General features: G+C 44.1%; 2 protein-coding genes, 1 long non-coding RNA gene and 2 pseudogenes across 5 annotated transcripts; 1 reads left to right on the top strand and 4 right to left on the bottom strand.

Moving 5' to 3' along the window:
• Positions 1–5,163: 5,163 nt before the first annotated feature.
• On the bottom strand, positions 5,164–31,892 carry LOC115385306 (GTPase IMAP family member 4-like; annotated as a pseudogene).
• A 6,943-nt stretch (positions 31,893–38,835) lies between these two features.
• On the bottom strand, positions 38,836–75,552 carry LOC115385309 (GTPase IMAP family member 4-like). 2 transcript variants are annotated; one of them, XM_030087286.1, is made up of 5 exons: positions 75,271–75,552; positions 75,049–75,189; positions 62,424–63,066; positions 54,817–54,970; positions 38,836–41,882 (listed from the first exon to the last, which is right to left on the bottom strand). In XM_030087286.1, exons 3-5 carry the CDS (start codon positions 62,844–62,846, stop codon positions 41,176–41,178), a joined length of 1,284 nt encoding a protein of 427 aa, XP_029943146.1. In that variant the 5' UTR covers positions 62,847–63,066; positions 75,049–75,189; positions 75,271–75,552; the 3' UTR covers positions 38,836–41,175. The 2 variants fall into 2 exon arrangements, with proteins under 2 accessions (XP_029943146.1, XP_029943147.1); XM_030087287.1 differs by having other exon boundaries at positions 38,836–41,879.
• Positions 75,553–76,946: 1,394 nt separating this feature from the next.
• On the bottom strand, positions 76,947–78,208 carry LOC115385305 (myeloid-associated differentiation marker homolog; annotated as a pseudogene).
• Positions 78,209–79,110: 902 nt separating this feature from the next.
• On the top strand, positions 79,111–85,598 carry LOC115385321 (uncharacterized). 2 transcript variants are annotated; one of them, XR_003931114.1, is made up of 3 exons: positions 79,111–79,351; positions 84,349–84,485; positions 84,562–85,598. It is a non-coding gene; the product is annotated as an uncharacterized LOC115385321 (long non-coding RNA). The 2 variants fall into 2 exon arrangements; XR_003931115.1 differs by having other exon boundaries at positions 84,349–84,489.
• A 19,476-nt stretch (positions 85,599–105,074) lies between these two features.
• LOC115385318 (GTPase IMAP family member 4-like) lies at positions 105,075–109,083 on the bottom strand. Its single transcript, XM_030087298.1, has 2 exons — positions 109,004–109,083; positions 105,075–106,570 (listed from the first exon to the last, which is right to left on the bottom strand). Exons 1-2 carry the CDS (start codon positions 109,008–109,010, stop codon positions 105,615–105,617), a joined length of 963 nt encoding a protein of 320 aa, XP_029943158.1. The 5' UTR covers positions 109,011–109,083; the 3' UTR covers positions 105,075–105,614.
• Positions 109,084–134,418: the final 25,335 nt, after the last annotated feature.

Genomic DNA, 134,418 nt, shown 5'->3' with positions numbered 1-134,418 from the left:
CGCTGCATGATCAAACCAGTCGCCTGCATTATAATTTTATTGTAATGTTCTCCACCCCTACTCGGACGTCAAACATGAAGCTCCCAGGTACATTATCCACCATCGTGATTGAAAAAAAAAAAGAAAGACGCTTTTGGCCGAGTTGGTAAGCAGCTTACAGTCAAGTCCGCACCGACCAACTCGGTCACTCGAGAGTCCCCCCGCCCGTGAGGCCGACTTGGCTTGATGCCGACTTGGCTTGATGCCGAGTTGGCTTGATGCCGAGTTGACTGTATCCCGGGGCGGTGCCGAGTTGGCCGGGGCCGACTTGGAGTGGTGCCGACCTGACTGTAAACCCGGGAGGGGCTGCCTCTCTGAGCAGCACAAACGCGAGGAAAGCTCAAACACACAGGCACGAAGGAAAAAAACGCTTTGGGGGTGTTTTTGGTGAGTATATAGCCATATAACAAGGGTAAAACATACAAAAGTGAATTTTGCATGATACAGCCCCTTTAACAATGAGGCAAAACCAAACACACAATTCTATCTACAAGTCTTTACAAGTCATGTTTGTATGAATGTGCATGTGTGTGTGTGTGTGTGTGTGTGTGTGTGTGTGTGTGTGTGTGTGTGTGAGAGGGGGAGAGATGGTTTGTGAGATGGTGATGGGATGGAGGCAGGGGTGAAAGTAAGATAAGATTCTTGCAGGAACTGTGCAACTCAAAAAAATGTTTTAGTTTGTGCGCAAAGCCTGCGAGCATCATACAAGACAGATATTGATAAATCCTGCTCTTTTTCTACATCCTTGAAAGCATAATGTTTTTTTAATTGTTTGAATGTTGTTTAGAATGTTTAAATATAATACATATTGTGGCGGCGGCAGTGACCTCTTCACGATGGAAGCAATTGACAAGGACTTCTGCTCTTTCGCTCACTCAAAGCTTTTATTGTTGTAAGTACTAATATACACTGGGAGTTTGTCACTCACACAAATCAATGCTGGCATAGAGGCCACATCACTCTCACACCGACCCTTCTCACTGTTGGTCCAACATAAAGTAAATGAAACTTAACAAGAAAAACACCGGAAAAACGGCATCAACACATAGAAAAACAATAACTTAACACACCTACAACAAAACGAAGTACATTTTAACACATTTTAACACAAAATACATCTTGAAACGGCCCGAACAATCCCCTCCCATGATGCCTTGCGGCACCAAACAGTATGGCGGCCCCCGGTGGCGCCTGCCGCCGCAAAAATATATACAATATATAATATATGTTGTTTTTAGTTAAATGGTTTTTTTTAATTTTTCTTTGCATTTTTGACCTGTCCTGGTTGTCTCTTGAGACGGGGACGGGGGGAGTGTCCTTACATCACCTAGGCAACCAGCCATCCAATGAAAAGAACGCATTGAGTTTACCTCACTTTCACGTGTGCTTGTTTGCGGAAGGAGTGATGCTGCTCGCATGAAAGAGAGATGGAGAATATTTTACAACGCGTGAACCCTCACAATTTATTACTTGTGGATTTATGTTTTGTTTATTTTGCAAAAGTGACTACCCTGTTGTCTGCAAAAAACACACAACAGTGGACATTGGATTAACGTTACGCTACGGCGAGAGACTGCCGCTACAAGCTGCAACCTGTCACGGTCAGCGAGGACTCCAGTGCTCGTCAGGCGCATTAACCTTGTTCAACACGTCACAGAAGATGTAGTCTGGAGAGGAGTTTTATGTATTCATCAATTTTACACTTATTTTGGTAAAATTTGCTTGAAAAAAGAAAGGGCTCGCTTTATATGCATGAGTGAAAGTTGCTTTTCAGAGGCGTTCCGGGGCGTTCCTGTAGAAGAGGCCAGTATATTTCTTACCGGCACGGCGTTCCGGTGCGTTCCGGCTTACTTTCACCTATGGATGGAGGACTGGGGGATGGAACTACAGATCAAAATGGCGGCCAGTCGAAGACTACAGTTAAATTGGCGGATCAGAGGATGTGCTTGGCACATGTGCTCAGTAACAAAGAAGAGCTTGAGAGGGGGTGAGTCCTGTTTCCTCTCTCAAGTGCAACTTTGTAAAAGCCAATTCCAAAGGAGTCTACCTGATCTGTGTTGTTCATCACCTCAGACCAGGTGGAAGATGTTGGATTAAAGGTATAGTGGATGATTTTCTCAAAAAAGTCGAAGCCAAACATCTGTTACTCGCTTTTTGAAAAACGCGCATGCGCCAGACCATCCTACCTGCTCTACTGCTCCTATGAGCGCGCTTGACGGCGTGACGCAAGCGTTTCTCCAGCGTGATTGACATGTTGGAGGACCAATAGTTGAGACTCCACGCCATTCATTGGCTAAAACATCATCCATTATACCTTTAACCATGTGATGTTTGGTGTGATGCTGCAGGCTGAAGCATTACATTTCAGTACCAAGATTAACTTGCAAACCCGGCGTTAGGTGAAGCAAAGTGATCATTAGCTTACAGACTGTTAACTTATCCTCAGTTCATCAAAACCGGAAAACAATCTCAATTAAATCCACACATCATGAAAGCAAACAGTTCCACGCTTGGCAAAACCTGTCTATGCTAAAGCCCAGATAGTTACCACTTCCATTGTCTTTGGAGGAAGAGTCGCTCAGTGCTAGCCAGGTGGCTGCTCTTTGGCCTCCCCCCTGCCGTATGTGTGCACACACACAGCAGTTATGGCAAATGAACAGCTTCCTGGTGATACCCACGATCCCCAACACAGGTTTTATCATGAACGCAATGCAACACAATTCATGCAATAAAATTCACTAACTTGAGAGAAGGACCTGCCGAAAGCAGCTGAAAGTTATGATGTGACGACTGATCGGTGAATTTTCAGTGACGAATAGAGGGGAGCAACTGAGACATTTGTGGAAATGCAAACAGAGTCAGTTAGTTTGATTACAAAGTGGCTTTGCTTCTTCTGAAGTGATTAAGCAACTGTTGAAAATAACATAACCGAGAACCATACAAATGATTTCAGCTTGTTTATTTTATTTTATTTTAATTTGAAAAGGTTTGGATGTAGGGCTGGAAACTTTACATTTTTAATGAGAAACAACAAATCACAATGTTACAATGTTTTTTTTTTTTTTTTTATGTATGTGTGAAAATAAGATCATCATGGTACAATAAGAAGTAAATAAAATGGAACTATTCCTCAAATTATATCAAATGTCAAACTTACTTTGATATTTCAGTGACTGTGCATTTACAGTTTCAGAAAACTAAAACATGAAATCAAGCGATTTGTAGATAAACTCAGGTACATACAATTGATACACAAAGTGAATTAAAACATTCACGGTTTAGGAATCAGTTACATTTACCCAACAGTTTCCATGAAAAAGAAGAACCAAAAAAACCAAAAAAACAATTCAAACAAAATACTGTATTGGCCGTAGTGCCGCTGGGAGTCACTGCCGTGATTGACTGTGTGTTTGGTGCTGCAAGGCATCATGGGAGGGGATTGTTCGGGCCGTTCCATTGTGTTAAATTGTGTATAATTGTGCTTCCTTTAGTTATGGTTGTGTTAAGCATTTGGGTTGGTAAGAGAGTGACGACCTTGTGTGTGTGTGCTGTGCCGTGCGTCGTGCTTTTGTTCCTGTTGTGCTTAAGTTGTTGCAACAATAAAAGTCCTGGTTGAGCAAAAGAGCAGCAGTCCCCTTGTTTTTGCCTCCGTCGTGAGTCGCCACTCCATCGCCACAGTACTCTGATAAAATGTAGAGGTGGGCGATACTCCAAATTTTGGTATCGATCTGATAATCGACACCAAGACCGATACATTTTTCTCTTTTTTTTTTTTTTTTTTTGGTGGTGACCAACAACTTAGCTGCACAGCACCACCTACTGTGTCTCTTGGTGAATGTACTTCAGTTTACATCCAAATCACCGTATTCACTTAAAGGTATAGTGGATGATTTTCTCGAAAAAGTCGAAGCCAAACATCTGTTACTCGCTTTTTGAAAAACGCGCATGTGCCAGACCATCCTACCTGCTCTTCTGCTCCTATGAACGCGCTTGACGGCGTGACGCAAGCATTTCTTCAGCGTGATTGACATGTCAGAGGACCAATAGTTGACACTCGCATCACGCCATTCATTGGCTAAAACATCGTCCATTATTCATTTAAGAGATCTGTAAAACCGCAACAGCATGTATTTTGTGACACCGGGCTGTCGTGGAGGAGTGGCGTGAGCGGACCGTGAGGAAATATTGGTGAAACTTATGAGTTTTTGCATGATTAAAGCCAATTGTTTTTCCTACTTGCAGAATTGTTTTTTATAACAAAGTTTTTTGTGCTTGAAAGGTTTTATTTTGCACTTGAAGGATATTTTAATGTAAGTGCAGATATATATTTTTTTAATTTTTGGAGTGTTTTTTCGATGAACAAACTTAAGTGCATTAGTTTTGAATGACATTTTGCTTTTGCAAAACACACTGAGTTTGTTTGTGAATCATTGGCTGTGAAAAAAAACACATTTTTTGTGTTGGTGAGGTTTTGGCAAAAATTTCACCCCACAGCTGAGGCCTGACAGAGAGGCTGCGCTAACTCTGCCAGAGTAGAAAAAAACAAAACAAACAAAAAAAAAATATCGATCTCAACATGCTGGAATCGATACAATACCAATACTAACTTTTGTATCGATATTATCGATATTAGGATCGATCCGCCCACCACTAATAAAATCTCTTTCAGTACAATGATCAGTAATTATTTTTATAATGAACAATAGTAATTGACTGAATTACCTCTGAGCCTGGTTCTGCAAAGGTTTCTTCCTGTTAAAAGGGAGTTTTTCCTTTCCACAGTCGCTTATGCTGCTCATGTGGATCTGTTGGGTTTTCTCTGTAAAAGTGTCTAGAAACGTTGTAATTGGCACTTCATAAATAAAGCTGAATTGAATTGAATTAATGTACAACAATAGATATTGACAGCAGGGCAGGTCCGTCCTACAGGCGAAACAATACCCTGCCTGGGGCGCCACGCACTGGTGGGGGCGCCGTGGCTGTACAAGGGGTGTCCCGACGGTCCGTGTGAGCACTGCTCTGCGCCGCTCTGACAGTCCGTGTGAGCAGCGCACTTCTCGGCATCGCTCGGAATCGTTGCCCCCCACGGAACAACTCTCGGCACGAGCCGCTTATAGGGGTCGCCTAGGGCGCCGGAGATGCCCGGACCAGCTCTGATTGACAGAAGTTTTGGGATATGTTCAGTTAACTCCTGATCTACAGACGGAATGGACACACATTGATTTCTTAAAGTGAATTCAATCAAAACATTTTTAAAGAAATTCAAAACATTTGATTATTTTCAGTTCTCTATATCATCAAGAACCCAAATGAGACTACTTGTTGTCACACTCAGAAGTATCCAATCATCCCCACTGACCATTGATCAATTATTACTGTATAGAAAGTTTGACAGCTTAAAATTGTTTTATGACTTTGAAAAAATTCCTTAACTTCTCCTATATTGACATTTTACACTCTCTATACTGAGTCTTACACTGAAAAAAAAAAACGTTCCATTTTCTTTCCTTTTTTTCAAACGATCTTCATGAATCATTTCAAAAGTTACCTGAAAATACGTTTCATCCACCATTACAGAAAAAAATGTATCCATCCATTTTCTACTGCTTGTTCTTTTCAGGGTCGTGGGTGGCTGGAGTCAGAAAAAAGTAGGGATGTGCGAGTACCGATACCAGGTATCGGTATCGGGCCGATACTGGCCTTATTTCAAGGTATCGGGTACTCGTGAAGGCTACCGATACCAGCCACCGATACTCACGGCAAGAAAACCCCACGCGTAGTAAGCCCTCCTCACCAGCAGGTGGCGGTAGTGCAACCAAATGGGATGCAAGCTGCCGACAAACATGAAGAGGAAGAAGCTCCTCTCTGGAGTCGCTGACAGGAGCAGGGCTACACTGCAGCGGGCTGACTTCTCCATGAGTCTCATCCAGAGCAGAGACAACAGGATGAATTCAGAAGGCCGGTCGTCTCACCAGAACTCCGCCGGTGTGGAAATTCTTTTATATAAGTGAAAACGAGTCGAGCTTTGCAGAATGCTAACTCTGCAATGCTAAAATTGCTAAAGGAGGTGCGCGATGTTGTTCATTTACCACTAGTAATTTGTTTAAACACCTCAGGGCGAAGCTTGTGGACGAGAGTCTGACGCTGTTGTGCTGGAAAAAAAGAAAACTCTGCAGAAGACCGAGAAACTGAAGAGCAGAGATCCGAGAGCAGCACAAATAACACGAGCAACTCTTTAAACTCAGGGGTTTTTCTATCTTTGACTTTAGTTCATCAAAAAAATCATTAAAATTAGTACATTTAAAAACCTTAGTTTATGTAAAGTGTAAAACTCAGAGAAAACTCTTTTATCTTGCACTTAATTTCATTTAAATAAGTGCAAACTCAGAGTTGCTTGTTTTATTTTTCAGACTATTATTTTGGACTTAAACGTAGTGGCTGGGCTGCCTTTTTATTGGAAATAAAATTCATCTTCAAAAATAATCTGTCATTGCATTATTTTACATTTTATGTATATAAAGTATCGGTATGCAAGTATCGGTATCGGTGAGTACTGAAGATGAAGTACTCGTACTTGGTATCGGTCTGAAAAAAAGTGGTATCGCACATCCCTAGAAAAAAGTATATCTGCAGTCTAAAAAAATATGATTGCATAATGTGTCTATGAATAAAGATCAACTGACAGTTTGTTTCTTTCCTGCTCTTCTATTCAGCCTTTGGCTCTCTCTGTCTAATGATTCACGCATTGTCTCAGCTGTACTCCCTTCATCTCCTCAATGCTGCGAGAAAACCTCCAACAGCGGCCCCTGCAGCAGCTCCAGCAGCGGCCCCGACAGGACCTGCTAAGGCTCCAACTGCTGCTCCAGCAACACCAAAAACTATTGAAGAAAACCTTGACCCTCCTGGGTTAGTACCAGCTGTATTCTCGAGGAAAGCACCTGAGACATTCTCTCTGAATCCGGTTCGCTCCGTCTCTTCTCTGATGTCTCTCTCCACTGCTTGCAGCATCTCATTGGTGTAGCAGCCTCCTCAGTGTTGCTTCACCATTTCACTGATCGTGAAGAGCAGCTGTCTGATCTGGAACTGGTTGTTTCTGTAAGGATCTGGCTGGTTGTTGTTCCAGTATTTATTATCAACAACATGACAGCGGTCACCACATTTATCTGAAAGTTCTTTCAGATCCTCATTTTCACTGACAAACTCTTTGATCGTCTTTCCATCATCAAGCTGGTCACCATGAGTGAAGACCAACACAGCATATTTTAAAGCCTCTTCAGAAAACACCTCTTTTATTTTTGTAATAACCTCCTTCTCATGCTCAGTGAATTTCTCCACTTTGAGTACAATGAGAAAAGCATGAGGTCCAGGTGAGCACTCTATGATATTCTTCACTATCTCAGGTTTGAGATCTTCTTTATCTTTGCGGTTGTCAAAGAAAGGAGGAGTATCAACCTTCTCCATTTCTTTTGGTGGCTGCCTGACATTTACTTGTACCAGAGTTTGCTAAATGATCCACCTCAAACACTTTTTCTCCAATCAGGGCATTGCCAAACTGGCTTTTTCCTGTTCTGGTTTTTCCCAGCAGGACGACTCTCAAAGGTTTTTCTAGAAGAAAAAGAACCAATATCAGGATTAATGAACACATAGATACTTGTTTTATCACAAAACATATTTTCAATCAGAAATGCCAAAGCGGCACAGAGTTCCTTATTTTTTGTTCATTATCTGAACTGACTCTTGAGTAATTTATATATATTTCATAACTATGACACATTTCCCTGATTTCTAAAACATACTGCCGGTGTAGACTCCATGGAATAATATGACAAAGAATGATGGTCTTCTTTAGGGTTCTCATCATGAAGAAGTAGAAGAAGAAGAAGAAGAAGAAGAAGAAGAAGAAGAAGAAGAAGAAGAAGAAGAAGAAGAAATCAACTTATTTGTGTACAGTGGAGGTGATGACAGCTGGGATAAGAAGTGACTTTCACTTCCTCAACAGAATCTCTTGATGTTTAAAAATGTTGCAACCAGGAAGCTTCTACTCACAAGCTCTCTTTACAAACTCTGAGGACTTATAACAATGAATCACATGTAATATGTTGCTGGATTTCAAACAAAAAATTAACATAAACATAATTACCTCTGCCAAGGAGGTTATGGAATCACGTCGGTTTGTTGGTTTGTTTGTTAGCAACATTACGGAAAAAGTAATGGACGGATTGCAATGAAACTTTGTGGAAAGGTGGGTCTTGGGCTAACTTAGAATCCATTAAATTTTGGTGATGATCCAGATCACTGTCTGGATCCAGGAATTGTTTTAAGGATTCTTTATCATTGAGAGATAGGGCTTTCACATAGTTGGGCAGGCCCGCCGACAGGGGGGACAAACGCCTGGTTCACACAGGACGCGTCGCGCGCCGAAGCGGAACTGCTGCGCACCGACTTTCAGATCAGTGCCCCTGTTAACCTATCTCCGCTCCTCTCTATTTTCTCCACGACCCACGCGCCGTTGACCACCAGTTTTAAAGCTGGACAGAGCAATCGCACCAGACAAGAAGTCGGGAATGCAAAATACGGGAGAATCTGGTCCATTTTCAAATTAAAATCAAGTAAAATAACATAAATTATGTTGCTTTTCGGTTTTCCTTTTCAGATAAACACACACACACACACACACACACACACACACACACACACACAAGAAGAGAGGGGTAGAGAGAGACGCACTGCACGCCGCAGCACTCCGCTCCGATCACACCCCCGATCACAATGTTTGATTATATATGGTGCTGTTATTGTTGTTGGTGAATTATTTGAGCCGTGGCGGAGGTCTGCGCTCTCTGAGTGCCAAATTCTAGTTTCTCAATGTTCCTCCATACTTCACCATGTGCTCTGTACGCATTAAACAAATACAAACAGTGTGTCCTTTTTCGAGTCTCTGACCTGCCTTCCCTTCTGTCCGAAAGAAGAATCGGTGCAAATGTGACTGAAGACATCGTGATTGTGTTTTTTTACTCCTCCTCTTGTTCTGATTTGGTTTTTTTAAGTTGCAGTAAGTTTATTTCAATCGTGTTCTTGCTGGCTGCAGTCGGATCAAACAAACACACGGCAAAGAACAATTATTCACATTGACGTTACATAGATGATCTTCTGATGTGAAACGGAAATGCCATGATGCTGGACTGCCAGTAATTGTAAATAAAAAGCTCAGACCTGAAAGCAATGTAAAACAGGAAGTGCAGCACGAGACTGTTTTATGTCCTTGAATTCGGTTTGACAACATTTCTGTTTCATTTGCATTTTTTTCACGATAAAAACTGAGGTAAATGTTATTTTCTGGGTTAACTGACAAAGTAGTGTTGTTTGAAGATAAGCAGAGACACCGATACCAGCTCTGTGCAAAAATCTCTGGATCTGGGTGGGACACACACATGTGCACACACACACACGCACGCACGCACACACACACACACACACACACACACACACACACGCATAGAAAAACCTGTACACACACACACGGACACGCACACACAGAGAGTTGCAGTCTTCTAAAATTTGGTAGAAGTTAACTTTGCACTTGCAGCATGTTTTGGCAGTGCGAGTGTAAAGAAATCCAGAACGCCGTCCTTCAGAATATTGTATTTCGATGGCAAAATTAAACCCAAGAACATGGAGGATAATAACAGAATAATAAAATTGAGGATAAATGTGTCCTACCTTCTATTCAGTCCCAAGAGGAATCTGTGCAAATATGATTGTGTAGCGAAAGTGTCTTGATTGTGAGCTTTGTTTACTCGTCTTCTCGCTCTGACCTGCTGTTTCTGTTGTAGTTTGTTGTTTTAATCTTGTTCTTGTGGATACAATCTGATAAGAGCTCAGTGGTTCCAGATTCCATTTGTCGTAAACACTGCTTGGTTTCCTGTCTGCTGTCAGGTGATTTCCAGTAAGTCCTTTGCACAATCTTTTTTATAAGGGGCCATGTAACACCCGCCATTTTTATAACGTTTGTGGTTTATTACGTTTGTGGGCATTATTACATTGGCGGGTGTTACAGGCCGTATAAGACATAATTCATTCTGGCCCTATCACACACATATATTCACCTCACATACATATATTTTCTCTCTCACACACATACATTGTGGTTCAAAGGTTAAAAATATACATTCTTCTTGTACATACATATTACATATATTCTCCTTTCACATACATATATTTTCATTTTTAAGCACACACATACTTTTGCCTCTCACATTCATATATTCTCCTAATACAAGAATGTATATGTAAAAAGAAAATATATGTATGTAAGAGAAGTATGCATGCATGTAAGAGAAGAATATATGTGTGCCAGTGAGTATCGTGGAAAAGGAAGTTCATCATTCATTGCGCTGTGATTGACTGAGAAGCACAAGCAGGCGGGTCTTTTTCTGATCAGCCAACATCAAAGGTGTGGTGACGTTTCGAGCTGGGATCTCTGGCTCTTTGAAGGGAGCTGGTTCATGAGGAGCCGTTCATTTGAAAGAGCCGTTCAAAAGACTGGTTCCTTTTTTTATAATTCAAATTTCATTAAGTTTTCGATTTTATTATAGCAAATATACAGAACTAAAAAACAAAAAGACAGAGGTTTTTGAAGGAAAAAAGAACAAAAAGAAAATAGGCAGGTCAGCAAGTGATTGAATATATTTCTAAATATATATGCACATACTTCTATATGAAGGGCAGTCCATGATCTGGGGAACAGCACAGACATTGATGCAGCACATTTTTATCATATCATTATTGTCTTTATACATTCCAGCATTCTGTCTCGAATATAAATCTGCCAAAACCATCCCATTGTTCGTTCATTACATCAGTTTGATTGTTCAATCTCCCCAACATCTTCTCACATGTTACTCCTTCCATTATCTGAGTTTTCCACAAATTCAGAGTGGGGATTTTGGGATCTCTCCAACACTTCAGAATGGTCCTTGCACAGGTTATTAGGCCAGTTTTTAATATTCTAAAGATATGTTTGCTTAAATGAGGTAACATAATTTTCTCCCCTATAGGAGACAATCTTGACAATCTGGGAAGTTCACAGTTCAACCATTTACCAAAACAATCTAAAACAGTATCCAAAAGACTGGCTCCTTGATGAATGCCACGTGACTCTATTAGAGACATCAACCTCATCAGTGTGAAGTCAATCTGTTATTTTCTGACATCTGACACTGTTACTGTCGGTTAAGAGTTTTCATCTGTTGATTTAATTTGTTTGATGACCCAGATTTAAGAGGTGTTTTTCTGACACACATTAAATTGTGTGTACGTGTCCTTTGACTGAGCATTTTATGATGTGGGTGTGTGTGTGTGTGTTCCATTGCTAAAACCTCTGATAACCTTTGGTCAATACAGTGTTAAAAATTAACAGCTTTCCTTGTTAACTGGTGACCGACTTCCTTTTGCACTTGCTGCCGCTGCATGGAGGATCTAATCCCACTCTTTGACTGCTTGTTCTTACTGTGAACAGGCAATAGGAGCCCACCATTGATTAGTGAAGGTTTTTTTCCCCCAAGTACCTAATAAATCTTTACTTTTTCTTTTTCTTTTCTTTTTTAAAAATAATTCAGGAGTTGTCTTATTTTGAAGAAATGTATTTTCACTTTTGTTTAAAATTTGTATAAAATATATAATGTATGAATATAAAAATTCAGGTAAGGAATACTTACAAAGTTTATGAAACTCAAGTTATAATTGTCATTTCAGTTTTGAAGACTTCAAAGTGTTTCATACCATCAAGTGTACCCAAGGAACTAATTTTGCTTATATCAGTTGTTTTAATGGTAGTATTTTCCTCATAACCATCTCAGTATTGGTTTTATCGCTCCTCCAAAAGTCATAACAGGCAGTTACTCTTACCAGTTCAAATCAGTAACATAGAAACATAACAGTGGCATTCTTATGACCGATGTGAGTGATCACTTGCCAGTATTTACTATTTTTTAAAAAAAACTGTATTAATTCTGGACAAATGGAATCTCCAATCATTATAAGAGATAAATCAAGCAAAGCTATTGAGGCCTTCAGAGAGGATTTAAAGAAACAAGACTGGAATTAAGTTTATAAAGGGGATGTAAATAATGCTTATAATATTTTCATGACAACACTTATCAATCTTTATTACAAAAATTGTAAAACAACTCAAATTCATGCCTGTGGTGACAAAAATAATATCTTTTATAACCCATGGATGACAAATGGTTTGAAAAATGCATGTCGAAAAAAAAATTATCTTTACCGAATGTTTCTAAAACTAAGAAAAAAAGAAGCTGAGGTTAGGTATAAAAATTATAAAAATAAACTGGTATCAATCCTAAGACAACAGAAAAGGGATTACTACACTAAATTATTAGACAAAAACAAAAGCAGTACAAAAAACACATGGAGTGTAATTAGTACAGTTTTGCACACAGGCAAGGTTAAACCAACAATTCCAAATTATATAACTAAGAACAAATTTGATATCTTTGAAAAAAATAGAATTGCAGAGGAATTTAATAACTACTTTGTGAACATGGCGCCCGGTTTATCACAAAATATTCCACATGAAAGAACTGATTTTAGAACTATGCCAAATAATGTGAATAGCATTTTTCTTGAGGCAGTACAAGCGAGCGAAATATTGACTATTGTTCACAAATTTCTGAATAAAAAGTCCAATGACTATACAGATATGAGTATGTCACTGATAAAACACATTATAGATGTTATTATTGAACCGTTTACATACATTTGTAATCTTTCATTTAAAACAGGAGCATTTCCAGATGACATGAAAATAGCCAAAGTAATTCCACTTTATGAAAGAGGAAATAAAAACGATGTTTCAAATTATAGACCTATATCGTTACTCCCGCAGCTTCCAAAAATTTTAGAATAATTGTTTGTTATTAGATTAAATAAATTTATTGATAAATGTAGACTTTTAAGTAGCAGCCAATATGGGTTTCGCTCAAACCACTCAATAGCTACAATACGGAGCCCCGGACATGACATGGGAAAAAAAAATTTAAATTGTGGCCACGAATTACTAATTCGTTCCCACGAATTAATAAATCGTGCGCACAAATTACTAATTCGTTCCCACGAATTAATAAATCGTGCGCACGAATTACTAATTCGTTCCCACGAATTAGTTATATCATTCATATACTGAACAGTTCAGTAAAGTTGGCAGCATATTGACAGATACGGACTTTCAGTCTCAATAACTCTTTAACAAAATGTCAGTAGCATACAAAGGGCGCCTGCATCCCATCGTTGTGAGGTGGACGATATGCTACAAGTTCATTTTTATTAAAAATATCTGTCTATCAAGCAGCAGAAACAATATTGATTTCAATCAGCACCGGTAGTGCTGCGGGCTTCAGGGACCGTCTACAACTTACAAGACGCAGCAACAGTGAAGACAAATAGCTAAAAAAAACAAACAAACAAAAAAAACCCAACAACTAAAACAACAACAAAAAAAAAAACGTAATACCACCACTGGGATTTACTACAGTGTCACCATAATCGCTACAACCTTCATTTGTCTCCTATCAAATTTATTGGATATGGTGTTTGTCTTCACTGTTGCAGCGTCTTGTAAATTGTAGACGGTCCCTGAAGCCCGCAGCACTACCGGGTGCTGATTGAAATCAATATTGTTTCTGCTGCTTGATAGACAGATATTTTTTAATAAAAATGAAACTTGTAGCATATCGTCCACCTCACAACGATGGGATGCAGGCGCCCTTTGTATGCTGCTGACATTTTGTTAAAGAGTTATTGAGACTGAAAGTCTGTATCTGTCAATATGCTGCCAACTTTACTGAACTGTTCAGTATATGAATGATATAACTAATTCGTGGGAACGAATTAGTAATTCGTGCGCACGATTTAATTATTTCGAGGGAACGAATTAGTAATTCGTGCGCACGATTTATTAATTCGTGGGAACGAATTAGTAATTCGTGGCCACAATTTAATTTTTTTTTTTACCATGTCATGTCCGGGGCTCCGTACTACAGCAATCATGGAACGAGCAGAAGAAATCACCAATGCCATGGACAGGAAATGTGTTTTAGTGAGTATCTTTGTAGATCTTCAAAAAGCATTTGACACCTCAGACCATGAAATATTACTGAACAAATTATATAGGTACGGTATAAGAGGAGTTGCTCATCAATGGGTCACAAGTTATTTAAAAGATAGAAAACAGTTTATCCAAATCGACAACATAAATTCTACATACAGTAATGTAACTTGTGGAGTTCCTCAGGGATCGGTTCTTGGACCAATACTTTTTCTGCTCTATGTGAATGATATCGCAACTGTTTCCAATTTATTAAAATGTATCTTGTTTGCGGATGACACCACTTTATTTTACACTGGTGAAAATGTAAATGAAGTATTACGCATTGTACAGAATGAGTTTGAGAATATTATGAGATGGTTCAGTGCTAACAAACTGTCTTTAAACATTAGTAAGACAAAATCTATGATTTTTAGTTGCAAGAACAAAGATGTTGACACAAAATTGACTGTACAGGGTACTGCAATCAAAAGGACAAACAAAATCAAGTTCCTAGGTGTTTTGATTGATGAACATCTAACATGGAAATCTCATATAGAACATGTTAAAACACAGGTTTCATAAACCATTGCTGTGTTGCATAAGGTCAAAGAATCACTTAATAAGAATGCTTTGTTTCTATTGTATAACTCATTGATTGCTCCATATCTGACCTATTGTGCTGAAATATGGGGAAGTGCCTGTAAAACTTATATTGAACCACTTTTTCTTATACAGAAATGAGCCATTCGTGTAGTAAATACAAGTGCGTACAGGGATCACACAAATCCAATATTTAAACAATTGAAATCTTTAAAACTTAATGAATTGGTGGAACTCAACCTCTTTAAAACTATGTATAAAGCTCAACAAAAAATATTACCAGATAACTTGCAAAACAGATTTAAAAAGAGAGAAAGTCAATATGAATTACGAGGAACCGAAATCTTTTCATTATCAGAGTCAAGAACCAAACCTAAAGAAAGATGTATCACAATCCAAGGAATCAGTTTATGGAACAAGCATGACTGTAAAATTAAAATGTCTCAGTCCATTTATACTTTCAGGAAATGTTTAAAAGAACAATTATTTAAAAGATATGATGCTACTTAATTAATTATTGAAATTATTATATGTTGATTTTGATTATGTTGATTTTGTAAATATCTTGTGAAATGGTTATGTTTATAATCAACTCTTGATGTAAACTATTGTTTTGTCAATTATTTTGTGTTGGTAGGGGCAGACACGATAAGTTTTACTTCTTTCTGCTCCTTTTCATTTTTTTTTCAAAGAATGAAATGAATAATGAATGAATGAATGAGTGAATGAATGAATGAATGAACAACAGACCAGTTTTAATAAAAGATCTCAGCTTTTATATCAGCATGGACATTATAAAAATAGCTTGAAAGTATCAGCAAAACTCCGATTAGTCCTCTCATTCTGTCTGGCAGAGCTCATATAACCACTGCATTGAGTTTGCAAAGTATTAAATAAGTCCAGTTTTTTATTTAATATTCAAAGGCATCAATGTGTTATGTTGGTTTTGTGCCATTTAAGTATATTTTATTTTTTGTTTGGTTTACAATTTCCTTTGTCTGTCTTTTTCCTCATGTATTGTTTAAGCCTTTTTGTAATGACTAAAACTAGACTAAAACTATGAAGTGTAGAAATGACTAAAACGTGACTAAAACTAATAAGCATTTCGTCCAAAAGACAACGACTAAAACTAAATCAAAATAAGCTGCCAAAAACAACATTGTACAGTATGTACATGTACAAAGAAAATATATCAATGTAAGAGAAGTATGCATGCATGTAAGACAAGAATATATGTGTGCCAGTGAGTATCGTGGAAAAGGAAGTGAGTATACTGGAAAAGGAAGTTCATCATTCATTGCGCTGTGATTGACTGAGAAGCACAAGCAGGCGGGTCTTTTTCTGATCAGCCAACATCAAAGGTGTGGTGACGTTTCGAGCTGGGATCTCTGGCTCTTTGAAGGGAGCTGGTTCATGAGGAGCCGTTCATTTGAAAGAGCCGTTCAAAAGACTGGTTCCTTTTTTGTATAATTCAAATTTTATTAAGTTTTCGATTTTATTATAGCAAATATACAGAACTAAAAAAAAAAAAAAGACAGAGGTTTTTGAAGGAAAAAAGAAAAACGAAAATGAGCAGGTCAGCAAGTGATTGAATATATTTCTAAATATATATGCACATATGAAGGGCAGTCCATGATCCGGGGTACAGCACAGACATTGATGCAGCACATTTTTATCATATCATTATTGTCTTTATACATTCCAGCATTCTGTCTAGAATATAAATCTGCCAAAACCATCCCATTGTTCGTTCATTACATCAGTTTGATTGTTCAATCTCCCCAACATCTTCTCACATGTTACTCCTTCCATTATCTGAGTTTTCCACAAATTCAGAGTGGGGATTTTGGGATCTCTCCAACACTTCAGAATGGTCCTTTGCACAGGTTATTAGGCCAGTTTGTAATATTCTAAAAATATGTTTGCTTAAATGAGGTAACATAGTTTTCTCCCCTATAGGAGACAATCTTGACAATCTGGGAAGTTCACAGTTCAACCATTTACCAAAACAATCTAAAACAGTATCCAAAAGACTGGCTCCTTGATGAATGCCACGTGACTCTATTAGAGACATCAACCTCATCAGTGTGAAGTCAATCTGTTATTTTCTGACATCTGACACTGTTACTGTCAGTTAAGAGTTTTCATCTGTTGATTTAATTTGTTTGATGACCCAGATTTAAGAGGTGTTTATCTGACACACATTAAATTGTGTGTACGTGTCCTTTGACTGAGCATTTTATGATGTGGGTGTGTGTGTGTGTGTTCCATTGCTAAAACCTCTGATAACCTTTGGTCAATACAGTGTTAAAAATTAACAGCTTTCCTTGTTAACTGGTGACTGACTTCCTTTTGCACTTGCTGATGCTGCTGGTAGCAGCAGATGTTGAAATCAAACTCATAAAAGGTCTGACATGGTGTTTTGTCTGGTTTTTAACATCTACCAACAACAAGGGACGTGAAAGAAAACCATTTGCCAGTTGACAGGGAAACCATCCATCTATCCATCCATTTTCTAAACCGCTTCTCATTTTCAGGGTCGTGGGTGGCTGGAGCCGATCCCAGCTGCTGTGGGTGAAGGCGGGGTCACCCTGGACAAGTTGCCAGTCTGTCGCAGGGCTAACACATAGACAAACAACCATTCACACTCCCATTCACACCTCGGGGCAATTTTTAGGGTGACCAATTAACCTGACATGCATTTTCTTGGACTGTGGGAGAAAGCCGGAGTACTCGGAGGGAACCCACGCACACACAAGGAGAACATGCAAACTCCACACAGAAAGGCCCCAAGCCCCGATAGGAAATACGTGTCATGGTCGGTGTGCCGTTAGACCCAAACGCAGAGAGACTGAAGCAGGATTGATGATTGAACGGGTTCACTCAGTGCAGGAAACCACGAGGGCTGCAGCCTGGCAGCAGAACCACAGGTTGGCTCAAGGCGAGGTCATGATGTGGCAGTCGCGAGGTTGTGGCGAGACCTTGGCAAACCCTAACCCTAACCAGTTACAGTAACTCCTGCAGCCAGGAATGACATCGTAATTTCCCATAACTGAATAAATACCGCACGCAGCAATGCAAAACTGCTTTGTTAACTCAATCATGTTGAAACTAGAAAGAATATCCATTGAAAAAATGTTTTTTACATGGACTGATAGTAACAGGGTAACAGTAGTTGGTCAACAGCGGCTAGCCCTTTAGGCTCGGGGCCATTTTCACCTAAAAGTTCAACTAAAGACGTACCCAAAGTAAACTGAATGCTGTTCTTGAACTGTTTGGAGTACATGCATGGTTGGGGTCTCATTTGAAAGCTGACAGCCTGTATTTTCACCCAGTGCAGTCAGAATTACTCTAGGTGCTACTGGCACAGATTTATTTATGTTGCAGCACACTGAATTAGGATGAATTTCATTCTCGCCTGAATTTTTTCCCCTCATAAAACACCTGGAAATAAGTGTGGAGGCACTGTGAGAGCTTGAAAACACAATTTTGCTAAAGCCTGGGTTCTTACATAGTTCAGATCAAAATGTCAGAGCAGTACTACAAGAAATGAGTGTTTCACACATGTATTTGTACTGCTATGCCTTGGCGGTGTCAATTTTGGACATCCTCTGTATACCCTCTGGATGCCCTCTGTACAATGGTATATGTTGGTTTTAGCCCGTTTTTACATTATTTTCACTCCAAAAACTCTTAAAGTACTCAAAAAATCACTTCAGATAGGCTTCAGTGTGGGATAAGGCACTCAGACTGAGAGGAGCAGGGACAGACAGCAGGTGCATCCCTCAGCAGATGTCTGAGAAGTCACAAAACCCCGCTAGCGGGCCAGCCAGCCATTCAGCAAGCTCATTGGCTACCAGCCCTGTCAGTCAAACGTTTCCACCAACGTGATTGGCTCAGAATACGTTGATGACGAGTGATGACGACCAATGACGTGAGTCCATCAGTCTCAGCAACAGTTGGCTGGTTCGCCATCGGAGGGAGGGATGAGTCACTTGATCGGTTGAAATATGATGAAGCAACGGAAACCGATCAGTCGCCATATTGGATATCCTCAGTGCGAGTGATAAAGGTCTGGATAAAAGTATCTGATAAAAATATGGATTATTATTGGACGCGCACGCGGAGAGACGCGCCGCGTGCGCGCGTAGTGGCACGTCTAATTCTGGATTATTTGCTTATTTCAAGACATGTTTTGGACAAAAGGCTATACTTTCTAGCGTTGTCTGGATGCATACATTTGGACTGTGGCAGTTTTTGCTGGATTATCTGGATTATGGATCGTCTGTGATCAGTTATGAGCCTCCAAAGGTGAGTTGCGCTGTTTACTTTATTTGCTGTTTGTTGGACAAATGTGTTTATATTACCCGCTGTGGTAATCACATCTGAAAGTGGCTTATACCGACAGATTCATGAGAATATCAGCTTTCTAACAGTATATAGTGTGTCTGTGGAATTTGCAAAATGCGTCTGGACATTTGATAAATGCCTCGGGAGAAGGTGACCGGCCCGTGGGCGGGCCGGTCTGAGCTTAAGGAGCTAGCTAGCGGCCGGTCATTGGGTTACCAGCTACCTGCAGTGATATACAGACATTTCAAGCTGCATTCAGACCGAACGCGTTTTTACGTCAAAAAACGTGGGTCAATTTTGAGGTCCGACACTGAACAACGCCGGGCCCCCAAAAGTAGGTGGCATGTTGAAGAAGCGAGTCTGTGGTGGACAGTGTTGCCAACTCCCCAGTAAGGAAAGTCGCTATTGGCTGTCCTAAAAGTCGCTAGAAGTCGCTAGATGATGTCATCACCTAATTTGCATAATTGGCCATTTGCATGTAATTGTAATGGACGCTGTAGGAGAGAGGAATAACGTCATGGGAGAAGCTAAAAGTGAGCTAAAAACACCCTAAATATGTTTCTAACTACAAATGAACTGACAAAAGTGTGACAGTGAAGAAACATTTACATGTCCATCCCGCTCTGTGACCCAAGATGGGAGCAGTGGCGGATTTGCGCACGCTCAATTCATTTGAAGTGTGGAGGCAGAGCGGTGTGGGTCTCCTCTCTGCTCTGACTGCAGCAGGGAGCGCTGCGTGAGACTGACCGCTTGTGAGTGCTTTGGGAAGGGGGAGGGGCTCACAGCAGCACCCACTGCACGTTGAGGACAGTGGAGACGTCCTGTCACGTCTCCAGAGCACCAGAAAAAGTCGCTAAATTTGTCGCTAGTCGCTTTTTAAAAAAAAAAAAGTCGCTAGAGGGGTCTGAAAACTCGCTAAATATAACGACAAAGTCACTAAGTTGGCAACACTGGTGGTGGAAAGGAGGGGCTTCCAGCCTTATTTCCTGTGTTTGCATGGCATCATGGCTGACCCTGTTAAGCGAGTGGCTTGGCTTTATTTGCTTAATAAAGCCAGACAACGACGCCGTCGGCGGACAGTACGCCGTGCCTGGGTATACGATATTATCCAGAGACGGTCGGAGTTTGGTGAGTGTCACCATTTGCTCCAGGAGCTGCGCCAGGATGAGTGTCGCTTTCAGTGCATCTCTTCCGGTCCCCGCTTCCTGACCGACCTCACCATCGAGATGCTTTCTGATTGGTTTACCGCAAAAACGCAGTGTCGGAAGTTCAGATTTCTTAACTTCAGCGTTGGCCGCAAAAACGCGCCACCGACGCCAGAACACGCTGATGTGCTGCAAAAACTCCAAAACGCGCAGTAAAAGTACCTCTGACGCGCTGCTGGGATTTTCACTACTGCTGAATGTGCGTTCCCCATTATTTTTCCATTATATTTGGATGCAAAGACGTAGAATGTATTTGCTGCGAGGGGCAGAGCAGAGCGGACCGGAGCATACACCAAGTATGTAGAATTTGGGTGTCACAGTGTCCTCTGTGGCTAGCCAATCCAGTTAACATAGCCCGCTAAATGACGAGACGGCAAAATCCTTCTTTCACGTCCTCTGGAAAGTTAAAATAGTGCTGCAGTCTCTGACACTGTAGCGCAGGGCTACTCAACTTACCATTGCTCGAGGGCCACATAGAAAAACATTTCTGTTTGCGTGGGCCGCAACCTAGGTTTGCTAATTTATATGACTGAATTATGTAAAAGACATTTAAATAATGTAATTAATATTCAATAATGAAATTTTAAATGCATTACAATAAAAAGACAACTACATTAGTCTTTTGTAAAACTAAAATAAGACTTTGTTGAAAATATATTACACTAAGCCTTATAGATCTATTTGTGGCTGTTTTCTGCATTTCCAATAAAAAGCAAAAAGGTGAAATGGCATGACATTTAAAAAAAGTCAGATATCAAATTATAAAATGAGGCTTTATTCACAAAATATGAATATACTTACTATACATACGAGCACTTTTTGTTACAAAACATAAGTATTTTAAATATTTTTCAAGCAATGCGTTTGAGAAATTCACTAAATTACAACAAAAAAGCAGGTCTTTTTCCACAAAAAAGTAAATAAATTAAGGGATTCTTTACAAAAATAATTGGCCTACTCCTGCAAAAAATAAATGAAGTAAAAATTAAATCTTGTGCATCACAAAAAAAGATCACCGGTGGCAAAAAAACAAACAAACAAAAAAAAAAAACAATCATTGTAAAGCATACAAACATAGCTCTGCAGGTGACTTACTTTTTGGAGAACAATGACAGAAGAAAAACACACAGGTGTGCATTACTCACAGAAATTGTGCACAACAGCAGCCCTACAGAAGGTCACAGCTAAAACAATTACCCTCACCTGAAATCAGGACGATGTATCACATTTCTTAGCAAAGTCAAATTCACGTAGGATTTATAATAAGAAAAACAAAACTTTCGGAAGTGTCTCAGTGACAGAACAGTGTCAGTGTTGTCACAGGTTGAGTGGTGCAGTCCTACTGTAATAAATTCCTGACAGCTGTCGTGGTGACGCTGAAGATTCGCTCGTTTAGGAATGGACGGTTTTTGGCAAAGAAGGCACACTGGCTTGTTATTTACCTCCAGAAAAGCAAATTCTTCCTCCCATGACGGTTGAACTTTCCTGTGTTCATCACATAACTTTAGTTTAACTTTACCGGCGGCAGCCATGAACTCCACTGCGATCGGTCTTCTTTGAGTCTTTTGTTTTCGGCAGTGAGCAAACAGCCTATTGGCGCATTACCGCTCCCAGCTGGTACAGCCCCACAATTGCAACACTTATCTGCCTGTTGTCAGGAGGTCAAACACACTGCCCTCTGGTGTCCGCATATCAGAAACGTTTTTTTCCTCATTAAAAGTCGATTTTTTTTTTTTCACTGCTTACAATCAGCCGTGGGCCGCACCGTTACAGCTTGCGGGCCGCATGCGGCCCGCGGGCCGCGGGTTGAGTAGCCCAGCTGTAGCGGGTAAATCAAGCAGTACTGTTTGCATTCTACTGCAAGATGCTTTTTGCACTGCACACAAAAAAATGACAACAAATCAAATACCTCTCTATAGCAAATAGAACGTAACATAATGGAAGTCCTTCAGAGGAAAACCAAAAAATATGAAAAACTATTTCTCAGGGGTTAGATAACTGTTACAAAACACAAGAGACAGAAATGATGCCATTTCATTTATGTATTTCATTTCAGAAAATGTTCTAGGATAGAGCTGGAAATTTTATGCTTTAAATGAGAAAAAAAGATCACAATGGTATGATTTTACTGCATGTGTGAAAATAAAATCACCAAGCTACATCACAAATTAACTAAAGTCAAAATATTTCTCAAATCACGCCAAACATTAAATCTATTTCCATTATTTAATTCATTCAGAGACTTTGCATTTACTATTTCTGACTAAGTAAAGAAGTCAAGTGATTTCCAGATAAACTACAAAAAATACATAAAATACATACAATCGATACACAAACTGAATGAAAACATTCATAGTGAAGGAATATGTTACGTTTACAAATTGGTTTCCATAAAGAAGCAGGAAGCAAAAAAATGATTTCAAACAAGATAAGCTTTGAAAAAATCTCTGTACAGTGATCAGGACTGAAGTTTTAGATAAGCAACAGTAATCGATGACATTAATATACAACAATGAATGCTGACAGACGTGGAACATGTTCATTTAACTCCTGATTTACAGAGGGAGTGGAAACATGTTGATTTATTGAAATGAATGAAATTAAAACACGTTTCAAGAAACTGAAATGACTTTCAAAAATTACTTTCAGTTCTCTGTATCATCCAGAACCATAATGAATCTACTTGTCATCATACTCAAAAGTATCCAGTCATTCCCACTGATCACTGATCAATTATTAATGTAGAGAAAGTTTGACAGCTTCACATTGCTTTACAGTGATTTAAAAAAATTCCTCAACCCATCCTATATTGAGGTTTTACACTTACTATACTGAAATAGTGTACTCTTAACAAAACCTTTCCGTTTTTACCTTTTCGAAAAACTGTTTCCAAAATTGAAACATTTCAAAAGTTGCTACCTGAAAGGATGGTTCATTTACAACTCCAAAAAAAGTGTATCTGTCATGAAAAATATATATAATTATTCCATAATGTATCCTGCATCAAAACAAAACTTTTTTTGTTTATTTTTCAGGATTGTTTTTTTCTCAGAGGCAGGGCCGGCCCGGGCTTCGGAGGCGCCATAGGCGAGCCCGAGACGAGCGCCCCTTGGGAGCGTGCTTTTTGAGCGGTTCCGACAGTTGTTGAGCGGGGGGGGGGGGGGGGGGGGGGGGGGGGGGGCTTTTTTAAGGGATTTCTCTGACTTTTTATCATCAATAATCCGCCTGGAAAGAGTTGTGCTTATGGGTGATTTCAACTTACACATTGATGATAACACATGCAGCCCAGCAACTGAACTTTTATCCATGACTGAGGCTTTTAACTTTGAACAGCATGTGTCAGGCCCCACCCACACCAAACGTCACACTCTGGACCTTGTTTTTTCTTTGGGTCTGCATGTTGACAGTCTGTGTAGAAGATGTGCATCTGAGTGACTATCTCTGTGTCTTCTTTGAACTAAGTGCCCCACCTGAGTCCACGCACCAATCTGAAGTCAGAGAGGAGGATTATCACAGAGGCAACAGCCACGCATTTCTGTCTGACTGCACTGACATTGATGATTTTATGCACTGTTTTAACAGTCACTGTGGGTCTATTCTGGATCAAGTAGCACCACTTAAAACTAATATTATGTGCCGCAAACAGTCCTGTCCCTGGATCAATGATGCAATTTTGAGTCTAAGGAGAACATGTCGCCAAACTGAACATTTGTGGAAATCTATGAAACTGGAGGTCCACAGGCTTCATTTAAGGGACCTCATAGCTTCCTTAAATAAGAATTTAGAGGAGGCTCGAGCGACCTATTTTCATCAGCTGATTTCCTCCAACAAAAAGAATCCCAAGGTGCTTTTTGATACAATCAGTTCTATTGTATCACCTGTTGTCCCTGCCACCTCGGCTCATTGTAATATCAGTAGTGATGAGTTCTTGAACTTTTTTGTTGAGAAGGTCAGAGCAAAAATGATGGTTTGCCTTTGTCATTGGCCCCATGCCAAGGACCTCAGCATTTGGGACCCCCCCCCTCAATGCTGGGCATCTTTCAAGCCCGTCACGCAAGAGGACATTTTATCTGTCATTCACAAAATGAAACCATCCTCTAGTAGTCTTGATGTTCTCCCTGTTAGACTCCTCCTGAACGTGTTTGATTTGATTGGGGCCTGTATTGTAGAAATGTTCAACATGTCACTGTCAACTGGCGTGTTTCCACGTTCTTTCAAACATGCCATTGTGGAGCCACATTTAAAGAAAGCACGCTTGGACCCAACAGATGTTAAGAGCTTCAGGCCAATATCAAAAACCCCATTTCTGGCTAAAGTCCTGGAGAAGGTGGTCTGTGTCCAACTTGCTTCCTTTCTGAAGACACACAACATACACGACACATTTCAATCTGGTTTTCGTGAGTCTCACTCAACCGAGACGGCCCTGTTGAAAGTGTCTAGTGACATTATGATGGCTGCGGACTCTGGCAAATGCACTGTACTGGTTTTACTAGACCTATCATCTGCCTTTGACACAGTCGACCATGGCATCCTGATCAACAGACTGAGGGACTGGGTTGGGTTGTCAGGTCCTGTTTTGGACTGGTTTAGGTCATACCTGTTTGGAAGAACTTTCAGTGTTTACGTTGACAATGTGATGTCTGATCCTGTGGAGCGTCAGTGGGGGGTGCCACAGGGATCTGTTCTTGGACCTATTTTGTTCTTGCTGTATATCCTCCCTCTTGGCAAGCTGATTCAGCAGTTCAGTGACGTGTCCTACCACCTGTACGCCGATGACCTGCAGCTGTACTGCTCCTTTAAGTCATCTGAGCCAGAAAAACTTAAGTCGCTGATGAGATGTCTGGCCAAAATTAAGGAGTGGCTCAGTGAACAGTCTGCAGCTGAATTCAGACAAAACGGAGACTCTGATTGTTGCCCCAGACAGCGCCATGTCTGCCATAAAACACCATCTTGGTGACCTGAACTGTTCAGTTAAAGGCAGCCTAAGGAATCTGGGTGTTATTTTTGATGAAGGAATGTCCTTGGAACACCACACCAATCAGCTTGTGAAAAACTGCTTTTTCCAAATTCGGAATATAGCTAAACTTCGCAAAATGGTGTCCTTCAAAGAGTTGGAGTTGATTGTACATGCATTTGTCTCATCTCGCCTCGACTATTGTAACAGCCTGTTCACCTGTCTCGACAAAAAAGAACTGGCGCGCCTTCAAGTTGTCCAGAATTCCGCTGCACGGCTCCTGACCTGCACTCGTAGGAGAGCCCATATAAGTCCCATACTCAAGGACCTGCACTGGCTCCCTGTTTCATTCAGGATACATTTTAAAATCCTGGTCTTGACGTTTCGGGCTCTACACGGGCAGGCACCGGACTACATCAGGGGCCTGATCCATCCCTATGTTTCCCCTCGCTGCTTGAGGTCCTCCAACCAAAACTTGTTAATGGTTCCCCGCACATGTTTCAAAACTCGAGGGGATAGATCCTTTAAGGCAGTGGCACCGCGTCTTTGGAATGAGCTTCCCTGCTCGCTCAGGTCTCTGGACAATGTTGATTCTTTTAAAAAGCAGCTAAAGACCTTTTTCTTTGAACAAGCCTTTTAGCCTGCATGGTACTGTTTTATCTTGCATATTTGTTATTTTAGTGATTGTATTTTGTATTTTCTATTTTGTACAGATTATTTTTATGTGAAGCACTTTGTGACCCTGGTCTGGGAAAAGTGCTATACAAATAAAGCTTACTTACTTACTTACTTGGTTCACAGCTCGCTGGACATTTCATATTGAACATAGAAAACAGAGCTAAACATACTCAGACACTGTCTTTTGTCCCAAACAGAACTGCAGCTGTGAGGACTGGAGGTCCTACAGGTCCAGAGTTCTAGGCTACAAGGTAACATCTGCATTTTTAAAAGTGCCCAAAACCATTGTCCTGCCGTTCTGAAGCACTAATGAAGACATGACATCTGTCCTCCTTGTCCGTCCTCCCAGCTGGTCTCTGTGGACATGGCAGGCAGCCACACTGCTGAGCCTCTCCTGGGACTTCGTGGAGCAGAGCCTCGTCTTCAGACTCCACAGAGCCTGAGGCGTCTCTCTGCTTCACAAGAGAACACTGGACCACCAGCTAGAGCCGGACCAGGGTCTCCACTGGGACCTCCAGAAAGAACCAGGGTCTCCTGATCAGATAAATACACATTGCACTTCTGTTGTAACTAGTAATCTGTAACCTGGGAGATAACCTCACTAACTGTGATTTTATTCTTTCTTTGTGCAGAGATCGCCTCTTCAGTCACCTGTTCTGCAGCTCTGTGTTTATTTCTGTTGAACTCTGCTCCTGGACAAATAAAATAATGGAAAACCCTCCTGAGACTGATGGTTCTCTGTGTCTAACACACCCTGGATGTTCAGTAGTGTTTGTTCTTGTGTCGATGGTTCAGTTAGTATTTTAATATATTTCTTTAATGGTTCTGGAGCATCTTTACCAGGACGAAGACATGTCAGTGTGTGTAGAGTTGGTACATTCGCTTGATCAGTCTAAAGCTATCTGAGGACGTCTGATGGTGATTCTGTGGATTAACAGACTGTCTCCTTTGATGTCGGCTGCTTTTTTCTTTCTGACATGTTGATTTGTGATCAGATCTTTCCTCAGATTTTATTACTGAGAGAAGGAAACAGGAGGCAGTGAACGCAGCACAGCAGAATCAAACCTTCCATGAAACACCAGAGAGCATAACAGTAAGAGGTCACGTCAGAGTTTTGCTCCAATAATTAAAGCTAATAATAATGATAATAAATGTTTCCAACCTCTCAAAAACAAAGGTAAGACAATTGAGCTTTGGAACCGACGTCACCGTGCAATGCATTATGGGACGACGGCGCCATTTTCAAGGGGTAGAGAAATCAAAACAAACTATGACAACACTTGAAAATGCAAAAGAAAAGAGTTGCTACCGCGACCGATTGCGTCCGGATGCACAATTAGGATACCTCGTTCTTACGACATCTCAGGACAGGTCTGACATCGTGTACGCAAGTTTGACTCAGTGTGGATTTACGGTGTAGTGCAGAAAAAAACCTGGCGGAGCGTGAAAAGCACATCTCAAACACGCTGTAAAGCAGAAGCAGCACATAATCAGTGCAGATTAAAAAGTGAAAGAATAAAAAATAAAATAATGCCCTTACAGAACATCTAATAATATCCCCTCTTGTGGTATTAATGAAGGATTTTTAACTTTCAATAACTTCGCTGAGTCCATCCTGCCACGGAGAGGAGCTGTTTTAACAGTGCGCAAAGAAGCACACGTTGCTGCGGAGCAGCTTCAGACCCACTGCTGTTTAGCCCCGAAAAGATGGGACTTTATTTTGGCAGTTTTAAACAATATTGCACTGGGTGATAGAGTTACTTTTGATGCGCCTGCGCCACGAGAGGAGCCGACGTGGAAACCAGCAGAGCCTCGACTGGCTGGATGGAGGAGACAGGACCTGAAGAACCGCTACTGAAATGTAAATAAACTCTAAAGTGTAGCAAATTATTAATTTACTCAGTGGTGTGAAGCCAGCAGCCCAGAAAATAACATATCAGCTAAAGGGAGATAAAATACAGACAGAGGACGTTTAGTCAAACATTTTATTAAGACTTCTATTCTTTAATTTAAGCTGCACCGACAGCAGGTGGCACGCGCCGCCCTCGGTGGCCTGAGTCCCGGGTCCACTCGGTCCCGTGTCCTGCTCGGTCTGGGTCCCGCTCGGCACCGGTCCGGTGCTGGGTGTGTCTCGGTGGGACCGTCCCGCTGTGGGGAGCAGACCTGGCCACGGTGCCGCTGTCTGGCTCTGAGACATAATTAAACAAAACAATAAAACTCTGAGCTGTGTAACGTGAGTCAGCCTCATTATTTGTAACATCAGGGTTAAATTAACGGATCTATAATCTGTTCAGACCTCAACTGGGTCCGTTCGTCCAGATGAAGCTGTTCATCGCTGCTGCAAACTTCCTCCAGACAGCGTTTCCCTTTTCTCCTTTAATTCCCATTTTAATTCTTCCAAAGAGCTCCTCCTGATTTACCTCCACCTGAAAGGTGATGCTGTGATTGTGGAAAAACTCACTAAAATGTCAGTCGGACTGCCAGGATGGGGAGTGGCAGCAGGAGGGCTTTGTTTAGAATAATTAATTAGCCATGTGCTAGTCTTAGCGTAGCTTGTTTAACTGACAGAGTAATTTATGACAGAGTAACTTATTCATTACCAATACCAAGAACTTACCAGAATGAAAATGTGTGGAACATATCAAGAGATATCTTGGGATGACATCGAACTTTATGTCCACACGTCTAACAGCAGCAATCCAGGCAAGCCACTGCCTTTTAGTACCATAATACGGTGCTTCCAAGCGGGAAAACCAAAAAAAGAGAGCCCATTATCTATTTTTTTGCCCTTCCGGTCATGCCAGTGAGCCTTACAACCAGCAACACAGCAGTTTCGAACCATTTTTGTCATTACTTTTCCAACTTCTAATGGGTTTGCACTGCAGCGCGTTTGTAGTACCCCTTCAAAATGGCGGATAAACATTAAAAATGGTTCCGCCCCTTTTTTGTGACATCACGCTCCAAAGCTCAATAAGGCTTCATGTTGCTGTTCATCTTCTGCTGATTCACCAGGTTTTTGTGGCAAAGTTGACAAAGAGTCATCAGACTGATCATTGTGGTGTTTCTGTTGTGGCTGCCTGACTGTTTTTGTAAATTTTCCATTTACTCTGAGTAAAATGTTCTATTTGAGTGGGAATGGATGGTGAGGCTTGAAGTCAAAATTCATCCAGTCACAGATATAATATGTTCTGGTAACAGCATGTGTTCTAATGTAACTCCAACTATCCTCCAGTGACCTGAGGTTTATTCTTTTATTCTGGAAATGCTTTAACCTTGTTCCTATTAGTGATGATAGAGTTCAGTGGTTTGTTTCTGTGCTCTCTCTGAGCTGTAAATCCAGTTGACAGGTAGCTGATGTATCTGACATGGAGCTGATTTCAACATGAAGTTCAACATTGTTGGGTTAAAGTTTCAGGCCAGAGGCTTTTTTTTTTTTCAAAACATGACAATTGCCTACAATGTGAAATAATTCTCAGCAGCCATACCAAAATAAAGTCAGTTAAAATCACTATCTCAAGCACTACTCAAAAGCAGTGGTGACTGGTCATTAGAGGCAGGTGGAGCACAGCGCCACCAGGAGTCAACATAAAGGACTGCAGGTAAAATGTTATAATTTCTTTAAGACGAGCTGAAATATCTGTGCTGCGTTCAATGAGACCGAGCAATTTTAATTTATCTATTATTGATTGGCTGCTGCCGATGTGGGCGGGTCCTGATTAGAGACTGACAGGGAGACGTGACAGTTCGGCGCTGCTAAAGCTAAAGCTAAAGCTAAAGCTAAAGCTAACAATCGGAAATCAAAATGAATGAAAGTCCTTGAAAAGGTTATCCAGAAGAAGAACCACGGTGCGCCTTTCTTTTAAAGTGAGTCCTCAGCTTTGGTGAGTGAACGCATATATTGTCAGTCTTTTTATATGTGCGCGCACACACACGCGCGCTCACACACGTGCACACACACAGCTCCAAAGTCACTTTTTGCCAGTAGCGAGTTGTCCCCCCCACTTTTCAAAACAAACTGACGCCCTTGGCTACATGACCTCTGATAGTAGCCCCTGCTTCAGCAGCAAACTCTGCAGCAGCTTCAGCAGCTCCAGCAGCTACTCCTGCAAAAGCTCCAGCAGCTACCCCTACAGCTACTCCAACAGCTGGAGCTACAACAGCAACAACACCAAAAGCTATTCCAAGAACCAAAGCAACCTTTTTTGGTTGACCAAGAAAAGCTGCCAGTAACTCCCTTGTACTCAGTTTAGCTGCCTTCTTATGGAAATTTTTAAGACAATTTTCTTTGCCTCCTCTCTGGATCCGGTTTGCTTCATCTCTTCCTGGATGTTTCTCTCCACTTCTTTCAGCAACTCATTGGTGTAGCAGCCTCTGTGTTGCTCCACCATTTCATTAATCGTGTTGAGCAACTGTGTGATCTGGAACTGGTTGTTTCTGTAAGGATCTTGCTAGTTGTTGTTCTAGTATTTATTATCAACAACATGACAGTGGCCACCACATTTTTCTAAAAGCTGTTTCCAGATCCTTGTTTCTAATCACAAAGTCTTTGATTTCCTTGCGCTGAGGAAGCTGGTCACCCTGAGTGAAGACCAGTACAGCACGTTCAAAAGCCTCTTCAGAAAAATAACTCTTTTATTTTTGTAATAACCTGGATCTCTTGCTCAGTGATCTTGCTCCACTTTGAGGAGAATGAGCAAAGCATGCGGTCCGGGTGAGCACTCTATCATAATCTTTATTGCCTGAGATTTGAGATTCTTGTTTTTTTCTGTGCCGGTGTCAAAGAAACCAGGAGTATCAATCAAGATGATTTGATCATTCTCTTTGGTCTAATAGGTACTTGTTCAAGAGCTTGAAGAAAAATCCACTTCAAATTCAGGTTCTCTAATCAGGGTATTGCAAAAGCTGCTTTTTCCCGTTCCAGTTTTTCCCAACAGGACGACTCTCAGTTTTTCTAGAAGAAAATTAAAAAAAAAAATTGACGTCAGTATTATTATAAATATGAATACTTATTTCATACATTTATTTTATGTTTAAAAAAAAACATGCGTTCAATCAGAAATGCCAAAGCATCACAGACTTCATAATTTATTGTTCTTTATCTGAACTGATTTTTCAGTAACTTATATATTTTTGACAACTCTCACATATTTCAGTGTTTTGTAAAATGCGTTACTTGTGAGGACTCCCTGGAATTGATAAGATAAAGCATGATGGTCTGATTTATGCTTTTAATAATAAAGAAGAAGAAATAAATTTATTTGTCATGACACTGTGGCAACGATGACGGCCGGGACGAGCAGTGACTTTAACTTCCTCAACAGAATATCTTGTCAAAAGTTAATCAGGAAGCTTCTACTCACAAGCTCTCTTCACAAACTCTGAGGACATAACAATGAATCATATGTAATAATATGCTGCTGGATTTCAAACAAATTATGTATTAACATAATTTCCCAATGTTCCTTTATACTTCATCATGCGCACAGTACACATTAAATAAATACAAATTAACAGTACGAGTATGTCCATTTTCCAGTGTCTGACCAACCGTCCGTTCTGTCTGAAAGAGGAATCGATGCAAATGCAGCTGAAAACATCTTGATTGTGAGTTTTCTTCCTCCTCTTGTTTTTATTTGCTTTCTCAGCTGGAGTGTGTTTGTTATTTTAATCTTGTTCTTGCTGGCTGCAGTCTGATCAAACAAACACACAATGAAGAACAATTATTCACATTACTGTTCCACAGATTATCTTCTGATGTGAAACAGAAATATACCATGATGCTGGACAAAAACGGCTGCCAGTAATTCTAAATATAAAGCTCAGACCTGAAAGCAATGTAAAACAGGAAGTGCAGTACTCGACTGTTTTATGTCCTTGAATTCACTGGAGAATTCTGTTTAATTTTAATTTTTTCACTGTAAAAACTAAAATTAATGTTACTTTCTGAGTTAACTGACAAAGTGGCTTGAACATAAGGAGAAACATCGGCAGCAGCTGGGTGTGACACACACACACACACACACACACACACACACACACACACACACACACACACACACACACACACACAGACACAGTTGCAGTCTTCTCAAATTTGGCAGAAGTTAACTTTGCACTTGCAGCATATTTTGGCAGTGTGACCTTCCTTCAGAATACTGTCTTTTGATTACAAAATTTAAATCCAATATTATCAACGATGATAACATTACAACATAAGATAATAACATTGAGGATAAATGTGTCCTGCCTTCTATTCAGTCCCAAGAGGAATCTGTCCAAATATGAATGCGTTGAGAAAGTGTCTTGATTGTGAGCTTTGTTTACTCGCCTTCTTGCTCTGACCTGCTGTTTCTGTTGGAGTTCATTACTTTAATCTTGTTCTTGTGGATGCAATTTGATAAGAGCTGAACTAGGCGGCTTCAGATTCCATTTATAGTGAACACTGCTTCATTTCCTGTCTGTTGTCAGGTGATTTCCACTAAGTCCTTTGCACAATCCTGGTCCTGTCATGTCATCATACCACAGTACTTTATTGATGTAAAGTAATATGTTGGGAGAGCTCTAGACTTAAATGTGTTCAACAACCTGTGACTGAAATTTTCCATTCTTTTTTGCCACTTTCTGAGTGTGTGTAACCTGGCAAAAGCCATATTGACATGTGCAGCAACGAATTGCTTCACATGTCAATCTGGGATTTCACTCGGCAAATCCGTTCGGGGAAGGAGGGACTTGCTGTAGAACTCTTTGTGTTCATTGGACGGAAGGACACAGTGCGCCACCTAACCATGTTTGGTTTCAGCCAATCTCTGCAAAGAAAAAACCTCTTGCTAATCGTTTTTCAACGACGCAATACAGGATTCATCCATCCATCCATCCATCCATCCATTTTCTACCGCTTATCCGGGGCCGGGTCGCGGGGGCAGCAGTCTCAGCAGTCTCAGCAGGGATGCCCAGACTTCCCTGTCCCCAGACACTTCCTCCAGCTCCTCTGGGAGGATCCCAAGGCGTTCCCAGGCCAGCCGAGCGACATAGTCTCTCCAGCGTGTCCTGGGTCTTCCCCGGGGTCTCCTCCCAGTGGGACATGCCCGGAACACCTCCCTAGGGAGGCGTCCAGGAGGCATCCTAAATAGATGTCCGAGCCACCTCAGCTGGCCCCTCTCGATGTGGAGGAGAAGCGGCTCTACTCTGAGCTCCTCCCTGGTGACTGAGCTCCTCACCCTATCTCTAAGGGAGCGCCCAGCCACCCTACGGAGGAAGCTCATTTCGGCCGCTTGTATCCGGGATCTTGTCCTCTCGGTCATGACCCAAAGCTCATGACCATAGGTGAGGGTGGGAACGTAGATTGACCGGTAAATCGAGAGCTTCGCCTTTCGGCTCAGCTCCTTCTTCTGATGTTGTCCTGTTGGCTTCATCGAACCCGGACCTACAGCATGCACTGGGGTGGTTCGCAGCCGAGTGTGAAGCGGCAGGGATGAGGATCAGCACCTCCAAATCCGAGGCCATGGTCCTCGACCGGAGGAAGGTGGCTTGCCCCCTCCAGGTTGGTGGAGAGACCCTAGCCCAAGTGGAGGAGTTTAAGTATCTTGGGGTCTTGTTCACGAGTGGGGGACGGATGGAGCATGAGATTGACAGGCAGATCGGTGCAGCGGCTGCAGTGATGCAGTCGTTGTATCGGTCCGTCGTGGTGAAGAAAGAGCTGAGCCGAAGAAGCCGTGAAGAAGGATTCATCCAAAACAGATTTAAAGACAAACTGGAGGATCCTCGGACCAATCAGAATTGTATGGTTCCAAATCGTGATTGGACAATCATAATGCCAATCAATGTGGGAACTCGTTTGCGTGATGACGTATCATGTCGAGTCGCTGCCTCTGGGCGCGCTCTGGTTTCGAGCGGCGCATGCGCAGAGCATTGATTAAGAAGTGACATGCAGTGGGAGCGACCATCGCGCCTCATTCAGAAGCGGTTTGCTCCTCCTGAAGATGGCCAGCCACAAAAAAAGAACATTGTTTGAGATGGCAGAGGATAGAAGAAAGGCCATAGAAAATAAGGGCAAAACCCATGTTTTACTCGGAGATTCCTTTACGAGGTGGCGGACATTCAAAGCGCAAAAGGGATTTAGGACTGATCACGACGTGGCAAAGTTTCTGCTGGACAGGTAACATGCTTATTATCCCATTCAAATGTGTTTCTGTTGCATAACCACATAAGACACTACTTTATGGATCGTATTCTTATGTATGATTGGAAGAAGAATCTGACATGATTGCAAATGTGTTTTAATCCTATGTGGAAAGACGATGCTCCAGCTGCGCAGATGTAAACAAACTGACATGCGACTGACGTGCGCGCTCCCACAGTCCTCATGCAGAGGGAGCCGTGCATGGCAGTGCTCTAAAAATGGCAAATCAGCCATGTTGTACGAAATAGGCGGAGAATCCTCAAGTATGTCTTTAATCGCTGTCGGGACATCCATTGTTTTTGCCAGCCATGCTAATATTATTAGCAGTCCGTCGCTTCCCTCTTCCGTCAAAGCTTCATGTCACGCCCTAAATGACACGTGATTGGTCCAACGGAAAGAAGTCCGAGCCCGAGCACATTAGCGCAAGCGATGCAAGATGGATTCTCGTGGTGTGTGTGAACAAATTAGAGCTGGGATTTCTGACTTTTTGAAGGGAGCCGGCTCCTGAGGAGGCGTTCATTTGAAAGAACCGTTCAAAAGACTGGCTCCCTGACGAACGTCATGTGACTCTATGGGCTATATGCACTAGGGCTGCCATGATTGGTCGATTAATCATGATTATGTCGACTATTAAAATCATCGACGACTAATTTAATAGTCGACGAGTCGTTTTTTTTTTTGTTTTTTTTAATTGTTTTTGTCTCAAAACTGCTGCGGCACTTTCCACTGCCGCGTCTGCCTTTCTGTATTTGACACACATGCGCTGTCGTGTCAGCCGTGACGACACCAGACTGGTGTCATGGCCACCCGGCAGCAGTGGAGCTCCCAAGTGTGGGAGCATGACAAGAAAACGTCAGAGAAAAGTGCAATGCAGTATCTGCCAGACAGAACTTGCCTTCCACGGCAGCACAACTGCGATGGATGAGCAGCTGAAACAGAAGCACGTCGTGACTCGTGACAACGATGATTGACCGTCGTCTCAGTCAGCTAATATTATTAGCATAGAGCGCTAACTTGCTTGTGACTCATAGCTGTCAATGTTAACATTAGCGATGACGATTTGATTCATTAGCTGCCTTTAGCACACATATTTCATGTGTAACCCCTATGAAATTTAGCATTTCATATTTTGGGGTTGTGTTTTTTTTTTTTTCTTATTAAAGAAATTCATCATATTTATGTTGTAGTTGCCATGGAGAGGTATTTCTTTTATTGTATTTTTTTTTGTGTACAGTGCAAAAAAAACTATTGTTTTGAAGTTCAACTAGCACTGCGTAGTTCAAGAGATATGATTGGTTGTGAGGCTGTCAAATCAGTGGTGGAGTTTTCTGATTGGCTGGGGGCGGGATCAAGGTGGTGTGAGAGGAGATCGGGGGAAAACGGGAGGGGAAGCTGGCGGAGCATGCGAGGCTCGGCCGCGGCTGCACTCACGGAGGAGTTAACGGCGAAAATTACGGCTTCAACCCAAAGATATTGGGCTGGAAAGTGGCCGTGCTTGAGCTGCAACAGTGAAGGAGACTGTAGCAGTTTGGAAACCCTCGAAACGGACGTCCAGAGAGGACGTCGGTGCTGAGTTAGCAGGCTATGCTAACGGCTGCAGCTCACCACAGAGAGCAAACGTGGAACCCAGATAGCGCTCCAGGTGACCGGAAAGCCTGGTAGCTCCTCTGGCGGCGAGGGAGTCGGCTAGATTCCCATGGTGAAGATCTCTCCTCCTCATCTCATGCTTCTTCAGCCAAAATCTCCACTCCAAGCTGTCTGGAGGTGAAAACAAGGACACTGACACTGGCATTGACTCTTCAAAGACTGTGAGTACTGCAACCTCTCTCATTTGCTCAAGTTGATAAAGGGCCTCTACATTTTTTTTTTGGCTCCCACGTGCCCCAGCATCTTTCAGGCCTGCAGCGGGGGTTTTGTTTTATTTTGTTTATTAACCAGCTGGTGTTTCAGGTGTTGTGGGCCCACAATTTAAACCTGATCAGAGATAAGAACTGTTGTGATTTCAATTGATTTTGATTTGGGAACTGTTTAATTGCCTGTGCAATTGTTAAGAGCCCGTGAGGGTCACGAGGCGGTGGTGTGTATTTGATTTGAGGTACCAATTTGGTTTTGGATCAAGGAATCTTTTGTTGCCGTTTTATTTTTGTGTTTTCTTCTTTCTGCAATCAGATCATTTTCCAATACAATTTTGTTGAATAAATTTGAGAGTATTTTTGTAAAGAAGCTGGTGTGATTCATGATTAAGGGGCTAACACAACTAAACAAAAGGGGAAAAGATTAAGACTCGGGGCGCTGACCTGTCAACGGACGTTGAAGAAGCGCTACACGTTTTCTGTAACGTTATAACAGTGATGTGTTTTAATAAGAAGTGATGTCGCGCTGATGTTTTCTTTCTTTTTTCTTTTCTTTTTTTTCTCAATCTTTTGTCCTGTTCAGCAGCTGGGGCATGCAATATTGTATGATTGTAGCCTTTTACTATCTGAACAGATTTTAATGTTAGCAGCAGGACGAAAACGAATCTCCTCCTGCTGCTGCCTTTATTTAAAGCTGGCGTCCGGCATGGCTGCCGGACAGGACCGGGACGGAAACACTCAGAGAGCGAGAGACAGAAAAGAGAGAAATATAAAGAGAGGGAGAATCGGGGGGGGGGGGCACAACCTATGTACAAATTCACAACAAAAGCAAAACAGTGTTGTCAACGCAACACACGCAACCAAGAACCATCCCAGACCCCAATCCAGACAAAACTAAAACAGAGCCGACAACCAACACAAAAACTGACAGAACCATACATTTATATAATTTTTTTTTTTTTTTCCCCTTGATGAACCATAGTAGTGAACAGTGAACTAGTAGTAAACTCAGGGCGTGCATCAAGAGAGGGCTACTACAGATCACCATTATTCTAACCACCACAAGAAGACAAGGTAACCCAGTATGTGAAGAGTGATTAAAGATCAGCATGATCGTGCAAATATGATGGTGATAGTGATGGTGATAGTGATCATGCATATATGACCTCTGACCCCTGAGAAGGCCAGAAGCAGGCCAGAGAGGCCCTCAGAGCCCAGACAGCCGGCGGTCATCACAGAGCCCGGATCCAAGCGGCTCCCGCAGGCAGACGCCCACGCTCCGGTTCAGAAACGGGGCAGAGGAAAGCCCCGGACGGGGACCCCAGCGGTCCCAGGGCCCGGGCCCCGCGGAGCCACGGCCGGCAGGAGCCGGTCCACCCCGGTCGCTGGACGCCCGAGGCGGGCAGAGCCGAGAGCCCAAGGCCCAAGAGCCGACCCCCCACACAGGCGGAGGGCCATGACCCACCTGGGAGAACCGGCCCACACGGGCGGCTGCCCATCCCAGGCCAGTACCCCCCCAGCGCTCCGGCCACGCACCCGGAGATCGAGGGCATCATCACCCCCCCCCCCCCCCCCCCCCCCCCCCCTCCACCCCCCGACCCACCCCTCCCACCCTGTGCTCTCCCACCTCACTCCCCCCCACCCCAACCCAACACTTACACACACCCACTCACGCTGACACAGACACACACACACAGACACACACACACACACACACACACGTGTGTATTTATATCCTCGTGGGGACCTTCCATTGACTCCCATTCATTTGTAGCCCCTAACCCTAACCCTTACCCTAACCCTAACCCAGACCACAACAAAGCCTAACCCTAAAGAAATGTTTTTGCACTTTTACTTTTTTTCAGTAACAACAACATGGTCAAGAAAACACTGTTTCCCCTCACTAGGACCGGAAAAAGGGCCCCACAAGGCACATCGTGCCAGGGTTTCCTATCCTTGTGGGGACATTTGACCCCACAAGGATAGAAAAACAAGCGCGCGCACATACACGAACACAGAGCTGCAGTCTTGTCAAATTTGGTAGAAGTTAACTTTGCACTTGCAGCATGTTTTGGCAGTGTGACCTTCCTTCAGAATGTTGTCTTTCTATGACAAAATTTAAACCCAATAACATCAACGACAATAACATTACAACATAAGATAATAACATTGAGTCCTGCCTTCTATTCAGTCCCAAGAGGAATCTGTACAAATATGAGTGTGTTGAGAAAGTGTCTTGATTGTGAGCTTTGTTTACTCGTCTTCTTGCTCTGACCTGCTGTTTCTGTAGGAGTTTGTTGCTTAAATCCCGTTCTTGAGGATGCAGTCTGATAGGAGCTGAACTAGGCGGTTCCAGATTCCAGATTCCATTTACAGTAAACTGCTTCGTTTCCCGTCTCTTGTCAGGTGATTCCCAGTAAATCCTTTGCACAATTCTTTTGCTGGTTCTGGCATGCAGGCTTGCCGACAGGGGGGGACAAACAGGTCTGTTGTCCCGGGCCCAGGGTTGGGGGGTCGGCTCACGGCTCCCGACGCAGCATGCAGGCACCGCCTCCCCATCCCCTGGTCCAACACCGCGCCGCACTCCGCTGTGTAGGAATGGTGCTAAACAAATAAACTTATCTTGATCAAGACACTGAACCTCAAACATAGACGGACCTTGAAAAGCAGCTGCCTCCATTGATGTGGATGAATGATTAAACAAGTGAATGTAACTGAAATTGCAAATTACTTTGGAAGCTGTTACATCAGTGGGAATTTTAAGTGAACACAATTTAAAAAGTCTATATTTGACACATGAATCTGTATTTCCACTGAAGTAAATAAAAATGCACCTTTGCAGAGAAATGTAAAAAAGAGTCAAACACTCAGACATTGAAACTCCTTTATTGTTGCTTAATACACTCACAGCCAAGTGATAAAAAACATGCAGATGTTGTCTGAGAAGCAAAAAACAAATAAAAAGATCCGGCAAGCTCTAGAATTTACCGAAATAGAACAGAGGCATGCATGTTGTATGTAATGAATTAAAGTCCACAGACACTGTGAGTCAACAGTTTCTACACATTTAGAACCCTAACCCTTCACCAGTCAATAGCTGTTGATCCCACTGAAAAAAAAAATTACAATCTGAAAGGTTCATCCAGGCTTTCTGTTCCATTACTCTTCAGTGCTCATTCTACGGATCATATATTCTTTCATTTAAAGGCTTCATCAATTTTGAAACAATCACACCAAAGACAACTGCAAGTAAACCCCAAGTAAAAAAAAAAAAAAAATCAAACACTTGTGACAAAGAAGCTTCTTTATTGTTGCTTAATTCACTCACAGCCAAGTGATAAAAAATCATCCTCGATATTGTTTGAAAGCAAAAAAAAAAAGAAGTCTAACTGACTTTAGAATATAGAACAATAGAATAAATGCATGCATGTTGTATATAATGAATTAAAGTCAACAGTTTATACACATTTGGAATCATCACTGAAGTTATGACATATTTTATTGTCTTTTCTCAAGCATTGAGGACTAAAGTGTGATTTCTGATCAGTTCAGACCTGCAACAATAAACACACAGATCAAATGAAAGCCTCACTGGTCAATAGATATTGATCCCATTAAAAAAATTACAATCTGAAAGGTTCATCCAGGTTTTCTATTTCATTACTTCTTCGGTGCTCATTCTGTGGATCATACATTCTTCCATATAAAGACTTCATCAGTTTTAAACCGATCACACCAAAGACAATTGCAGTGAACCCCCTTACAAGGCGCATCCCCCATCTGCACATAGAAGATAAGCATCGGTAACGTTTCAGCCGCCACTTAAAGACCCTCCTTTTAGCCTGCTCTCTGATCACTTCCTCCACCATGTTTTCTGAAGACTCTCTGATCTGCTTTTGCTCTCTTTGGATTTCACTCTCCACCTGCTGAAGCCTGTTATTGGTGTAGTAACTGCCACTGTGAGTGTTCACAATCTGGTCTATGCTCTTGAGCAGCTCTGCCACCTGGAACTGGTTGCTTCTGTACTCATCCTGCTGGGTTTGCTTCCAGTATTTGTTATCAAAGACGTGGCAGCGCCCTCCACACTTCCTCACCAGCTCACTCAGAGCCTTGCTCTCAGCAACAAACTCTTAGTGTGAGTGAATGGTTGGTGGTGGTGGTCAGAGGGGCCGATGGTGCAGATTGGCAGCCTCGCTTCCGTCAGTCTACCCCAAGGCAGCTGTGGCTGCAATAGTAGCTTACCACCACTCAGTATGGAGTGAATAAATAATGCAATGTAAAGCATCTTTGAATGTCCAGAAAAGCGCTATATAAAACCAATGCATTATTACAATTATTTTATTTTAATCATTTTAATTGGGAGCGCTAAATTGCGCAACCCAATAGTTGGGTGAGGAATAACCCAACATTGTAGTTAGCATAACCCAACTTTTGGGTTAAATAAGTCAACCCAAAATTGAGTTAAAAAAACAACCCAACCTGTTGGGTTAAAATAACCCAAAAAAGGGGTTTGTCCTTTTCGGAACCAGCAGTTCGGTTAAAATTGGGTTGTTTTTTAACCCAACTGTTTTTAGTGTGCAGTTTTCGATATCTTCAAGAACCCAAATGAACCCATACTCAGAAGTATCCACTTATCCCCACTGTTAATTGATCAAATATTAATGCATTGAAGGTCAGAAAACTTAACATTGTTTTATAATGACTTAAAAGTCCTCAACTCATCCTATACTTAAGTTTTATTTTCACTGTACTGAGACAGTGTAATTTTGACAAAACCTTGGATTTTCTTCCTTTTTTCCATGATTAAAGCATTCCAAAAGTTGTTACTTGAAAAAAATGTTTTGCTGAAAACAAAGAAAAACTAATCATGTATCTGCAATTAAAAACATATGATTCCAAAATATATCTGTGAATCAAGTTTTTTTGTATGTTGAGATTTCTTTTCTCTGTTCTGTCTTTCACTTCAGCCTTTGACTTTTCTCTTTATGTTTATTAATTCAGACATTGTCTCGGCTGTATTCGATTCGACCTGTTCAACTGAATCTGTTCCAAAGAGTTCATATCCTGCAGGACGTCTGATGTCCCTCTGCAACATATGGAAAAGCTCTCATGGCTGCAACAGCTCCATGAGCTGCTCATTTTATAATGAAAAGTAAAACGACTTTATGTGCTGCTAAAAGCACTGCTGGTACACCTCCCAACGACTTTTTTTAATTCAGTGTGCAAGCGTCCCACACACTTTTCTTTGCCTCCTCTCTGGATCCGGTCCGCTTGGTCTCTTCTCTGATATTTCTCTCCACTGCTTGCAGCAATTCATTGTTGTAGCAGCCTCCTCCGTTTTGCTCCACCATTTCATTGATCGTGTTGAGCAGCTGTCTGATCTGGAACTGGTTGTTTCTGTAAGGATCTTGCTGGTTGTTGTTCCAGTATTTATTATCAACAACATGACAGCGGCCACCACATTTATCTGAAAGCTCTTTCAGATCTTTGTTTTCACTGACAAACTCTTTGATTTTCCTGCCCTCAGCAAGCTGGTCACCATGAGTGAAGACCAGTACAGCATATTTAAAAACCTTTTTCGAAAATAGATTTTTTATTTTTGTAATAATCTGCTTCTCATGCTCATTGAATTTCTCCACTTTGAGGACAATGAGAAAAGCATGCGGTCCAGGTGAGCACTCTAACATACTATTCATTATCTCAGATTTGAGATCTGCTTCATCTCTGCGGTTGTCAAGTAAACCAGGAGTATCAACCACTGTGATTTCGCCATTTCTTTTGGTGGCTGCCTGACATTTACTTGTTCCAGAATATGCAGAACCATCCACCTCAAACACTTTTTCTTCGATCAAGGCGTTGCCAAACTGGCTTTTTCCTGTTCCGATTTTTCCCAGCAGGATGACTCTGAGAGGTGCTGCTAGAAGAAAATAACAAACTGACATCAGTTTTCATAAAGATGTGGATAATTATTTCATACATTTGCTTTATTACAAAACGTGTTTCCAATCAGAAATTTCAACATATGAATCAGTCACGTTTGTTAACTTCCATCCTCTTTTCTACAATGTATTACCTGTGTGGACTCTCTGAAATTATTATCATAAAGCATGATAGTTTGCTTTATGCTTCTGTTCATGAAGAAGAAGAACTGGATTTATTTGTCATGTGTACAATGGTGGTGATAACAGCTGGGATGAGAAATGATTTTCACTTCACCAACAGAATATCTTTGAAATGTTAATGTAACAATATTGTGTGTGTTTTAAATGTTTTTGTACATAGGCTATCATTATAATTGTGAGTTTATTTTGTGTATGTTTATTTTATACATACCTGGGAGTTTTGCCTCCAAGTCAGTGTAGTGATCCCCACGTTAAGACTGTATCCCTACGTGCATGTTAAAATGTGACAACCCCCTTTTATATCTGGGGTTCCCACGTGTTTAATCTCCCCTTTTGATTCTTATCTCCATGGGAGAGGTAAGCGGTCCTGTACTCGGGGGGTAAATTTCTGTTTTAGCCTCGACCAGTTCTACTTTTAGAATGCCGTAAAGTGAGACATGTCTGTGTTAGGGTGACCACCCGTCCCGCGTAGCGTGTGCGCGTACAGCATTTGAAGCCCATTTCACACGTCCTGCAAATTGAGACCATGTCCCGCATAATCAATGCTTGCTCTAAAAGCTTGCTCACCGCACTCGCACCCCTCAGTGAACAACTGTGGTCAAGCCAGCCGGGGCTCTGACAAATACAGCCAAGTGAGTCGACACGTTGTTTAGCTCATTGTCCAAAAAGGTTCATTGGTCTTCCAAGTTATAATCCAAAACAAAGGTTCATTTCAAAAGACCAGGGAGGTATTTTGTTATTTACCTGACAGTTTCGGCAGCTGTCAGCTGTCTTCTTCAGAGAAGACTCTCTGAAGAAGACAGCTGACAGCTGCCGAAATTTTGAGTTCAATTTTGAGTTGTTGTGTGTAAAAGATGACAGCTGAGTTGGAGTTGTGTTCACATTTTGCTGCCAGTGAGTACAATTTTGCAAAAATGTTGTGAAATGTGTTTAGTGACTGAAAATGTGTCTAAGGTTTTGCAAAAAAGAGCAGATGGGTTTTGCAAATTGAGCATAGGACCTGAACAGTATTTAAGTTTTTGCTGAAAGAGAGTTTGATTCGAAAAATGAGTTTAGGCCACTGAGAGTTTGGTTCAGGCAATGGGGTTTAGTGTTTTAGCAATTGTGAAAAACTGTAATATACCATGTAAAGTGGTATCTGCTGGAACTTGGGATACCGGTATCAGTGAGTGAGTCTTCCCGCCAGGTGGGGGCGCCGCCACGCTGGGTGGTGTCCCACATTGTCCCTCAGAATCATACCCCTTGTCTCCCATTGGGCTCATTAGCAGGTGGTCACCCTAGTCTGTGTCGTTTTGTGTAGGGGCATGTTTATGTGGAGTCAAGTGGCTGGAGGATTTCATTTTATTCCCAACTGTTCAGGTATGCTGTGATCTGTCTTACAGTTTTTTTCGATTGCTAAAACACAAAAAGGAAAAATTAGGCACAATTTTCACAACCTTTACTTCTGTTGCCAATCACTTGACTCAATTTGTTACTACTTTAGATTTTCTTATCATATTAGAACTCTAACTTTGCTTTTTTACACTCTGATGTCAATTTCACGTCACCTTGTTGTCAAAACACAGCACACAAGTTTCAGGATTGCACACACTTCTCACATAAAATCTCAAAGCATCGATCCACAACACACAAATGTCAAAATGTCTACACTTTCGTCCCACTGCTTCAGTCAATGGAGGAGGCTTGTGGAGATGTGGGCTTTGAGGCAGAGCCGGCCCGGGCTTGTTATGCGCCCCAGACAAGTCCGAGTGCCGCCGCCCCCCCCCCTCAATTCAGTGGGAGGGGAGACAGAGAGAGGGGCTCACACCGGGGGCGTTACCAGGGGGTCAGGGGTGGTCCCCCCCCCCCAATAAGCTTTTGGCTGAACACTACCAAGCATGAACAGAACATAGACCGACAAAACATCACAAAATTTCAGACAAAACATTTTATTTTTAAATATTTCCCCCCACCCACCATTCAAGCATAAGCATCATGGGGCATCATGCCTCCATTTTCTGTCTGGCCAGAGGGCCTCATCAACATCGCAGGCGGTGTCCTCAAGGTACAAGCAGTGCTGGAAGAACCGCCGAGAGTGCTGCATGAAGCCCTAACAGGCCTCAAAGCAAGGCCGACTCTGGGTATCGGTGAACTAGGCGGCCGCCTCGGGCACAGTGCACAGGGGCGCCGTACACGTGGGTACAGTGCCCACGCCTCAACTGATTGAAGCAGTGGGACAAAAGTTTAGAGATTTGCATATTTGTGTGTTGTGGGTTGATGCTTTGAGATTTTATGTGAGAAGTGTGTTGGGGCATTAATGGAAATATTAATGTGAAGGACCCAGAATAACCCGGAGTCACGTTGTCTGTGAAGTACTGTGTCTCTCCAGGAAGTAGGCATAACCCCCACCATGGCCGCATGGCGGTGGACGAAGAGGTGTCACTGCGCCCAACAGGATGCCACCGCCATCCTGTTTCACAAACCTCAGACACAGCAGACTTCAAACCTTTTCTCAGACAAAGAGGTGACTTCTCCCAGCAGGGGCCACCACCAGGTCTGCCTTCACAGAGACAAGATGGCTGCCCCGCCGTTCCCATGTGCTCAGAAGAAAAGAACCCCCATCATAAAATGGCTGCTCACATCCCCCCCACAGCGGGAGGAAAACCTAAGGGTGCAATACCACCTTCCCACCTCACGAGGGCGCTCGTGAGGGCTCTCGTGAGGCCCTCCCCAGAGCAGAGGAGGGAGGACCCAGATCACCATCTGATTGGCCAAGCAGACCCCGGGGGTGGGAGCTCCGCCTGCCAGTCAAATAGATGTCACCAGAGGCGCCATCTTCAGTTTCAGAAAAAGTTTCTGCATACACAGCACGTCTCTCCAACGGATTATACCCAGTACCGAACGGACCTACTGGCCGGGACTTTTTGGGACCATCCTTTCCTTCATCGGTGAAACCCCTTTTCCCAGTGGAGCAGAACGGCAGGGACTGCCCTGGAGCAGACCGAAGACACCAGCCGAACCGCACCGCTACAGCTCCTCTTCTCCTGCAGAGCCACGGCTCAGCTCTCTTCTGTTCTCCTCCTCCTGCAGCCGACCAACAGCCAACTGAGGACCCGGACAGGGGAACCGGACTCCTTTGTTCCTCCATGTGGACTCCCCCAGAAGAGCCATCTAGGTTCTTTTGGACACAACAGAACCCGATTGAGATCAGAGTGACGGCTTTGATCTCCCCACTGAAATCACCGTATTTTGCCGACTGCAACACAGACTGTGGCCAAAGCCGCGCCAAGCTTCCGCCACACGCCTGGCGGCCACACTCCTCGCCAGAACACCATAGGTGAGCTCTGGGCAGGCAGATAGATAGGAGTGTAATTCATGCATTGGCTTTTATTAATGAACGGACTGAAGCTGTTCATTATTGTGTGCCTATATCTTTCTTTCTTCACCTCTCTTCTCCTCGCACACGAGGAGCGCGAGCACGAGCTTCCCTCCTCACCTCCAACTCGCGAAACATCCGGCTGGCTGCCGCTTTGTGTATGCGGTGGCGTAGCTGGGATGTATTCCACATGGGTTTTCATATGTGTCAAAGGGGCCCGCATGTTTGGCACGCGGCATTGCACACAAGAATGAAGGACAGAAAAAAAGCAAAAAAAGTGCAGTAAGAAATAATAATAATAATAATAATTATAATAATAATAATAACAATAATATTGCACATGTTCTATCTAGGTCTTTTGAGTACAGGAACTACTTGTGCTACAGTTTAACTGCTACTAAGTAAATAAAATGTGCGGAAACGATCGTTCAGTTCTTCTCTTTTACTGAAAAAACGCTGCATCGCATCATTCAACATATTACCACATCCTGTCGGCTTTTTCTCACAACATGCAGAGACAGCCTGCACTTCAGGGGCCCTTCTTCTGTGGCGTCTGTGTAAAATAAGGTTGAACATGCAAACAGCCCACCTACTGGCATGAAGTGCAAATGCAGTCATGGCCCCATTAGGTTCCCGACGTGTCAGTGTAAATTATACGGGGAATTTCAAGTTGTGTCGCTGATATCCGCCGTCTGTTGGGGCCCCCCTATGTGTAGCGGCCCCTCTGGCCGGAGAGAAGGCAGCTGCTGCGCTCATTCTGCCTCGGATTTAAACAAACAAACAAACAAACAAAAATGCTGGATTTCACCACAAGAGGGCCCGTGGGTTTTCATAACCCACCAACCCTACTTAAATTACGCCTCTGGTAAGGAGGTAAGCTCATCTCTGCCTCTCCTCTGGTAACCCGAGCTTCGGAGATTCGAACCAGCGTGATAGACCTCTGTCGGGAGCATGCACGTGCATCGCTCGCCCGCTCGATTCTCCCCCCTCTCTCTTCCTCCTCCCCTCCATCTCCGTCTCGCGTGATCTCGTCTCACACCCCGTGCAGCAGATCCGCACACCGACCTCCGCCAGTCGGGAGACACCAGAACACACTCTCTCTCTCTCTCTCTCCTCTCATCTCTCTCTCTCTCTCTCCCCCCCCCCCCCCCCCCCCCCCCCCCCACTGTCCCTGCCGGGGAAGCTGGACTGGGACCGTCACCCCGCCCCTCACTCCCTTCGGGGAGCGCGACCCGGGACTCCGAGAGACGCGCCACTCCGCCTCCATTCACACACCACATGCACACACCCACAGCTCGCGGCTGGTCACCGGACAGAGCAGACCGAGCCCGAGTCTCACACACACTCACACACCGTACACGGAGCCACACACAGCCGGCCCCACCGGGCCACGCTCCGAACGAACGGGTTAACACCCCTCCTTGTGTGTCTCTAGACGCTCCCACGCACACACACACACACACCACACACACACACCACACACACACACGCACGCACGCACACATACACACGCACATTACTTGCAAGCTGAATATGTTCTGTTTTTGTTATTAGATGTGTTAATTAGTGATAGACATTGTTAATAAACGCTCATTGACTGAACTGGGCAATTCATTCTTGTGTTAACTTGTGTGACTAAGTTCCTGGTTGTATCAGCCTGTGCTCGATCTCACACCTTCTCTGATAATTTAACGGTTGTTTATCCAAAGATTAACAACCAGCTTAAATTAACTTTCCATCTTTGAGACTGAAAATTGGTAATGAATGTTCCTCTGACGAGGTGGTGCCCCGGAATTATAAATTAAATAACCCACAGGTTTATTTAATGCATAATTCACAACTTCCCTCAGCTCATTTTCTGTAATTAACCCATTCCCAGTAATTGGTAATTTGTGGAATTATTGATTAATTAATAACACCTTGTTAATCAATAATTTGATGGTAAATCAGTCTGTGGTCTACTCCATTCCCAAATAGCTGATTATTTAACATTATTAACGAATAAATAACCGTTTATTCTGATTAAAGGGGCACAGCACAGTTTTAGATATTAAACTATCAATTATTCACACCCACACACGTTTTCACCTTTGCCTGATGGGCAGCAAGAGCTATTTTTGCAAGATCGCAGTTGCTCCTATTTTCCTGTGCAGGGCACTGAAGGCAACATGAGTGATTTGGGTACAAATCGCTCTGAGCTTGACGTAATGCACGCTCCCACTGGTCTGGTAATCCTTAAAGGGACTGAAGGCAAGATTTGTGAAAAACTACACATGCATTTCCAGTTTATTCAATGCTAATGGGTCGTGAAGCATTAAAAACCTAATATAACAGGCCAATCCGCGTATCTGTCTGTTGCCTTATACAGGCTGTGTGCCAAATAATTTGTTGCTGTTCGGGGTCCGAATTTCCCGCGCAATCGTGGGGATGTGACGTAAACTGACGCTGTATGCGCGTTGCCGAACAGGAAGAACATGGCCGCCGTAGACAGGGACTAAAACACTGCTGGGATCAGGGGCGCGCAGTGTTGACAACTTGGTGACATTTCTCGTTAAATCTGGTGACCTTCCAAAGCCTCTTGGCGATTTTTTTTTTGTTAAAAGTGACCAGCGACAAATTTAGCGACTTTTTCTGGTGCTGTGGAGACGTGACAGGACGTCTCCGCTGTATTCAATGAGCAGCGGGTGCTGCGTGAGCCCCTGCCCCGTCCCAAAGCACTCACAGGCGGCCAGTCTCTCACGCAGCGCTCCCTGCTGCAGGCAGAGCAGAGAGGAGACCCACACCACCTCCGTCCACATTTCAATGAATTGCGCGTGCGCAAATACACCGCTGCTCACTTGCTGACAAACCAAGAATCAACAGAAGAAAGTTCATTTGTAGTTCTGTTTGTAGTTTCATTTGTCCGCTCTCCCAATAATATTATATATTTGCTCCCGATCTGTGAATCGAAGCACAAGCACCCCCCCGCCCGCCCCCCACCCCCCCCCCCCCCCCCCCCTTCATACAATCGGATAACTACATCCACTCAAAGCACCCAAAAAACACCAACAAGAAAAAAAGGACTTTATCAGCGTTATCTCGTGAGTTAAAAAAAAAAACAAAAAAAAAACGACCGAAGCCGTGCAGGCACTCGAATAAATATTGGATATGCGTTTGATTCATGGAGGGAACTTCAGCTGCATTTGGGAGTGAAAACGGATGCTGACAAAAAATCACATAATACTCACTGTGGTCTTGCAGTAAACCACGACATAGTAAACAGCATGAGCATCCCTGGTGCAGGGCTGTGAAGCCTGACATTCTGTAAAATGTTTGTGCGCACTCCCTTGTGCGCACTCCCTCGCCTTGGCTGGTGGCTGCAGTTACCCGCAGCGCCTATCGCGGCAGCACTGAGGTACATTTTGTAAAGTTGCCTGAAGTCCCTTTAAGTTTCATTTTGTCCGCCATTACTCCGCCAGATGCTTAGCAGCAACAACTGAGCAGTGCTGAGGATGGAGCTTCCAGAAAGTAAGAAAAGACTGGCTTCTAGCACTGCCACAACTCCAGCACAGACCCCATCAGGCAAAAGAAACTTACATTTACTGGAGCGCTGCTAAAAGAGCGAGGAAGGAGTTCCCCTCTTCTGTGCACGTACATGGGCACAAGCCACAGACACAAGCTTTTCACTAAGCTACAGTTACACCTAAGGCCTGCAGGGGTTGGTATTTCGCATAAAACGAGCAAACTGCGCTGTGCTCCTTTAATAACTAGAATTGGGCACTCAGAGAGCGCAGACCTCCGCCACAGCTCAAATCAGTCACCAACAACCACAAGAACACCATATATAATCAAACCACATTGTGATCGGGGGTGTGATCGGAGCAGAGCACTGCAGCGTGTCGTGCCTCCGTCTGTCGCCCTCTCTCCCTGTGTGTGTGTGTGTGTGTGTGTTTATCTGAAAAGGAAAACCGAAAATCAATATAATTTATGTTATTTTACTTCATTTTAATTTGAAAATTGAACGGATTCTCTCGTATTTTCCGTTCCCAACTTCCTGTGAGGTGCAATCTGCTCTGTCCAGCTTTACAACTGGTGGTGCACGGCGCTCGCGGAGAAAGTAGAGAGGAGCAGAGCGCCGCGGTCCATGGCGCGAGCCGCTATGCACACGCCGCTGTCCCCCGCATCTCCTGTATGAACCGTCAGATAGGTTAACAGGGGCGCCGATCTGACAGTCGGTGCGCGGCGCTTCCCACTTCCGCGTTGGAAGCAGCGCGTCCTGTATGATCCAGGCGTTTGTTGCCCCCTGTCGGCGGGCCTGCCCAACCATGTGAAAGACTCCCTATCTCTCAATGATAAAGAATCCTTTAAAAAATTCCTGGATCCAGACAGTGATCCGGATCATCACCAAAATTTTATCAATTCTAAGTTAGCCCAAGACCCACCTTTCCACAAAGTTTCATTGCAATCCGTCAATTACTTTATCCGGGATCTTGCTAACAAACCAACCAACAAACAAACCCACATGATTACATAACCTCCTGGCGGAGGTAATAATTGATGTTGGGTTAAATCAGTGGTTCTCAAACTGGGGGGGGGGGGGGGGGGGGGGGGGGGGGGGCAGTGCGGTACTGGGTGTGTGTGTGTGGGGGGGGGTTGTTGTTCCACCGACTAAAATAAAGTGTAATTGCACATCCACTCCAGTAGTTGGCAGTGGTGCTCTCATTGTCAGAGTGTGCGCAGCTCTACGTGCAGGTTTTTTTTTGCAATGAGGTGATGTGAAGCGCAGTAAACAAACCCTGAGACAACATGAAGACATTTTTAACAGGGATGAAAAGAAAGGCGGAGAGAGACGAAAATAGTGAGTCAAAAGAGAATTCTGGCTGAGTGTAGAGAGGCAGGATCCACTCTCAGGGCAGAGGTCTGTGGGCATTATGCTTCCTTTTGCAACATCTTACCCCTTAAACATTGGACGTCGTATGGACGTCCAGATCAAGTCCATATTGCGTCCGGTCCGTCCAAGACCAATTATAGACCTATTTTGGACGTCCAAAATAGGTGAGGTATTTGGATGTCTTATTATTACCCAATTTCGACGTCTAGATGACGTTGAAGATCTGGACTCTAAATTAGGACCAATGTCGACGTCTACATGCGGTTGAACATTCGAAAGTCGGGAAACTTTATGTTCCTTTATTAAAAATGTTTACCATCTGAACGAGATGGTGAATGACGTATTTGTATGAAATGGGTTTTGATGTATTTTATTTTTGTTTTATTTTGAAGGGCGACAGACAGGAAGTTCTGTGTCTGTGTTCACTTATTGGCTGCCATAATGTATATTAACTTGACTGCGTGAACCCCGAAGTGGAGGTGTGTCAGATGCGTACACTTTACTGCGAAAGCCACGGAGCCGGAGACGCTGCTGTCGGGCTAATTAAGTGTTTTTTCCCTTAATCGCTAGTCCAGCGGTTGTCGGGGAACCCTGATTCCTGTTTTGTGGACCGACGGTAGTCTGGAGCCACCTTGGACTGGCCGGTCACAGTCAGGGGTGAAAGTAAGATAAGATTCTTGCAGGAACTGTGCAACTCAAAAAAAAATGTTTTAGTTTGTGCGCAAAGCCTGCGAGCATCGTACAAGACAGATATTGATAAATCCTGCTCTTTTTTGACATCCTTGAAAGCATAATGCTTTTTTAATTGTTTGAATGTTTGTTAGAATGTTTAAATATAATACATATTGTGACGGCTGGCAGTGACCTCTTCACGATGGAGGCAATCGACAAGGACTGCTACTCTTAGCTCATTCAAAGCTTTTATTGTTGTAACAACTAATATACACGGGAGCATGTCACTCTCACCAAAACAATGCTGGCACAGAGGCCAAATCACTCTCACACCGACCCTTCTCACTGTTGGTCCACATAAAGTAAATGAAACTTAACAAGGAAAACACCGGAAAAACGGCATCAACACATAGAAAAACAATAACTTAACACACCGACAACAAACGAAGTACATTTTAACACATTTTAACACAAAATACATCTTGAAACGGCTCCCGAACAATCCCCTCCCATGATGCCTTGCGGCACCAAACAGTATGGCGGCCCCAGTGGCGCCTGCCGCCGCAACAATATATATAATATATACATATACAGTGTGTGTATATATATATTATATTATATATATATATATATATATATATATATATATATATATATATGTTGTTTTTAGTTAAATGTTTTTTTTTAACTTTTCTTTGCATTTTTTGACCTGTCCTGGTTGTCTCTTGAGACGGGGTCGGGGGGGGAGTGTCCTTACATCACCTAGGCAACCAGCCATCCAATGAAAGAACGCATTGAGTTTACCTCACTTCCACGTGTGCTTGTTTGCGGAAGGAATGATGCTGCTCGCATGAAAGAGAGATGGAGAATATTTTACGACGCGTGAACCCTCACAATTTATTACTTGTGGATTTATGCTTTGTTTATTTTGCAAAAATGACTACCCTGTTGTCTGCAAAAAACACACAACAGTGGACATTGGATTAACGTTACGCTACAGCGAGAGACTGCCGCTACAAGCTGCAACCTGTCACTGTAAGCGAGGACTCCAGTGCTCGTCAGGCGCATTAACCTTGTTCAACACGTCACAGAAGATGTAGTCTGGAGAGGAGTTTTATGTATTCATCAATTTACACTTATTTCGGTAAAATTGCTTGAAAAAAGAAAGGGCTCGCTTTATATGCATGAGTGAAAGTTGCTTTTCAGAGGCGTTCCGGGGCGTTCCTGTAGAAGAGGCCAGTATATTTCTTACCGGCACGGCGTTCCGGTGCGTTCCGGCTTACTTTCATCTATTGGTCACAGTCCCTTTTGAGGGCAATCAGCAACCATAGCAGCTGGCACAGCAGATCGGAGGAAGAGTTAGCTGCAGATTCATCACTGGTCTGGTATTTTGAGTACTGTGACGTTTTTGCAATAAAATCTGTTTAAAAAGAATTGGATTGTGATCGTAGTTTCCTGTACCTGTGAATTTTGCTGTACCTTGGCTTGTCAGGAGGTTGGATGTCGTCTTTATGCATTTCGAGTTAGCATCTGCTGGTGATTGATTCAAATGAAGTAATAGGAAAATAACCTTGGCAAGCATGTCACCTTCTGCAGTGGGACTTTATGCATAGTAAGCAGTATAAATAATAATAATTTACCACATGACAAAGTGTTTATGTGAATGTTAACCCCGCCTTGTATTTCTTTTTCTTGAGTCTGTTTGTTTTCATTGTCTCGTAAAGATAGAATTATGTCTATTAAAAGAGCCGCCCAAGCGGTTCAATTAGTTTCGTATTTTCATCAAATTGTGAACTTTGGAGAAACATAACAAACATTTTTAAAACCACCACTTGTTTCGTGTGAATTGCACTGTATTTCAGGAGAAGTAGTTTTCCGTAAAATAGTGGTCACCCTCCGTTTACTGATGAAATACTCTATAAACTAACAGCTCAACAGGTAAGGACTGAGGATCGCTTGAACAGTAAGTCGTGAGTTGAATCTCGTGTGTCACACTGTCTGTAATGAATTGCTGTAAAGACTGAAAGAATATGCCTGAAACTCGGAGCGCACACCCGGTGATTAGATTTTGGTCAATTTAAATTATACTTTCCCCTCTTTTTTATGGCCCTTGTCTGAAGGTCCTGGTGACGTCGATACCCGACGTCAAAATTACGTAAAAAAAAAAGACGTCATCTGGCGTTACATTCTGCACCTTGTGGGTACCTCGCTGGGACGTCCAACAATGACCTTAAAAGACGTTGATTCAACGTCTTTTTGCTCAGTGGTACCTTTGTGAAGCCAACCCTGCTTTGAGAAGCTGTGCACTGCAAAACGTGCTCATTGTAGCCATTAATCCTGGCTTCCTCATTTTGATAAAAAAAAGGGGAAAAATCAGCACAAATTGTTTTGTTTTATTTTTGTAGGTTAGAGTGTTTTATATATTGTGCTCCTGAGTTAATGTTGCTGAAGTGAATTTGAATTATTATTATTAAAGGTATAATACACGATTTTGATTTCCGGGTGGATCACCTAAATAATTGGTGGGTCTGTTTGTCAATCATTTCTGACGAGCTGCTTTCATAAGGCGGTTCTACGTGCTTGCGCCCAATCAGCTTCTCCTTTTGCGCATGCGCATTCAGAGTGTTTATGTAGCCGTGTGAGCTTCTGAGCTAGTACTTACCGATGGCGAGTCTGACATAATGAAACTGAAACTGTTTCGGAAAAAAAAGCTTATTTATGAGCGAGGCGGATCGCAGAAACTGTAAACAGAGCCGTGCACGCCGGAGCAGAGGAGATCGCGCTCGGACACTTCCGCGTTCCTGGGAGAAGCAGAGAGCCGGGCGGATGGTCTGGCGCATGCGCGTTGTTCAAAAAGTTGAGTAACAGACTTGGGGCTTCGTCTTTTCGAGAAAATCGTGTATTAGACCTTCATTTGTTTAATTTTATTTTCCAGCAGCAAATGGTGCAAGAAGTCTGTCAAAAATGTTTACAGTTTAAACAAGGATATTATGATTTTTTTGAATTTCAGGCAAATTGATGCACTTAAAATCTTTTCTTTTACAGACTAATAACAATGTTAATAAAGTCACTCTTGTAAGTTGAACTATATCTCTTTCTTTTTTGTTAACAAGGCTGTATGCAGAGGTGTACCTATAACAATTTTATAAACAAATGCTATTATTTATAGTTGTGGTGAGAATTGTTTTTCTTGCTAGGGGGGGATGTACAGAAAAACATTGAGAACCACTGGGTTAAATACTGGTGCTTCACTTTAACAGTTTATTACGCCGTAATTGATTGTATTGGTTGATTCACTGTAATGACCTGCAATTATTAATGGTAAATGAAAATTTACTCAAATTAATAAGTGACGAGATTATTTCCAGTAGTCAATACTTTAGTAATTTATTCCCAATTACCAATCGTAAACCCCAACAAGTGTGTGCAAACCTTAAAAAATTGCGTGTTGTGTTTTGACAACAAGGTGATGTGAAATTGACATCAGAGTGTAAAGAAGGAAAGTCAGTTATAATGTGAAAAGGAAATCTAAAGGAGTAACAAATTGAGTCAAGCGATTGGGGAAAGAAATTAAGGTTGTGAAAATTGTGCGTAATTTTTGCTTTTTGTGTTTTAGCAATCAAAAAAAAACTAAGAATCAGGAAAGTTCCACTCACAAGTTCTTTTCACTAATTCTAAGGGTATAACAATGAATTATACGTATGTACAATGTGCAGCTTGATTTCACCCAAATTCAATGTACTTTCTCAGTGTTCCTCCGCACACCATGTGCACTGTACAAGTAAAAAAAAAAAAAAAAAACACTCCTTCCATTTCTAAGTGTGCTTTTTACCTTTCATTCTGTCCCAAAGAGGATTTGGTGCAAATACGAATGCAGGCTGAGAAGAACGTTTGACTTTTGGGAGCTTTCTTGATCCTCCTGTGCTGACCTGCTGGCTGTGTTGTCGTGAGTTTGTTATTTTAATCTTGTTCTTGCTGGCTGCAGTCTGATCAAACAAACACACATTGAAGAACAATCATACACATTACCTTTTCAAAGATTCTCTTGTGATTTTAAACAGGACATGAAATACGCCATGGTGCTGGATGAAAACCATTAAAAATCTGCTGAATTTCGTAGGGACTTATCCGCAGCTAAGAGGGCATCGCCGTACATTCAGTCCATACTGGAAGTCCAAAGAAAGTTTATTCCTCACGTAATGATGTTATTATTATTATTTTTTTTACTGGGTTTCCATTCTGATTAGTGGGTTGTCTTAAAGCGACACTAAGGAACTTTTCAGCCTTAATAAAACATTTTAATATCTTTTGTGATGATACATCGACTTACAACGGGTTGAATGACCCCTCTGTCACGGGCTGAGGGCATCAGTATTGCTTTCAGTTGGACTAAGAAACTGTGAGGAGGGTGGTAGGAACCCAGCACACGGCATGCGTCACATTATGATATAATATTGTTTAGCCACCATTAGATTCATGACCTCGTCGCTATCCGTCCTTCACACAGCCACTGGAAACAAATGTAGGCGAGTTCAGTCTGACAGCATGCCACCGAGAGCAGCATTTTACTGCGTCACGCACTAGTCCTCATGGGAACTGTAGTATTCCTTTAGGCAAAACACTACGCTTTGTCCCTGGCGCGCCAAAATCAACGGAAACTGAAAGTTCCTTAGTGTTACTTTAAAGGATAAGTACGGTTTAAACAGTTTTCACATTGTTTATAGAATGAAGTACAGCAATATACTCACCCAGAAGGCTTTTCTGATCCGAAAGTGCTTCGGGAGAAATATGATCCAAAATCGAGGGACGCACACACGTAAATGTCGAGCAGATGGGGCATTGGTAATGCCGCTCCTAAAACGGCTTTTATCATCCAAAAACTCATTAGTTTCATCAATATTTCATCATGGTCTGCTCACGCCTCTCCTCCACGACAGGCTGGTGTCAAGATAAATGTTTTGGTTGTCTTGTTGACCTCTGAACTGAAAGCTTTGTTTACGGCTGCTGCGCGCATGTGCAGTACGGCTCTGGCCAGTCGTTCTCTTTGCCTCTGCGCTCGCCTTTCGATGTGCTCTTCATCTGTATATTCTGGCTCGAACTTGTAAGGACACCTTTCATATTCAAAGTTCTCGTTCACAACATCTTCATCCGACAGATATTCGTCCATTTTACACTAAACTGGACAAAAAAGCACCGTGTGCAGCCTCAGGTTGCCCCGGAAACAATGAGCCATACTGCGCAGGCAGCCGTAAACAAAGCTTTCAGTTCAGAGGTCAACAAAACAGCCAAAACATTTATCTCTGTGATATGCTTGAAAGAAGTCCAGAGGCGTTTGGCAGCGTGAGGATGTTTATTCCAAGAGTAGGTATTAGAAATATGCATTAGCATCGGCAGTCGAAATAACACACACACAACAACACTGTGTATTCCGTAGCTCACGCTTACGTCACACGGCCGCCTAGACATATTGATATAGATATCTAGATGTAGTTAGTTAGTTAGGTAGTAATCATTATTTCAGGAAATGACATTGCAGGTTACATAAACACAAATGTCATAATAGTAACTGAAAAAAGGGGCAATGTATATTTACATACAACAACAAAAGAAAAAACAAAACAAAACAAAAATAATGCCTGAAAAGGAGTGGGAAGAAGAAAAAAACTTATTTAATCCCACCCCAATTTACATCAGTATTAAACATAACTCTTATGTCACGTCCTGTACGTTTCTGCGACACAGTGGAAGCAAAGCAGCGATCACTGAAAGGATCTATGTAAATACAGCTGATATAATTAACAATGACAGAGGTGTTTGAACATGGTGGTGTTACCATAGGCAACAGATGATTATTACATTGCAATATTACTGACCAAAAGTGGTAAGGGATTGTGAACAATACCAACAATGGTAGAAAAGACTATACCAGCAATGGTAATGGACAATATACCGGTGAGGTAAGGAAACACAAGTGCAACAAGGTAGAGTTGTCAATTTAGGTTCCACTTTTTTATATTGTGACCAGATCATGTATTATAAAGAATTTAAATCTGTGAATATTTGACATTGCTTGTGTTGGGTATCCAATTTGTTCCAAAGTTTCACTCCACATACAGACAACAAAACGAGTTCAAGTTTGAGAGAGATGAAATTCCCATATCCTCTCAAATTACGAATGTATATTTTTTATGAAGAATTGCTGTAAGTTAGATGGTAATAAATTATTGAAAGCCTTATATAAAATGATTAAGGTATTATATTTTACCAAATCATTGAATTTGAGCAGCTTAGACTGAATAAACAGATTGTGACTGTGTTCCCGAAATCCAACCTTGTGAATAATTCGCACTGCTCGTTTCTGTAATTTAACTATAGGATCAATTGCACACTGATAGTTATTTCCTCATACTTCAACACAATACATGAAGTATGGGAGTACCAATGTGCAGTATAGAGTACGGAGTGCATTTTCGTCAAGGTAAAATTTCACTCTGTTTAAAATTGAAATACTTTAGAAATTTTGTTTTATGTGTTTGATGTGAGCTTTCCATGATAGTTTATTGTCAATCATAATTCCTAGAAAGGCATTCTCTTTACAGTTTCAATTTGGACACCATCAATAATTAATTCTAGTTCTAAATTACTATCAGAAGTATAAACATCATTACTTTAGTTTTGTTTAAGTTTAAAGATAGTTTATTTATGTCTAACCAGTGTTTATTCTGTTCATTTCCTCATTTACTGTATTCACCAGCTCATTATAATTTTCACTACTACAGAATATTGTCGTGTCATCTGCAAGTTTGAGTCTGAGTTTGAAGGATTGGGATACATCAAAAATATCATTTATATATATGGTAAATAGTTTTGGCCCCAGCACCGACTCCTGAGGAACGCCACAAGTAATGTCAAGTTGATTAGATGTATACTGCTCCATTTTGACATACTGTGCTCTGTTCATAAGATAGCTATTTATCCAGTCACTGGCTATCCCGCGAATTCCGTAGCAATTGAGTTTGTTTAGTAGGATTGAGTGATTGTGTGTCAAATGCTTTTTGAGATCAATAAGATACCTGCAATATATATATTTTTTTGTTCATGTATTAGTGATTAGTTCAATGCTTCGAGTATTGCCATTGAGGTGGTTCGACCTTTATGAAAACCATATTGTTCTTCGTTTATTACATGATTTTGTCCAAAAAACTGTCAAGCCGAGAATCAAAAGTTTTCAAGAATTTTAGAAAATTGAGGCAAGAGAGAAATTGGCCTGTAGTTTGTAAAACTGTGTTTGTTACCATTTTGAACAAAGGTATTACTTTTGCAACTTTCATTTTTTTTGGGAAACAACCGGACTGGAATGAGACATTGTAGATATAGGGTAAGGGTTTGGCAATGCTCAAAATAACCCTTTTAACCAATGTCATATCAATATCATGACAGTCAGTGGAGGACTTACTTTTACATTTGAGAGCAACATTCACCACTTCCTGCTTGCTTATGGGCGTCAGAAAGAGTGATGATGGATTCCAATTAATATTAATATCAGCTCTACGACTTGGAATTGCAGCAGCCAACTCTGGACCAATACTTACAAAGAATTTATTAAAACTATTACTATTTCACTCATGTTATGGTTTTCATTATCTTGTCAACAAAATATTCAGGATACGTTGATTTTGAATATCCTTTTTTAATCAGACTATTAATTACATCTCAGGTTCCTTTAATATTACATTTATTTTGAAATAATAAATTTCTGTCATATAATTTCTTCCTAGTTCTAATAATATCAGTTAATTTATTTCTATATCTTTTATATCTTATTTCTGTATCAAGAGATTTGGACTTAATAAGAGCTTATATAAATTATTTTTCTTCTTACATACGTTAATATTCCTTTTGTGAGCCATGGGCTTTTTATGCACTTATTTTTGATGTGATAATCTTTGTAAGTATCTAGATACGTGTGCACTTCTTAACTCAACAAGTAGTAAATTCAAATCGGACATATATCTGCATATATGACAATCTCGACACAGGGCTGTCTGGGGAGAGGGTGAGCAGACCATGATGAAATATTGGTGAAACTAATGAGTTTTTGGATGATTGAAGCCGCTTTAGGAGCAGCGTTACCATGCCCCGTCTGCTAGACATATACAGATGTGCGTCACTCGATTTTGGATCTAAATTTCTCCCGAAGCACTGTTTGAATCAGAAAAGCCTTCTGGGTGAATATATGTTGTACTTCAGTTATAAACAACGTGAAAACAACATGAAAACTGTTTAAACCGTACTTATCTTTAAACACCTGCTATCAACTAGGGCAGCAACAACTAACTGATTAAATCGATTAAAATCGATTATAAATTCGTTGTCAACGAACAACTCTACCGAATCCCCCCCCAACGAACAACTCTACCGAAGCCCCCCCATCCCCGACCTCCAGAGAGTTGACAAAAAAAAATGCTCCATCATTTCAGTTACCCATCCTTGACTTAGGATGTTGCTGATCCGGCCTGGGGCAGAAATACTATGTGTATGTATATGTATGTGTAATAAATACAATGCCTAGCTTAGAGTGTCATATCTTGTGAAAGCTGTATGTATGTAGCTCTATGTATGTATTCACCATACATACATACACCTGTATTAGGGGTGTGGATCTCCAAACTGTGGCGATTAGATATACATCTCGATGCCTGCCAACGATACGATATAATTTGCGATATTCTGAATCCTGCTGATACAATACTTACGATTAATCCCTGTTTTCGATACAAAATGATATGATTCACCCTCCATTCCAATTCGATACGATACGATTCACCCCTCATTCTCATATAATGCGATATGATTCACCCCTCATCCTGATACGATGTATGATTCAACTTGTTCCCGATACGATGCGATACACGTGTTTGTGATGCGATTTAATAAATTAGTTCAATCAAATGCAGTTCAATGTGAACCAAAAAAATATATCATAGCATTATTAAGTAACAAAAAAAATAAGAAGATGGCAGTTCATTCAGTATGTTAAAATAGGCCTGGTTTATTCCTTAGGAGTAGAAAATGTAACAAAAAAGTGCTTATTGTCTGAACAAATATTCCTTGTAATCTCTCTACCAGTACTATGTATTACTTTTGATATTTTATAATCACACTGTAAGAGCTTGTATGTTGTGTGTGGACTACTATTGTATATCTCTGGTATACAATTACAATACCACTGTTTCTCTAGCTTTAACATTTCAAGGACCATCACAACTCTGGGAGAGTACAAATGGAAATAAATCAACCTGCCCTGTAACAATAAAAAAGTATAAAACAAAATGTAAACAATTATTGGCAGTCACAGTTGCTGTAACAGTACAAAGAGTAACATCACACCACTCTCAAATGAGTGATTTCAATTTAATGTAATTGCTCCCTCCCCTAATGTCCATATCACTTTCTGCAAGACAAATCCAATTTATGATCACACTGTCAGAGCTTGCATGTTGTGGACTTAACCTTTGCAATTATTTTCATTTTCATTCATTCATTTATTGGTTCACTTCGAGCAGCAATTAAATTCAACTACAGCACAATACCCATGCTACTCTAACTTTTGAATTTCAAGGACCATCACAGCTCAGGGGGTATAGAAATGGAATCAGATTAACCTGTCCTGTAACAATAAAAGAGTAAAATAAAAACAAATAAAAGATTTTAATAAGATGCTGTAAGTGTAAACGGTACAATAACAGTAATACCACATCACTCTCAATGAGTGACTTCAAGTGACACTTTGCAATGTCCATATCCCTGTCTGCCAGACAGTTTAGAAGCACGGCACTCTTTACAATAACGTGCATCTTGTCAAGTCCGCCATCTTTCTTGGGGGGCTGAGCTTTTGAGGGAGGTTGAGAGGTACTGGCAAGATATAGTTGCGCTCACTCCATCCACAGCCTGGGCTCTGGAATCAAATCTCAGGAGAAGGGCTGGACTCTCCATTTCTCTGGCGATGCCATGGTGAGAGGCGGTGGACTGTTGTGAGTTTATTTCTTGCCCCACAGCTCGGCCGCCATGTGGGAGTTCACCCCAGTGAATGAGAGGGTCTTATCTCATCAGTCCAGGGCTCATGGGAGTTTGTCAAACCAGTCCACATGTGTTGTGGATTTGGAGAAGGTGTTCAACTGCACCTAGGGGTCCTTTTGGGGGGTGCTCCGGGAATACGGAGTCCGGGGCCCCTTGTTAAGGCGCCGTCGGTCTCTGTATGAACGAAGCAGGAGTCTGGTCCGCATTGTCGGCAGTGAGTCAGACCTGTTCCCAGTGCATGTTGCACTCTGGCAGGGCTGACCTTTGTCACTGGTTCTGTTAGTAATTTTTTGGGACAGAATTACTTGGCGCAACCGGGGGCCAGAGGGGGTCAGGTTTGTTAGCCACAGCATCTCATGCCTGCTTTTACAGACGATGTTGTCCTGTTGGCTTCATCGAATTCAGACCTACAGCAATCACTGGGATGGTATGCAGCTGAGTGTGAGACAATGGGATGAGGATCAGCACCTCCAAATCCAAGGCCATGGTCCTTGAGTGAAAGAAGGTTTGCCCCAAGTAGAGGAGTTCAAGTGTCTTGGGTTTTGTTCATGAGTGGGGGACGGATGGAACATGAGATTGACAGGCAGATTGGTGCAGCGGCTGCAGTGATGCAGTCTTTGTATCGGTCCATTGTAGTGAAGAAGGAGCTGAGCTGAAAGGCTCAATCAGTCACTCCTATCCTCACCTATGGTCATGAGCTTTGGGTCATAACCGACAGGACAAGATCCTGGATACAACCGGCTGAAATGAGCTTCCTCTGCAGGGTGGTCTCTCCATTAGAGATAGGGTGATGAGCTCAGTCAACAGGGAGGAGCTTGGAGTAGAACCACGACTCCTGCACTTCGACAGGAGCCAGCTGAGCTGCCCCTTTGACCCGGTCTCAGATAAGCGTTTGAAAATGAATGGATGGATTGATCGGTTATTGAGCTTCTGAAGGTGATGGCGGAGGTCACAGGCAGAAAAGAAAAACTACAGAGAGGGTGAGGTAAGACTGCTGGATTTAGTCTATGTTATAATGCTCCCAGAGGTAAGAAGGTCAATCTAATTTGCTTGGAATTTTGACATATTTAATCATCGCCTCAGGAGAATGTGGTTGATAACGTCTTACATTTTCTTTTGTATGAAAACCCAAAAATCTTCTAAACTACTCAGTACTTTCTTTTATTTATGTTCAAGAGTTGATTTCATTTTGAAACGTATGAGTTCTTCTGTCCTACAAAATATAAAATTTGAAATTACGGAAATTAATTCAATTAATCTTAATTTATCGACACTTTCTGGGGATGTTTCGAAATTTACAAAAAGTGCTTGTGAAAAGTAAAGTGGTATCATGCATGCCACAAATAAATTTTTCTTTACCTCCTCTCTGGATCTGGTTCGCGTTGTCTCTTTCTGGATGTTTCTCTCCACTGCTTGCAGCATCTCAATGGTGTAGCAGCCTCCTCCATGTTGCTCCACCATTTCATGGATCGTGTAGAGCAGCTGTCTGATCTGGAACTGGTTGTTGTTCCAGTATTTATTATCAACAACATGACAGCGGCCACCACATTTATCTAAAAGCTCTATCAGATCCTCATTTTCTCTGACAAACTCTTTGATCGTCTTGCTCTCATCAAGCTGGTCACCATGAGTGAAGACCAGTACAGCATATTTAAAAGCCTCTTCAGAAAAAAACTCTCTTATTTTTGTAATAACCTGACTCTCTTGCTCAGTGTATTTCTCCACTTTGAGGAGAATGAGAAAAGCATGAGGTCCAGGTGAGCACTCTGTGATACTCTTCATTATCTCAGGTTTGAGATCTGCTTCATCCCTGCTGGTGTCAAAGAAACCAGGAGTATCAACTACTGTGATTGCTCCACTCTCTTTTGTGGCTGTCTGACATTCACTTGTACCAGAGTTTGCAGAAGTATTCTTCTCAAACACTGTTTCTCCAATCAAGGCATTGCCAAAGCTGCTTTTCCTGTTCCGGTTTTTCCCAGCAGGACAACTCTCAATGGTTTTTCTAGAAGAAAACAACAAACAAACATCAGTATTAATAAACACATGGATACTTGTTTATTACAAAACATGTTTTCACTCAAAATGCCAAAGCATCTTGGAGTTCCTTATTTTTTTTGTTATTTATCTGAACTGACTCTTGAGTCACTGATATGTATTGGATAACATTCCTACAATTTGTTTATTAATTTTCCATTTGAAGAAACATATATTTAAAGCACAACACAAATTTTATTGGATAATTTTTACAAATTTCCATGTTTTCTAAAACATACTTCTTGTGTAGACTCCATGGAATAATATGACAACGAATGATGTAATTAAGGAAGTAAGTAAAATTTATTTATATAGCACTTTTCCCAGAACAGTCATCACAAAGTGTGTCACAGGTAAAACGAAAAAAATTAATAGATAACAAAAAGCGATTAAAAAATCAAATAGACAGTATATGATACTTCCAAGACAACACAGAACAGAGGGTCTAGAATGCCTTCTTAAACAGAAGGCGTCCGCTGAGTCCAGGGAGCGCATGTCCAGAAGAAGCTCGTTCCAGAGGCGAGGCGCAGTGATATAAATGAGCGGTCACCCCTCGTTTTCAAACGAGTCTGGGGAACTCTCACCAGGTTCTGATCAGTGGACCTCAGGCCTTGGGCTGAGCTGTAGGGCTTGATTAAGTCTCTGATATACATGGGAGCCTGGCCATGAAGAGCTCGGAAGGTCAGCACTAGAATTTTGAACTGAACAGGAGCAGAACGGGAGCCAGTGGAGAGATTTTAACACAGGTGTGATGTGGGACCTCCTGTTGGTGCTGGTCAGCAGCCTCGCTGCTGAGTTTTGGACATACTAGAGATGAGCCAGCTCTTCTTGTTAAGGCAGGTGAACAGGCTGTTGCAGTAATCCAGCCACGAGGCTATACATGCATGAATGATCATTTCAAGCTCGTTCTTTGATACCATAGATCTGAGTTTAGTGATGTTGCACAGGTGGAAGAAACATTTTCTAACCAGCTGCTTTGAGTGTAGGTCTAGTGACATGGCGTTGTCAAAGATCACCCCAAGGTTCCTCGGTTTGGCTTTGGTTGAGGGTCTGAGAGCACCAAGGTGCTGCTCAATAGTGGGGATGGCACTGGCTGGTGTAATGATGGGGGTCTCTGTTTTTTCCTAAATTTAGTTGGATGCTGTTCTCACTGAACCACTGCTTGGTTAGTGACAAGCAGTTCATTAACAAGCTCATTTGTGATTTTCAGAAGGCTTGAATGAGCAGTACAGCTGAAGGTCTTCAGCGAACAGGTGGTAGGAGACATCACTGAACTGCTGGATTATCTGACCCAGAGGAAGTAAGTACAGTAGGAACAGGATGGGTCCCAGAACTGAACCCTGAGGCACACCACACTGCAGGTTGGCTCGCTCAGACATGATGTGGTTGGCTGAGACACTGAAGCTCCTACCAGCCAGATATGAGGAGAACCACTGGAGCACTGGACCTGAGAGGCCAATCAGGTCCTGCAGCCTGTTTACCAGGATCTGGTGGTCAACTGTGTCGAAGGCTGAAGACAGGTTCACCAGGACCAGCACTGTGCATCTCCTCAAGTCGGCAGACATCAGGATGTCTCTGGACACTTTCAGCAGGGCAGTCTCTGTAGAGTGGTATTTACGAAAGCCTGACTGAAAAATGTGGTAGAGGTCATGCGTTTGTAAAAACGATGTGAGCTGTTTCACCACCACATTTTCTAACATTCTGAACAAAAAGAGGAATTTAGATATTGACCTGTAGTTCTTAAGTTCATGTTGGTCCAAGTTAGGTCTCTTAAGTTTAGGCTCTACAACTATATGCTTGAAGGTAGAAGGAAACACACCAGAAGAGAGCGACCGGTTGAACATTTTGGTCACCCATGGTCCGATTGTGTCAAAAACACTCACAGTGAGCTTAGATGATAAAACATCTACAGAACTGGAGGAGGGTTTTGTTTTTGCCATCAGTGCTGAGACATCTTCAAGGCATACAGGAGTAACAGAGGACCAGACATGTAAAAGCGGTTCAACATGACCTGGACTGCACAAGGAAGGTGCTGGGATTTTGTCTTTTACGGCTCTGATTTTATCGACAAAGAAGATTGAAAAATCATTGCTGTCAGCCTTAAAGTTCACAAGAGCAGTCAGTGAAGCAGGGGACACAATGGAGCTTATTGTGTTCAATAACACTTTGAGATTTTCTTATTTGATGCTATCAGTGGTTTTATTTTAGGAGGACATTAAAGGATAAGTTCGGTTTAAACAGTTGTTACGTTGTTTATAGAAAGATGTAGAACAATATACGGTAAAACTTTATTTGAAGACCCCTGTATTAAACATTATAAGTACATTTATAAAGCATTATAATGCCATTGTAACACGTGTAGCTATAGTTATAAACATTCATAGATGATAACAATGCCAGGATCTAACCCTAACCCTAACCCTAATCTTATGCTGTATATCCATCCATCCATCCATCCATCCATCCATCCATCCATTTTCTACCGCTTATCCGGGGCCGGGTCACGGGGGCAGCAGTCTCAGCAGGGATGCCCAGACTTCCCTGTCCCCAGACACTTCCTCCAGCTCCTCTGGCAGGATCCCAAGGCGTTCCCAGGCCAGCAGAGAGACATAGTCTCTCCAGCGTGTCCTGGGTCTTCCCCGGGGTCTCCTCCCAGTGGGACATGCCCGGAACACCTCCCTAGGGAGGCGTCCAGGAGGCATCCTAAACAGATGTCCGAGCCACCTCAGCTGGTTCCTCTCGATGTGGAGGAGTAGCAGCTCTACTCCGAGCTCCTCCCTGGTGACTGAGCTCCTCACCCTATCTCTAAGGGAGCGCCCAGCCACCCCACGGAGGAAGCTCATTTCGGCCGCTTGTATCCGGGATCTTGTCCTTTCGGTCATGACCCAAAGCTCATGACCATAGGTGAGGGTGGGAACGTAGATTGACCGGTAAATCGAGAGCTTCGCCTTTCGGCTCAGCTCCTTCTTCACCACGACGGACCGATACAACGACTGCATCACTGCAGCCGCTGCACCGATCCGCCTGTCTATCTTACGCTCCATCCGTCCCCCACTCGTGAACAAGACCCCAAGATACTTGAACTCCTCCACTTGGGCTAGGGTCTCTCCACCAACCTGGAGGGGGCAAGCCACCTTCCTCCGGTCGAGGACCATGGCCTCGGATTTCGAGGTGCTGATCCTCATCCCTGCCGCTTCACACTCGGCTGCGAACCGCCCCAGTGCATGCTGTAGGTCCGGGTTCGATGAAGCCAACAGGACAACATCATCTGCAAAAAGCAGAGATGAAATCCTGTGGTTCCCGAACCGGACCCCCTCCGGCCCCTGGCTGCACCTAGAAATTCTGTCCATGAAAATTATGAACAGAACCGGTGACAAAGGGCAGCCCTGCCGGAGTCCAACATGCACCGGGAACAGGTCCGACTTACTGCCGGCAATGCGGACCAGACTCCTACTCCGGTCATACAAAGACCGAACGGCCCTTAACAAGGGGCCCCGACCTCCATATTCTCGGAGCACCCCCCACAAGACACCACGAGGGACACGGTCGAATGCCTTCTCCAAATCCACAAAACACATGTGGACTGGTTGGGCAAACTCCCACGAACCCTCGAGCACCCTATGGAGGGTATAGAGCTGGTCCACTGTTCCACGACCAGGATAAAAACCGCATTGTTCCTCCTGGATCCGAGGTTTGACTATCGGTCGGATCCTCCTCTCCAGTACCCTGGAATAGACTTTCCCGGGGAGGCTGAGGAGTGTAATCCCCCTATAGTTGGAGCACACCCTCCGGTCCCCCTTTTTAAACAGGGGGACCACCACCCCGCTCTGCCAATCCAGAGGCACCGTCCCCGACCGCCACGCGATGTTGCAGAGACGTGTCAACCAAGACAGTCCCTGCACATCCAGAGACTTAAGGTACTCAGGCCGAATCTCGTCCACCCCCGGTGCCTTGCCACCGAGGAGCTTGCCAACCACCTCAGTGACTTCAGCTGGGGTGATGGACGAGTCCACCTCTGAGACCTCAGCCTCTGCTTCCTCCACGGACCACGTGGCGACAGGATTGAGGAGGTCCTCAAAGTATTCCTTCCACCGTCCAACAATATCCCCAGTTGAGGTCAGCAGCTCCCCACCTCCAGTGTAAACAGTGTTGGCGGAGACCTGCTTTCCCCTCCTGAGGTGCCGGACGGTTTGCCAGAATTTCTTCGAGGCCGACCGATAGTCTCCTCCATGGCCTCCCCGAACTCCTCCCAGACCCGAGTTTTTGCCTCCACAACTGCTCGGGCTGCAGTTCGCTTGGCCTGCCGGTACCCGTCAGCTGCTTCGGGAGTCCCATGAGCCAGCAAGGCACCATAGGACTCCTTCTTCAGCTTGACGGCAACCCTTACTTCCGGTGTCCACCACCGGGTTCGGGGGTTGCCGCCACGACAGGCACCGGAGACCTTACGACCACAGCTCCGAGCAGCTGCTTCGACAATGGAGGTGGAGAACATGGTCACTCGGACTCAATGTCCCAGCCTCCCTCAGGACATGAGACAAGCTCTCCCGGAGGTGGGAGTTGAAAGCCATGCTGACAGAGGGTTCCGCCAGATGTTCCCAGCAGACCCTCACAACACGTTTGGGTCTGCCAAGTCTGTCCGGTTTCCTCCTCCGCCAGCGAATCCAACTCACCACCAGGTGGTGATCGGTCGACAGCTCTGCCCCTCTCTTCACCCGAGTGTCCAAAACACGCGGCCGGAGGTCAGATGACACGACAACAAAGTCGATCATCGACCTCCTACCTAGGGTGTCCTGGTGTCAAGTGCACTTATGGACACCCTTGTGCTCGAACATGGTGTTCGTTATGGACAAACTGTGACTAGCACAGAAGTCCAATAACAGAACACCACTCGGGTTCAGATCGGGGAGGCCGTGCGATCCAATCACCCCTTCCAGGTCTCACTGTCACTGCCCACGTGGGCGTGAAGTCCCCCAGTAGAACAATGGAGTCCCAGTCGGAGCACTGTCCAGCACCCCTCCCAGGGACTCCAAGAAGGCCGGGTACTCTGCACTGCTGTTCGGCCCGTAAGCCAAGACAACAGTGAGGCACCTATCCCCGACCCGAAGGCACAGGGATGCAACCCTCTCGTTCACTGGGTGAACTCCAACACATGGCGGCTGAGCTGTGGGGCTATAAGCAAACCCACACCAGCCCCGCCTCTCACCGCGGGCAACGCCAGAGAAGTGGAGAGTCCAGCCCTTCTCAAGAGGTTGGGTTCCAGAGCCCAGGCTATGTGTGGAGGTGAGCTCGACTATATCTAGCCGGTACCTCTCAACCTCCCTCACAAGCTCGGGCTCCTTCCCCCCCAACGAGGTGACATTCCATGTCCCTAGAGCCAGTCTCTGTGTCCAGGGATCGGGTCGCCGGGCACCCTGCCGTCGGCTGCCACCCAATCCACACTGCACCCGGCCCCTACGGTTCCCTCGGTGGGTGGTGAGCCCACCGGAGGTCAGGCCCACGTCGTCCATTCGGGCTGAGCCTGGCCAGGCCCGTGGGCAAAGACCCGGCCACCAGGCGCTTGCTTACGAGCCCCAACCCAGGCCTGGCTCCAGGGTGGGGCCCCGGCTGCGCCATACCGGACGACGTAACTACCTTTGTTCTTTTTCTACTCATAGGGGGTTTTGAACTGCTCTCAGTCTGGCCCATCACCCAGGACCTGTTTGCCATGGGAGACCCGACTAGGGGGCATAAAGCCCCCCGGCAACATAGCTCCTGGGATCATGCGGGCTCTCAAACTCCCCCACCACGTTAAGGTGGCAGTTCTAGGGGGAGCTTATGCTGTATAGTGAGTTATAAAGCATTGTGATCATGTATGAGTGTTTATAACTACTTAGAATGTGTTATACCGGGTGCTTCAAGTAAAGTGTTACCCAACATTAGGGATGGGACGAGATCTCGTGTCACGAGATCTCGCGAGAGCGCAATGCCGCGAGATCTCGCAAGATCGAATGCCGCGAGATTAAGTACGTTTATATAAAGGCAAAAACTCTTTATTAACTGGAATATTGACAGAATAATACATTACATGGCGCACAGCCATATAAACACGTGCAAAACCCTGAATATGCTCATATTCATATTTAAAAACCCGGTCGAAAAGGACATGAAATACTGTTCTGCGCATGTTCTATCTGCAAGGAATCTTGGTCTTTGTAGTACACAAACTACTTGTGACACAGTTTAATTGATACGACGTAAAGAAAATGTGCGGAAACAATCGTTAAGTTCTTCTCTTTTATTGAAAAAACGGTGCATCGCATCAATGCACATTTCACCACGTCTTGCCGGCTCACACTCCTTTTCCCACAACATGCAGAGAGAGCCTGCAGCGGCTGCGGCGCCCTTCTTCCTCTGTGGTGTTTGTGTAAAATAAGGTTGAACATGCAAACAGCGCACCTAGTGGCATGAAGTGCAAATGCAGTCATGGCATCGTCTGTGCGCCGCGGTTTGAATGGGAATAGGCAAACTAGGCGGCCGCCTAGGGCGAAGTGTACGGGGGGGGGAATCAGAGTCTGTGACCTTTACCCTCTCAGAGCCTTTGTGAGCAGTCTGGAGGATCAAATCCAGGTTCTGATATAAAATGTTGCCTTTCTACCCAGAAAATTGAAATTGTAGGAGGGGTGTTTAGGAGAACACTTTGCCAGGGTTTGAGGAGCTGCTTATTGGAGTTGGGGTTTGTCTGAGACAGCGCTTGGGCCTCTGATTTGATCCCGACTCCAGACTGCTTACAAAGGCTCTGGGAGGCTTTATCATCAGCTGAAGATCAAGCCTAAAGTGTTCGCCAAATAAAGCAAATCTGACCAAATGATGTTGCTTAATTGATTCTTTTAACTGGACACTGTGGTGAACATTTTATATCAGAACCTGGATATGATCCTCCAGACTGCTCACAAAGGCTCTGAGAGGGTAAAGGTCACAGACTCTGATTCCCCAGTGTCATCAGCTGATAAAGTCGTTTTCCATTCAACTCAGGAAGTTGAAATGTTAGTGTGTTCTTCTGTCTTCCCTCAGGATCACATCTGCGGTGGTTTAACTCCATCAAGTCCTTTCTGCTGCCCATACAGGGCGTCGCAGTGTGCAGTAAAAAGAATCAATAAAGCATCATCATTTGGTCAGATTTGCTCCAAATAAGCTGAGATTTGTGGGATGTGTTCACACCTCTGCCAGAAAGTCATATGTAGAATTTGGAAGCCCCATTTCCTTCCTGAAGCTACTTCCTGTTTGGGAGGAGCTTATGAAAAAGTCCAACGGTTCATGATTTTATAGCTCCCAGAGGCCTCACAGTTCAAGTTTTAGGTCTGTATCTGCTGTGGAGGTCAAATAAGAGCAATAGAGCAACAGAGGTCAAAGGTCATAACAGGCTCATGTCTCATGCCTCAGAGGGTTTAATGACCTGTGGGGCACCTCGAGGAGGACTGTCTGACAATAATCCAGCTCTCACAGCATGAAGAAAGAAAGAAACAGGCCTTGTAGTGTGTATTTTACACTGAAGTTGGAGAGAAGGCCTCTGCAGCTCGTCTGGTGGATCTAGTGCAGCACATCTGTGTTGAGAGGTTCTCCTTCGTGCTGAAGTACGCCACCATGCTGCACATCAGTCGTGTGAAGGGAGCTAGAGCTTGCACTAATTATTCTTACAGAATACTCAAATATGCATGAATGAAGAGAACATCAACCAAAAAGAAGTTTTTGTGAGCCAATCACACACTAACCATGTTAACAGCTCATAACAGTCCATCCATCCTCAGTAACACCAGGCAGCCTCTACATGAGACTCTGTCTGCTCAGAGGAGCCACAGATCAGACCGTCTCCTCTCAGTGCGCTGTAGGACGGAGCGCTTTAGGAGATCATTCATTCCTGCTGCCATTCGATTTTATAATGAGCACTGTTAATGTAACATTATGTGCTGGGGTTTATACACGGGATTCTTCTTTTTTTTTCTGTTGTTTTTTAAATGTTATTTATTGTTATTCTGTTCTGTTTTATGTGTTGCTACTGAATGACCCTTGAATTTCCCATGTGGGGATTAATAAAAGTATCTATCTAAAAGTCCATTTTTCAGGATTGGGCCTCTTCTCCTCTGCACACACGCACGTGACGCTGGTGTTGTGCTGCTTTTAGATCGACTTTTATCCTCAGGTACACACCAAAGGTATGAATAAAGTTCTATCTATCTTAAAGAAATGAGTTGATTTGTCACCCTTTTCTTCTTTGTTGTCGTTACGTCAATACTTCATATCTACTGGAATACTATTAAACAGTTAAAAACGTTTGATCTTAATGTTATAACACATAACTGCAGACAGAGTGATCGATTTAATGATTGCTTGATTTATAACAAACTTGTTTCAGCAAATGTATGAAGATGAAAACACACATCTGATTCAAATAAATATTACTCTTAAATTAAACAGAACTTGTTATATAATGCACAGAAGCGTATTTATAGACAAATATAATTAGTTTAAGAGCAGAAACTCGCTCCGTTTAACAAAAAAAAAATCAGTCCGTGACATACTTCCGGGTCAGAGTTCAGAGTCCATAGCAACAGCCTAACAACCAGCGGGGCGGCATTTTAGAAGACAAAATAGACAGATTGCGCATTTAAACAAAAAAACTACAGATCGCATCCATAAACCGAGTGGAAAATATGAAGATAAAAATGTACATTTATTGCTAGAGAGGCATTGTGTAAATTATAATTTAGAGACTTCTCCGTTCGATAGTCTTTTTTTTTTTTTAAAAATGTTTCATATTGTGGCTTCTGATCTGTTCCAGAACTATTTTAGTGATTTTGTGATGTTTTGAAAGTCTACCTGAAGTCATTATTTAATGCAGAGAATTGTATTTGTGCTCAAACTTCTCGGAGCAACGCCCTCTGTTAAATTTAAAAAAAAAAAACACTCCTTCAGTCCGTGATTCTCCGTGATAACATTTATATGACCAATAGGAAATACTTGATTTTAAAATATAGATCTTGGTCATAACTTGGATTATGAATTAATATTTGGATCATAAATGAGCAATGCGGTCGTTCATATTGGGACTTGTCGTAAGGTGGAAGTAACGGAGTATGCAGACCGCTGTAAGGGGAAATACACGTTTATTCTATCAGAAATAAACAACAGTGAAGAACGATAATGTTGTAATCACTTTCAGATGACCGCAGAACGGCGACTTGGTTTCCATGGTGATCCAGACCCGCAGTGCAGCGTCGGAGAAGCTCCAGCTGTCTTCTCTGGTGGCAGATCTTGTTGGAGCTGCTCTTAAAAAACAACAACCCCAAAACAGGTATGTTAGAAATACATCAGGAAGTAATTATTAGCTCCAAACAGCCCTTGTCACTACACAATGTGAGAGCGAGGTGTACCTGCATATAATTAACGGCAAGAATAAGTTGAAAAAGACTGCATGGAAACCTTCAAACATCACTAAAAAGAGTAAATAAACATAATGTCTTTTCAGAAGAGCAAAATGCATCCCAGATGAATATATAGGCTCATTTTTACCCAACAACATGATGAAGAAAAAGCAGGGAAAAAAATCCGTTTCAGACCAAGGGTAATGAAAAAATAAAAAAAGATATGTTGAAGACGAACATAATAAGGGACAGACTAGGTTCGTCTGAAACGTATTTGAGAATGCAGTTCAGTTTTCTCAGAACTTAATTTTGTGGAGACAGGGTTGCACAAATGTGTATAGGTACCTGCTTTGGTGCAGAGGAGCCGCTGCGCAAAGTTTGGGGCTCGTTTGTGCGCTGCAAGCTTTATAGGTAAGGCCCCAGGTCTGTGGCTGCTGTGCTCATCTCGGTCAGTGACTCCAGCCCCAAAATATTTCAGAATTTCCCCTGAATTTACAATTAAGATACATGTATGTTAGATCACACTGACATCCCACATCAGTTACCCAATTAAAATGACCATAATGCACATTTTATTAACATTTGTCAACATCCTATTAACTAAGCATGACACACTGCAAATTATTTAAAAAGCTGTATCTCGTGTATCTTACAAAATGCCATGTCAGTTTATGTTAGAAGTTATTGATCTTAGCATATAGCGTATGGGAATAAGTCCACAGTCGGGATGTCTGTGTGAATTTACACTTGTTGTTGCATTAGAAACACAAACTATACCAGGCTGCCTCTGGGTGAAATCAGCTGCATGACATGATGCCTCAATTACAATAGTTGGTCGTTCAGCAAAACTAATACCAGATGCAGTCGTCTTCGTGGCTTAGTAACATGTTAGCAAAAGGCTAATAAATGGCTAATAATATCATTCACATCACTCAAAAATATGCATACCTTTATCTTTTGCCTGTGTTATGGCAATTTTATTTAATAAAGGGCTTCCGCCGGTGAGTTCGTTTTGGTATCTTTTATTATGCTGTACAGCAGGAGAAGTCACGCAGTCAACAGAGTAACAGAGTGAGTTCTGCCCTTGCAGGGGCGTGCAAGCCTCTAATAACTATCTGCTACGTTCACTCCCAGGGGCCTTGACTGCACCCAGCCATAGGCTGGACACAGGAAGACTCCCACGAGTGCCGCAGCTGCTACGCTAAGATTATCAGGAAAAGTAAATTCTAGACAAAGCATTCGCGGTTCCCCACACATCTGAGTGTGTGAGAGCTACGGGTATTTATAACAAATAAATCTAAGCACTGCAAAACAGTTAAGCATGCACTCAATAGAAATTTCCACCACACCTGTTTCTCCTCTTCTTTTCTTCTTTTTCTAAACTGGGCACCTGATGGCTTCTTTGGTCTTTTACTTGGATCCATGATCAAAACATTACCTTTCGCCAGCACCTCCGGTCACGGTTCACCGTAAATCAACCGGAGTCCGGAGTCACGTGATGTAAACAAATTCACGTAGATTTTTTTTCATTTTTTTCCCACATAACCCAGTCAGTTACTGTGGGCCTGTATTAATTATGAAATACAATTAATTTTGAAGCAGTGTCTGTTGGCATCAGTCTGCCCCCCCCCCCCTCCCCGTGCCACGGCGCACCACCGCCCCCCTCTGCAGTCGCTCGTTGACCCCCAACCTCCCGGACAGCCGAATGGACATACAAGCTGTATGGCATGGCAAATGAGGGCAGCCCAGCGCTCACACCACTAACTTGACATGGAAATGAGTGCAAGTCTGGAATATTGGCGAGTTTTTTTTTTTTTTTTTCTCGTGCGCACGGCGCCAGTGCGCCCTCACATGGATTGCGCCCTGGGCGGTCGCCCACATTGCCCATAGCTAAAACCGGCCCTGCACACAGGACAAACATCAGAAGAACCCTGTCCACTGCTGTTGTGCAGGAGACCGTGATTAGGAGGGGTGTGATGTTTCTCCAGGATGTTTTGTTTTGCATATTTGTAACAGCAATAAAACTTGAGTGTCGAGCACGGCGCGGTGTCATTTGTCGCGCGAATGCAGTCGCGTTAAACGCGTCCGGTGGAAACACAGTAACTCAGTCACCTTAATTTATTTATATGAGTCTATTACAATGGGCAAAACTAAACAACTGTAAAAACTGCACATTTCTGAGCAGCAAATAACTCAGAGTGACATGAGGTGCATCGAGAGGAAACAAAAAAAGCACACAAATATAAGCAACTTCAGTGTTCTGTCCATTTTGGCATTTTGAACAAATACAATTGTGATTATGAACTGGGCTCAATCAGCCACGGTTTACATGAGAAATAACATTTATTAAACAAGGAAAACAAACTGCTTCAAACACACACTCTCAGAGGGAGGGAGAGACAGAGAGAGAGAGAGAGCAGAAGTTAAGTTTGTGTTTTCAAAATGTATTGGGAGTGTGAGTGTGTAGAAAGCCATAAAGACAAATAAGTTTAGAATATATTCTTTGGTTCTGAACCTGAGGAATAACTACAACAGGAATAAAGGTGTCCTACCTTCCATTCTGTCTCAAAGAGGAATTGATGCAAACACGACTGGGTTGAGAAGAAGTCTGGATTGTGAGCTTTTCTTCCTCCTCTTGTTCTGAGTTGCTTCTTGAGTTTGTTTTTTAAAATCTTGTTCTTGCTGGCTGCAGTCTGATCAAAAAAACACACACATTTTCTTTTGTTGTAGAACAAATCGTGCATGTAAGCCTTGGGTAGTGTAGAAACTCTTACCAGAGTCCAGACGGCTGCTATCGATCTGTGAAGTGTTGAAAAGTTTTCAGTTCGAGTGAAGAGTCTCTTCAGTCTCTTTAGTTTCGATTTCGATCTTGTTTCTTTCCTCTTGGTGAGGATTGAGGCGGTGGTCTAGGGCGCCATCTGCTGGAGGGCGCAGCACCAGCAAGCCAGCTGATGGAGTTAATTCGCGTCTAAATGAAGGAACACAAACCGTCCGAACAGAAAAAGCTGAAAGGAGAAAGCAGAAAGGTGCAAAGAGAACAGAGGAGGTCAAGTATTGTAATATAGACCTGTAAACTTTGTGTTCTGTTGACAACTCAGAGTTCCATGACGCATCTGAAGTACTCTTGTTAAGAGCACGCAGTGGGAGGCGTGGCTTAACAGCTTCAACCAATCAGCTAAAAGAGTGAAGAAATTAACAGCATTCTCCATCAGTATTGAGACTAAACGCAATTTTTGTGTCTTAATCTTTAATAAATGATTTCATCTCCTCTTGAAGGTTGAGAGCACAAATTCTGGCGAATATTCAGGTACCTTGCTGTTATTTTGTTCAAATGTTCAGAAAATGTCTCTGTTGAAAGTATTTTGCTGGTACAGTTCAATTAATATGCCTAGAAATAAACACAATTTTCTATTGTTGCTTTCTTCTGTGAAAAGAATTGCTTTCTTAATCCTTTTTTTTAACATACTTTTTCTAAAGCCAATGAAAAATGTAGCATGACACTACTGGTACTCCATTTTTTTTCAGTGCTTCTAATTACAGTCTGTTAACACTTTACATTTCACATATTTTACTGCATAATTCAGTGCTGATTATCAATTTTTTTAAAATGCTTTAAAGTGGAAGAATTGTGTATTTTTTGTCCATGTAAAATCACTGCAGCCTCGTCTCCTGCTGATCATAATATACTATTGGTATATAAAAATAAAAGGCTTTTTCAAAATTTTAATAGATTTTTATTAAAAAATTCAAAAGTTTTGCTGTAATATACTGCAGACCATTAAAAATCTGGTCCAAATACCACACAAGTCTAAACAGTTACACAACTAAACAACAGCACTTTCCAAAAATACATAGAGCGACCACGACTGACAGCAAAGATGACATTTTAATGAGCAATGGCACAGAACAACCTAATAACACCAGCAACACATTACATTTTTGATATACCGTGTGTGTCGATGTTTGCTTGGTTTCCCTACTCAATATGAATGGAATTACACTTTTGCAAGTTTGCATTTTTCAGTTGCTCCATTTCAAAAAGAGTTTGGAAACTCCATGTTCTGTATGACCCCCGTTCAAGCACATTTGTCACTGTCAAGTCATCAAGGCCACAGGCTCACTTCCACTGGATTAAGAAACAATTTATTTGGCAAAATACTTGATTCAACCAAGTTACATTGCTTCAGTTTTCCAAATCTGACATCCATGACAATACTGTATCAATACATAATGTGGACCATAAGCAACTCATTTTGTCAGGTTGTGATGAAGTAAAAGTCATTAAAACAATGTTGCTTTTCTCCTATATTCCAGTGTCTTAACTTATTTAAGTTGTTATTTCGAGAATCTCAGTCGTTTTCACATCAAACAAATAAAAACACCTTCACAATATGGGTTCATACTGTCCTGAAGTCACTAAATCACACAGAAAACACACAAACACTTAATTTCGAGGACTATAAAACAGAATGCATCGAGTCCTTTAATACACTCACGTCTTATTTTAAATATCAGCTGAACCATTCGCCATCTGAGGCCCAGTATTGTTATCCTGTTTTATTTCCTCTGCCCTCAGACGGTGGCAAACACTAATCTGGCCGTGTACGCCAGGTCGGCGAGGTAAAGCAGGAAGTTGAAGGCTGTGAGCACGGCTGCGGCGATCACCCTCGGGGAATTGCGGCCTCTGCTCCCGCAGCTCTTGTCGAACTGGAACACGGGCCAGATGATGGTGGCCGTCAGATACATGACGACGGCCAGCAGCCCGTACGCCGACAGGAATTTGGAGAAGGGGATGGGGAGGCAGCCGGTGAGCTCTCCCACGCACAGCACCACCACGCCCATGGACAGGATGAAGCAGATGCAGTAGACGGCCATGCACCACTTGAGGGCCGCGTGGTGGTCGTAGGCGACCGGGTCGCTGATCAGGATGAAGATGACACAGGCTACGAAGGCCTGGAGCCGTGGCCATGTAGCCCGCCACCTCCCCGGGCCTGGCTTTGGACAGACTCACCTCCCCCATGTAGGCCACCGCCGCCAGGCAGGAGAAGACCGTGGAGGCGATGCGGTGGTCCCGGACCTCATTCCGGAGGTACTGGTCCTTGAGGAAGAAGAGCGGGAAGATGATGGAGGCTGAGAGGCAGAGGAGCGCGGCGTAGCAGGCGACCGTGATGGGGAAGTTGGACCAGGACACCGGAGCTCGGGTCTGGAGGCCAAACTGCTCCACCAGCAGGACCAGCAGCGTGCAGGCGAAGCTGAACGCCCAGCAGAAGATGCACCAGTCGGCCATGCCCCTGTGGGACAGCTCGGCTCCGTGCGCCGCCACGCTGAACGCCATGCAGGTGAACACCAGGGCGGTGAGCCGCACCCACAGCAGCTGGGACGTGGGATATGCAATCAGTGGCTTTGTGGGACGTCACCGTCACTTCAGAGGGGAAAAAAAATCACTTCTGTGGTCCGGAAAACACTGAGATAAGTCTCCGATGAGATCCAGAAGTGGCTGTTTGCTCTGGCTCAGTATTTATCACATGATCTGCAGGAGGAAAAGAAAGGTGGAATGAATGAAAGGGCCATTTTGAATAATAAAATATTAAAAATAGTGCAATGAGTTTAAATGTCTTTAACTTTTTGTTTTGGAAACTTTTTCCTCTTTTATGTGAAGAAGTCTTGTGTATATTCCATTAAAAATCATTCAACTGCATCTTTTACTGTCATGCCAGTTCCACTGACACGATGGAGCAGGCCTGTTTTCTGCTCTCTCTCTCTCTCTCTCTCTCTCTCTCTCTCTCTCTCTCTCTCTCTCTCTCTCTCTCTCTCTCTCTCGGTGCATGCTGGGAGTGGGCGGCGGCTGGAGTGTGTGAGAGCGTGGTGTGTGTCGTGTGGCGTTTTTGCTTGTTTTTCTTTTGTTTGTTTAAGTTGTTAATGTTCACATTCACCGTAGTTTATTAATCACAGAGCACATTTATTAGTTTATATCGTTTATTTGGGTTCTTGGTGGGTTTTGCGGTCTGTTTGGGGGTCTGGCTGCAGCCATGACCAACCTCAGACAGCTCACCCGCAAACACGGGGTCCGGGTGGTGGCCCAGTTCCCCTGCAGCGTGGAGGACGTGGCCCTGGCTGTGGGGGAGAAAGTGGGCTACGATAATGTTAGGTCGGTCGCGCGGAAGAACAGCGCCGTGGTGATCTTCCTGGACCAGGTGGAGCAGGCTAACGCTGTGGTGGAGTCGGGCATTACCGTCGCGGACAGGTTCGTCCCGGTCCAGCCGCTGTCTCAGCCTGCTGTCCGGGTCGTCCTGTCCAACGTCCCTCCCTTCGTGCCAGATGAGCTTCTGATCCGCAAGCTGTCCAGATTTGGAAAGGTGGTGTCCTCGGTGAAGGACATCCTGTCTGGATGTAAGTCTCAGCTGCTGAAGAACGCCGTGTGCCACCGAAGACACGTATTTATGATACTCAATAACCGGAGCGAGGAGCTGAACCTCAGGTTCCGCGTGAGAGTAAATGATTATGATTACGTGGTTTTCGCGAGCTCAGCTGGCATGAAGTGTTTTGGCTGTGGACAGGAGGGACACACCATCAGGGCCTGCCCGTACGCGTCTGCTCCATCTGGTTCAGCAGGATCTGGCTCTGCGGAGTCCGGCTCTGCTGGGTCTGGCTCGGCGGAGGCGGGCCTGGCGGGACCGGGTTCCAAGGAGCCCGGCGCTGCCGCCGCAGCCGTTCCCCCCCCCGGCGGTGGCTCCGCGCTCCGGGCTCCCGGGGGACGCGGTGGCCCCGGCTCAGCCCGAGCGGCCGACGGCGGCTCCTCAGACCTTCCCGAGGAGGCGATCTGTCGTGGCCCCACAGGAGAGCACCGAGCACGGGGTGAGTAGTGTAAACACACCGGGTGAAGCTGCGGGTGGCGGCAGCGGGGAGGAGAGAGAGTCTGCCGGGTGGAGGGACACTAATGTAAACAACACTGCGGAGGTGGAGGGGAAAAAAGAGAAAAAACAGGAAAAAAAGTGGGTGAGGGAGGGGAGGAGAAGCAAGGTGAGGTGGAGGGACAGGTGGAGCAGGATCAGGGTGAGATAGTGGTGGAGGAACAGTTGGAGGAGGGACAGGCGGAGGAGGAGGAACAGGGGGCGAAAGTAGTGGAGGAACAGGTGGAGGAGGAGCAGGTGGAGAGGGAGAAGGGAGGAGAAGCAGGCAGGAATGCCTCTTGGGCTGAACAGGTGGAGGAGGCAGAGATGGAGGAGGACAGAGTGGACAGGGTGAAACCAGGTAAAAGAAAGAAAAAAGGCAATAATGCAGACGCAAAGAAAAGCTGTGTGGAGGGGCGAGTGTCAGACAGTGACAGTGAGTGTGTGTCAGACAGCAGCGATATTTCTTTTAGCAGCTCACAGAAATACTGGTCACCATACAGCGTAGACAAAATAAAAATGTTCTTACACCAGACCAAAAACCAGCACAGGGTGAAGGTGGGGGATCATATCCCTGATTTGAATGGTTTTATTTTCTCGGCCAGGCTCCATATGAGCAACAGACAGGAGTCTGGCCTCACTGAGCAAGAATGTTATCGATTAAAAAAACTGGTGCCAAAAGCCAAAAAACAATTAAATGATGAAGGTGGCAGCCAAGTGTTTTTTAATTAATTTATTTGTTCTTATCCTGGTTTTAGACATCTCATTTATCATGGATGTTTTTAAGCTGGGTGTTTTAAACATAAATGGAGCCAGAGATCTGAGAAAGAGACAGTCAGTTTATGAGACAGCCACACTTAAGAAGATCGACGTCCTGTTCCTTCAGGAAACGCACAGTGATTTTAGCATTGAAGCTGAATGGAGGAGGGAATGGGGGGGAGGCCATCTTAAGCCACCTTACTCCTCTCAGTGGAGGAGTGGGCCTCCTCTTCTCCAGGGCTTTTAACCCCGACTCACTGGAGGTCCAGCATTGTGTAGAGGGGAGGCTACTTTTCGTTAAAGCTCAGTTCCACCATTTTAAACTTGTATTTATTAACATTTATGCTCCAACAGCTGGTGCAGAGAGGAAGCAGTTTTTCCTCAAACTATCTGAGGTGGTAAGTGGGTGTGGGTCGGAGGACTATTTGTTTGTGGGTGGGGATTTTAACTGCACGGAGGACGCGACTTTAGAATGCAACCATGATGAGCCTCATCCAGCCTCTCAGCACGTCTTGAAGCAGCTGGTCCACTCTCAGGGCGTTGTGGACGTTTGGAGAAGGATGCATCCTGACTGTCAGCAGTACATCTGGTCCCACTGTAGAGAGAGCAGGGTCTGCTCAGCCAGGCTGGATCGTATTTATTGTCTTAAGCATCATTTTAATGTTTTTAGAAGGTGTGATATTTTACCTGTTGGTTTTACTGATCATTGTCTACTTTTAAGCAGTATTTTTATCAGGGATGTGAGGCCAGGGAGCGTTTACTGGCATTTTAACTCTGTTTTAACCTTTGATAGAAGTTTTAGGGAGGCTTTAATGTTTTTTTGGCAGGGTTTTAGACAGAGGAAGGGAGATTTTAGCAGTCTTAGGCAGTGGTGGGACCACGGTAAGACACAGATCAAACTCCTGTGTGAACAGCACACCCTCAATGTCACAAGTGATATCACCAGATCTATGAAGGATCTAGAGACCGAGATAGTGGAACTAGAGCATTTGAGTGAGTCCACAGGAAATCGAGGTGACTCAAAACCTCAAAAGGAAAAAAATGGCTTTAGCTGACCTGCTGAACGTTAAAGTGCAGGGCGCACTCGTTCGGTCACGGTACCAGACCATCACAGGGATGGATGCTCCCTCGAGCTTCTTCTTTAGCCTGGAGAAAAAGGCCGGACAGGGGAGAGTGATCCACGTACTGCTCTCAGACACAGGGGAGGAGATCACCGAACCATGCCAGATACGGAGGACGGCGGTGGGTTTCTACTCCTCCCTGTACGGGAGTGAGTTCAAGGAGGAGCAGGAGCTCCTGGAGGGGTTCCTGAGGGGACTGCCTCGTGTCTCCGAGGAGACCAACACAGAACTGGAGGCCTGCCTGGACATGCAGGAGCTGCGGGCAGCGCTGCAAGCGATGCCAACGGGCAGGTCTCCTGGGATCGACGGGCTCACCGCCGAGTTCTATAAGGCGTTCTGGGACATCCTGGGTAGGGATGTCCTGGACGTCCACAACAAGTGTCTGGCCTCTGGTTCCTTGCCAGTGTCCTGCAGGAGAGCAGTCCTCACGCTGCTCCCCAAGAAGGGGAACCTGCAGGACATCAAGAACTGGCGCCCCGTGTCCTTGCTCTGTGTGGATTACAAACTCCTGTCCAAGGTCTTGGCCTCCAGGCTGGGGAGGGCTATGGAGCAGGTCATCCACCGGGATCAGACCTTCTGTGTCCCCGGCAGGTCCATGGTGGACAACGTCCACCTGGTTCGGGACGTTTTGGAAGTCTCTAGTTCTTTGGACATCGATGCTGGTCTGATTTCAGTAGACCAGGAAAAGGCTTTTGACCGAGTTGAACACAGCTTCCTTTGGAGGGTCATGGAAAGTTTTGGGTTCAGCGCTGGTTTCATAGCTAAGATCCAGGTGCTGTACAGGGACATTGAGAGTGTGCTGAAGATCAACGGCAGTCTGTGTGCTCCTTTTAGGGTGTGCAGAGGTGTCAGGCAGGGCTGTGCTCTGTCTGGGATGCTCGATGCGCTCTCCCTGGAGCCCCTCCTCTCTAAGCTACATTCCAGTCTGCAGGGTCTGCTTTTACCGGGTTTTAGTGAAAGCGCAATTTTATCGGCCTATGCAGACGATCTTATCGTTTTTATAAGGAATCAAGGGGACGTAGATATTTTAGTTAATATTATTAAAGATTTTAATGTGGCATCCGCAGCAAGGGTCAACTGGGGGAAGAGCGAGGCCCTTGCTGTCGGCAGGTGGCATGGCGGTCTCCCAGTTCTTCCCCAAAATTTAACATGGAGGAGGGAGGGCCTCAAACATCTGGGCATTTACGTTGGAAAGGAACATTTTGTTCAGAAGAACTGGGAGACCGTCATGGAAAAGGTGGAGGCTAAGCTCTCCAAGTGGAGGTGGCTCCTCCCAAAAATGTCACTTCGGGGCAGAGTCTTGGTTTTAAACAACTTGGTTGCATCCCAGCTGTGGCATCGACTCACCAGTGCAGACCCTCCTCCAGGTCTCCTGGCTCAAATTCAAAAGAAAATGATAGATTTCTTCTGGGATGGTCTGCACTGGGTGCCACAGGGGGTGCTGTTTTTAGACAGAGAGGAGGGGGGCCAGGGCCTGGTCCACTTGGCCAGCCGGACTGCCACACTTTTAGACTCCAGTTCCTGCAGAGGTACCTCGCAGGACCGGCGGATCTGGTGTGGAGAGGCGTGGCCAGCTGCATCCTGAGGCGGGCCAATAAGTTGGGGTTGGATAATGTTCTGTTTTTGACTGATCCCAAATTTCTAAATCTCAAGGGGCTGCCTCCGTTTTACCAGAGTTTATTTAAATGCTGGGCCTTGTTTTCACGCAGAAGGTGTCTGAAAGCCGACTCTCTGCACTGGCTGTTGAAAGAACCCCTGATCCACGGATCCAGACTGGGCATCAGCGGAGCCTCGACCCCCGGCCTGACCGGAAGGCTGATCCAGTCTGGGACCCTCACCGTGGGTCAGCTTGTGGATGCTGTGGGGCCGGACCTGAACGATGCCCAGGCTCTGGGCTCTCTGCTGGGGATGCAGTCCATCCGGGTGTCCCAGGGGCTCCTGGAGAAGTGGAGGAGTGCTCTGACGCCCAGAGACAGGAGCCTGCTGAGGAGGTACAGCCAAGGAGAACTCTCCCCAGATGCTGACGACCCCTTCCCCGAGGTCCTGCTGAGCCTGGAGCTGGGGGATCTGTCTGGCCCCCTCCTGAAGACCACACAGCCTGAAAGACTATCCTTGCACAAAGCAGACAAGAAGATTTTTTACAGGAACTGTGTGAAGAGCATCCACAAGGGTGGACTGAGCAACAGGCCCCTCACTGTGTGGTCACAGAGACCGGGACAGGCTGGACCTGGACTCGGCCCACAGTGGAGGATTTTATACAAGCCCCCCTTGAGAAAACGGACTGGAGACCTCCAGTGGAGGATTTTACATGGTGCCATCGCCTCCAATGCTTTTATCTCTGTCCTCAACCCTGCTGTTTTAAACACATGCCCCTTCTGCCAAGAGAGAGAGACTGTCTACCACGTTTTTACCGAGTGTAAGAGGCTCACAGGCTTCTTCACTCTTTTAACGGCGGTTTTTAGTCTTTTTAGTGTTGCTTTTACTGAGAGAACTTTTATCATGGGAGCTGGCTACAGACAAAAAGAAAAAAACAAGTTCCAGCTCCTCAATTTTATCTCAGGAGAGGCCAAGATGGCGATTTATGTCAACAGGAGGAACAAGGTTGAGGGCAGAGAAGGACAGGATGTCAGAGAGGTGTGGCAGGTCAATGTCAAATCCAGACTCTGGCTCGAATACCGGTTTTTTAAAGAAAACAATGATTTAAACGTTTTTAAAGAGGTCTGGTGTTTAAAGGACATTCTGTGCTGTTTGGAAAACAAGGAACTTCATTTTGCACATTTTTTAATTTGAAAATATGAATGGTTTTTAAGAGTCTGACACACACTGTATCACTGTAAAATGTGTAAATAAAAGTGGGTTTTAAAAATAATCTCTCTCTCTCTCTCTCTCTCTCTCTCTCTCTCTCTCTCTCTCTCTCTCTCTCTCTCTCTCTCTCTCTCTCTCTCTCTCTCTCTCTCTCTCTCTCCTCTCTCTCTCTCTCTCTCTCTCTCTCTCTCTCTCTCTCTCTCTCTCTCTCTCTCTCTCTCTCTCTCTCTCTCTCCCCCTCTCCCTCTCCCTGCCCCCTTCCACCTTCTACCTGTAGGTGAGCAGGCTGTGTGGGCAGCTCCTCAGCTAATTGGAGTCTCCTGTCCAGAGTGGCCTCATCTGTTTCACGTGTTCAGCTGTCTATTTAAGCTCGCTGCAGTCCACACTCTGACGCTGGATCGCTGAACTCCCTGAGTCAGTTAGTACCAGAGTTTCTGTGTGTCAGCCTTCTGTTCATGCTGCAACTGACTCCGTTCCTTCTCTGCTGCAGCCTGGACCTCCTCTGTCTATCCCCTTGCCTGCCACCTGCTCACCTGGCTGCCCTGGAGCTCGGTACCCCCCGGACTCGTCTCCCGGACTGTTACCCCACCAGGCTGCTTGAGTCTCAGAACCGTCCACGGCTGCTGGGAAAGCAGCACCTCGTCTCCCCGGCCTCGGACTGGATCTGTTAATTAATAAACCTGATAAACCCTGACTTCCTGTTCTGGTTTGCCTTTCTGCATCTGAGCCTTCGTCTCACCCTCCGTGACGTTTACAAATATGCTTTTCTGACAAAGTTTGATCTTCCCTGACATTTTGGCTCAAATAAACGGAGAAAAGACAAAGCAATGCCTGGGGAGGACTGTTCATGCTGTGACCTGCACACATAGGGAATTCCAGTAAGTTTTTCACATCCTGACTCCATGTGGTGCCATTTTGCACAATGTCTTTTTAAAAGAACTGGAGGGCTTGAATTTCTCTTAAAGATTAGGTTAGGTTAGATTAGGTTAAGATTTGTTTTCAAAGTTAATCTTTGTGTATTCTGCGATGAATCAAATGAATCTTTAGAACATTTATTTTTCCCTGTCCTCTTTCAAAAACATTTTGGGATGATGTTAAAGATTGGTTTTCTCTCAAGATTGATGACATTCAGAATTTGGACCTCACTGATATTTTATATTACAAAACGAATCCAGACACAGCTTGATCCACTGTTATTAATTAATTCTTTTGTTGGGAAAATATAATTTACATTGTAATAAATTAAAGAACAAATAACCCTCTTATTTCAAAAGTCAGTTTGACCTTTATTTTTTGTCTCTCAAAAGGATGTCGGGTGCTGTTTCCAAAAAAAATATGCCGAGATATGTCATGTTTTCTTCTGATTTAATTTCAACATAGAAGACCCACCAGTGTACATTTAACTGATGTTGACTTTTGTTGATTTGCTTGTGCCATGTCTGATTGTTTGCACCCCTGCCCCCCCCCCCCCCCACTTTGTAATTCTTATCTCTTTGCTTGTGTTCTTTTCTTGATTGTTTTAGCGATTGCCTCCACAAGAGTTTGTACTTGTTTGTTTTTTTGATTAAAAAGATCAAATATAACTCTGCAAATACTTGTCCAGTCAGTGGTGGTATACACCTTAAAGCTGTTTGTGATGCACCAAAATAAAAGAAGCAGTTTGAAAAAGGTAAAAGGTGTTTCAGGTGTACCAATCTGCAGCAGTGAAAGCAGCACCGCAGAGAGGAATAAGGAGGCTGTGCCATAGTCTTCCTTTATGAAAGCTCCACTGAATTCTCTTCTATTTGTAACCCGTATAAATATGTAGTGAAACACTGTAAAGTACAAATTAAATAAAAAGCACAAATTCATTTGTTTCATAAACGTCAAGTTCATGGTGAAGTGTTTAATAAATATATTTGCAAGGCTAAAAATGTATGTTGTTAAATAATATTTCATTTATATTGTAGTATCTGTGAAATGTGTTTTGTCCGATTTTGAAACGGTCAGTGAAGGCACCACAGGGCAAAACAGGAAGAGTCCCGTTCAGCCTGCAGAAGGGACAGCTGCAGTGCGGTGGATGTGCTAGCTTACTTTTTGGACAATTGTGGGATGAAGTGGGCTTTTGCTAAGGCTGGACAAGGCCGCTTTTGAGACTGATGGACTAAGGTGGAAGAACCCCGTGTAGTTTCAGCACGAAGCTGCAGGACGGTGTTTGGCTGCTTTAGGACATGCTAGTTAGCACGGAGGCTTACTAACACAGCTAAGCTAATCTAAAGAGACCGTGAGCTGCCGTTTTCGCCGACTTGGTGGGACCAGGGAGTTTGTGGAGGATCGTTGCCGGCTAGACAACGAGACGGAGGACCGTGAGGACCATTGCCATTGTGACTGCTGTTTCCTGAACCCAGATGTGCCTGACGGAGGACCTGGAGAGTCATCATCATCGTGCTGTGCTGTTTCGTGAGCCTGGATTTGCCCCTTTCTCAGCCTAATCTTTTGGATACGCTTTCACAAGGTACTGTAATTAATTTTGTTTTAGCTCTCTGAGTGAAGCGACCTCTTCGTGGTTTTTGGTCTCAACGCCCACGAGCATCGTCACAGGCCTGCATCGTAGGTTATTTGTGCCGGCTTAGAACTAGTTTATAGGCCAGTATTTGCCCTTGCATTTGAACTGCCTGGAGTGGGGGGGATTCATCTGTTTGGGGAGCTGTTTACTGTGCTTATTGTGAACTAAACTACTAAGTGTTTTATTTATTTTATATTATTTTTCCGAGTTTTCTAATTAAATTTGTTATTCATTGTTCACTTTACCTTGTGTTTGACGTTACTTCTTGTTAATTGATTAGTGGGGTCAATATTAGTATTTAGTGCCAATTTTAAACCTATATTTTAGATCCAATTCATTTGAGAGAAAGTAAAGCTGAAATATTTGAAAGTACGTGAGTACGCTGAAAATGAACCCAAAGCCCGCTCAATTAATTCTGTGAGTAAACAAGGGCTACATAAAATGGAGGCACCGCTGGGATGAATTGGGTCCACTAGGTGGCGCTATACTAAATCTTAAAGTTGATTTAAAGTAACTAACTTTTCAGTTTTGATCAATTTGACTCCAAAACATGATGGCAGACCGCACCGAGCTTGCTGCAGAGCTGAAGAGGTGGTGTCGGGGCGAAGGCTTGGAGGAAGCTAAAGCTCTTATGGTTCTGGTACCCGAAGATGTGGAAGTAGCAGACATAGAGGAGACATTACACACTATAAAATGTCTGGGACGAGTTCGTGTCAGAGGTCGCCTGTTTCACACTTCTCTGAGCCGCCTTATGGTGCTTTGTGAATGCAAAGAAGATGTGCCTAAAGACAATGCACCCAAAGAAGTGCTCAATCTGAATAGTGGGGAGAGTTGGCAGATCATCACACTCAGTGAACCTACAACTACTGATGATTTTACTATGAAGTTGAGAACGCTTTTGAATGCTGAGGGCAAAACTTTGGAAGATTTACAAGGCTTGCTTCCCACAACTCGCCCTCCACAGAGTTCTCATCCTCCTGCTAACTCCACTGAGTCTATATTGCAAGCAGTTGGCGATTTATTGGAGAAAATGCATAAACCACAAACTGAAGGTGGTTATCGGCGTTTGAGACTGTTCTCAGGGAACTTGCCTGTCCCTCCCAATGAAGAAACATTTGAGCACTGGCTTGAACAGGCATGGCTTATGGTAGAGGAAAGTGACTGTTCTGATAAAGAGAAAAGGCGTCGGCTGATGGAAAGTTTGAAGGGGCCCGCCCTGGAGATGGCTCAGTCTGTCCGTGATTCAGATTCTGAGGCCAGTCCCGCTGAGTACTTGGAGGCATTGGAAAGTGCATTTGGCAGTGCTGAATCTGGAGATGATCTTTATTTCGCCTTCCGGCTAATGCAACAACAGCCAAGCGAAAAACTGTCTGATTTTCTAAGGCGACTGGAGAGAGCTCTCACTAAAGTCATTCAGAGAGGAGGTTTTCCAGCTTTGGGGAAGGACAAAGCTCGTCTAGAACAACTCTTGAGAGGGGCTGTCGCTTCTGACCTCATGTTAATCCAGCTGCGCCTGAGAGAGAGAAAATCTTCACCTCCAACATTCCTCCAACTCTTAAGTGAAATCCGCACAGAGGAGGAGTATGAGGCTTCAAGACGAAAACTCAATACGTCAGTCCACCAAGTACAGACAAAACAGTCAGGAGCGGATCAAGCAGAAATACAAAATCTGAAGGCTGAAGTTAAAGAGCTCAAGCTCAAACTAGCATCATGCATGCCTACGCCCGCTGGTACCAATGAGAAAAGTTTACCGCCAGTGTCCACAATGCAGTCTAGTAAACACAGTGACACACAAGAACTTGCCGCCCTAAAGAAACAAGTAAAGGGGCTTCATCAAAAAGTAGCTCAAAGAGATAATACTGCAGAACATTCCGCAAAACCAGCTACTGTAACAGCAGTGGGGGCCACACCAAAAACAAAGTCTCCCAATCGAGACAGACAGTCAGTGGATGAACAATTCTGTTATCGCTGTGGTGAGAAAGGACATTTTGTGGCAAAGTGTCGTAATCCAGAGAATCAGAGCAAAGTTATTAGAAAGCTCATTCAAACAGTTAAGATAATGAAAGAAAGTCCAAGTACCCCAACAAGCTCCGCCACTGACAACAACTGCAATGTCAAACAAGGTCTTCTGACTTCACCCACCCCAGTTGGAATTCCAGAAGGACTTATAGGGCCACCCAGTATTGTGCCACTAAAAGTGAATGGTCAGCCTTGTGATGCCCTATTCGACAGTGGATCACAAGTCACCATAATATTTGAGTCCTGGTACAGAGCCCATCTGCCTTCTGTTCCTGTACATCCAGTCACTGGTCTCGACCTTTGGGGTTTGAGTGAGTCCAATGTCAGTTACCCCTATCGTGGCTATGTTGTGGTCGATGTTGAGTATCCTGCTGAAGTTACTGGTACCTGTCACACTGTACCAGTTCTTGCCCTGATCTGTCCAAGTCCCAAAGAAGAACAGATACCTGTCATTGTCGGGACTAACACAAGCCATGTCCGCAACTTGGTACAAGAATGTAAAAAGGTGGGGCGGGACATAACCAAAACATTGGGCATCCAAGTTCACAGAGACCAGCAACCTATACTCAAAGACTCAACCACTTGGAGCTCTCAAGATGATGAAGTTGGCTGTGTAATATGGCAAGGTCCAAATCCATTGTCCATACCTCCAGGCAAAGACATGCAAATAACCTGTGAAGTTGATTTCAAACAGGCTGTTGGCACAGAGATTTTAATGGTTGATTCTTCTCCAGTTACTCCTCTGCCAGGTGATGTCCTACTGCAACCCATGGTAGTGCCTGCGAACGCCGTACAAGTAAACAGTTTCAGAATTCTGGTACAGAATCAATCCGCCAGAGAGACTGTCATTCCAGTGGGGACGGTCGTTGGTCACATGTATCGCACTGAAAGTGTCATTTCTATGCCACTCCAAAAACCAGCAACCTCAGAGTTTGACAGCAACCAGATTAACTTTGGCGACTCACCTGTGCCCAAAGAATGGAAAGAACGACTCAGGCAAAAACTGGCTAGACGCTCCCATGTCTTCTCAGTCAATGAGTGGGACGTTGGCCTTGCCAAAGATGTTGAACACACTATTCGTCTCCATGACTCAAGACCTTTTCGACAAAGATCGCGTCGTCTGGCACCGGCAGATATCGAAGATGTCAGGAAACATCTGCAGGAGTTGCTCTGTGCCGGCATCATTAAAGAGTCCCGAAGTCCCTATGCCTCACCGATTGTTATAGTTCGAAAGAAAAACGGAACAATACGGATGTGCATAGACTACAGGCTTCTGAACAGCAGAACTGTGCCCGATCAGTACACAACTCCCTGCATTGATGAAGCACTCGATTCTCTGTCTGGAAGCAAATGGTTCACTGTGCTCGACTTGCGTAGTGGATATTATCAGATTCCCATGGCAGAAGAAGACAAAGAGAAGACGGCATTCATCTGCCCGCTCGGCTTCTTCCAATTCGAAAGAATGCCGCAGGGAATAACAGGAGCGCCCGCGACTTTCCAGCGATTAATGGAGAAGACCGTCGGAGATATGAATCTCCTCCAAGTCCTGGTCTACTTGGACGACCTGATTGTCTTCGGAAAGTCGCTGGAGGAGCATGAAGAGAGACTCCTAAAAGTCCTGGATCGTCTTGGAGAAGCAGGACTAAAAATCTCTCTGGACAAATGTCAATTTTGTCAGCCGCAGGTTAAATACCTGGGACATATTGTATCTGCGCAGGGTGTCTCTCCCGATCCCCAGAAGATTGAGGCAGTTACCACTTGGCCTCAGCCCCATGACCTAAAGTCTCTGAGATCGTTTTTAGGCTTCTGCGGGTACTATCGGAGATTTATTGCCAACTACGCTGCAATCGTGAGACCCCTTACTGAACTAACAAAAGGCTATGCTCCAACACAAAAGAGTCGAAAGAAAAGCGCAGATCCTGACAAGACATATCTGAAAGATTCAGAGCCCTTTGGAGAGAGATGGGATGATGCATGCACTAAAGCCTTCCATCAGATCATCCACTGTTTAACCCATGCACCAGTACTAGCCTTCGCAGATCCTACCATACCCTACGAACTTCATGTGGACGCTAGTTTTAAAGGACTTGGGGCAGTTCTCTACCTGTCACATAATGAGGACTTAAAGCCAGTTGCCTTTGCTAGCAGGAAGCTAAGCCCATCTGAGAAAAGGTACCCAATACACCAGCTTGAGTTTCTGTCTTTAAAATGGGCTGTGGTAGATCGCTTCCATGACTATCTGTATGCTGCTCGTTTTACAGTACGTACTGACAACAACCCTTTGACATACGTGCTGTCAACTGCAAAGCTCAATGCAGTGGGGCACAGATGGTTAGCGTCGTTGTCCCTGTATGACTTCGATGTTCATTACAGACCTGGCAAACATAACATTGATGCAGACATCCTCTCCAGAAACTTTGAAGACACTGAATGGGAAACAGTCCCTGAAGTGGCCGTTAAGTCAATCTGCAAAAGAATTCAAGTGTCTGAAACACCAGATTGTCAAATGAGATGTGTTGATCAAACTGGAGCTTCACCGGAATGCATCCCAGACATCTATGCATTTCCACTAACAATGGAGTTACAGTCCTTAGAGCATGTCTCAAAAGCTGATCTCGCTCAGGCACAGAGAGAGGACCCCGTCATTGGTCCCGCCATCAAAGCTGTCCAACAGAACCATTGGTCAGATGCAAATCCTGAGCTATCTTTGATAAAAAGAGAGAAAGACAAACTGACCCTGCTGAGAGACAATCTGCTCTATCGCATCACCAAACGTCAATCAGGTGATGAAGTCACTCAGTTAGTCCTGCCAAAGCTATATCATGGTGTTGTGTTACGGTCTGTGCACAACGACTCAGGACACCTCAGCACAGAGAGAACCCTGGATTTACTCCATAAGAGGTTCTACTGGCCAAAAATGTCACAAGACACTGAGCAGCACATCAAAAGCTGTGGTGAATGCATAACGCGTAAGACTCCTGCCCAACGAGCAGCGCTGCTTCACCAGATCTCCAGCAGTGGTCCCATGGATCTCATTTGCATCGATTTTCTCTCAATGGAGACTGATTCCAGAGGCATGAGCAATGTTTTAGTGGTCACTGATCATTTTACCCGCTATGCTCAAGCGTTTCCCACCAAGAATCAGACATCTCAAACAGTGGCCAAGACACTAGTTGAAAAGTTCTTCGTCCATTACGGTCTTCCTGCTCGTATTCATTCCGACCAGGGACGAGATTTCGAAAGTCGACTGATCAAAGACTTGTTGAAAATAATGGGGATAAGGAAGTCGAGGACTACCCCTTATCATCCGCAAGGAGACCCACAACCAGAGAGATTCAATCGAACATTACTTTCAATGTTGGGTACTCTAAGCACAGAGAAGAAACGTCAGTGGAGTCAGCAAGTCCCATATTTAGTCCATGCTTATAACAGCACGAAATGTGACGCAACTGGTTATTCACCATATTTTCTGATGTTTGGTCGCGAAGCCAGGCTGCCCGTGGACCTATGCTTTGAGACAACACCAGACAAAGCTGTGGGTAGTCACTCCCGCTATGTGTCAAAGCTCAAAGAAGATCTCCACCAAGCATACAAATTGGCATCTGAGACAGCGGACAAAGTTCATCAAAAGAACAAAACTGCCTATGACAAGAGAGTTAGTTTCCAGTCTTTGGAAGTTGGAGACAGAGTCTTACTAAAGAACTGGGGGCTAAAAGGAAAACACAAACTTCAAACAAGATGGAATCCCATACCTTACCAAGTTGTTGGGAAAATGCCAAATCTTCCAGTTTATCAACTGAGAAAAGAGAGTGGAAGTGGTGGTCTCAAAACTATCCACAGGGATCACATTCTCCCTATTGGCCAGCATGTGCAATTGCCTGTCTCTGAAGAAGACAAAGACTGTCCTTTCAAACAGAAAGTAAAAACTAAGAAACCAAAGCAGTCAACAGTTGTTGCTGAACCTGAACTGTCACAAGATTCTGACTCATCATCTGAGTACGAGCCCCAAAGATGCTACTCTACTCGTGAAAGAGTGAGAGAGGAGTTAAGTCATGCTCTCAGATCTCAAGAAGCATTACAAGAGAGTGTTGACGATAATCAAGAAAATGACAGTGACAGTGATAATTCAGACAACAAAAGTGACAATGAGGAAACACCAATGGAAGATAGAGAATCATCTCAAGAAAGTGAAACTGAGACAAACCCAGTGGTTGTTGCACAAGAAGTATCAGGTCATGATCAAGAAGAAAATGAAGATTCTGCCCCAGAATCAGAGCCGGATCCGAGAGCTTCACGGTCTGCCACAACCCCAAAACCATGAACACCTCGTAAACCATTGGCTGAAACTCCTAAGCTGAGATCTAAGAGACAGGTTAAGCCTGTGGTTCGGTTAACTTACGATGAGCCGGTAAAGCTAAAGATCAGCCTCATTCATCGAGGTGTTGTAATTACCATTGGCAAAGACTAATACTATGTGTTAAGGGTCATACTTCTTCCCAAGTTAATTTAATTTCTTGGTAGTCTGTTGGGGACACCAGACATTTAGTGGGGGGAGGGTGTAACCCGTATAAATATGTAGTGAAACACTGTAAAGTACAAATTAAATAAAAAGCACAAATTCATTTGTTTCATAAACGTCAAGTTCATGGTAAAGTGTTTAATAAATATATTTGCAAGGCTAAAAATGTATGTTGTTAAATAATATTTCATTTATATTGTAGTATCTGTGAAATGTGTTTTGTCCGATTTTGAAACGGTCAGTGAAGGCACCACAGGGCAAAACAGGAAGAGTCCCGTTCAGCCTGCAGAAGGGACAGCTGCAGTGCGGTGGATGTGCTAGCTTACTTTTTGGACAATTGTGGGATGAAGTGGGCTTTTGCTAAGGCTGGACAAGGCCGCTTTTGAGACTGATGGACTAAGGTGGAAGAACCCCGTGTAGTTTCAGCACGAAGCTGCAGGACGGTGTTTGGCTGCTTTAGGACATGCTAGTTAGCACGGAGGCTTACTAACACAGCTAAGCTAATCTAAAGAGACCGTGAGCTGCCGTTTTCGCCGACTTGGTGGGACCAGGGAGTTTGTGGAGGATCGTTGCCGGCTAGACAACGAGACGGAGGACCGTGAGGACCATTGTCATTGTGACTGCTGTTTCCTGAACCCGGATGTGCCTGACGGAGGACCTGGAGAGTCATCATCATCGTGCTGTGCTGTTTCGTGAGCCTGGATTTGCCCCTTTCTCAGCCTAATCTTTTGGATACGCTTTCACAAGGTACTGTAATTAATTTTGTTTTAGCTCTCTGAGTGAAGCGACCTCTTCGTGGTTTTTGGTCTCAACGCCCACGAGCATCGTCACAGGCCTGCATCGTAGGTTATTTGTGCCGGCTTAGAACTAGTTTATAGGCCAGTATTTGCCCTTGCATTTGAACTGCCTGGAGTGGGGGGGATTCATCTGTTTGGGGAGCTGTTTACTGTGCTTATTGTGAACTAAACTACTAAGTGTTTTATTTATTTTATATTATTTTTCCAAGTTTTCTAATTAAATTTGTTATTCATTGTTCACTTTACCTTGTGTTTGACGTTACTTCTTGTTAATTGATTAGTGGGGTCAATATTAGTATTTAGTGCCAATTTTAAACCTATATTTTAGATCCAATTCATTTGAGAGAAAGTAAAGCTGAAATATTTGAAAGTACGTGAGTACGCTGAAAACGAACCCAAAGCCCGCTCAATTAATTCTGTGAGTAAACAAGGGCTACATATTATTGACCAAAAGGACTTGCTGGTTCAGTGTCTGTTCCTGATGCGTGAGCTCAATCAGTTTTTGTAGAAAAATATTTGTAAAACTGGAAATGTATTTGGTTGGACACTGCATGGTCAGGTTATTCCCAAATGATGTTCCATACAGGTCAAAATGCCCGTCCAGCATGCAGAATGTTTGAGGTTATGTGGAGATTATTCTGGACAGTATTTGATATTGTGGCAACAACAATAAATATGTATTTACATGAAGCAAGCATATTTGTCCACTCCCATGTTGAAGAGAGTGTTGCTTGAACATTTTCCCTTTAATATATATTCTGGGGCGTGCAATATTGTATGATTGTAGCCTTTTACTATCCGAACAGATTTTAATGTTAGCAGCAGGACGAGACTGAGTCTCCTCCTGCTGCTGCCTTTATTTAAAGCTGGCATCCGGCATAGCTGCCGGACAGGACCGGGACGGAAATGCTCAGAGAGCAGGGACAGAAAGAGAGAAAGATAAAGAGAGGGAGAACGGAAGGGAGGGGGGGGGGGCACAACCTATGTTCAAAGTCACAATACAAAACAGTGTTGTCGACACACCACACGCAACCTAGAACAATCCCAAACCCCCAATCTAGACAACACCAAAAGAGAGCCGACAACCAACACAGGAAATTACAGAACCATACATACTTTTTTTTTTTTTTTCCCGAACCATATTAGTGAACAGACCAGGCCACAAAAATAAAAGGAGGTGTAGGGGAGGAAGGAAATGCAAGGACACCAGAAACCCTTTTTTTTTTTTTTTTTTTTTTTTTGGAATATTCACCTTATTCAGGAAGTGCTGCTGGGCGGCGCCATTTTTGAGAGCAACTTCCGGTTGGCCGTCTTTGCGCTGCAACAACATTGAGTCCTCTCGCTACTTTCGCTACTTTTAACTGTTGTTTTTGGCGATTTTAACATGTTCGGCATCAATTGCGCTGTCCGTGGGAGCCACAACAACTGGGGAAAGATGAAGCTTTCTCTCTCTCGGTATTGTTTGGAGCACAGAAAGTCTAGATCTGAATGCTGCGGACCAGCTTTTAAACTCCACCCGCCTCGTCTAAAGAAGAAGACCTCCGCTGCTGGCTCAAGGCGCTCCATTTAAAAAAGCCACCAAAGCGTCCGGATGTTTTCTCCTGTCATTTTGTGGACCTGCATCCCTCACCACTTCATCCCTCACCACTTCATCCCTCTCCAGAGAAACGGCCGGGCTACATGACTGAGTTAAAGAAGCCACGACGGAAGCTGGAGAGACACGCAGGTAACTAATTATATGTTAAATAGCAGCTGTTGCTGTGAGAGTTGGGATGATAAACACTGTAAATGACAGCTTAATTGTTATCCTTAGTTTGTGTAGATAATTGTCAAAAACATCAGGGCTCCTCATCGCTATGTAAACACCATAGACATTGAATAAAGTAAACACACAGCGATTCTACCAAAGTTCCGTTTCCTCTAAAGACCCAGCTCTGCCGCCAGTCAGGTAAAAAGATCCTCTCTCTGTTTTGAAACGTTGTTCTGACTGCGGTTTGGTCAGAATCAGTTTTTTATAGCTCCAGGAATCAGCATTAGCTTGTGACAGGGTTAATAACAGTAAACCACAGGAGCTGTTTCAGAAATGACAACAACCTCCGTTTGCATGTTGGATAACGAGACCGATCTATGTTAAAAAAAACCACCAAAAAAAAAAGACACATCCAACAACAATGATAATAATTATAGTAAAATATATTAATATTTCCTCATTTCTTTCAAATTAAATGAAGTGGACTTCTGTTGGCTTTTAGTGAAAGTTATCTTACTAAAGTAAAAAGATAAAACTTGAACTGCAATTTTATTGTGACATAAAATTTCACTATTGTCCATCCCAAGAGTAACTGGATTACAGACATACTGTTTTGTGGAAGCATCCACACATCACTTTAGAAGATACACTCAACCTTTTAACACACCTTTTACATCTACATATGTTGCTTCCATCCCAGCAGGTAGGAAACACGTGATCATTGACAGAATGTTTGCAAAATATTTAAGTGGGGGGAAAAAAATATTTCATATTATTTGGGGACTTGTCTGATACGATGCTTTTGTAACATCATACCTGAAATAAACCCGTCATTCTTTTTCCTCAGATGCATCAACCAGTGCTGGGAGTGAAAGTCCTGCAGCCAGATGGCGAGCTGGACCTGCTGCCTCCTGCCTCTTCTGTCAGACCAGGACCGTGCTGGAAGTCCTGTTCTCTACCAGCCATTCCAGGGTCATCCAGCGACAGTGTTAAACACCATCCGAGCTGCATCCAACACTCTGACGCTCTGACCATCTCTGCCTCGTCTACACTGGTCTCCCTCTGGAGAAAGATTGCCATGTTTGAGCTGTAGCATTTTATTTTACTATCATGATGCTGCACCACCTGCTTCACTGTCTTCGGAGTGACTGTGGTTTGAATTCTGTGTTTGGATTGTCTGACAAACTGTCCACAACCTTTTGACCCAAAAAGGACAGTTTTGATTTCACTAGTTCAGAATATGTTCCTAGATTTCTCGATAGTCCAGTTGATGTATTTTTAAATAAATTGTATTCTCTTTTGCAAACGTCTGTTTTTCAACAGTGGGACTTTGCAGGTTCTTCTCGCCCCTACTTTAACTTCACACAGGCTTTTCTAATTGTCACAGAATCAAAAGTTAATCCAGAGTGTCTGTGATGATCCTGGAGCTGATCGTTGCTTCAGTCTTTTTCTTTCTGCCTCTTTTTTGATCCATTTGGACGGCAATCTTTGGTTTTCTTTCATTTTTTCTCTGGTTTTGCTCCCATTTTATATGACTGGAGTTTCTTTTAGCTGAGCAGTTCATCATTTTATGCACTTTTTGTGTTTTTCCTTCACAAATCTTGATTTGAATTTCATTCTGCTTAGAATGTTGGGCACTGCAATTTTTCTGCTCAGATTTTCAGGATGATTGATAAAGTTTTATATGACCTGATCAGTGATAGTACTCATGTACGGAGCCCCGGACATGACATGGTAAAAAAAAAATTAAATTGTGGCCACGAATTACTAATTCGTTCCCACGAATTAATAAATCGTGCGCACGAATTACTAATTCGTTCCCACGAATTACTAATTCGTTCCCTCGAAATAATTAAATCGTGCGCACGAATTACTAATTCGTTCCCTCGAAATAATTAAATCGTGCGCACGAATTACTAATTCGTTCCCACGAATTAGTTATATCATTCATATTGTAACGTTCTGCAATCTGCGAAGCACCAGACGTCTCCAGGTCGTTCCACACGGCTCTTTTTATTGCACTTAGGCAAAACAAACAGCAACACAGGGCTACTGTTACGGCCGTAACCCACGCAGATCTCTCAAAAACTAACTCTTTCCAACAGTCCATGAACAACAGCAAAAGGCTGGCTTCAGCCACCTCTCTAATCCTAGAGTGCCACCCTCAGGAAAAATGGTGCAACAGCACATTTAACTAATACTGACTCAAGAGTCATTACAATATACTGAACAGTTCAGTAAAGTTGGCAGCATATTGACAGATACGGACTTTCAGTCTCAATAACTCTCTAACAAAATGTCAGTAACATACAAAGGGCGCTGCATCCCATCGTTGTGAGGTGGACGATAAGCTCATTTTTATTAAAAATATCTGCCTATCAAGCAGCAGAAACAATATTGATTTCAATCAGCACCCGGTAGTGCTGCGGGCTTCAGGGACCGTCTACAATTTACAAGACGCAGCAACAGTGAAGACAAACACCATATCCAATAAATTTGATAGGAGACAAATGAAGGTTGTAGCGATTATGGTGACACTGTAGTAAATCCCAGTGGTGGTATTACGTTTTTTTGTTGTTGTTGTTTTAGTTGTTGGGTTTTTTGTTGGTTTTTTTTTTAGCTATTTGTCTTCACTGTTGCTGCGTCTTGTAAATTGTAGACGGTCCCTGAAGCCCGCAGCACTACCGGTGCTGATTGAAATCAATATTGTTTCTGCTGCTTGATAGACAGACATTTTTAATAAAAATGAACTTGGAGCATATCGTCCACCTCACAACGATGGGATGCAGGCCCCCTTTGTATATTACTGACATTTTGTTAAAGAGTTATTGAGACTGAAAGTCCGTATCTGTCAATATGCTGCCAACTTTACTGAACTGTTCAGTATATGAATGATATAACTAATTCGTGGGAACGAATTAGTAATTCGTGGGAACGAATTAGTAATTCGTGCGCACGATTTAATTATTTCGAGGGAACGAATTAGTAATTCGTGCGCACGATTTATTAATTCGAGGGAACAAATTAGTAATTCGTGGCCACAATTAAATTTTTTTTTTACCATGTCATGTCCGGGGCTCCGTACTCATGAACTGTCACATGTTTTTTTGTTTTCCTTCTACTTAAAGTAAAAAAATAAACCAATACTTTTATCAGCTATGCAAAAGTGGTATAATTCAGTTAAATGTTTCAGGCAGTAGTATGTAATACAAATGAATAAAATTGTTATGGAATACCTACGAAAAATATGACACATTACAATTTTGAAGTAACTCGCCCAACACAGCAGCATAATAATGTGGCACACCAGATTTAGATTGTGGATTGTGTTCAGCCACACTTTCTTTATTTAGCAGTAACTCATCAACTCAAACACACTTTACAAGACATTCCATTTTACATTGTGTGGATTGTAAAATAAGGAAAATTAATTTTATTTGTCATGTAGAACTTTTGTTAACAAAATGTTTATTCTGTCATGCTGTATATGACCTTTGATATTTAAACTGCACCATCTAATGGACTGTTCAAGAATTGTCAATTCAGTAAAATCACTGCTTTCTGACTGTTTTGTGATCTTTCAATCATTCATTAAAACACTACATTATGACAGGAAACAATTGACAACAAGGAATAGAGCACATTTAAATCAATAGCTTAGTTTTAAATTTCAGAAAAAGAAGCAGACTCATAAAAAGGCCTTCATTTGAAGTACTATTTTTTTTTAATCAAATTTCATTAAACTATAAACAATTTCAAGCCCAAGTACCTTCCATTTGTAAAAGGGACTGAAACAACTGATTAAATTAATCCAATCTATGGAAGTATTTATTATTAACTGTGGAGAACACACTCACTCTTAATCATAACATCAGCTGAAACGGCTTATATCCAAAACTTTGGGAGGAGGAGCCATGAAAGAAAATCATCTCTACCTGACAAAACAAAAAATGTATGTATATTCCCGTTGTTGATGTGACGAAACAGCGCCGACTTTACCGCTGTGTGTGCAAATATTGATAGGCTTCAATGCTCTTATAGCCTCATAGCCGAGCCAGCTGCATCAAGAAACGACACGAAATAGTTGAAAATATCGCCATAAACATGACCTGTGGCCACTTTTCTCATGTCATCCCCCAACTCTGTAATAAGTCGCGGATGAGGCAGACTTGATCCATTTGTGATTTTTAAAGAGGTTTTCGTTTCTTCCTACATCATTTTCTCAGCTGTAAACACCGCCAGTAGCGTGTTACCGGAAGTGCTACTCAAAACAGGAAGTCCCGCCCCTTGGAAAATGGGCGGGGCTGAATAAGGTGAATAGCTAGTCGTAACTAGTAGTAAACTCGGGGCATGCATCAAGAGAGGTCTGCTACAGATCACCATTAGTCTAACCAGCACAAGAAGACAAGGTAACCGAGTGTGTGAAGAGTGATTAAAGATCAACGTGATCATGTGAATATGATGGTGACAGTGATGGTGATAGTGATCATGCATATATGACCTCTGACCTCTGAGAAGGCCAGAAGCAGGCCAGAGAGGCCCTCAGAGCCCAGACAGCAGGCGGTCATCACAGAGCCCGGATCCAAGCCGCCCCCCCAGGCAGACGCCCACGCTCCAGTCCAGAAACGGGGCAGAGGGAAGCCCCGGCCGGGGACCCCGGCAGCCCCGGGGCCCGGGCCCCGCGGAGCCACGACCGGCAGGAGCCGGTCCACCCCGGGCGCCGGACGCCCGGGGCGGGCAGGGCCGAGAGCCCAAGGCCCAAGAGCCCAGGAGCCAACCCCCCACCCCGGGCGGAGGGCCATGACCCACCCGGGAGAACCGGCCCACACGGGCGGCTACCCAACCCAGGCCAATACACCCCCCAGCGCTCCGGTCACGCACCCCAAGATCCAGGGCATATCCCCCCACCCCCCCACCCCACGACCCCCACCCGGAACCCACCCCCCCCGTCCACCGCCCGGCCCACCCCTCCCACCCCCTGTCCTCTCCCGCCTCACTCCCCCCGGCCCCAACCCAACACTCATACCCACTCACTCATACTGACACACACACATGCACACACGCACACACACAACCACTCATCCCTAAACCAAACGCACACACACACACACTCACATTCCAACACTCTCACGCACACGCTAACAAGCACACACACACACACACACACACACACACACACACACACACACACACACACACAGTCCATCCTACCCCAAACACACTCACATTCCCGCGTCATCCAACTGTCACATCCTGTGGGAGACACCCCCGGAAGGCAAGGGAACACCGAACCCCACATCCAGGACCCCCCGCCACCCACAACTGCCGCCCCCACCCCCCAACCCCACCGCCGCAGACAGATATGCACCCCCCAGAGCCAGCAGCCCCCCAAACCACAGCCGCTCCAAACCCCAGGCCTGTGGGGAAAACAACAGCCCCCCCCCTGCCCCACCCCCCACCAGAAGGAATACGGAAACGGGGGCGCAGAAGACCCCATTGCCCTCCCCCCCCCCCCCCCCCTCCGTCTCGTGAGTGTTGATGGAGTATATGTTGTTTGCAATTAAAATTTGAGGGGCAGTAACCACACCGTGCCGCGAGTGAGGCCAAACGAGCAGTCTCATCTACCTGAACAGCCCCACCCCCGACACAGCGCGCCAAGACCCCCCGACGTGTGTGTTTGTATGTATTTGGTCGTGTTAGATGACTAAGTGCAATTAAGACTGAGAGGCGAGCCACTGAAGTGTGCAGTGATTGGGGCCACTTAGATGGCCCCCTCCACCACACCCAACTTGATAAGCCCGCCTCCCAAAGCCCTACGTGTGTGTGCATGAGAGCGGGGGGAGAGGGGGGTCCGGGGATGCCGCAGCACCCCCGTCACCCAGGAGCCCCCCGATGAAGGACAGGGCCAGGAGTGCCACAACCCCCCCCCAGGACCAGGGCGGACAGCGACCATGGCCAGAGAGCCACCGACCCAAGAAGCACACACCCATCATGCATCAGGAGGAGTGAAGGTGAGGACAGACAGGGGGCAGCAGAAGGACCCAGACCCAGGGCCCACCGCCCCCAGGCCCACCGGGGCCACCCCCCACAGGACACCGCACTCTCTCATACATAGCTCCAATCGCCCACACATATACACCCACACGTACAGACATACATACATACTTACAGATACACACCCACACACACATACATACCCCGCTCACAGATACATACCCACACACACATACACACTTACACATACATAGTCACACACATACACATACATATCCAGATACACACCCACACACTCACATACACCTACATAAATACCCACACATACAAAAACATATATACATATTCACACATACACACCCACACACACACGCTGGATGCTACTTTCAAGTAGATCAGGGACTCAAAGACCAGAATTCTGTGTCAGGGAAACAGCATCTTGCTGTAATAAACTCACACAGTAAAAGCCAGAAGTCGTAGGTCATTATTGTGCACCTTGGTTTTGGGATCTTAAAAGGCTCTGTGGGATTGAGGGATGATTGGAGGGGAAGCCTCAGCTGGAGCGGCACCATGGAGATGAGCAGAAGATTTTCACCTTGACAGATTTTGGTAAATTGTCATGAACGGTGTGCTGTTAGACCCAGATGCAGAGGGACCAGAACCAGGGACGACGTTTGCACAGGTTTATTTAGTACAGGAGATCCAAGAGAGCTGCAGCCTGGCAGCAGCAAAGCAGGTTGGCTCGAGGTGAGGTCAAAGCGAGAAAATATCCTTCACAGAGCTTGATGGAGCAGGAAGGCCCTTCTGCAGCAGCACAGGGGCCTAGAGAAGATAACAATCTGGCACAGAGCAGGTCGCAGGGAGAGGTTTATATAGGCAGGCGGAGTGGCAGTCCCCAGGTGAAGGCAATCAGCCATCAGATGGACCCAGGGAGACTGAGACTGCCCGCTGCCTGCCTGAACATAATCCTGACATAAATGTGGTTATCTGCCACCGTTTGGCTTCTCTGTAATGATTTTCAGAGATCAGAGAATTTCATTGTCCTTCAGACATTATTCTCAATCGAGGCTTTGAGCTCCTACTATTGATCAATGATGTGTGATTCACATCTGGACAGCTGTGGTGTTCTGTGAGCCAAACCAAACTCAGCTCTGCTCAGCATGTTAAATGATTCTGAAACGTCTTGATCTGCATCAGTCAAATTCATGTATTTCTCTGCAAGTTATTTCCATCTAACATCAATTCAAACTCTGATCCTTAATTACTGTGATTTACTCCACAGAGTCAGTACAGTTTGAGCTTCTACATCAATATTTCTATATTCAGTTTGAAGCTGTGAGCTGTGACTGAACACAGTGAAAACTGCTGAAGGCCACAAGCACAGTTCAGAAGAGAAAAGTGAAGTCATGTGTTACATTCATGAAGCAGCAGAGAGGGATGCTGAAAAGGCCAGTCTGGTCTTGACCTGCGGTTCTGTCTGTTCTGGAGAAAGTGTTCACCTAGTTTCAGGGTCTTGATCAGGTAAACACCAAAAAAGAATCTTTATTTCTATTTCTCTCTATTGTTTATCCTCTGTTTTTTCTTGCTCATTTGTAATCTGTCGTCTTGAATCTGAGGGAGGCTGTTTCCGGAGCATCTCAATGGTTTTCAGCATGGCCTCCCCTGGGCTTTCAGCTTCCTCGGCTGCTTCATATCCTGGCCTGACTCCTCTCACCAATCCCTGCGCAGCAGCCATGGCCATTGACTGTCGTCCTCTGGCTGTCGAGGTCAGAGCTGGAAGCTGTTCTGAATCAGCTGTGAGCAGATCGAGCACACCCAGGAGTGCTCCAGTCAACATACCTGCTCCAATACCTGCAAACAGGATCAGCAACCTGTCAGACACCGTCTCTTCAGCCCTGCCTCGAATCTCTTCCTGTGACAAACTGACTGATGAACTCATGATCATTATTTCTTCTTTCTGGATTTCTCTGTGCACATTTTGCAGCATCTCATTGGTGTAGCACCCTCTGTTGTTTGCCTCAAAAATCTGATCTATGGTCTTGAGTATCTCTGCCACTTGGAACTGGTTGCTCCTGTAGTTGCCCTCTTCCCCTCTTTTCCAGTATTTATTGTCCACAACGTGACACCGGCCTCTGCATTCCATCACCAGGTTGTTCAGAGCCACATTTTTACAAAGTCATCAATCTCCTCCCCCTCTGGGAGCTGGTCGCCATGAGTGAAGACGACTGAAGAGTACTGCAGAGCCTCTTCAGAGAAGTGTTGGCAGATGTCTCTGATGAGCTCTTCCTCCTGCTTGGTGAATCTCTCCACCTTCAGCAAAATGAGAAACACATGAGGACAGGAGCACACTGTGTGATACAGCTGATCACGGCGGCCTTCATCTGGTCCTCGGAGCTTTCAGTCCCAAAGAAACCAGGGGTTTCTATCAGAGTGATGCTTCTGCCGTCCACACATTTGGTTTCTTCTTGACATTGTTTTGTCCCAGAGGTGGAAAAGTGGCTCGGAGTGAAGCATTCTTCCCCCAAAGTGGTGTTAGCCACGCTGCTTTTCCCAGCGCCCGTTTTTCCCAGCAGGACAATCCTCCTTGAAGCCATCGCTTTACGTTAAAAGAAAAAAAAAAAAAAAAAAACACATTGATTTGTTTTGCTGTATGTTTTTTTCTGAAACTTTTCTGCAAACAACTTAATGTGATGGTGTAATGTGGAGCTGCTGTAATAACTAAGGCCCCATTTAGAGTTTCCCAACTGACACTTTAGCATCTTTATCTTTCTTTTTCAACATCAGTGCAGCGTTGGAATAGAATAGAATAGAATAGAATAGAATAGAATAGAATAGAATAGATAGAACTGACCGTGCACGTTGTCAAAAACAGATTTCAGTTGTTGAAACTGAAAGAAAATCCCTTCTGTGTTTCCTGGTCGCTGGTGTCAGTGTGGCTTGCAGCTTTCATTTCATTCAGCTTCAACTGGTTGCATTACTGACTTGAACAGAACAATTAATGTGTCATAACAGGGTGTGGAGCTTTTCTCTAGACACTCGACTTTTAAACAGGTTTCACCACAAATGCAATGCAACACAATTCATGGGTTAAATTCAGAGAAGGAGCTGGCTAAAGTGGTTGAAAGTTAGGATGTGACGACTGATTGGTGAATTTTCAGTGACGAATAGAGGAGAACAACTGAGGCATTTGTGGAAATGCAAACAGTGTCAGTTAGTTTGATTATAAAGTCACTTTGCTTCATCTGACATGGTTAATATAACTGTTGAAAATAACATAATCCAGAAACATACAAATGATTTCAGCTGATTTATTGATTTTATTTTGAAAAGGCTTGGATGTAGAGCTGGACACTTTACATTTTAAATGAGAAACAACAGATCACAATGTTACAATGTTTTTTATGCATGTGTGAAAATAACATCATCATGGTACAATAAGAAGAAAATAAAATGAAACTATTCCTCAGATCATGTTAAATGTCAACGTTGTTTCCATCTTTTAATTCATTCAGAGACTTTGTATTTACAATTTCAGAAAACTAGAAAATGAAATCAAGAGATTTGTAGATAAACTCAAGTACACACAATCGATACACAAAGTGAATGAAAACAATCTTTTGTTACATTTACAAAGCAGTTTCTATGAAAAAGGAGAAAACTCAAAACTGATTTCAAACAAAATATCATTTGATAAAATCTGTCAGAACAAAACAGTGTCGATATTTAAGATAAACAACAGTAATTGACTGAAATAATGTTCAACAATAGACATTGACAGAAGGTTTTGGAACATGTTCAGTTAATTCCTGATTTACAGAGTGAGTTCTCTATATTGTCAAGAATATTATTCCATCGTGTGTCTGTGAATAAAGATGACCTGAATGTTTGTTTGTTTTTGTCTCTATCTAATATCTCCAATTTATTCAGTCTTTGGTTTCCCCCACAACCCAGCCATTAAACCTCCCAAAGTCCCTCCAACAGCCCCTGCAGCAGCTCCAGCAGCAGCCCCAACAGGACCTCCAATTGCTCCAATTACTGCTCCTGCTGCAGCTCCAACAGCTGTCCATGTAGCAACACCAGGGAGACCAAAAACTGCTGAATGAACCTTTTTAACATCTTCTAGTGAGCCAAGTAAAGCCCCCAGTAACTCGCCTGGGTCAATATCAGCTAATTTCTTGAAGAAAAAGTCGGTGACATTTTTCTTTGCCTCCTCTCTGGATCCGGTTCGCGTCGTCTCTTCCTGGATTTTTCTTTCCACTTCTTGCAGCATCTTATTGGTGTAGCAGCCTCCTCCATGTTGCTGCACCAGTCCATTGATCGTGCTGAGCAGCTGTCTGATCTGGAACTGGTTGTCTCTATAAGGATCTTGCTGGTTGTTGTTCCAGTATTTATTATCAACAACATGACAGCGGCCACCACATTTATCTGAAAGCTCTTTCAGATCTTTGTTTTCACTGACAAACTCTTTGATTTTCCTGCCCTCAGCAAGCTGGTCACCATGAGTGAAGACCAGTACAGCATATTCAAAAGCATCTTCAGAAAAAAGCTTTTTTATTTTTATCATAACCTGCTTCTCATGCTCAGTGTATTTCTCCACTTTGAGGAAAACGAGCAAAGCATGAGGTCCAGGTGAGCACTCTGTGGTCGTCTTTATTGTTTCATATCGTTGTCTCTCTGCATTTGTTATGTTGTCAAAGAAACCAGGAGCATCAATCACTGTGATCTGACCATTCACTCCAGTGACTGCCTTACATTGACTTGTACCAGAGTCTGGAGAACGATCCACCTCAAATATCTCTTCTCCAATCAAGACATTGCCAAACTTGTTTTTTCCTGCTCCAGTTTTTCCCAGCAGGACGACTCTCAGTGGTTTTTCTAGAAGAAAACAACAAAGTGACATCAGTATTAATGAACATATGGATACTTGTTTTATTACAAAACATGTTTTCAATCAGAAATCTCACAGCAGCACAGAGTTCCTAATTTTTTGTTCATTACCTGAACTGACTGTTGAATAATTTACATATTTTTGACAACTTTCACACATTTCCCTGTTTTCTAAAACATACTACTTGTGGAGACTCCATGGGATAATATGACACAGAATGGTGGTCTTCTTTAGGGTTCTCATCATGAAGAAGAACAACAACAACATGAAATTAACTTATTTGTGTACAGTGGAGTTGATGACAGCTGGGATAAAAATTGACTTTCACTTCTTCAACAGAATCTTTTGATGTTTAAAAATGTTAGAACCAAGAAGCTTCTACTCACAAGCTCTCTTCACAACCTCTGAGGACATAACAATGAATCATATGTAATTATATGCTGCTGGATTTCAAACAAATTATTCAACATAGTTTCTCAAAGTTCCTCGAAACCTCATCATGTGCTCTGCACACATAAAAAAATAATTAAAGAAAACAGTACGTCAATTTGTACCTCTGTGGGCGGCACCTCGGTGCGAGGCTTCCTGCCCTAATGTTCTTGGAGGTTGTTGTGGCTGTACTGGGCGTATGGCCTGTCTACTTCCTTTTTCCTTTTCCTTCCAATCCTGTCAGCATGCCAGCTGGGAGTACATTTATCCCTATGGCCTCCGCCTTGGTGAGTGCCAATAGCGAAGCCCGTAGGTAGGCTAAGCACCACACGAAGTAGAATTAGTAGTTAGTAAACGCAACTCCAGTTCTACGAGTGTGTGCGTGCCCACCTACCTGCAGGCCCAGCTGCCCTGCCTTTTTTTCTACTGGCTGTTCAGAAGAAGGAAGTGGAGCGAGCACGTGCGGATTATATCTCCTTGGTGAGAGGCGTGGCAGCGTGCCAGCGCGCGTAGGGGATTGGCGCGTCGGTTTTGGATTTGTCTCAGTTATTGGCTGGCGCCAGAGGGGAGGACCAATGGCGAAGCCCATAGGTGGGCACGCACACACTCGTAGAACTGGAGTTACATTTAGTAACTACTAATTCTCAAATATGCTTGATTTTCTGAACACATGTTTGACTAACTGACATATATTTGCTGACTTCCACATATTTTCCTGTTTTCTGAAATGTGCTGCTTGTGTGGACTCCCTGGAATTAATGTGATGAAGCATGATGGTCTGCTTTACACTTCTCATCATGAAGAAGAAGAAGAAATTAATCTATTTGTCATGTGCATAGTGGTGATGACGGCCTGGACAAGAAATTACTTCACTTCTTCAACAGAATCTCTTGTTGTTCAAACTGTTATGGTGCGATCACACCCGACGCGAATAGTGCAGCGAGGGCGGCCGATTTACATAGAAAATATATGGTTTTTGCGTAGCCAGGAAGTGGTGAGCGGTCACACAGCGAGAATCCAGCGAATTGAGCGGCAGCCGCTCCGCCGCTCTACTCGTGCGGACCGCTCTACTCGCTCCGCTGAAAGTTGGGAATGTTGAACTTTTGAATTCGCGAGTGGCGAACCAATCACAGAGCCGCTCTGTATGACATCGTTTATGACGTACCGGAGCCCCCGGGAAACACCAGAAATGGATGAGAAACTGATCACAGCGGTCTGCGCTCGCCCTGAACTTCCTTCGTCGTATTTTTATCGGGACAGGAATAAAAAGGAGCTTGCTTGGAGGAAGATTAGTGACGAGGTCGGGTCCCTGGGTAAACTGAGTAAAGAGATTGTGGTGAAACAGTGTTTACTGTTAGTTAAACAGTGAGTCCCCAATGCGGGACAGCAGCTCGTCAAACTGGGCCCGGGAGAGACGGAAGTACCGTTGAAACTGTCCTTCATCCTGGCGCAGCTCACCATACTCTGAACGCCTCTGCAAAATATTATGAATCCAGACACGTCGCCTGGACTCGCGAGGACGACGTTGTCGGGCTTTATCAAGCAAATAAAGCAGACCGCCGGCAACAGAGACGCGAATTCAGGGGCAGCAGCTGTTGGGTCACAAAGTGCACACGCAGCCAACCAGGGGCGAATCGCGCCGCGCTAATTCGACGCGCGAATTCGCGTCCGGTGTGAACGCACTATAAGAACCAGGAAGCTTCCACTCAGAAGCTCTCTTCACAAACTCTGAGGACATAACAATGAATCATATGGAATAATATACTGCTGGATTCCATTGCAATATTGCAATATGTAACCAGTCACAATAAAATGTGGCAATGTTTATAACAAAATGCAGATTTTTACAAAATGTGGCATTGTAAAATAATGAGGTGAAAATTTATTGCATTATTACATATTGCACCATGACTACTTAATGTGGCGCAACAACTGTACACATTAAAAAAAAAAAAAAAAAATACAAGAAATCAGCATGTCCATTTTCCTACCTGCCATTCTGTCCCAAAGAGGAATCGGTGCAAATATGAATGCAGGTTGAGAAGATGACTTGATTGTGAGCTTTCTAACTCGCCCTCTTGTTCTGAGTGAGTTCCTTCTTTTAAATCTTCTTCTTGCAGTCTGATAAAACAAACACACGTTGATAAACCAACCCTGTCTCCACAAAATCACATTCAGAGACAACTAAACTGGATTCTCAAATATGTTATTTTATCACAAACATGCAACAGCTAAGATCAATATTGTGGTAATCACTTCCACATCGATCACAGAACCACGTTTGATCAAAGATGGGTGGACACGTTATAATCTGCACATTCACTACGCTGTGAAACACCTACAAATATTATTGTAGCGTTACGACATTGAAGCAAATACTGGAAACTACTTCTTCTTTTGAAATCACTACGCCCAGACGCCATGTTTAGTAAGTAGTTCCGTTTTAGCAATCTTCGCAAAAACCACTCAATCTCGTAATTTTGTATAAATATTTCACAGTGTAGTGAATGTGCAGATTATTACGTGTCCACTAAAGTGTTTTGGGGTTGTTGGATTGTGTATTTGATGAGTTTGACGAGGGAAGCAAATGTACCGTCTACTTCCATTATGTCCGCAGTGAAGCTCTCCTCAGACTCACCTCTGAATAAACAACAGCTTGCCCTCACAAAAAAGTAAGTAGGCTGTTCTAAATGACTAGGGAATTGCCCTAAATGGGCCAATTTGCCAAAATGTTGAAGTATCGCTTTAAGTTGCACAGAACAGAGGAGACAAGGCATGGCACTGCAACCCTGTCTCCACAAAATTACATTCTGAGAAAACTAAACTGCATTCTCAAATACGTTTCAGACGAACCTAGTCTGTCGTTATGTTCGTCTTCAACATATCTTTTTTTATTTTTTCATTACCCTTGGTCTTAAACGGATTTTTTTTCCTGCTTTTTCTTCATCATGTTGGTGGGTAAAAATGAGCCTATATATTCATCTGGGATGCATTTCGCTCTTCTGAAAAGACATTATGTTTATTTACTCTTTTTTAGTGATGTTTGAAGGTTCCATGCAGTCTTTTTCAACTTATTCTTGCCGTTAATTATATGCAGGTACACCTAGCTCTCACATTGTGTAGTGACAAGGGCTGTTTTGGAGCTAATAATTACTTCCTGATGTATTTCTAACATACCTGTTTTGGGGTTGTTGTTTTTTAAGAGCAGCTCCAACAAGATCTGCCACCAGAGAAGACAGCTGGAGCTTCTCCGACGCTGCACTGCGGGTCTGGATCACCATGGAAACCAAGTCGCCGTTCTGCGGTCATCTGAAAGTGATTAAAACATTATCGTTCTTCACTGTTGTTTATTTCTGATAGAATAAACGTGTATTTCCCCTTACAGCGGTCTGCATGCTCCGTTACTTCCACCTTACGACAAGTCCCAATATGAAACGACCGCATTGCTCATTTATGATCCAAATATTAATTCATAATCCAAGTTATGACCAAGATCTATATTTCAAAATCAAGTATTTCCTATTGGTCATGCAAATATTATCACGGAGAATCACGGACTGAAGGAGTGTTTTTTTTTTTTTAATTTAACAGAGGGCGTTGCTCCGAGAAGTTTGAGCACAAATACAATTCTCTGCATTGAATAATGACTTCAGGTAGACTTTCAAAACATAACAAAATCACTAAAATAGTTTCTGGAACAGATCAGAAGCCACAATATGAAACATTTAAAAAAAAATGACTATCGAACGGAGAAGTCTCTAAATTATAATTTACACAATGCCTCTCTAGCAATAAAAGTACAGTTTTATCTTCATATTTTCCACTCGGTTTATGGATGCGATCTGTAGTTTTTTTGTTTAAATGTGCAATCTGTCTATTTTGTCTTCTAAAATGCCGCCCCGCTGGTTGTTAGGCTGTTGCTATGGACTCTGAACTCTGACCCGGAAGTACGTCACGGACTGATTTTTTTTTTTTGTTAAACGGAGCGAGTTTCTGCTCTTAAACTAATTATATTTGTCTATAAATACGCTTCTGTGCATTATATAACAAGTTCTGTTTAATTTTAAGAGTAATATTTATTTTGAATCAGATGTGTGTATTCATGTTCATACATTTGCTGAAACAAGTTTGTTATAAATCAAGCAATCATTAAATCGATCACTCTGTCTGCAGTTATGTGTTATTGTAAATACGTTTATATGCTGGTATTTGGGTTAATCACGTTATGTTTTGTGGTTTATGTTTTGTGATTAGTTCTACGGTGTTTGGTGTTTGGTGTGGTGATCAAGCCAATAAACATCTGTGAGGAACATCACGTCTTCGCTTTGTGACTGAGGCTGCAATACCCTTTAAGTGGGACCTGATAAACCATTGAGCTTTCCACCCAAATGAAGGATTTCTATTTGTGTGATTGCTGGCAGATGATGATGCACTGCAACATTCAATACTGGACATGAGTGTATATAGATTATTTTCCATATGAATGGTCCTTTGTTTTCTACGATTATCCATTCATATTTTGTATTCCTTGTTTGTTGTTATTGTAATTTTTTGTCTATTTGCACATTTATAATAAAACAATAAAACAAAAGGATTCCGCTTCAATCAGTCTGCGTTCAGCCTCTCATTCTCCACTCCCAGAGTTGAATTTAGATTTCTGATGTGATCACAGCCCAAAGAACAACAGTAACTTATAGGCTACATGTTGCAATATGTAAGAATTTACTTCAACACCTGACAGATGTGGCATTGTTACATAATGCAATGCTACATCAGTGCACATTAAAGGAGTCATATTATGCAAAATTCACTTTAAAAAGGTGTCTTTACAGTCATATTGCCTCCCAGAGCCTCTGTATGATCCCCCAGAAGTGAAAAATTCAGTCACCTCCCTCAATTGTGCGATCCACTTTTAAGAAAATATACACTCAAACACGCGGTTCTGAAATCTTCCTCTTTCTGACGTCATGAAGAGGAACACCACTCCCCCCGGAAGAGAATCCAGCCTTTGGCCGCCCCCGGACAGGTCGCTCATTTCGGCTGTATTTTCTCATCCATCGCCATGCTGCGGCACCTCGCAGCGTCCGGCCCCCACCGAAACATGGGCCGCGTGCAGGACCCGGGAGGCCCGCCGACAGTCTTTGCCGCAGGCCGCAAAGATGTCTCGACGCCGCCCCAGTTCGTTGACCGCTTCGGCGGTCCCAGCGGAGAGGCTGCACGATGGCAGTGGCAAGGCCTCTGACTAGGGCTGGGACGACGCGTCGACGTCATCGATTACATCGACACAAAAAATACGTCGACGCAAAAACTGCACGTCGATGCGTCGTTTCAGAATAAAAAAAAATGGCGGCTGCATCGAGTGACAGCAATTATTTAGATCCAACCGATTTAGCCACACTTAGCGGGGGCCACGGCAGGGGAACTTCAGTGCAGGACATGATCTCTGCAAAATCGCTCTTTTGCGCTATATTTTTTCATCCATCGCCAGTGTTATCATAAAGTCAGCTCGTCTACCGTCTTCAGGTGAGTCAGCTGACAGTTTTCGCTAACTTAGCCACAATTAGCTCGGATGGGAACGTTTGAGCTCCTCTCCCCAGCAGAGAAGCACTTTGATTCAGCCTCGGCTGTCACGGCGCCTTGGTGCCTGACTTCCAGGGGCCGAGTTGGGGCCGATTGGGTAAACGGCCTGGAGCTGCTCCACGGCGGCGACGGGAGAGCTCCTGCAGCCGAGGCCTGCTTCACGCGCCTCCGTGGTTATGCGGCAGGTACCCGCGCGCTCCGCGGCCGGCACGGAGCGCGTCTCCGCGGCCGGCATGGAGCGCGTCTCCGCCCGGGAGCGGAGATCCGGAGCTGTCGCGCCGTGGCTTGCTCCACGGAGGCACGTGAAGCAGGCCGCGGCTTCCAGGGGCCGAGTGGAGCTGCCCCACAGAGGCTGACGGGAGAGCTCCGGATCTCTGCTCCTGGGCGAAGGCGCGGCCGCGGAGCGCGCGGGGACCCGCCGCATAACCACGAAGGCGGAGAGGAGCTCCGCAACGGATTTAAAAATGAATCGTTAGATTAATCGATGCATCAATGAACTATTTCCTAGATTAATCGATTACAAAAATAATCGTTTAACCCAGCCCTACCTCTGACGTGGGGCGGCCACCAGGGGGGGGTGGCCTCGGCGAGGCGCTGTCTCTCAGCTTTTTGAAGGGGGCGGGGCTCTGCTCCCGCTCGGTGATTGGTGCCCGCTCTGCAGGAGCGGAGTCGGCCTCTCGCTCAACGGACGTAGTTGACGACTGCTTCTCGAAGTGGGCGGAGTCATCAGTTTCTCTTGTACAGCGTCTTTTTCGGCTTGACCAACGCTTGCAATCCTGGGTCCCCAGGAAGACGCTTCTCTCTGCAGTGTCGACGCAGCAGGACCAGTGCAGCTCCTCGGCCTGACCGCAGCTCTCCACCAGTGTGTACCGGCCTCAGCGGGGGTTGGTGGTCGGCTTTCTCATAGCGCCACCCCGCTTCTCAATCGCCGGAGCTCGCCTTTTCGGGGCCGGCGCCAGGCAGTTTCTCGCGATGTGGCCTGGTTCACCACACCGATAGCAGCCGAAGGGGAGCCGGTTGTATTAAAAATACTGGTCTCCCACAGCGAACCTGAGGAAGTTCCTGTGCCTCCTCAGAATGGGAATGTGGAAGTAGGCGTCCGTGAGGTCGACCAAGGTCATCCAGTCCCGGGGACGGTCGCTCTCCAGGAGGTGTTTGACCATCAGCATACGGAACCTCCTGGTGGCCACATGAGCGTTCAGGACTCGCAGATCCAGAATGGGTCTCATCCGTCCACTCTTCTTTGGAACCAAGAACTAGGGGGAGTAAAAGCCCGAATGTGCCTCTTCCTCGCTCAGCTCCATTTCCGCGCCCCAGCGTAGGAGCGAGAACACCTCTGCTTCGAGAGCGGCCGCCCCTGCAAGGCACGCGAACTGCGTACGAAGGATCCCGTTGAAAAGAGGTGGGCAACATGCGAACTGCAGGGCGTAACTGCATCTCAGCATCCTGGACAGCCAGGGTGAGAGTGGACCCAGCATCACACACCATGTCTGGAAGTGGAGCATCAGCAGCTGTACCACGACCATGGCCGAAGGGGGCAGCCCACCCGTCCTTGCGGCCTCGGGAGATGGGGGGCCCCTGGCAAAAGGGCTGCGCTCCTCTCGTGCGTAACGCCAACAATGCCGGGGTCCGTGCACATCGTGGCGGGGACGAGAGCCGGCATGACCCTAGCACCCTGAGGCTCTACTGCGCTCACGCAGGGAGATCATGTGGAGAACGCAGTTTGGGGCACTTACGGGCTGACAGAGAGTCCCCGGCAGCACCCCTGATGCGCGTCCTGTACGGCGAGAGGGCGTGCAAGCCTGGTTTGCCGATACGATTCACTCCCGCAGCCACAATGCGGCGAAACTGCAGCGGAGGAGACGCCGGTGAGGGAGCGGGGAGCCGAGCGCTGAGCCCGACGCACTCCTCTCTTGAGTGAGGGGTGTACTGGCTTCATAGCTTAGCACAGGAAGCATCTGGCGGAGCGAGCACGGCGGGGGAAACACCAGAGGCACGCTCCACACAGCTCTGCCAGGAGACTGCGGCCGAGGGCTGCTGCTTGTCAGGGAGCCCGGGCGCCGCCACGAGCATGCTGCTCACCTCAACACTCCGCTTATGAGGTAGCGGAGGGAGGGAGGGAAGCGGCTGTACCACGACCATGGCCGAGGGAGGCGGCCCACCCGCCCTTGCGGCCTTGGGAGATGGGGGGGCCCCTGGCAAAAGGGCTGTGGACGGGGCGTCCCAAGAAGCGGCGTGGGTGGCCGCTCGGGGCCGTGCACCAGCGCTTTGCTGTCGCCGAAGCTGGTGGAGGTGGTGTAGTCCCGAGACACTTGGGGTCGCTAGCCTCGCCGCTGATGCCGGAGTCCGAGCGCTCCATGGTGTGGACGCGAGCCGGCATAATAGCAGAGCTCTGAAGCTCTGCTGCGCTCAGACAGGGAGACAGGGCGCGTACGAGCTGACAGTATGTCACCGGAGATGCTTGTTACGGCTGCTGCCTCTGTGTCTTGGGTTTGATCCTGTTTGTCTCCCCCAGGTGTACAGGCGTGGTGTTTTTCTTTTTTTTCCCCAGCTCTTCACCCATGACCTCACCTGTCCTGCCAGCAATCATCCTGGACACCTGTCTCCAATCAACCCATCAGCCGATCAACCTCCAGTCCGGCCCCTATATATATATTGCTTTGCACCCTGTGTGGAGGGTCTGTCTGTCTGTGTGAGAGGGAGAGATCACTTGATCATTTGGAGAGCATTTTGACACTTCGGCTGAAGTTGTGACCTTTTGTTTTTGCCCTCCTCAGCCCAAGCTACTGTTTGAGGACTTATTTTTGTTAACCCTGCCTGTCCCCACCTAGTGTGTTTTTGTAGACTCCCCCATTTTTTCTGTATTGTCTTCTTCCTTGGAGAAGGGCTCCAGGTAAGACACCCCGGGGTCTACATTCAGCACGTACGTAACTTTCTGTCTACACACTAGGTAAGCGTGGGCGGCTGCCACGATCTTCTGTAGCAGGTAGGTAAGGTTCAGGCTTAGTTAGTTAGTTAGGGCTAGTCACTGGTTAAGATAGTTAGGGTCACAGGGTCGAGGTGTAGGGGAAGTTTAGGGTTTTTGTGTTTAGTGGCACCACCCACAGGGCCCTTCTCCTAACGTCCTCCTGCCCTCCATTAGCTCCCCCCATTTTTGTTTCTGCCAGCCTTGTGTTGAACGCCTGCTGGCGGCGGTCTGGCATCTTTGTTGCTATTTGTAAATATTCTTTGTAATATTGTTTCTGTTTAAATTTATCCTTTGTTACATAAATTCCCCTTTTCCGTTGGAAAAGGGCCACCCATGTTCTTCTGTGTTGTGTACCTGGTTTTGCCCACTCACCACCTGAGGCCTATTTACATCAGCCCAGTAGGCCTGCACAAAAGCGTTGCGTTTTCCCCCCCGCTCCCAGCTTGGCCATTTTTAACATCTTAAAGGGGGGACGTAACAATGCTCCTCTTGTGCATCACGCACAACGTGAGGGCGAACGGGCATGGTTCACCGCTGTGATCCGCTCCCGCGGTCGCAACCGCTGTGGAGGGAAAGCCGGCAAGGGAGCAGTGGGGGGACCGGCACTGGGCGCGATGCACCTTTCTAATGAGGGAGCGGTGTTGCTTCAGGCGGTGGTGGGAGGCTTCTGTGCGTCGGTCAGCGCTGACAGGAAGAGGTCACAGCTGCTCTCCACTTGCCAGCAGTGCGAGCGTCCGGGTGCAGCCACGGCATCTCCACTCGTTTTGACACTCTGCATGTCATGATGGCAAGGAGTGGACGCTGTGGAGGAATAAAAGAAGGCCACAGCCGGGTTGCGTGGCGTGATGTGAGGTGATGCGCTCCTTAGTCTCATGACATCAGGGTGCTTCTCAACTCCATTGCCACTGGATTCGAACCCACGATCTTCGGGTTGCCATCCGCGCAGTAATCTTCTCGGCCTCTCATGCCTCAGCTGGCACCACTACGTCCCAGCGTAGTGACGTGCAGCGCCGCCCACGTCGTCGGAGAGAGCCGCTCGACGCTCATGGCTGGGGAAACCGCGGAGGCTAGTCACATGCTGTTACCTCGATGAGGACGGGTGTCTGGTCGCAGCCAGAGTGTCCCTCAGCCATCTCCATCCACCTCTTATCCGAGTGGCGGCTGGCAGGGCCACCAACATTGGCAGGGGGGGCAACATGCACTTGAAATTGCATGTTTTGTGTAGTGTGTGTGTGTGTAGTGGTGGCCCAGCTACCACCCTGTGTGTTTGGACATATGAAACTATAGTTCATACAAACATCTCCACAAATTCAAAAATTTCAAGTTTTAATTGTCTGAAAGTAGAAATGCAAATGCCACTGTGGATAAAAAAAATTGGCAGATGACTGGTGTTGCACGTACAGCTGCACTGCTTGTTTGGTGGCCACAGGAACTCACATATGATTGACTATGTAACCCGGAAGCAGTGTTGGTCGAGCCCCGCCCACCAGAGTTATTCTGGCGTGGAACAACTAATTTTGAAAGAAAAAACCTTGACGAGGACTTTGTTGATGGAAATGACAGATTGCTTTCAGGCAATACTTCTTCAATGACAGATGTAAAATTTAAATATTTTAACTATGTCACTGTGAAATTCTTACTTATTGCACCTTTAACTATTGATTGTAATTTGGGGCTTGAAATAATGACTAATGACCAATGTGATCATTTTCTGTCAGAGGACAGTCTCCAGAAATGTCAAAACATTATAGACTTCTTGATGTTATTGTATTTCTGAACAGGTTTTTGAATAACTGACATATTTTTGCTGACTTACACATATTTCAGTGTTTTCCACTCCCTGGAATTGATATGATAATGCATGATGGTTTGTGTTGTAACCTCAGGAATGAAGCACGCACACTCGGTTGCCGTTTAACTCAGTTTTAGTGACTTTAAAGAATGAATGAACATACTGGTGTGCCGCCATCTTCGTGTCCTCAAAGTTCCGTCCGGAAACAAGTATCACATACAAAAGGTTCCGGGGCGCAGCCCGAACAATTACACAGTGACAATATCACACTATAACACTTCTGCCCCCTAAAGTTCAAACATAAAGCTTTCCACAAAGTGCAAAAACATAAGGCAGTTTAGTCACTGCTTCAAAAGTGCAAAATAAATCTGTAGCTCGTAGTCACTCTTCAAACATTTGCAAGAATACACAAGAATAACAACTTTTTTTCTTCTGCCAAAAGGTTCCGGGGCGCAGCCCGAACAATTACACAGTGACAATATCACACTATAACACTTCTGCCCCCTAAAGTTCAAACATAAAGCTTTCCACAAAGTGCAAAAACATAAGGCAGTTTAGTCACTGCTTCAAAAGTGCAAAATAAATCTGTAGCTCGTAGTCACTCTTCAAACATTTGCAAGAATACACAAGAATAACAACTTTTTTTCTTCTGCCAGCAAACATGTTATTTCCAAACTTTTTCTTACTCTCTTCTTTTTTTTTTTTTTTTTTTTTTTTTTTTTTACAAACACAGATCAACAGTTTCCTTTCGTTCTTGTTTCTTATTTTTAACCTTACATATCACCACCATTTACAAAATTTACAAGTTCAGTCTTTGAGGAGGCTTGTGCTGCCTCGTGGACCTTCTCAGACCTGCTGCAGTTTCAGGAGCAGGCTGAGCTCCTCGAGAAGGATGTGGGGCAGGGGAAAGTGGACCAGTTTGCTCAGACAGATTGTCATTGTTGCACCTGCCATTTTAATGGCCCTTTCTTTCACCGTCTTCATCTCGGTTTTGTTTTTTAAAGTCTGTAAATAGGTGCTCTGATATTTTGATGAATGAATCTTTCATGTAATCACCATCTGTGAACGGTTTTGCTCGCTTTATTATCTCTCGGGTTGCAACAAAACTTGCAGGAGTAGTGGAGTTTGGAGATGTAATCCACCTCTTAAATCGATCTTTGCGCTCCTATAATTTCTCCAGAAGTACTGCAATCGCACTTTTTCTCTCACTGCGAACTGGGTAGTCAACTGCAAATTTATCATGCCTTCCCTGGAAATGTCTTTCCAAATTACTCTTTTTGTTATTTGATAACTTCTCGTTACAAAGCAAACATGCAATCCATCCGCATTGGCAATGAAAGCAAATGATTCAGTCCTTTCTTTCTTTAATCCTCTGTTTTCATCCGCTATCATTCTCCTTTTACCTTTGGGATCCATGGCCCATGAGACAAACCCGCCGGTTAGTTTAAAACAGCCACCTGCCTGGCACCGCGCCGCACTGAAACATTGCCACAGGCTATGACACAAATTTCTTTCTTTCTTTCTTTCTTAGCGTGAAAGAGAGAGTGACAGTTACAGTATCACATTCATGCATTGGTTTTTGAAAAAGTCTCCCCAGTAGTGTCTCTGCCACACCATGCACACCTGTGACACAGATAAGTTGGTCTACTGCAGAAAACTCCAAGCCTAACTGTTGCAGACACCAGACCAAAAGTGGTGTCCAAGTTATTCCACATAAATAATCCCCTTAAACTGTGATGATTCACTCTCAAATCCAATCCAAGTGGAAACCAGGACACTCCAGGGCCGAACCCTTCAGCACCAATGACCAGGACCAGGATGATCCAGACTCCAGGCCAAGACAGTTCAACACTTCTCTCCATCACAGTTCCAAATGTGAATTTCCCAGTATATAGTATGAGTTTGGCAAATTTGTTTTGAGAATTTACCAACAAACAAGTTCTTTTAAACTAGTTTAACATTCTCACAGGTACATTATTTCTTTAGTTAACTGTTAGCAAAGGAAACACTTGTGCTTACCCCATGTTTGTTATATTTAGATTTTGGATGAGCCCCCAAATTGTTGTGGAATTTTTGGTAAACCAGAATCAAAGAATGTTTTGATGCATTATTACATAATGCGCCGAATTATTATATTTTCCTCCACAAAAAAATCATTTATTCTTGTTCTTTTTGATGAGAAGTGTAAAGCAGACCTTCATGCTTTATGATAATAATTCCAAGGACTTTACACAAGCAGCAAATTTCTGAAAACAGGGAATTTTGCAGAAGTTAGCAAATATATATCAATATGTAAATGTGGCAAAGCGGGGAATCTATATATTATATAGGTGTTGCCAGACAACGCCACCTGGGGAATTTCACCCCAGGAAATAAACTAAACTATTAAAAAGGCTACACAGGTTCGCCGGATGACAAAAAGGAGTACAGAGGTTCCAGGTGAAAATAATTTATTCTATTCCTCGTTAAGTTCAGTTACATTCGTTCAAGTTATTGTTTCAAACAAAAACACTTAATTGACAGGAGCGCGCGCATCATTTCGGTCCAAAGTCCCATGCGTGTTTGGGCTGGCCCACACCAACACGCCACCGTGCGGAGGACACAACACAGAATAACATTTAACGTGGCAGCAGCTCCAGGACGGACAAACACAAGGACAAAGAACAAAGACAGCCGTGGTGTGTCTGCGCTGGAAACAGGGCTCGAACAGGGCAGAACCGCTTCCGACTTCCGTTAGCGGGACAAATGCTCAGACCAGCACCGGACCATCGGGACCCACGCGCCCGATCTACAACTGCTGCGGCATGCGCTTGACGCGCTCCCCCCGCAGCCATCGCGACACTGCTCTCACGAACCACCACTACCAGCCAGCACCAACCCGGAAGTGCAAGAACCAGAGGGTGACAGACGTGGGAGGGGTTTTTATAGTGCCCCCAGCCAATAGGCTGAGACCAACCACAAACACACCCATCCTGCCACATAAACATGATTTCAGAGAAATGTGAAATTTGGGAATTCTGTGATGATTTGACATTTCTGATTGAAAACATATTTTGTGATACAACAAATGTATGAAGTAAGTATCCACATGTGCAGTAATACTAATGTAACTTTGTTATTTTCTTCGAGCAACATCTTTGAGAATCGTCCTGCTGGGAAAAACCGGATCAGGAAAAAGCAGCTTTGGCAATGCCTTGATTGGAAAAAAGGTGTTTGAGGAGAATGATTCTGTGAACTCTGGTACAAGTGAATGTAAGGCAGTCACTAAAGAGAATGGTGAGATCACAGTGATTGATACTCCTGGTTTCTTTGACAACAGAATGAGTCGAAAGAAGTACAAATCTGAGATAATAAAGATTATGATTGAGTGCTCACCTGGGCCTCATGCTTTTCTCATTTTCCTCAAAGTGGAGAAATACACTGAGCAGGAGATCAAGGTTATTACAAAAATTAAAAAGTGTTTTTCTGAAGGGGCTTTTAAACATGCTGTACTGGTCTTCATTCATGGTGACGACCTTAATGAGGCAAAGAAAATCTAAGAGTTTGTCCGTGAAAGCAAGGATCTGAAAGAGCTTTTAGATAAATGTGGTGGCCGCTGTCATGTTGTTGATAATAAATACTGGAACAACAACCAGCCAAATCCTTGCAGTGATTCTTTCAGCAGTTTTTGGTTTAGTTACTGGAGCTGCTAAAGGAGCAGCGGGTGGAGTTGTTGGAGTAGCGAGAGCTTTTCAAGATTTCCTAGCAAAAGCTTTTGGACGTCCTGTGACAGAAGAACTCTTCACAGATTCAGATGAAGATGAGTAAAACCAGCCGAGACGATGCATACATCATTAAGCACACAGATAAAGTCAAAGGCTGAAGAGAAAAACATTAACCTGAACGAAAAGAAAAAAACCTAAAAACAAACAAACAAAACTTTCCAAATAATCTTTATTCACAGACACATTACAGAATATTTTTTTCACTACAAATTCTCTTTTTTTTGTTGTTGTAAGCAAAACATCTTTCCAGGTAACAACTTTTGAAATGATTCAGTCTCAGTAGTCCAAAAATAAGGACAGAAAATGTTGTCAACCTTAAGCTGTCTCAGCATAGTGAGCGTAAAACCTCAATATAGGATGACTAAAGTTTTTTTTTGTTTTGTTTTTTTTGTTATCATTGTAAAACAATGTTAAGGTGTCAAACTTTCTATCAATTAATTTTTGATCAAATATCACTGGGGATGATTGCATACTTTGGAGTATGATGATATTTCCGCTCTATAAGGCGCATCTAAAAGCCTCTAATTTTCTCGAAACGCAGTGCGCTTTATATTCCGGTGTGCCTTTTTTGCAGAAAATATGGTAAAAGAGACCACCCAGTTGTCAGTCCATTGTCTTGACTACGGTTCCCATAATGCTTTGCAACGTGATCACATGCACAAACAACTTCTGCTTGCTTGTAGCTAAGCTAGCCAGTTCAAACAGAAAGGCAAACATGAAGTTTCAGCCACATTATCCACCTCTAACCTGTCAGTCACCATAATCACACAGTTTGTCCTCCAGTCTCTCAGCTGGACAGCACGGCGCACAACTGCACAGCCGTCCGATGCGGGGAGCGGCCGGATGGTAGCCCGCCCGCTGGGACGCAGGGAGCGGTGGGGCACTTCACTTAGAAGATTAGCCAGGCTCAGCAGCTAGCTGGACCTCGGTGATTCAGCGGGTTACACCAGTTGTGGGTGCGCTCTGCGCTGCATATCTGGGTTGCATATTGGGTTGTCTATTCTATGCGCCTTATAATGGGGTGCGTCCCATATATAAAAAACATTTTTAAAAATGCCATTCATTGACTGTGCACCTTATAATCCAGTGAGCCTTATACTGCGGAAAATACGGTAGTTTCTATTGGGTTCTTAATGATACAGGGAACTGAAAAAAAATGTTTTGCATCTCTTTAAACATGTATTGATTTCATTCTCTTCAACAAATCAATATGTGTCCACTTCCACTGTAAATCAGGAGTTAACTGAACATGTTCCACAAAGCCTTAATTTTGGATGACTTTTTTTTTGTAAAGCATTGGGAAGATGTCAAAGTTTCTATTAATTAATATTTGATCAACGATCACTGGGGGTGAGTGGATACTTCTGAGTATGATAACAAGTAGTTTGATTTGGGTTCTTAATCATACAGAGAACTGAAAATACTAAAAATAAATGTTTTGCATCTCTTTAAACATGTATTGATTTCATTCACTTTGACAAATTAACGTGTGTCCACTCCCTCTGAAAATCAGGAGTGAATTGAACATGTTCCACAGCTTCTGTCATTATCTATTGTTGTATTTTACTTCGATCAGTTACTGTTGTTTATTTTAAATATCAATACTGATCATTATACAGACAGAGATTTTATCAAAGGTTTTCGTGTTTGAATTCAGTTTTTTTTCCTCTTTTTCATGGAAACTAATTTGTAAATGTAACAGATGATTGTTTTCATTCACTTTGTGCATCAATTGTGTGTGCTTGAGTTCATCGACAAATCGCTTGATTTCATTTTCTAGTTTTCTGAAACTGTAAATACGAAGTGTCTGAATGAATTGAAAAATGGAAATACGGTAAACACTTGGTGTGATTTGAGGAATAGCTTCATTTTATTTACTTCTGATTGCACCATGCATAAAAAGTATTCTAACATTGTGATCTCTTTTTTTTCATTTAAAATGTAGTTTCCAGCTCTGCATTCAAACGTATTCTAAATGGAATAAAATAAATCACCTTAAATCATTTGTATGTTTCTTGGTTACGTTATTTTTAGCAGTTACATATGTCAGATGAAGCAAAGCACACCCTGTTATGAAAAATGAATTGTTTGCTTCAAGTCAGTAAACCAACCAGTTGAATCTGAAAAAAATGAAACCTGCAAGCCACATTGACGCGAGCGACCAGGAAACACAGAAAGGATTTTCTTTCAGTCTCAACAACTGAAATCTCTTTTTGACAACCTGCATGGTCAGTTCTATCTATTATATATTATATTATATTATATTATATTATATCATATTATATTATATTATATTATATTATATTATATTATACACAAACACATTAAGTTGTTTGCAGGAAAGTTTCAGAAAAAAACATGTAGCAAAAAAAATCAATGTTGTTTTTTTTTCTTTTAACTTAAAGCGATGGCTTCAAGGAGGATTGTCCTGCTGGGAAAAACGGGCGCTGGGAAAAGCAGTGTGGCTAACATCATTTTGGGAGAAGAATGCTTCACCCCGAGCCACTTTTCCATATCTGGGACAAAACAATGTCAAGAAAAAATCAAATGTGTGGACGGCAGAAGCATCACTCTGATAGAAACCCCTGGTTTCTTTGGGACTGAAAGCTCCGAGGACCAGATGAAGGCCGCCGTGATCAGCTGTATCACACAGTGTGCTCCTGGTCCTCATGTGTTTCTCATTTTGCTGAAGGTGGAGAGATTCACCAAGCAGGAGGAAGAGCTCATCAGAGACATCTGCCAACACTTCTCTGAAGAGGCTCTGCAGTACTCTTCAGTCGTCTTCACTCATGGCGACCAGCTCCCAGAGGGGGAGGAGATTGGTGACTTTGTCTGTAAAAATGTGGCTCTGAACAACCTGGTGATGAAATGCAGAGGCCAGTGTCACGTTGTTGACAACAATTACTAGAAGAGAGGGGAAGAGGGCAACTACGGGAGCAATCAGTTCCAAGTGGCAGAGATACTCAAGACCATAGATCAGATTTTTCAGGCAAACAACGGAGGGTGCTACACCAATGAGATGCTGCAAAATGTGCACAGAGAAATCCAGAAAGAAGAAATAATGATCATGAGTTTATCAGTCACTTTGTCACAGGAAGAGATTCGAGGCAGGGCTGAAGAGAAGGTGTCTGACAGGTTGCTGATCCGATTTGCGGGTATTGGAACAGGTATGTTCCAATACCTGTATATACTATACCTATAACTGTATATATACTAGGGCTGGGCGATATTGGCAAAAAATTAAATCTCGATTTTTTTTTTTGCTTGAAATCCGATTTACGATTTAAATCGATTTTTTTCTGTGTAAAGAAATACAATTACACATTTTTAAAAAAAATATGATATTTTATTGAATGCCAAAACGTCAGCATTTAACTGTGTAGGCAATGTAGTTATTACTGAGGTAATTTTAACAAGAATACTTGCATGGGCACTGCATTGAAATAAATAAAAAGAAAACTGGAGAAAAAAAACAATTTATAAAAAAAAAAATCCCACATAGATCAAATTTAAGCACCGACAAAACACGATTTAAGTTTCATTTTCACTTTTATCATATTTGCGCTCTTTATTTCATTTTGTACCTTATATCAGCCTTTTCCTTTTTATTTATCTGATAATTCGGCCGAGTGCACTGTGGCAGAAGATGAGGAACGGACCGTGTTTCACCGTTAAAAGCGCCGCTGTGTGGGATTCTCGTGGCGCAGGGAGATCCGAACAGAGGGTGAGAGCTTGTCCCCAGCTGGGGACTCTTCTCTCACTCTTCTCATTTGTAAGAGAATGTTGACTGTAGTCTGTGCTACAGCGCCAGTCCTCCTGGTGGCGACTGTGTGTATTCCACATGTACGGTAAAAACGGCAGAGGGACAGAAAAAAAATGAAACTCGATGTTGCGATTTCATATTTTTCACATCGACTGAAAATATAAAATCGAAATAATCGAATTAATTCGATATAACGTCCAGCCCTAATATATACTCAGCTGGACAAACATCAGTTTGCTTATAAGGCCAAGTGTGGTACAGAGGATGCTGTGGCATGTCTCCTCCACTCCCTCCTTCAACATCTGGAAACACCTGGCATCTTTGCAGCAGTTCTTTTTGTGGATTTAAGTTCAGCCTTTAACACCATACAATGCCACCTGATGATACACAAATTACAGTAGTTAAACATTTCATCTCAAATCATCCACTTGATCCATAGTTTTTTGAGCAACAGACCACAGGCTGTGAGGATAGGAACTGCCATATCTAACACCACCATTACCAACACTGGAGCCCCACAGGGCTGTGTCCTCAGTCCCTTTCTCTACACACTCTACACTAATGACTGTACAAGCCCCACACCTATAACTACATACTACAAATACTCTGATGACACTGCAATCTTGGCTCTCCTCAATAATCAGCACTCCATCACTGCCTATCACAGCTCAGTCACCCACTTCACACAATGGTGCATGTACAATCATCTTTACATTAAATCTGATAAAACAAAGGAAATGGTCTTTAATCCACCCACCCCCAGCCTGAACCATATCTCCATTAACGGCAACGCTATAGAACAGGTGAACACATATAAATATCTTGGACTCACCCTGGACAGTAACTTCACCTTCGAGCACCGCATCATGGACATTCATAAACGCTCACAACAAAGACTTCATGTTCTCCGCATCTTCTGCTGCTGCTGTACAAGAGTATAATTCAGTCCTTTCTGCTGTATTGTTCTTCCTGTTTTTACACTATGCTGTCAGTCTCTAATAGAAACAAACTCCTTAAAATCACTCACACAGCATCTAAAATAATCTGCTCTCCCACACCAAACATTTCAGAACTGAATGACAGAGCAATAGCCCGGCTTGCCAAATCAATAGTTTCAGACACAGATCACCCTCTTCATAACTTCTTCCAGCTCCTCCCCTCCGGGCGCAGATATCAGACTCTTAGATGTAGACGGGCCCATTTTAACAAGAGTTTTGTTCCACCAGCTATTGCTGTACTGAACAAGGTACCTTGCTGATTTACTTGCCAATCTATGTTAACTGCTGTTTGTTGTTCTTGTTGTATATTCTGTTTTTGTAATTGTCTTATTGTCTTACTTGTGGTGTATGTGATGGTGTCCATAACATCTTGAACTGACATGAAGGCTGTGGAAACAAATTTCCCTTCACGGGATAATAAAGACTTATCTATCTATCTATCTATCTATCTATCTATCTATCTATCTATCTATCTATTTTATCTATCTATCTATCTATCCAGCTATGTAGACTGGAGCATTCTTGGGTGTGTTCAATCTTGTCACAGCTGATTTAGAACAGCTTCCAGCTCTGACCTCGACATCCAGTGGACGACACACAATGGCCATGGCTGCTGTGGAAGGAGTGGTAAGAGGAGTTAGGCCAGGATATGAAGTCGCTGAGGAAGCTGAAAGCTTGGGGAGGCCATGCTGAAAACCATTGAGATGCTCTGGAAACAGCCTCCCACAGATTCAAGTTGGCAGATTACAAATGAGCAAGAAAATACGGAGGATAAACTACAGGAACAAATAGAAATATAGATTCTTTTTTGGTGTTTACCTGATTAAGACCCTGAAACTAGATGAACATTTTCTCCAGAACAGACCTGTCCCATTTCTCTCACTTGGCCCCGAGAACACTCCAGTGAGTTCCCTCCACAGTGAAGTCCCCTCAGTGAGGGAAGTGCAACTGAGGATTTTTCCCTAAGAAATAGGTCACCACAAGTTTCAAAATATCACCCGTCCAGTAGATGGTGGTAATGCACATGCCTGTATACCCCTGTGACGTATTGACCTACGTCACGCGTGAAAACAACGTGAGTCACAATCAACGGCATGTTGGGGAGTTTTTACAAGTTTGCAAATGCCGACTACAGCGATTATTTTACCAATTGCATGGGCACTGATGACCTTTCTTCGTGTGGCCAACCAACGGAGAAGAAATGTGCAAAATCGAAGATGGCTTCGCCGCTATTATTGCTCTGATCAATCTTTTAAAGGTGTGTCAACTCATTAATGATAACATTACCAGCGTTAGCACCTTAAAGGTGTAATACAGGATTTTCTATTTGCTTTGAGTTCCGGGTGGATCATCAAAATAACTGGTGGATCTGTTTGTCAATCATTCTGACAAGCTGCTTTCGTCAAGTCGTTGTGTGCTCGCTCCCAATCACGTTCTACGTATTGCGCATGCGCATTCAGAGTGTTTATGTAGCTGGTGAGCTTCGGTTTTAGCTAGTAGCTACTTACCAATGGTGAGTCTAACATAATGAAACTGTAACTGTTTTGGAAAAAAAGCTTTATGAGCGAGGCCGATCGCAGAAACTGTAAACAGAGCCGTGCACGCCCAGACAAGATGAGGACGTGCTCGCACGCTTCCGCCATTATAGGCGTTTCCTGGGAGAAGCAGGAGAGCCGGGCGGATGGTCTGGCGCTGTCATGTCCTCCGCCTCAGCCATCACATAGGAGCAGCACTGCTCTGTTTCTCCTCCTTCCCCCTCCCTTTCTGTTCCTCAGGTGGGCGTGTGTCTTGGTGTGTGTGTGGGCAGGAGTGGCTGGGCCAGTGCAATCAGCTGATGAGCCTCACCTGTGGCAGAGTGGCCTGATCACCTACACCTGGTCTTCCCCCCTATTTAACCTGGCGGGTGGTGCCACTCGATGCCGGACTATCTTTTCGCCACATCTCAGCCAGCCTCTCCAGACCGCTTCCAAGACCCACTCTGACCGCCCACCGCTCTGCTCGACGCCTTGTGGGGACCTTCCTCCCTTCTGCAAACTCTGAAGCTCCTCAGTTGGATTACTCCTGTTGGAGTGGAACTGCTACTCTCAAGATCTGTCAATAAACGTCATCCTAACCTGCAACCTGCCTCTGCTTGCTTTCCCGCACTTGAGCCTCAGATCCGTGCCCCGTAACAGTACAGTCCGGCCACGATGAGCTCAGCGGATCGCAAGCCCAGCCCTGATGACGTCCCTCCGATCCAGCAGGCCATCGTTAACCAGGAGGCCAGGTTGGAACAACATGAAAAACTCCTCCAGAACCTGATTGAGAGTAACCGGGCAATTTTTGACCAGGTTTCTAAGTTAACTTCCCAGGTCACCAGCCTCTCCCCTCAGCAACCTGGAGCTGCCCCCATTCCTGACCAAGCTCCACCCAGCGGTCATGCTAATGTTCCTCTGGCCATGGCAATGCGAGAGCCCTCTGCCCCGGCTCCTGAGAGATACGACGGAGAACCTGGGTCATGTCAGGCTTTTCTCACCCAGGTAGGCCTGGTGTTTGAGCTCCAGCCTCTCTCCTACCCTACTGACCGGGCCCGCATCTGCTATTTGATTGGGCTCCTAAAGGGGTCAGCTAGAGCCTGGGGAACCACTGTCTGGGAGAATCAGTCTCCTGTTTGTCAGACTTACCAAGCCTTCACCCTGGAGGAGTGGAGACACTGGCTGGAGGGAGCTGAGCACCCTTTCATTGTGTGGACCGACCACAAGAATCTGGAATATATCCGTTCCGCCAAGAGACTAAATTCTCGCCAAGCCCGGTGGACCTTGTTTTTTGGGAGTTTCCGATTCACCCTTACTTACCGGCCTGGTTCCCGTAATGTTAAGCCTGATGCTTTGTCCCGACAGTTTTCCGTGGAGGAACCATCTGATGAACCTGCCTCGATCCTCCCCAAGACCTGCACCCTGGCTTCTCTCACCTGGGAGATTGAGGGTCAGGTCCGCGACGCCTTAAACCAGCACCCAGACCCAGGAGATGGTCCTCCTGGCACCCTGTTCGTTCCCGACTCTGTCCGCTCCCAGGTCCTCCAGTGGGCCCGCTCGTCCCGTATCTTCTGTCACCCTGGTGTTTCCCGCACCCTGGAGGTCCTCCGCCAAAGGTTCTGGTGGCCCAAAATGATTAACGACACCCGGGAGTTCATTGCAGCCTGCACTATTTGTGCCCGCAATAAAACCTCCAACCAAGCCAGCCCAGGGCTCCTTCAACCTCTGCCGATTCCTGGTCGCCCTTGGTCCCACATTGCTGTGGATTTTGTCACTGGCCTGCCGCCATCCAATGGTAAGACCGCCATCCTTACCATAGTAGACCGATTCTCTAAAGCTGCACACTTTGTCGCCCTTGCTAAGCTTCCCACCGCCAGAGAAACGGCGGACTTGTTGGTTTCTGAGGTTTTTCGGCTCCACGGCATTCCAGCAGACATTGTGTCAGATCGGGGTCCCCAGTTCATCTCTGAGGTCTGGAAGGCTTTTTGCACAGCTCTTGGAGCCAAGGTGAGCTTGTCCTCTGGTTTCCACCCACAGTCCAATGGGCAGACTGAACGGCTGAACCAGGAGATGGAGACCTTCCTTCGGTGTGCCACTTCCGAGAACCCCACTGCCTGGAGCGACTTTTTGCCATGGGTTGAGTATGCCCACAACTCCCTTCTCAACTCATCCTCTGGATTGTCTCCCTTCCAGTGTTCCCTGGGGTACCAACCCCCGCTATTCCCGTCCCAGGAACTGGAGTTGGCGGTACCTTCAGTTCAGCGCTTCATCAGGAGATGCAAGCGGATCTGGAGACGGGCTCGGGTTGCGCTTCACCGGTCTTCATGCAGGATGCAGAGGCAGGCCAATGTGAGACGCTCGGTGGCTCCCAGCTATGTGCCCGGACAGAAGGTTTGGCTTAAGGCTAGGGACCTTCCCCTGAAGGTGGAATCACGGAAGCTCGCGCCTCGTTTTGTTGGACCCTTCGAGATTGAATGCATCATCAACCCCAGTGCTGTGCGTCTCAAACTGCCTGCCTCAATGCGGATTCATCCTACTTTTCATGTGTCGCAGCTGAAGCCTGTACGGGAGTGTGGACTGGCCCCCCCCGTCCGCCCCCCTCCGCCGCCCAGGATGGTGGATGGTGGCTTGGTCTACACTGTTCGACGCTTGATGGACGTACGTCGCCGTGGGCGGGGTCTCCAGTATCTGGTTGACTGGGAGGGCTATGGCCCTGAGGAGCGCTCTTGGGTTCCCCGCAGTCGCATTATGGATCCTGCCCTGATCCGTGACTTCCACCGCCAGAACCCGGGTTGCCTGGGTCGTGCGCCAGGTGGCGCACGTAGAGGAGGAGGTGCTGTCATGTCCTCCGCCTCAGCCATCACATAGGAGCAGCACTGCTCTGTTTCTCCTCCTTCCCCCTCCCTTTCTGTTCCTCAGGTGGGCGTGTGTCTTGGTGTGTGTGTGGGCAGGAGTGGCTGGGCCAGTGCAATCAGCTGATGAGCCTCACCTGTGGCAGAGTGGCCTGATCACCTACACCTGGTCTTCCCCCCTATTTAACCTGGCGGGTGGTGCCACTCGATGCCGGACTGTCTTTTCGCCACATCTCAGCCAGCCTCTCCAGACCGCTTCCAAGACCCACTCTGACCGCCCACCGCTCTGCTCGACGCCTTGTGGGGACCTTCCTCCCTTCTGCAAACTCTGAAGCTCCTCAGTTGGATTACTCCTGTTGGAGTGGAACTGCTACTCTCAAGATCTGTCAATAAACGTCATCCTAACCTGCAACCTGCCTCTGCTTGCTTTCCCGCACTTGAGCCTCAGATCCGTGCCCCGTAACAGGCGCATGCGCGTTTTTCAAAAAGTGAGTAACAGACATTTGGATTCGTCTTTTCGAGAAAATCCTGTATTACACCTTTAAAGCTTGGGTTGGCGATCTTGGAAAACTAGCATGTAGCACGAATGTAGCATCTCCCCAAGGCTCCGCCTAGCTCCGCCGAGCTCCCACCCCATTGAAGGAGCTCCCGTTGGGAGCGGAGACGTGGAGATGTTCGTGGCGCGCGCGGTGCATCCGGCGCTTCCGCGTCCAGTGCGTTCCTGGCGTAACCTGTCCTGAGCGCTTCATTTCTTTGTTTATTTACACTACGCCAAGTTATGGTGCACTCAAAGCCCCAAACATTCTTCTCTGCCATTCTGCAACGACGCTCCGTCCTTCTACGCGCGTACTGAACCAGGGTCAGTGCACACCATTGACATGTATGCGCAGGGGGCAGGTCGAACGGCAAGGTTGCTGTTTTTCCTGTTTTACTCCTGCTGTAGGTAGCAGATATTTTCCAAACTACTTTAAAAACACGCTATAAATTGCTTCCTATCGGGTCGTAAAGATCATTTTAACCAGTATTTAAAAAAACGTATCTCATTCAGATCGCCAAGCCTAGCTTTAAGGTACTGCCTACTTTAGCGTACTGTTATCTGTTTGTTTTGAAAAATGACAACGTACTTATTAGCAGAGGGGAACCCTCAGGGCCTTCTAGGCCTTAAAAAAACTGGACCAAAAAATATGAAAAAAATATTTTTTGGACGACATTATATTATGAGAATATATATATGTAGCCCCTCTATTCCGCATATACTTATGGGGAGGGCCCTGAGTTCTTTTATACTACCTTATTTTGTTTTAAAAGTGCTTGAGTTGTAAATTTTTTTAACTGAGCTGAAACAAATAGAAAGACCAATGAAATTTAATGACCAGCCGTCACTCTCTCAAGTTTCAAACCACCAAACTGTATTAAACCTTTTGCCACAAATAACAATGCACAATAAACAATGAATAGAATCTCCCCTCTCCCACAGTCAACCAATCAATTAAGTCCATCAAATGCAAATGAAAACAAAAAAAAAAAAACTCAGTGGGCCCACTCTCACACTGCACACACACACAGACCTCAAATTAAAAGTTCCGTTGCAGGCCTGAAGCGAGGCTCGTGTGCGGTGTGGCCTAAAACTGAATGGCCGCTTCACTCTGAAGAGCACTGAAAAGAAAAGTTGGTACCGTTTGGGCAGAGAACTCCCTGATGAACACCAGTCCTTGGTCCCGAGTGCAGGATGCAGGTCTTAGCCGGATGCAGGCCTCTGCAGACTGCAGGCCTCAGCACGTGCGCAGGCCCAGGCTCCCTCACCTCCCAGTCACCAGCCAGCAGCAGCAGCCCAGCGACGGTCAGGAGCAGCCATGGAAACTCCTCCACCTCCTCGGGAAAAACTCCACTCTGCAGCCCGTGGTACTCACTGTTCCAGTAACTAACTTGGCTGAAAGTCCGCTCCTTGGTCAGCAGCAAACACCGCGTGTCAGTGGCGGCCTTAATTGATCCACTTCTCCAGTGAAAACACGGCGCCTCTGAGTCCACGGCAGGATAAACGATACAAAAACTCCGTGCTGGAAGTCCTCAGTCCGTTTACACCCAAAAGTACATGTATTCGGAATCTCTTCAGCCAACTTTCGAGTAGAAAATCCACAGATAATCCCACACATGCATCTATTTCGTCCGTTTTCTTTCCACCCGTTTTTTCCATCCCTGTTCATTGCTGCTCCTTAGCCCAACTCGTTCCTCCGCCCCTCAACAACCAATCAGCTTTCCCCATTTGTCTCAAACACACGCAGTACTTCCGATTCACCCAGTGACCCTTCAAAATAAAATACACATTCAAAACAGTTTTAAATGGCAATAAGGCACTCATAATACTTAGAACACTTTAAACAATCAAATCAAATAATGAAATTCTCATATTCACAAGACATGAACTACATTCTCTTTTCTTCTTTTTAATTTTTCAAACATTTTCCAGTAATGAGCTCCTTTTTAAAAAAGAAAAAAACTTTAGACACTTTTAACCATGGGTTAACCTGGTTACATCCTCCCCCTTCTAAACATCTGATGTCCTCAGCAGACTTTACAAACTATACATCTGGGATCACCTTTTAGTTGGGAGGGTACATATTACACACTTATTTTTTGCTCTTTCCAATTTTAATGGTTACACCTCTGTGTACTATGACAAGTGGTTGGTCCTTAGCCTTTCCTGGCTCATCATAAGTTAGTCTCACAACCGGTTTAATAGCCCGTTTAGGTCTATGCTGTCTCGGTGTCACAGTTCTGTTAAAACTTTCTGTCAGTGGTGCCTCATCATCATCACTACTGGACGATGTCTCAGAAGCAGAATCAGGGTCAGAAGTCAAGTCCAGTTCAGGCTCATCTTGTACAGAGTCATCTCCCTCTGAAACACACTCATCGGCTGGGGAATCGGCCACAGTTTGCTCTGACCTGTTTTTACACCTTCCTCTTAGTCTCCGGGCAAACTCTTCCAGGTAGGTTCTATAAGGAAAGTGTGACTGTTCATATTCAATGTCAGAAGACTCGGTTGACACATCACATTCACCCTGCAAAGGCTGATCCTTCAAGACACTCTTTTGACTTTTGGGGCCATTCACATGAGACTCTGTTTTGTTCTGCACCATTTTAGTGTTATTCCCCACCGGAAGTCTGATCAGTTCCCCTATAGGTAATAAGTTATCCCTGTGTAATGTCCTTATTTTACATTTACCAGTCTGGTGTTTCACCTTGTACACAGGTAAATTTGGAAGTTTTTCAACCACAACACAGGGAATGTCACTCCAGCGGTTTCCAAGCTTATGCTTCCCTTTCAGTCCAAGGTTTTTTACCAACACTCTGTCACCAGGTTTTAAGTCCTGAAACACAAGTCTCTTGTCATGAGCCTTTTTGTTTCTCAAATGTCTCTTGTCTGAGGCTTCCGTAGCCAACCGGTAGGCTCTCTGAAGATCATCTTTTAGCTTGGCAACATAGGAAGAATGCTGAGCGTCACCATTCTCAGTAGAATTTGTACCAAAACAAACATCTACAGGCAATCTGGCCTCTCTCCCAAACATGAGAAAATAGGGTGAGTACCCTGTGGAATCACATTTCGTACTGTTGTACGCATGGACAAGATGTACAACATGTTGGCTCCACTGCCTTTTTTTCTCCTGATTGAGGGTGCCCAACATGGACAACAGCGTCCTGTTAAATCGTTCTGGCTGGGGATCACCCTGTGGATGGTAAGGCGTCGTACGAGATTTTCGTATCCCGAGTAGGTTGAGCATCTCTTTTATCAGTTTTGATTCAAAATCTCGGCCTTGATCTGAGTGAATCCGGGTGGGCAAACCATAATGGACAAAATATTTTTCCACTAAGACTTTAGCTACAGTGAGGGCCTTCTGGTTCTTAGTAGGAAAAGCCTGCGCATATCTGGTGAAATGGTCAGTGACAACCAAAACAGTACTGACACCTTTGGAGTCGGGCTCCATCGAAAGAAAATCAATACACACAAGATCCATCGGCCCTGTGCTTTGAATCTGGTGCAATGGAGCAGCTTTTTGAGATGGGTGTTTTCTCAGTACACACTCACCACAGTTCTGAACATATTGCTCAATGTCAGTAGCCATTTTGGGCCAGAAAAATCTGCTCCTGATCATGTCAGTTGTTCTTTCAATTCCCAA

This window comes from Salarias fasciatus, unplaced genomic scaffold (genome assembly GCF_902148845.1).
Source record: "Salarias fasciatus unplaced genomic scaffold, fSalaFa1.1, whole genome shotgun sequence".
NCBI lineage: Eukaryota > Metazoa > Chordata > Actinopteri > Blenniiformes > Blenniidae > Salarias > Salarias fasciatus.
Note: the sequence above shows the minus strand (reverse complement) of the source record. Positions and strands in the feature narration are given on the sequence as shown.

What these genes read in the sequence shown, in the direction of transcription:
- LOC115385309 (XM_030087286.1), bottom strand. Translation starts at nt 62,846, where the DNA reads ATGAAGAGTATCACAGAGTGCTCACCTGGACCTCATGCTTTTCTCATT. An exon ending in GAACCAGATCCAGAGAGGAG is followed by an intron (nt 54,971 to 62,423) that starts GTAAAGAAAAAT and finishes TTGTTTGATCAG; the next exon opens with ACTGCAGCCAGCAAGAACAA. An exon ending in TCTTTGGGACAGAATGAAAG is followed by an intron (nt 41,883 to 54,816) that starts GTAAAAAGCACA and finishes ATTTTCTTCTAG; the next exon opens with CAGCACCTCTCAGAGTCATC.